Source organism: Cricetulus griseus, chromosome 2 (assembly GCF_003668045.3).
Source record: "Cricetulus griseus strain 17A/GY chromosome 2, alternate assembly CriGri-PICRH-1.0, whole genome shotgun sequence".
NCBI classification, from domain to species: Eukaryota; Metazoa; Chordata; class Mammalia; order Rodentia; family Cricetidae; genus Cricetulus; species Cricetulus griseus.
In genome coordinates this window covers 101,117,007-101,260,734 of record NC_048595.1, presented here as the reverse complement: position 1 = coordinate 101,260,734, position 143,728 = coordinate 101,117,007, and the positions used below count along the sequence as shown (strand labels likewise).

At 42.6% G+C, this 143,728-nt stretch overlaps 3 protein-coding genes across 13 annotated transcripts; 2 read left to right on the top strand and 1 right to left on the bottom strand.

The window, feature by feature from the left end:
* The first annotated feature begins 25,860 nt into the window (after positions 1-25,860).
* Positions 25,861-60,583, top strand: Ubap1 (ubiquitin associated protein 1). Of its 3 annotated transcripts, XM_027403339.2 has the most exons (7): positions 25,861-26,072; positions 40,303-40,343; positions 42,337-42,461; positions 51,390-52,313; positions 58,003-58,176; positions 58,905-59,006; positions 59,502-60,583. In XM_027403339.2, the coding sequence occupies exons 2-7, from the start codon at positions 40,310-40,312 to the stop codon at positions 59,640-59,642; spliced, it is 1,500 nt and encodes a 499-aa protein (XP_027259140.1). In that variant the 5' UTR covers positions 25,861-26,072; positions 40,303-40,309; the 3' UTR covers positions 59,643-60,583. The 3 variants fall into 3 exon arrangements, with proteins under 3 accessions (XP_027259140.1, XP_027259142.1, XP_027259141.1); XM_027403341.2 differs by lacking the exon at positions 51,390-52,313; XM_027403340.2 differs by lacking the exons at positions 25,861-26,072; positions 40,303-40,343 and adding an exon at positions 42,042-42,199.
* Positions 60,584-60,722: 139 nt separating this feature from the next.
* On the bottom strand, positions 60,723-116,083 carry Kif24 (kinesin family member 24). 3 transcript variants are annotated; one of them, XM_035439923.1, is made up of 14 exons: positions 115,904-116,083; positions 97,549-97,693; positions 96,454-97,092; positions 92,183-92,366; positions 87,138-87,247; positions 85,965-86,174; positions 82,771-82,858; positions 77,382-77,503; positions 76,483-76,588; positions 72,538-72,609; positions 69,221-69,330; positions 64,325-66,502; positions 63,747-63,840; positions 60,723-63,013 (listed from the first exon to the last, which is right to left on the bottom strand). In XM_035439923.1, exons 3-14 carry the CDS (start codon positions 97,065-97,067, stop codon positions 62,804-62,806), a joined length of 4,098 nt encoding a protein of 1,365 aa, XP_035295814.1. In that variant the 5' UTR covers positions 97,068-97,092; positions 97,549-97,693; positions 115,904-116,083; the 3' UTR covers positions 60,723-62,803. The 3 variants fall into 3 exon arrangements, with proteins under 3 accessions (XP_035295814.1, XP_035295813.1, XP_027259138.1); XM_035439922.1 differs by lacking the exon at positions 97,549-97,693; XM_027403337.2 differs by lacking the exon at positions 97,549-97,693 and having other exon boundaries at positions 87,138-87,235; positions 115,904-116,082.
* A 171-nt stretch (positions 116,084-116,254) lies between these two features.
* Positions 116,255-129,060, top strand: Nudt2 (nudix hydrolase 2). Of its 7 annotated transcripts, none has more exons than XM_027403344.2 (5): positions 116,337-116,397; positions 119,083-119,148; positions 119,313-119,421; positions 125,484-125,617; positions 128,422-129,060. In XM_027403344.2, the coding sequence occupies exons 3-5, from the start codon at positions 119,372-119,374 to the stop codon at positions 128,736-128,738; spliced, it is 501 nt and encodes a 166-aa protein (XP_027259145.1). In that variant the 5' UTR covers positions 116,337-116,397; positions 119,083-119,148; positions 119,313-119,371; the 3' UTR covers positions 128,739-129,060. The 7 variants fall into 7 exon arrangements, with proteins under 7 accessions (XP_027259143.1, XP_027259145.1, XP_027259151.1 ...); XM_027403345.2 differs by lacking the exon at positions 116,337-116,397 and adding an exon at positions 118,276-118,981 and having other exon boundaries at positions 119,333-119,421; XM_027403347.2 differs by lacking the exon at positions 116,337-116,397 and adding an exon at positions 118,276-118,981 and having other exon boundaries at positions 119,320-119,421.
* The last annotated feature ends 14,668 nt before the right edge of the window (positions 129,061-143,728 follow it).

The following is a 143,728-nucleotide window of genomic DNA, read 5'->3' as shown; positions in this document are numbered from 1 at the left end:
TACAGATTATGTTTGTGTATGGCTTGGAACAACACACACTGGTAGGATTTATCAGTATGGGTGTAGGATATTTGATCACACTGTGTAAATATGTCTCTGTCCTTCCTCACCTGCCTAAGGCACCTTCTGGTTGGCTTAATGAAGAGCGGAATGACCAATAGCTAGGCAGGAGAGGATAGGTGGGACTTCCAAGAGAGCGAGGAACTCAGGGGAAGAATCTGAGAGGCAGAGATTCCAGGGCCAGTGAGCCCTGGAAGAATTAAGATGTACTGTACTAAGGAGAGATAACTGGCCACGTGGCAAAACATACATTAATATAAATGGGTTAATTTAAGTTTTAGGAGCTAGTTGGGAACAAGGCTAAACTAAAGCTAAGCTTTTAGTATTAATAATAAATCTCCGTGTTAGTATTTGGGAACTGGTGATTCAAAGAAAGTCCCATCTACATACAGGTAATTAGAGTTTGTGACTTTTTTTTCTCTCAACACTGAAAATGGAACACAAAACAGTTGGTGCTTTCAAGCCTGTCTTCAGCACAGTGGGTAGGGGAGATAAATATATCTCTGTCATCTAGATTTATTTTTATTGGGTTTTGTTTGGGTTCTTTTGGTGTGTGTGTGTGTGTGTGTGTGTGTGTGTGTGTGTGTGTGTGTGTATGTGTGTTGGGGGAGGGGATTTGAGACAGGGTTTCTCTGTATAACAGCCCTGACTGTCCTAGAACTCCATTTGTAGACCAGGCTGGCCTCCAACTCACAGAGATCCACCTGCCTCTGCCTCCTGAGTGCTGGGATTAAAGATGTGCCATGTGCCACCATCCAGCTATTTTTATTGTTTTAAATTATGTACATGTGCCTGCATCTGTGTGGCAGTGTGTGCACATGAGTGCAGGTGCCCTTCGTGACCAGAGGAGTCAGACGTTCCTGGAGCTGGAGTGTGCAGTGAAACCACTGAATTGGACCACTCTGTGCATACAAAGATAAGCAAACTGCCAGTCTGCCTCCACTAGCCAGCTTGGCTCGTGTTTTTGTTTTGTGTTTTGTATTTTATGTTTTGCTTTTTTAAGAGGGAGAAAGAACATAAAGCTGAATGGGTAGGAACTGGGGGATGATCTGGGAAGAGTTGAGGGAGAGAATATGATCAAAATATATTGTATAAACAGTTTTTTAAATTAAAAAATAGTCTGGCCTAGTGGTACATATCTTTAATCCCAGCCCTCTCATGGCAGAGGCAGATGGATCTTTGTCAGTTCAGGGCCAACTTTGTCTACATAATGAGGTCCGGGACAGTCAGAGCTGCATAATTAGAGACGCCCTGTATCAAAGGAAATAAATAAATAAAATGTAGTCCAGTACAGTGGCACATATATTTCATCCCAGCACTAAGAAGGCAGTGGCAGATAGAGCTCTATGTGTTTGAAGCCAGCCTGTCTCAAAAACAACAACAACAAGAAAATAGTTGTAAAAGAAGTGTTCAGGTGGGCTGGGGAGGTGACTTTGTTGGGAAAGTGCTTGCTGCACAGTCATGAGGACCTTTGATCACCAGCATCCACATTAAAAGCAAGGTGTGAGTCAGGTGTTGGTGGTGCTCGCTTTTAATCCCAGCCCTTGGGAGGCAGAGGCAGGTGGATCTCTATAAGTCCGAGGCCATTCTGGTCTACAAAGTGAGTTCCAGGACAACTTCCAAAGCTACACAGAGAAACCTGTCTTGAAAAACAAACAACCAAAAAAAAAAAAAAAGCAGCAAGGTATGTTAGCTTACCTTTATTCTCAGAACCAAGCAGGAAGAGACAGGAAGAACCCTAGGGCTTGTCTAGTTGAATCAATGAGCTCCAGGTTCAATGAGAAACTCTGCCTCCAGACAAACAAACAAACAAACAAACAAATAATAAAAGCAGGGCAGAGAGTGATTGAGAAATTCATAGGATACCAGATGCATTTGCACACACAGGTGTATGAACACTGACACACACACTTCACACACATACATAAACATAAACATACCAGATACACAAAAGAAGTAGTCATCTAAAATGTCTAATCCTCCTCCACGACATCAAGATAAGAGTAACTGAGGACCTAGGGATATGGTTCAGTTGGTAGAGTGCTTGCCTAGTATCACAAAGTACTGCCTTCTGTTCTAGCACTACACAAAACTGTGTGCAGTAGTGCAGTGCAGCCTGTAGGTCTAACACCACTCTAGAGGTAGAGGCAGGAGAATCAGGAGTTTAAGGTCATCCTTGATTACTTAGTGAGTTTGAGGTCAGCCTGGAATACACGAGACCCTGTCTTAACAACAACGAAAGTGGCATGGGGCAACCTATGCATTTTCAAGATTTGTAGCATGATGGTTAGTGTTAACTGTCAACTCAACAGGATCTAGAATCATCTTGGAAAAGGGCCCCTGGGCCTAGCTGTGGGTGATTATCTTGACTGTGTTCATTGATGTGGAAAGAGTCACTGTAATTGCACATAGGACCATTCTCTGGGCAGCAGATCCTGTGCTATATACAGTGAAGAAAAGCACTTGCTTGCATTCATCCCTCATTGCTCCTGGTAGAGCTTGATTGCCCCACCATGATGGACTTCGTCTTGAACTATGAGCTTTTCTCTCTGAAGAAACCTTTTCTCTCTGAAGTTGCTTTTTTGTTGTTTGTTTGTTTTTTTAAGACAGAGTTTGTGTAGCTCTGGTTGTCCTGGAACTTGTTCTGTAGACCAGGCTGGCCTGGAATTCATGGAGATCTACCTGTCTCTGCCTCTTGAGTGCTGGGATTAAAGGTGTGCACCACCTCCTGGCCTGAAGATGCTTTTTCGGGGTATTTTATCACAATAGAGAATGGAACTAAGACTCGGGGCCCTCAGATTACTGCATACCAAGGATGACTCAGGCATTGCCCAACTAATTTCACTTTTGTGTCTTTGACCTTGCCCAGCAGTTGTATTCCTTCTTTATACAACCCCAGGACTTTTGGAAGCACCTTAAAAAGACAAACTTATAGTCACTGGAGTCCTCTCACTGCTTTGGACACACCTGTCTGCTGCCAACATGCCTTCTGTGACATGATATACTAGACCCTCTGAAACCATGAGCAGAAATAAACTTCCCGTAAGTTGTTTCTGCCAGGAATTTTGCCATGGTGAAAAGAAAAATAATGAGTTTGAGCTAAGTATGCCCTAAAGTGTGCCTCCCATTTTTCCTTTTTAAACGTCACATTAGGGCTGGAGAGTTGGCTCAGTGGTAAAGAGCACTGGCTGCTCTTCAAGAGGACCCAGGTTTAATTCCCAGCACCCACGTGGCAGCTCACAACTGTCTGTAACTCTGTTTCAGGGGATCTGATGCCCTCATACAAACACACGTGCAGGCAAAACACCGATGTACATAAGACAAAAATAAAGTATTAAAAAAACAAAAATGTCACTTTAATCATGTCAAGAACGTGCCTACCTCCAAAGTACTTCCCTGTATGAATATGCACAGAATCCAATGGAAAAATCTTCATCTTTCCTTTGTGGGCAGAATTGCTTTAGAAATAATCTTCATGCACTCCTTGCCTGCTTCAGGCAATAATTTTTTCAATTGCCTCATTGCTTGGCAACAACAAAAGGCCAGTTTTAGCATGAGTAGCATGGTGGGATCAATACTAGAAATGGCGCATCACAAAGCAGGAAGTTGTCCTAGGTATCACCTGGCCTAGTTTTCAAAATTTTTAGAAATACTTTTTAATGATTTATTTATTCTTATTTTACATGCATTGCTATTTTGTCTGCATGTATGTCTGTGTGTGGGTGTTGTCCCCTGGAACTGGAGTTACAGTTGAGAACTGCCATGTGGTTGCTGGGAGTTGAACCTGGGTCCTCTGGAAAAGCATCTAGTGCTCTTTACTGCTGAGCCACCTCTCCAGCCCACCTCCCCATTTTTATTTTTAATAAAAGAAATCTCCAGCTGGGCAGTGGTGCTGCACTGCTTAGGTGGCAGAAGCAGGCAGAGTTTGAGGCCAGCCTAGTCTACAGAGCAAGTTCCAGAACAGCCAGAGCTACACAGAGAAACCCTGTCCTCAAAAAAATAAAAATAAAAATAAAAACAAAACCCCACAAAACAACAAGAACAAAAAAGACAGTGTCTCAATATATGGCTCAAGGTGGCTTTGAACTCACTAAATATAATCCATGTTGGCCTAAAGCTCACAAAATTTCTGTCCTAGCTTCCAAACCATGCCTAATTTAAAAAAAAAAAAAAAAACCTTTTTGTTTGTTTGAGATGGAGTCTTCTCTATATAGTTTCTCTATAACTTGTCTGGAACTTACTATGCAGGCTAGGATGGCCTCGAACTCACAGAGATCCGCCTGTCTCTGTCTCCTGAACTAAAAGTGTGTACCGCCATGCCCAATTAAAAAAAAGAAAACAGCTGTTTTTTATTTTTTTCAAGACAGGGTTTCTCTGTGTAGCCTCCAACTTAGAGACCATCTGTTTTTTGCCTCCTGAGTGCTGGGATTAAAGGCATAAATCACCACAGCTGGCTATTTTTGTTTGGTTGGTTTTGGTTTTTCAGGACAGGGTTTCTCTGTGTAGTCCTGGCTATACTGGAACTTGCTCTGTAGACCTGGCTGGCCTGGAACTCACAGAGATCTTCCTGATTCTGCCTCCCAAGTGCTGCGATTTTCAGTTGAAGTAATAAAAGACAATTTCTATTTTATCATGGTTGTAAACACCTATAATTCCAGCACTTAGGAAACAGAGGCAGGATGATTACAGAATTCCAGGCCAGCCAGGGCTACACGGCAAGTCTCTGTCTCAAGTGCACTGAAGTCACACACACACACACACACACACACACACACTACACAGAGGGGGAGACAGTGAGAGAGAGAGAGAGAGAGAGAGAGAGAGAGAGAGAGAGAGAGAGAGAATATTGATATGGGCCAGCTTATAAGAGAGTGGAACTGCAGGAAGAGACAAAAATGAAACTCAGAAAATTATGAAAGAAGACAATGGGATACCGTTGTATTCCTAGGAAAGAATGTCAAGATGCAGTACTTTGCCCAAGAAAACAGACCTAGACATTCAAGTTGTGTTCTTTCTCTCTCTCTCGTCCCTCCCTTTCTTTCAAAGCTCCTTCCTGTCTCCTCCCTGCAGTTACAATATGGCTGTCTGAGGATCTAATTGCTGTGGGTTTAATTTCTCTAACTACCTGGAAGAGCATCTGTACTCTGCTTTGATGCTCAAGCCCCTGCTCTGTGCAGGGAACCACATGTCGACCTACCTATCAGGTCTTCCTTTCTTCATCCCACACCACCTAATTATGGGGTCACTTTTGTCAGGGACTGGGATGAGGAGATGAGATTCTAGACAAAAATACTTTCCACCTGCTGTGGTGTCCCTGATACTCTGGGGCCTGGCACTCATCAGAGGACCATTTGCCATCAGCCATCCTTGGCTAGCAACCAACCAATAGTCAAGAGTTGTATCTAGATGGAAGCTACTGTGGTTGATGACTGAGGTGTTTTCCTCTGGAGGAGACTTTTTGCACTTTTATCTCCTCTCCTCAGACCTGACTTGAGTTCAAGGCTGAGTCATTAAGGTGGGCATGGGAATATTTTTGTTATGTGAAAGTAAAAATTATGACAGAGCTCTGGTAGGCTTACAGTGTGCTGATCCAATGAAAATGTATTCTCTAGAATGAAAAGTCCTGAGGAAAACTGAGTTTTCAGTTTTATTTCTAGAAGATGATAGACTAATGGCTGTTCAGAAGGATAAAAATGTTGACTTAAATCATCACATGTTGAGGGCTGGAGAGATGGCTCAGCGGTTAAGAGCACTGACTGTTCTTCCAGAGGTCCTGAGTTCAATTCCCAGCAACCACATGGTGGCTCACAACCACCTTGAATGAGATCTGGTGCCCTCTGCTGGCACGCAAGCAGAAGACTGTATACATAATAAATAAATAAAATCTTAAAAAAAAATCATCACATGTTGCCGGTGGTGGTGGAGCTTGCCTTTAATCCCAGCACTCGGGAGGCAGAGGCAGGTGGATCTCTGTGAGTTCGAGACCAGCCTGGTCTACAAGAGCTAGTTCCAGGACAGCCTCCAAAGCTACAAAGGGAAACCATGTCTCAGGAAAAAACAAAAACAAAACAAAAACAAATCATCACATGTTTTATTTCTTTTGTGCTTGAACAGAAATTTCCTTTCAGTTTCCTCTACTCTTTCTTGCCTTCTCAAGAATATGAGGAAGAAGGAAACCAAGCTAGAGAGGAGGACAAACGAATAGGAAGAAGGGTATTTGGAAAGATGCCCTGTCTTTCTTATCAACTTCCCTCCATGTATATTGCTGTTCATTCCAGCCAGCCATTTCAATGGCAGATGTGCAGCCTCCCCTTCCTCCAGGCACACAGAGTGCCCTGTATACAGGAATAAGGCACACAGCTCAGTCCAAAGCTCACAGCTGGCTGGGGTTCAAAGTTCAGTAGGTGAGGCTTGAACTTCAGTCCTCATTCATGCTGGGCAAGCTTTCTACTACTGAACTTTATTCCCAGCCTGCTGTCGATCTTCTGTTTAACACAGAACTCAACTCCATGCCTTTGATGTAGAAATCAGAGACAGAGACAGAGACAGAGACAGACGTTCCAGAGATAGGTAAATCTAACACTTTAATTTATAGGCAACAGGCATGGACATCATCTTTCGATGATGATTATCCTTTTGTCCCAGTAACAAAGGGTATTCCATGTCCCGAGCTATGGTCTCGCCAGCAATAACCACACAGGACACTCGGATCCTTCTGCAGGAAAGCTTTAATGCATCTTGAGAGGAGAGCATAAGCTTACCAGAGCGGAGACCCCGAGCCAAGAATCCCGTCCCCTAATAAAGGCTGGCAGCCCCGCCTGGGACGTGTCACCCTATGATTGGCTTCAGCTCCTCAGGCCATATGAGCCACGGAATAGGCAGAGATCAAGGAAATGGAAAATTACCATTAATTTACATTTAGTGCCTGCAGGCACCATCATTGTAATGGAGAATGCAGGGACGGCTCCCTACAATTCCAGATGACTACAGTGGAGTGTCATTGATGGGATTTTAGAGTTCAACTTGGTATAGAAAACCAATGGTGGCCAGGTGTGATGGCACATGCCTGTAATCCCAGGACTTGGCGGGTGGAGGTAGGAGGGTCAGGAGTGCAAGGTCATCCTCGAAAACAATGATGCTGAGTAGTAACTTCACTCTCAACGTGATTCTGTTATTGAAATTATGGATAATAATATTGCCTACTTCATGAGGTTATTAAGAGAATTGCTAGGGCTGCTGAAATGGTTCAGTGGACAAGGGCACTTGCAGTCAGCCCCGACCTGAATCCAATCCCTGGAACTTATGTAGTGAAAGGAGAGAAGTGACTGCCACAAGTTTTCCTCTGATCATGTCCACACATGTCCACATACAAGAGATAATAATAAGTAAAAAATGTAATATAAACATTATATAACAAATATTTATGTAAGCAGGTACTCATATATTTTATTATACAGTCTTTTGTGCTAAGTATATATTATATATGAATAAATATATTTATAAAAGTTATATGATAGATAGATAGATAGATAATGCACCTATAATCCCAGAGATTGAGGTGGAAGGGTCCCCTAAACCCAGGTGTTCCAGACTTACCTGAAAAACATAGCAAGAATGCTTTAACAATTTTTTTTCTTGAACACAGTAAGTTTTTTGTTTTTGTTTTGAAATAGTATGTAGCTCAACTTGGCCTTGAGTTTCTGATCATCCAACCTCTGCTTCTTGAGTGCTGGACTAGTCATGTGCCACCAATTCTCAGTTATGTCTTTTTTTAGTATAATAGACAGGTTTTCTTTATGTTGCTCAGGGTGGTCTCAAACTCCTAGGTTCAAACAATCTTCTTGTCTCAGTCTCCTCAGTATCTGGTGTTTGAGGTGTGATATCTTACTAGGCAAAAAACAAACAAACAACAAAAAAGTTAACATTATGTTTTGTTTAACACACCATCTTTTTTCTTTTTTTTCCTGATCAATGACAAAATAAGGACATATCGAGTCTGTATTGATGCACACCTGTAATCCCAGCACTAGGAAGGCAGAGGCAGGCAGATCTCTGTGAGTTGGGGCCAGCATGGTCTACAGAGTGAGTTCTAGGACAGCCAAAGCTACACAAAGAAACCCTGTTTCAAAAAAAATTATTCATTAAACAAAGAACACAGGAAACCATTTACTTCCAGTGGAGTCTTGGGACCATAGATGCTCTGCAAACCTAAGTTCTTTCTATAGATTCAGAAACTGCAGAATAGTTCATAGTCTATCCTATGTAATTAGATTATTAAATAAGAGATATACATATAGATATACATTTGCTCCTCTATTTGGGATGAGGTTCCACCAGAAAAATCCATCATAGGTTGAAAACATAAAATCAAAAGTCCATTTAAACCAGGCAGTGGTGGGCATACTTTTAATTCTAATGGGTATGAAGAGGCAGGTGGATCTCCAAGTTGTAGGCCAGCCTGGTCTACAGAGTGAGTTCTAGGACTGGCAGGGTTACACAGAGAAACCCTTTCTCAAAAAACAAACAAACCAAAAGTTCATTTAATAATCTCAATACTGGCCTCAGGTACCATGGCTCATGTCTATAATCCTAACACTTGGGAAGTAGGAGCAGGAGGCTCGAAGATGATGGGACAGATCTGGAGAGATGACTCAGTAGTTAAAAGCATTTGTTGCTCTTGAAAAGTACTAGAGTTCGATTCCCAGCACCCAAAAGGCAGTTCACAACCATATGTAACCCCAGTCCCAGGGGATCCAATGCCTTCTTATCTCCTTGGGCATCAGGAATTCATGTGATGGTGAACACACATTACATAAAGGCAAAACATTCATGTTGTGGCATATTTGTACACTATTTGAAGATATATTGCTGTGCTTGGTATAATAAAAAGCTGAATGGCCAATAGCTAGGCAGGCATAGGCTGGACTTTTTGACAGAGAGAGAACTCTGGGAAGAAGGAGGTAGAATCACCAGCCAGACTTGAAGGAAACCAGGCTGGGCAGCAAGGAGATAATGCCACAAGGCAGGATGCAGATTAATATTAATGGGTTAATTTAAGTTATGAGAGGCAGTTGAGAACAAGCCTGAGCTAAGGACAAGTTTTCATAAATAATAATGTCTCCATGTTGTTATTTGTGAGCAGAGGGACCCGATGAGAAAGTACTGCTTCACATTCATACAACCCAAAATAATAAAATAAATAAAAAGTCTAAAAATAGCTTCAAAAAAGCAACTGTAGAAATAGGCCCTTAAAAAGAGAGGGTTACTAGTCATCCTCTGGTATATACCAAATTTGAAGCCAGGCCTCTGCTACCTGAGACTGTCAAAACCAGGCTCCAGCATGGGAGGGTGACTCAGCAGGGAAAAGCAATTTTCTCAAGACTGCTGAACTGAATTTGACCTCTGGAACCCTTAGCATGGACAAAGAAAACAGACTCTCCCAGTTTATCTTCTGACCCACACCCACACCCACAGCAAACAGTAATCTGAGCACTTGGGAGGCTGAAGCAGAAGCAGAAGGATCTAGAGTCTGAGGAAAGCCTGAGCTACCTAGTGAGACCCTCCTCTTAAACAACAAGCCAGTCCGTGGTCACAGGCCTTTAATTCCAGCTATAATAACACTCAAGGCTGACAGGCAGGCTGTGTGAGTTCCTGGTCACCCTGGTCTTCACAGCCATTTTCAGATCACCTACTGATGCACAGTAAGACCCTGTTTAAAAAAAAGGGGGAGGGAGCTGGGTGGCAGTGGTGACCCACACCTTTAATCCTAGCGCTTGGGAGGCAAAGGGAGCTGGAATCTCTGAGTTCCAGGACAGCCAACCAGGGCTACACAGAGAAAACCCTGTCTCAAAAAACAAAACAAACAAACAAAACAAAGCCAAAAAAGCATCAATACACATAAACTGCAGAACATCTTAGCTCAGCCTCAATGCACAGGGTGTGAGTTGTTTAGCCCTTGATCACATGACTGGCTGGGAGCTGCAGCTCCCTTCCACGAACAGAACTATAACACAGGATTGTACCCAGGGTCCCCAGCTCCGCAAAACCTCTAAATTCAAAGCATTATCTCTCTCTCCCTCCTTCCCTTCCTCCCTCCCTCTTCCTCCTTTTTATCCATCTCTACTTCCTTTGCTTCCTTTTTCCTCCTTTCATAGTTACAAAAAAAAAATTGGGGGGAAGAGGTTAGATTTATTTCATGTTGTATAAATGTACACCTTGTGAACCATAGAAGGTTTGTGAACCACCATGTAGTCACTGGGAATTGAACCCAGGTCCTTTGCAAGAGCAACAGTATTCTTTTCTTTTCTTTCTTTCTTTTTTTTTATTTCCAAGTTTTTCTGTGTAGCCCTGGCTGTCCTGGAACTCACTCTGTAGACCAGGCTGGCATAGAACTTGCAGAGATCTGCCTGCTTCTGCCTCTACCTCTGCTTGCCAAGTACTGGGATTAAAGGTCTGTTTCATCAACACCTGGCTTGCAACAGCTATTCTTAACCACTGAGCCATCTCTTCAGGCCCTCTTTGGTAGTTTTTTTGAGTCAGGGTTTTGCTATGTATCTCAGTCTGGCCTTGAACTCAATATACTCCTGCCCAAGTCTCCCAAGTTCTGGGATAGCAAATATACCACCACACCACTCTGAGTGTGGTTTCTGGTAAACAAGGTGTTGTGTTTTTTTTTTTTTTAAGATTTTATTCATTTATTATGTATACAACATTCTGCTTTCATGTATAACTGCATACCAGAAGAGGGCATCAGATCTCATAACGGATGGTTGTGAGCCACCATGTGGTTGCTGGGAATTGAACTCGGGACCTCTGGAAGAATAGCCAGTGCTCTTAACCTCTGAGCCATCTCTCCAGCCCACAAGGTGTTGTTTTTATGCCACCATAGAGCCAAAAAAATTGTCAGCCATACCAGTGAAAGTCAGGAGCCACTGATATTGGCCTTGGCCCCATTCTTGACGAAGAATTCTTTTATTTATTTATTTATTTATTTATTTATTTATTTAATTTGAGACAAGGTCTTATTATGTAGTCATGGCTGACATGGAACAATGTAGACCACGCTGTCTTTGGACTCATGAGTGATCCTCCCCTGCTTCCATCTCTCAAGTGATAGGATTCCAGGCATATGCTATTATGTAACACAGAACTTTTTTCCTTTTTATATTTTCTTCTTATTTCTGTATATGTGTGCTTCTGTGTATGTAGGTGCCCAGACAGGTCAGAAGAAGGAGTCGAATCCCCTCAGTTGGAGTTCATCCACTGGTACTGGGAACCAGTCTGATTCTCTGTAAGTTCTCTTAACTGCTAAACTATCTCATAGCTCCAGAACACTTAAGACTGTTGGATTTTGTCTGGTGGTGGTGGCACATGCCTTTAATCCCAACATTCAAGATGCAGAGGCAGGCAGATCTCTGTGAGTTCAAGGCCAGCATGGTCTTAGCCTGGCTTATCCTGGGTAGGAAGGGTACTTGTTCTAATGAGCTGACTGTTAGTGGATGAGCACTGGACCCCAGAGAGATGAAGCCATGGTGACAAGGAGATAGACTTAACAGTCACTCACACCTAAATGATACAGCCTCCTCCTAATTGCAAAGGTATATTCTGGTGAACACAGTTGTGTGCAGAGCTACCTGTGCTGGGACCCCTCCAGAACTTGCCTATGCACCCTTGCTCCTTATTGTTGGTCTATATCCTTGGTTACATCCTTTCTAAAAATGTGTGTGTGTATGTGTGCATTGTGTAGGTGTGTATGCATTATATATGTGCATTGTGTATGTGTACATATGTTCATGTGCGTGTGTGTGTGTGTGTGTGTGTGTGTGTGTGTGTGTGTGTGTGTGTGTTCCTGTATAACTTTGAGTTGTCATCTCTTCCTTTTACAGGGTCTTCTGTGACCTGGAACTCACCAATCTAGACCTGCTGGTCAGTGAACCCCAGTGACCCTCACGTTTCTGTTTCTATAGCACAAGAATTACAGGTAGCTGGGTGGTGTTGGCACACACCTTTAATCCCAGCACTCAAGAGGCAGAGGCAGGCAGATCTCTGTGAATTCAAGGCCGGCCTGATCTACATAGCTGGTTCCAGTACAGCTAGAACTGTTACATAGAGAGACCCTGTCTCAAAAAAAACAAAAAACAAAACAAAACAAAAATATTACAGGCATACGCCACCATGCCAAGCATGTTTACATGGATCAGGTTTTCACGGTTGTGAGATAAACACTTTGCTGACTGAGCTATCTCCATAACCTCACACCCATAATATCCTTCATAATAAGCTGATATATGTAAATACACTGCTTCTCTGAGTTCTATAAGCCACTCTAGCAAACTCATCAAACATAAGGAGAGGGTGATGGCAGCCACCAATTCTAGCCAGTGGGCCAGAAGTTAGGGGTAGCCAGATTTAAAGCAGAGGTGAGGGTAGAGTTGGGTAGTGGGGATGAGCAGTTTTATGGGACTGAGCTCTTGATCTCTGAGACTGGATTCTGACTATGTAGATAATGTCCTAATTGAATTGCATTTAAAGAAAACCCATTTGTATGCATGGAGAATTAATGAGTGGGGAAGAGATACACATTCATCTCCTTAAAGAAATGTTCTGTGGGGCTGGAGAGATGGCTCAGAGGTTAAGAGCAACCGGCTGCTCTTCCAGAGGTCCTGAGTTCAATTCCCAGCAACCATATGGAGGCTCACAACCATCCGTTATGAGATCTGGTGCCCTCTTCTGGTGTGCAGATATACATGGAAGCAGAATGTCGTATACATAATAAATAAATAAAATCTTAAAAAAAACAAAATAAAAATTATGAAAGAAAGAAAGAAAGAAAGAAATGTTCTGTGACATGTTATGTGTATAGTACAAGAAACAAGTTGATTTGGACCAGTAGGCCCAAGGCTGAAGTTCAATTCATTGTTGTGCAACAGACATGCAAACACATTTGTTTTTCCCAACATATAAAAGACGCTAGTGAGGGCTTTCAAAGTAGGGGGATTAACTTTTTTAATGATTTATTTATTTATGTTTTATTCTATGTGCATTGGTGTTTTTCTGGCACGTATGTGTGTGTGTGAGGGTGTCAGATCTTGGAGTCACAGACAGTTGTTAGATACCATGTGGATGCTGGGAATTGAACCCGGGTCCTCTGAAAGAGCAGTCAGTGCTCTTAACCCCTGAGCCATCTCTCCAGCCTGGATTAAATTTTTTTAATTTATTATTTTGTGAGTATGAGTGTTTTGCCTGTATGGCTGTGCACCATGTGTGTGTAATGTTTGAGGAGGGCAGAAAAGGGTGATGAACCCCTGGAACTGAAGTTACAGACATTTGTTTGTGCTAGGAATTGAACCTAGATCCTTTGGAAAAGTAGCCAGTGCTCTTAACTGCTGAGCCACTGCTCCAGTCCCCAGAGGTTTGTTTTTGTTTTCCCTTTTTCTTCTTCTCTTTACTGTCTATGCTGCCTAGTGGCTGGGAGCTTTTCTTAGGGATAGTAATACCTACTATACGAGGCCATTGTGAGGATCATATGAAAAGATCTGTGTATTATTATACATACGCTAGATTATTATGAAAGTGATTTATTTATTTTTTTATTTAGGGTTTCACTACATAGATGTTTGTAATTTTTGCATTATTTTTATTCCATGTGTATAAGTGTTTTGCCTATGTGTATGTACGTACACCATGTGTGCCTGGTGCCCACGGAGGTAAAAAATGGGAGGTGGATCCTCTGGAACTGGAGTTAAGGGCAGTTGTGAGCTGCCACGTGTATGCTAAGAACCAAACCTGGTTACTTTGGAAGAGCAGCCAGTGCTTTTAACTGCTGAGCCATTGCTCCATCCCTCCTCATAGTGTATCTTTGAATTCACTATCTATGTGGCTCAGGCTTGTTATGAACTCATTATCTATGTATCCCAGGTGGCCTCAAACTCACTAGTACTGGGATTCCAGGCATGTGTTAGCACATTCAGGTACCTTTTTGAACACTGTAATTATGGAAGTGTCAGTGAAGATGCCCTGCCACTCACCCAGGATATCAAAACAGACAACAAATGCCCAACTGCCTGGGCTATGTGTTACAAGCCAAGGTAGGCCAGCCACATACTTGACTGCTGTGATCTGAATCCTTTGAGAGTAAAATAGTGATAGCTGCAATTGATTCATCCCAAGTGTCAGCCCTGAGAGTTCTTTTTTTTATTTTCAAACATTTTATTTTGGTTTTTGAGACAGGGGCTTACTCTGCTCTGGCTGGCCCAGAACTCTCTATGTAGACCAGGCTCGCTTCGAATTGGCAGAGATCTGCCTGCCTCTGCCTCTTAAGTGCTAGGATTAAGTGCCACCATTGCTGACTACTTTTTATTTTATTTCTTTACTTGGCAGTTCTGCGGATGGAATCTATGTCCTCGTCCTCATATGTGCTAGGCAAGTGCTATACTATATCATTGAGCTGCACCTTCAGTCCAGCCCTTTAAAAAAAAAAGTTATCATTATTGTATAGATATGGGCACAAGCAGGTAACAACCCACATGTTAAGGTCAGAGGACAGCTTTCAGAGTCAACTTTCCTTCCACCATGTGATCCAGGGAGCTAATTCAGGTCCTCAGGTTGCCTGGCAAAAGCTTTTATCCATTGAATGGGAGTGGGGTGCACCAGCACACTCCGTTTATTGTCCTTCCTTCTTTCCCAGCAGGGTATCTTGACGCTTAGGTTGTCTTCAGACTTGCTGGGTAGTCGAGGATGACCTTGAATTCCTGATCCTCTGCCTCCATCTCTAGAGTGCTGAGATTACAGGCTTGTCAACACTATGCTGAGTTTATTATGGTGCTGGGGACTGAACCCAGGGCTTCATGAACACTCTACCAAGTGTGCTGTATCCCGTGTGTGTGTGTGTGTGTGTGTGTGTGTGTGTGTGTGTGTGTGTGTGTGTAAAGATTTGTTTTTGTTCATGTGTGTTTGTGTCTGTGTGAGTGTAGGCTATGTGTGTGGGGTACACATGGAGGTCAGAAGAGGGTGTTGGATCCACTCGAGCTAGATTTACAGGCAATAGTGAACTGTGTAACATTGGGTGGAGAGTTTGAACATGGGTCCTCTGGAAGAGCAGCAAGCACTGTTAATTGATGAGCTGTCTCTCCAGTCTCTGTTTCTTGTTTCTGAGACAGTGTCCCAGGTAGCCCAAGCTGGCTTCAAACTTGCTGTGAGTCATATAGCCAAGCATAATCTTGAACTTGTGATCTTCACGCCACCTCTATCTCTCAAGTGCTGGTATTACAGGGTTATAGGTGTCACTGTGCTGCCTAGGTTTATGACAACTTGACACAAGCCAGAATCATTTGGGAACAGGGAACTTTGGCTGTGGTCAAGCCTGTGGTGAATTTTCTTGGCTGATGCTTGATGTGGAAGGGCACAGCTCACTGTAGGCAGTGCCATTACTGAGCCGGTGGTCCTGGATGCAATAAGAAAGTAGGCTGAGGGACTGGAGGGATGGCTCAGTGGTTAAGAGCACTGGTTGTTCTTCCAGAGGACCCACGTTCTGTTCCCAGAACCCACATTGTGGCTAGCAACCATCTGTAACTCCAGTTCCATGGGATCTGATACCCTTTCCTGGCCTTCACTGGCATTGTACGCACATGGTATATACCTATATGAAGACAAAATACATACAAAGGAAAGTAAATAAATCTTGAAAAGGAAAGTGTATTTCATCTTTTAACTCCTTCAGGGTATCATTGATTTCTGCCCTTACCCACAAGATGTGATTTTGTGTGTGCTGCCCAGGGCCTTCGAGGTAATAGGGGAGTGTCCTGCACTGAGCTACACACTCAGCCTTGTTTTTAATTATTATCTTGGCTGACTTTGGACCCTCTCTCTCTCTCTCTCTCTCTCTCTCTCTTGGTTTTTTGAGACAGGGTTTCTCTGTGTAACAGTCCTGGTTGTTCTGGAACTTGTTCTGTAGACCAGGCTGGCCTCAGACTCACAGAGAGCTGACTGCCTCTGCCTCCTGAGTACTGGGATTAAAGGTGTGCAATTTGATCAGGTCATGTGACCAGTGTGGTTATTCTGTTAACTACCAAGCATAACAATTTAATTTTGTTTTGTTTTCAAGACAGGGTTTCTCTATGTAGCCCTAGTTGTCCTAGAACTTGCACTGTAGACCAGGCTGGCCTCAGACTCACAGAGATTCACCTGCCTCTGCCCCTCAAGTACTAGGATCAAAGGTGTACACCCCCATGCCTGGCAGCAATTTAATTTTTTAATGACTTATTTATTTTTTATTAATATGAATTTTTCTTTTCTTTTCTTTGCCAGCATGTATGTCTATGTGAGGTTGTTGAATTCCCTAGAACCAGAGTTGCAAACACTTGTGAGTTGCCATGTGGGTGCTGGGAATTGCTCCCCCCCCAAAAAAAAATAAAAAGGCGAGCAAGTAAGCAAGCAAACAGACTTGAGCAAACCATGAAGAGCAAGGCAGTAAGCAGCATTTCTCCATTACCTCAGAGTCAGTTCCAGCTTCCAGGTTCCTGTCTTGGCTTCCCTCAGTGATGGACTTATACACTGTAAAATGAAATAAAACTTTTCAGTTCCAAGTTGCTTTTGGTTATGGTGTTTTACCACAGCAATACAAACCCTAAGACAGTGACCATGCAGACTTCTATTTTCCATAACCTGGAGGCTGAGCTGTGTATTAAGACTTTGGACACCTCCAGGTCCTGCCAGTGGATCCCCTTTTTCAACAGTCAGAATCAGGTGCTGTTATCTGTGAAGCTGATCACAGCGGTGATGCTTCAGCATATCTCTTTGGCATATGGATTATTTTGAACTGGAGGCAAATGAGATTTCACGGGTTCAGAAAGAACCCAAGATGGAGCTTCCTTCATCAACTGAAAGAAGACACTTTGGAGAAATAAGGATGACCTTGAACCCATTCCCCAAAAGACAGTTTTATGACCAGGAAGCAGGAAGTTGACAGAGATGAATCATCTCTGTGAGTTTGAGACTAGCCTGGTCTATAAGAGCCAGTTCCAGGACAGCCTCCAAAGCCACAGAGAAACACTGTCTTGAAAAACCAAAAACCAAAACAAAACAAAAGAACATAAAATAAGGGCAAGATTGCCCAGTGGTTAAAGGCACTTGTTGCCAAGCTTGATGACCTAACTTTGATTCCCAGGACCCACCTGGTAGAAGAAGGGACTCAACTCCTGTAAGTTGTCCTCTGACTTTTGTTGAGTCTCAAACCTTGGGACAAATGGCTGAGGTGCCTATTTAACATATTACTATGAAACTGGCATCCAGGTTCTTCCAGCAGCATCCCTTGGCCCCTATCTGTTACAGGGCACTATTGGCTTGTATATCCTGTCCCTACTCTAAAATATCCAGCCCAGGGCGTTGGACTGCTCTTGATCCCTATATGATCCAACCATTTTGGTTATCTGCCCTTTTTGTAACTTTGCTCTCTTGGCTGTTGCACCTGGCTCCCCCCCTCCTCACATGGTTCAGGGTCATGTTCACTTTGGACTCTACCAGCTGTCTCTGACTCTGGCTATGTTCTTCCTTTATTTACAATAAACTTTCTCCTTCACCATACTGGGAGTAGTCAAGTCTTTCCTTTTTATTTTTATTTTTTCATTTAACTTTCACATGAGCACACACACATACACACACACACACACACACACACACACACACACACACACACACCCCCGGATAAGATTACGAAATAAAACAAGGAGCTGGTTTATGAGTTCAAGGCCAGCCTACAAATCAAGTTCTAGGCTACATAATGACATTCTGTATAAATAAAAAGATGGGGCAAATTCTATTTACTTTTTCATGTTTATTTTGTGGCTGGGGAATGAACTCAGGTCCTTGTGTGCTGTAAGCATGCACTCAACCATAGAGCTTTATTTCTGACTCCACTCTGCATGTCTTTGTTTGGGTTTTGAGACAGGATCTCGCCATGTAGCACTTCGTTCCATGTATTTGGAACCCTCTGGCTGTCCTGAAATTTGGCTATATAGACTAGGTTGGAATGGAATTCAGAGATACACCTGCCTCTGCTGGGATTAAAGGTGTGTGCCACCACACACAGCCACATTTCATCTTTTAACTCCTTCAGGTTATCATTGATTTCTGCCCTTATCTACAAGATGTGATTTTGTGTGTGATGCCCAGGGCCTTCCTCATAATAGGCCAGTGCCCTGCACTGAGCTACATCCTCAGCCTCGTCCCAACCACCCACCAGACAGAGTTTCTCTGTGTAGCCCTGGCTGTCCTGGAACTCACTCTGTAGAACAGGCTGGCCTCGAATTCAGTGACTGACCTGCCTCTGCTTCCTGGGTGCTGGGATTAAAGGCATGTGCCATTACTGCCCAGCCTCGGCCATGTTTTTAATTGCTATCTTGGCTGGTTTCTATTTGACATTTTCCATTAGCTGACATAGTTCTACACCTAAATAAGCCTCTCTGCCGTTGTAGCAATCCAAATCAGACCAAATCAAACCAAGCCAGAAAAAGCCCATGATTAATGGATACAGAGCTCCCTGGTGGCCTTCCAGCCCCCCCCCCATAGAGGAGACAGGGAAAGAGAGACCAGGAAAGTGTCCCCCAGGAAAGAGTCTGTTCTCTGGGGGACACTAAATACCCTGTGGGAGTGATCTTGAGTATCTCTGGGGGAGGGCATCATTTGGCAGACTTTCTGAGATGCAGCAGGGTTTGGAGGGAGATGGGGATGGGGTAGGGGTGGGTGTGTGGAACTTTCACCATAACATCCCAGACTCTTTGGGTATATGGAGGCCAGAGGCTGGGGTGAAGCTTCCACCTTAACACTTGCGTCACAAGTCATGTGACCAGTGTAGTTATTCTGTTAACTACTGAGCCTAACAATTTATTTTTTTTTAATTTTCTATTCTTTTCCTTCCTTCCTTCCTTCCTTCCTTCCTTCCTTCCTTCCTTCCTTCCTCCTTCCTTCCTTCTTCTGTGTAACTTTGGAGCCTGTCCTGGAACTCACTCTGTAGACCAGGCTGGCTTCAAACTCACAGAGATCCACCTGTCTCTGCCTCCCAAGTTCTGGAATCAAAGGTGTGTGCCACCACTGCCGGGTAACAATCTAATTTTTAATGACTTATTGTAGGGAGACACTGTAGCCCCGCCTCCTAGTAGCCTGGACAGGTGTGCGGTGAGGGGCGTGGTGAGGGGGAAGTCTAAGGTGACACGGACGGAACGGTTCTTAAGGGACTGTGCACACGTAGAGACCCTCTTCTCCCTTCTCCCTTCTCTCTGGCCTGGCTGCCCTGCTGCCCTGCTGCCCCTGGTCCGCTTTGGCTTGCGCTTGGCTGGTGTTATCTGAATAAAGAAAACCTTAGCGTTACGGACTGTGGATTGATCTCTCATCAAATTATTTTTATTTATGTATACTGGTTTTCTGTCTATATGTCTGTCTGTGTGAGGGTGTCAGATTCACTGGAATCAGAGTTACAGACAGTTGTGATGTGGGTGATGGGAATTGAGCCTGGGTCCTCTGGAAGAGCAGCCAGTGCTCATAACAGCTGAGCCATCTCTCCAGACCCAACAATTTAATTTAAATGCATGGGAACTGGGGAAATTGCCACTGGGTATATCTGTCCATACAGTGGATTCACTGTGAACTAAACCTGGGCCACGATTCTGCATTTGCCTCCACTCCATCTTGCAGACTCTAGTGATATACTACATACATACATACATACACACACACATACATACACATACACACACACACACACACACACAACTCCAACTCTGACTCTACATCTAAGAGTCCCTGAATTGCCTAGGTGGCACTGCCCTTTCTCCTTTGTTTGGCTCCCCAAACAAAAGGAGATGACCTCTTTGAGGAATGACAGGTTTTCACTACTGTAGACATTTATCATGTAGTATCTTGCCATCTCTTTCTGGCATTTGGGTTCCAGATCTGAAACTGGTTCTGGTCAGTAACTGGACAATGAATCATGACTCAACATCTTCATCATCTTTTGAGAGTCTAGGTTGAATAGCTTCTTTTTGAGACCCTTAGAGACATTGGGTCTATGAAAGGTTCAGGCATTATGCTGGCCTGCCCCTGTTACCTGGTGGAATCCACTCAGGCAATACCCTGGTCAGCCCAAGGTTCCATGGGAAAGAAGTCTGCACACAGGTGCAGAGGACCCCTTTAAAAGATAGGCCCTGCCCCTTTACGCTCTCTCTCCCCCTGTCTCTCTCTCTCTGTCTCCTGTCTCTCTGTTTCCCCGCTCTGTCTCTCTGTGGCAACCGGCCATGGCGGTCAGCCATTACCCTGTTCCTCTTCTTAGTCTCCCCATTCTGACGGGCCTTATAATAAACTTATAGTCAATATGTCTGGCTCAGCAATTTCTCTTTTCTTCTTTTTAAACAAAACAATAACAGTCTAGCCTTACAGCTCATTATGGTAATTGCATCTTCCATGGGCACTATTTCTATTGTTTTGTGGTCTCTCCACTTTCATTTTTATCAAGGAGCCCTGTTCTGAAAATACAGGGGCAGCTACAACTGAGTTTCTTGGTTATGTTAGTGCCATTTTCATCAGACTCCTAGGGTTATTTCTTGGTAGGAAATGGACTTTTTGTGAGTTTTCTCAGTATATGTATTCTGTCTAAGCTTTGGTGTGTGTGTATTTTTTTTTTTTTTTGGTTTGGTTTCTTATTTGTTCGTTTTGAGACCAGATCTCAGTATGTAGCTCAGGCTGACCTGGAAATCACTATCTAGACCAAGCTGGCCTTGAACTCACAAACACACTAGTGTTTGGCTGCTGAGTGCTGGGATTGAAGGTGGAGGCATGTACCACCAAGCCCTATGAAGCCTTTTTTTTTTCATTTGTTATTATTATTATTATTTTTTGAGAGATTCTCAATATGTAGCCATGGCTGTCTTGGACTTGATATGTAGACCAGGTTGGTCTCGAACTCACAGAGGTCTGCCTGCCTCTGCCTCCTGCTCGCTGGGACTATAGGCATGTACCCCCTGCCCAGGCCATCCTAAAAAAAAATAAGAGAAGGAAGGGAGGGAGGGAGAGCAGAGGCAGGGATATAGGGAGGAAATAAAAGGAAGGAAGGGCAGGAAGAAGGCAAAGCGGGAGGAAAGGAAGGGAGGGAGAGCATAATGGTTTGAAAGAAAATGACCCCCCAGGAAGTGGCACTCTTAGGAGTTATGCTCTTGGAGGAGTAGGTGTGGCCTTGTTGGAGGAAGTGTATCACTGGGGCATCCTTTGAGATCTAAGAAGCTCAAGCCAGGTCCAGTGCGTTTCTGTCTCTTCCTGCTGCCTGTTGATCAGATGTAGAGGTCTCAGCTCCATCTCCCGAGCCAGTTTGCCTGCATGCCACCATGCTTCCTGTCATGATCATAAATCTCTGAAGGGTAAGCCAGCCCCAATTAAATGTTTTCCTTCATAAGAGTTGCCATGGTCCACCCAAGTACTGGGCTGAGCACTGGGCTGAACTCCAGGAGTCCAAATGAAGAGAGGATGGAGGGATTATATGAGCAAGTGTGTGTGGGGGGGTTATTATCATGACAGGGAAACCACAGAGTTAGCTGACCTGAACTTGTGGGGGTCATGGACTCTGGACAGACAGCTAGGGACTGACCTAGGCCCTTTGCACCTGGGTGACAGTTGTGTAGCTTGGTCTTTTGTGGGGCCCCTAATAGTGGGACCAGTGCCTGTCCCTGATGCATGAGCTGGCTCTTTGGAATCTATTCCCTATGGGTGGGATGACTCGTTCAGCCTTGATACAGGGGGAGGAGCTTGGTCCTGCTTCAACTTGATATGCCATGCTTTGTTAATTCACTCAGGAGGCCTTACCCCTTCTGAGTGGCGACAGAGGAGGAGTGGCAGCAGGGTAGAAGAGAGGTGGAGGGCAGGAATGGGAGGACAGGAGGAAGGGGAAACTGTGATTGGTATGTAAGAAAAAAACGATGAAAAAAAAAGGAGTTGCCATGATCATGGTGTCTCTTCACAGCAATAAAACCCTAAGACAGAGGGAGAGAGAGGAAAGATAAGACTATATTGCCAACTCCAAACTTTGAGCTCAGATAGCAGCAAAGGGAACTTTGCTGTCCTAATGTAGGATTAACTTGCCCATGTATCTGCACTATCTTCGGGCAAGTTGTGTATTCCTTTATCTTTGGGCAAGGAAGCCTTTTAGAGCTAATAACACAATCTTGGAATCCAGAGGGAAACATCTGGCACTCAACCCTGACAGGAGCAAAGCTGTAAACACCGTTTGCCATTTTTCCCCCTCCAGAGGAACCTTTCTACATTTCTGAGGGCCATCTCCTTGTCATAGATAATGGGCCTCAGAAACAAATGAAATAATCATTGAGGTCTTCTGATGTTCTGGGCTTGGAGAGGTGGCTTTCAGGAACTCCTGTCACCCATGTCTTCCTAAAATGCTTCCACCTGCCTCCATAGATGCCAAGCTCCTCTTCCCCAAGGAAGGCATCCATGTTCAGACATGTGCATTGTGCTTTGCATGAACGTGCCTGTGGGCGGGTACAAAGTCTGGATCTAGTAGCACTGTGTGCACTGTACACTGTAGCCAGTGGCTGGCCACCTCCTAGAAGTCACTGAGATTAGTTCTTATTGTAATTATGTTTTCACATATCACCTTCCACTGATATATTATATATATTATATTATATATATATATATATTACTGTAACAGCCCTGCCTGTCCTGGAACTCAATCTGTAAACCAGGTGGTCTCGAACTCATAGAGATCTGCTTGCCTCTGCTTCTGGAGTACTTCTGGAGTTAAAGGTGTGCCCCACCACTGCCCAGCTCTTTTTCTGTTTTTGAGATTGGGTCTCATATGATATCTTAGGCAGACCTCAAAACCCACTGTGTAGCTCAGGTTGGCTTTAAGCTACTGGCAAACCTCCTGTCTTGGGTTCCTGAGGACTAAGATAACCAACTTACCAACAGACCACACTTCCTTCAGTTTATATTTTCACTTTGTGTATTGGGCATTTTAGCAGCATAAAGTCTGGCTTTTGAATCCCACGTCATGATTAGACAGTGTCTTTTTCCCTAGTACAGAGCCAGGGCCTTGCTGAACATGTGAGACAGATGCTCCAGCACTTCACCATATCCCTAACCTTTGATGGTTAATTTTAAGGGTTAATTGATGTAGATTAAGGTGTAACCTCGAAATCTGTTTGTTTTGTTTGTTGTTTGTTTCTTACTTTTATTTTGATTAGTGCTAGAAGTGCAGAATGTATTCTAAACCACCAAGGCATTTCTCCAGTCCACCAATCCTGTTTTATTTAATGCTAGTGATTCATGGAACCCTTGTAAGGGAGGAAGGTGACAGACAATTCCACAAAGCTGTCCTCTGATCCCCACATTCAGGCTATGACACACTCACCATGCCAATAATAATAATATAAACGTTTAGAAGCTGGGTCCCTTCCTTTGTTGCTAAGACTTTCTGCCTTATATTCAGAGTTGCTGGGCAGTGATGGCAGTCGACTTTAATACCAGCACTCAGGATTTGTTAAAGGACAACCTGGTCTGCAGAGTTTCAGGGCAGCAAAGGCTACAACACTACACAGAGCCACGTTGCGTTGGTGGCGCATGTCTTTAATCCCAGCACTCGGCAGGCAGAGGCAGGCGGATCTATGTGAGTTCAGTTCGAGGCCAGCCTGGTCTCCAGAGTGAGTGCCAGGAGAGGCTCCAAAGCTAAAGAGAGAAACTCTGTCTCGAAAAACCAAAAAAAAAAAAAAAAGACTACACAGAAAAACCCTGTTTGTGTAGGGTTTCCTTCCTTCCTTCCTCCCTCCCTCCCTCCCTCCCTTCCTTCCTTCTTTCTTTCTTTTTTTTTTTTCAGACAGGTTTTCTCTGTATTGCTTTGGAACCTGGCCTGGAACTTACTCTGTAGACCAGGCTGGCCTCAAGCACACAGAGATCTGCCTGCCTCTGCCTCCCGAGTGCTGGGATTAAAGGCGTGGGCCACCACCGCCCAGCTCTGTGTAGGGTTTCTATAAAACAGAACAAAGGTGTAGGCAGTGGTTTTCAACCCTTTCAAATGACCCTTTCACAAGGATTGCCTAAGAACATTGGGAAACACAGATATTTACATTACAATCCATAACAGTAGCAAAATTACAGGTATGAAATAACAACAAAAATAATGCTATGGTTGGGGTCATCACAACATGAGGAATTTCATAAGTACCTCAGCATTAGGAGAGCTGAGAACCATTAGTGTAGGGTATAGGGGGAACCAGAGACATTTCCCTAGAAAAACAAATACCTCTTCACCTTCCTGGAAGTTGTTCATATTTGTCAGTTTCCGGGTGTGAATCCCAGTGGTGACTCACACAGGGCCAGAACAGATCATGCAGGATCCCTGTCTTCACCCTGTCTTCCCATCCCAGTTTACCTACACAGAAGTACATGTTTAAGCCTAAAGCAGCACTGCAGAGCAAGGGACACCAGCTTATACTTTATTTTGTCCCTTTCATCCACTAGGCATCTGAAATGTTTAAAAGGACAGGCCAACCCACTTTCTCCATAATCTATCATTTAGCCATCTAACATTGACTAAGTCCCACTGTATGCCTGTCATCATAACTCTACAAAGATAATTTCAAGGGACTGAAAAGGTGGCTCAGTGGGTGAAACCCCAAATGCATAAACTTGAGGATTCCCAGAACCCACATAAAAACCATGAAAGTCAGGGAGATAAGACATCTACCTGTAATTGCCACACTCACTTAGAAAGTGGAGTCAAGTACATCCTTTGGGCCAGCTGGCTAACTAGACTAGCAAGAATCAGTGAGTCCTAGATTCAATGACAGACCTTGCCTTGATATAGAAAATGGTGAACTTAATATACAAAGTGTAAATCAACCTGCCGAATACACAAATAACCCAAAGGTTACAGGCTGCTGTTCTTTGCTCACCCTGACCTCCCTCTCTGGAATGCTGCACCCAGAGTTAGAGCTTCCTCAAACTCCAAAGTTCAAATATCATCTTGTCTGCTACTTAAGTTCAAAATGTGGCTAGAAAGGCAGATATGGTAGTGTACACATGCTTTATGTACCAAGAGGTGTAATTCTTGATCAAAGCACCTGATGCCACCTAAAGATGCTCTGGTTTGATTACTAAGCACCTGTCACACAATCATCTGATTTTGACTAGTTAACTCTTTATGATATCATTTCCCCATTGATCATGAAATTTTAGAAAAAAACCACTTAATACAATCATGAATTCTCCATGCGCCTGTTTCCAGCAAATATCTAATACACGGAAAGCAGTGAAGGCTTGAGATTGCATTTCTGGTTTGAATGTACTGGAAGTTAAAATTGAAGAGACATTTAGAGTTATTGTTTATGCACTTTATTTATAAACGTGGGTCTGGAGTACATAGGACCCAGTCTGGAAAACAACAAAACCCCAAAATAAATGCAGAAAGCGAGACCTAAGGAGGATGAAACTGGTCCCAGAGTCTTAGAGGTTTTCTAATTGCCAAAGGGGATTCAAGGCTAAGCTTTTGGGTGTGTTCTCGCGATTCAAGTCTCTAGGGTTCTCGCTTTGGCCGCTTTGGTCTCTAACCCTCAGTCTTACCCTCTCAGTGACCTCTCCTTTCTTCTTTTTCTCTGGGCCAGCAGGGTGGTCATTTCAGAATTAAAGCTCCAGGTTTCAGGGATCCTTCGGCTCTAGAAGAGGGATTTAGTTACGTCACTGTCGGCTCCTCCCATTGGTCCGGGCGGGTGGGGCGCAGCGCCATGATGTCAGACGCCTAAAGGGGCGGAGCGACGACGGGGAGGAGGAGGGAAGTAGGCCTTCAACATGGCGGCTGTGGTACTGGCGGAGGCTACGGTGACGGTCTGGCCCGGGGTGGATAGAGTTGGAAGAGGGGGTGTTCGTTCTCCCTAGGGGCAGCGGGAGCTAGGCGGGGACTGAGCCCGGGAGGCCGGGCGGAGCCAGCACCTTTCAGCTTTCTGGACGGCAGCGGCATTCAGGTGAGGGGGCCTGTCTGGGGGAGGGGGAGAGGGGCGGAGTTGGGGGGAAGGGGCCGGTACGGGGCGACGGAGGAGGAGGAGGGAAGCCGGGGACTGGTGCCTGGGGGCCCCTCGGGATGAAAGGAGCTGGGGTACCGGGGAGGGAGGGAGAAAGAGCCCGACGGCGACCGGCGTCTTGGGGCGGATTCTGGGCGAAGGGTCAGAGTGACGGGACCAGAGTTGAAGGGGCGGAGGGCGGACGGCAGACGGGATGCGGGCAAATGAGTTCGGATTAAGGGGACTAATTCTCTCCTAGGAGACAGACTCAGTAGACTTCTCTCCCGCTTAAGTGAACGCTCGGTGGGAGCTAGAGCAGGTCGAGGAGAGAAGAAGGTAGAGCGCTGGGGAGTTGAGGGCGAGCTTGGAATATGAGGATTTAGTTATTTGGGCGATGAGAGGAGGGAGAAAAAGAGATCAGACCAGGAGTGAATGATTTTGGGGGTATCTTTGGCATTGCCTGGTCTTCTGTAGCTATATCTTCTCTAGATTTTCCTGTTTTTTTTTTTTTTTGTTTGTTTGTTTGTTTGTTTTTTTTGATTTTGTTTTTCCCTGGGTGGAAATTACCTGGGCTACCCACCTGGGTCTCATAAACAACCCCAAGTCTTTCTTCTGAAGCCAAGCATTTGCTCTTTACCAGCGATCCCCGACCTTTGTGTTGTTGCCTCATGTAATTGTTTTCTGACTTGAGACTTAGAAATAGGATTGCTTAAAAATTTTTTGTGTTGAACTGCAGTAAGATTTTGATACGTTTTAGACATCATAGAGTGTTGTAAACCAAAATGTGTCCTGTATTCTATATTCGGCTCTAATTTTCACTATTAGTGCTTTATTTCCTCAGTTCTAATTGTTAGTATTTAATTGTTAGTAGACAACATTTCCTTTTTTTCCCTCCCTGCATTTATTTGTTTGCTTTAGTATGAACTGGGCATGTCTGTGGAGGTAAGGACAGTTTGCAAGTTCTAATTGTTAGTATTTGGGAATTTGAATAAATATGGTGGATGCTTCTCTGTTGAAGTTTCTCAGATTTGATGGTAAAACAAGCATTTCGTTTTCATTGGTAAACAGCTCTTCTTAGGGGCTGGATAGAGGGCTGAGCAATTTAGAGCACTTACTCTTGCAGGGGACCTGAGTTCAACTCTGTCCCCACATGGTGGCACACAGTCATCCATAACTCCAGTTCCAGGGGATATGATGCCTTTTTCTGATTTCCACTGTTACAAGGCAGGAATCTGTGGATATACATACAACATGAAGGCAAAACACTCATACACATGAAACAAGTAAATCTAAAAACTTTTATTTTTTCCTCTTCCAAGCCCAACCTAAAACTTTTTTTTCTTTTACTTTTTTTTTTTTTTTTCCTGAAACAGGGTTTCTGTGTGTAGCCCAGGCTGTCCTGGAACTAGTTTTTGTTTCTAGTTCATTGTTTTCCAAGACAGGGTTTCTCTGTGTAGCATTGGAGCCTGTCCTGGAACTCACTTTGTAGACCAGGCTGGCTTGGAATTTACAGAGATTCACCTGCCTCTGCCTCCTTAGTGCTGGGATTAAAGGTGTGCTCCACCACCCAGGTGAATTTCTACTTTGTTTCATCATGACATTTTATGTGTCTGTTTTTGTTTCTTTTAATTTTATTTTTCTTTATTTATATGTGTATAGGTATCTTGCCTATATGTATGTCTGTGCATAGAAGAGGGTGTCCTGGAACTGGAGTTTCACATAGTTGAAAGCTGCTGTGTGGGTGCTGGGACTTGATTTGGGTCCTTGGAAGAGGAGATAGTGCTCTCTCTTAACCTCTGTGCTCTCTCTCCAACACACCTTTTCCCTTCTCTTTTTTATTTGAGACTATGTCTCAGTATGTAACCCTGGTTGACCTAGAACCCTGTAAACCAGACTGGACTCAGATCATCTTGTTTTCTGAGAGAGTTTGAGGATTAAAGGTGTTTACCACCACACTTGGCTGCTTTTATTTTTTTATTTTGATTTTGAGAAAACAGTATCCAAAAAAAAAAAAAAAATTACTAGCCGGGCTTTGGTGGCGCACGCCTTTGATCCCAGCACTAGGGAGGCAGAGGCAGGTGGATCTCTGTGAGTTCGAGACCAGCCTGGTCTACAAGAGCTAGTTCCAGGACAGCCTCCAAAGCTTAGGGTTCCTGAAATGTAATTGATGATATAAGTTCTTGTGAATATTTTCAGCATTTTAAATACATCATTATTTCTGAGTATAGACACTGCTATCTTTTTTTCTGTTACATTGTTGGATGTATTTACATTGGTTTTTTGTTTGGTTGGTTGGTTTGAGACAGGGTTTTTCTGTGTAGCCCTGGTTGTCTTGGAACTCTGTAGATCAGGCTGGCCTCAAACTCATAGATCTGCCTGCCTCTGCCTCCTTAATGCTGGGATCAAAGGCCTGTTCTTGCACAAAGGAGGGCACACACAGACACACCCACCCAGTATTAAGATTGTGATCAAGATTAACTGGAGAGCCTGAGAGAAGTCTCAGTCTGTGAACTGCTTGCTTCTTAATCTTGAAGACCTGAGTTTGGATCCACACGTTAAAAGGCTGGATATTGCCAAAAGCCTAGGTATTCCCTGGGCGGTGGTGGCACATGCCTTTAATCCCAGCACTCAGGAGTTAGAGGCAGTCAGATCTCTGTGAGTTTGAGGCCAGACTCGTCTACAGAGCGAGTTCCAGGATAGGCTCCAAGCTACAGAGAAACCCTGTCTCAAGTAACAAAAAGAAAAAGGTGGGTATTCTAGTGGTGTGCCTTTACAGTTTAGCACTGGGGAGGTGGAGACAGGATGCTATCTGGGACTCATTAGTCAGATAATGTAGCCAAATCTTTGAGCTCCTGGTTCTGTGAGAGACCCTGTCTTAAGTGCAGTTCCTTTTAAGAACAACCTTTGTTTCTTCAGTAAACAGAAAAAAATAATTTGTTTATCATTAATAAGGTGGATAACATTTCCTTTTTTTTTTTTTTCCTCCCTGCATTTATTTGTTTTAGTATGAACTGGGCATGTCTGTGGAGGTAAGGACAGTTTGCAAGGAGTTTGCACCTTCCTTCAAATGATGTGTTTTTAGGGAATTGTGCCTGGCTTGGCAGCAAGTGCCTTCACTTGCTGAGCCATTGGTAGTAATGATGATAGTCTTTTTTGTTTTTCTTCCAATTTTCATTTTTATTTTTTAATTATATGTAGGTGTGTATGTCTGAGTGTGGGTATGTACACATGAATGCAGTTACCTGCAGAAACTAGAGTTGTTGGATCTCTTAGAGCTGAAATCTGGTAGTCTTTCTTTGTAAAGATTTATTTTGATTTTATATTTATGGTGTTTTTCCTGTATCTAGGTAGGTCTGTGCACTCTGGGTGTGCCTGGTGCCTGTAGAAAGCAGGAGAAGGCATCAGATCTTTGGAGTAGACAGTTGTTAGCCTCCATATGACTGCTGGGAATTGAGACTGGGTCCCTTGTAAAAGCAGCCAATGTTTTAACTGCCATTAACTCAGGGCACTGGTGTTCTTAAGAAATGTGTTTTTTATTTCTCTATCAAATGCTTTGTTTTGTTTTTTGAGACAGGGTTTCTCTGTATTGCTTTGGAGCTTGCCCTAGAACTATCTCTGTAGACCAGGCTGGTCTCAAAGTCACACTCTGCCTCCCGAGTGCTGGGAGTAAAGGTGTGCACCACCAACACCCGATCTTCCAAATGCTTATTTAAAACATATAATAGTTTTACTTTTCTTATCCCCCCAGGAGACAGTGTTTCTCTGTGTAGCCCTGGCAGTCCTAGAACTTCCTCTGTAGACCAGGCTGCAATGAGAGGCATGGGCCACCACCTGGCCAGATTACAGTTTTAAATGGCGAATCTGAATCTGAATTCAAATTTGTTCAGTGTGATTGATAATTATGAGTGCCCCTCTTAGGTAGTCACAGGGATGTTTCACTTCCTATGAAGTTTAAGTGCTAGTTTTTGTTTGTTGTTTGTTTTGAGACAGGGTTTCTCTGTGTAACAACCCTAGGTGTCCTGGAACTCTCTATGTAGACCAGGCTGTCCTCAAGCTGTTCTCCTGCCTCAGCTTCTGGGATTAGAGGCTTGTGCCAGCATCTTTGCTCATTGCTTATTAAACACTTCCCGTATTTGAGTCACTGCACTGGCTCATGGTAAAATCTTGTCATGACTGAGTCAAGAGGCTACCAGTATGTGTTTTGGTTGCTTCATTTTCCTCTTCAGCACTTGATATTGTGAAACTTTAACTTTTTTTCTCATCTGGGGGATTTAAAATGGTACCTGTTGTATGATTTTTAAATTGGTATTTCCTAACATTGAGCTTGTTTTTGTTTTCATGTGTTTGTTGGCAACTTGTGTTTGTATTTTTTATTTTTTGTCATTACTTTGGATTCTTTCTCTTCCTGGTTGAGTAAGATTTCTTTATTCTGGTTATCTTTTGAGACAGGGTCTTGGTGTAGTCCAGACTGGCCTTGAACTCCTGATCCTTCTGCAGGTGCTGGGATCACAGGTGTAAAACCACACACATTCACACTTAATTCACCACCACACACTTATTTTTTAATGTATGACTTATGACCATCCTCTTGTATTATGACTTTTTTTTATCAGTTTATGCCTTTTGGTAAGAGTAGCCCATGATCTTTTTTGTGTTGATTTTTTTTTTTTTAATTTTTTTTATTTGGTTTTTTGAGACAGGGTTTTTCTTTAGCTTTGGAGCCTGTCCTAGAACTTGCTCTGTAGACCAGGCTGCCTTCGAACTCACAGAGATCTGACTGCCTCTGCCTCCTAAGTTCTGGGATTAAAGGTGTGCACCACCAACACCTGGCTTTTGTGTTGATTTTTAAGACATTACATGACAGACATATGTTTGAGGTGAGAGGACAAGTTATGGGAGTCTTTTCTTCTACCATGTAGATCCTGGGGTTTGAACTCTGCTCATCAGGCTTGCTGAGCCATCTTGCTGGCCTTGTTGATTTTGAGACAGGGTTTGATTACATAGCTTTGGCTGGCCTGAACTTTAGTCAGTGTCCTTTTCTGTGCCTCCTAAGCTCTGGGACTAGCTGTGTAGTCCCACATCTTGCTAAAACTTTTTTTTTTCCCTTTGAGACAGGGTTTCTTTGCATTGCTTTGGAGGTTGTCCTGGTACTCACTCTGTAGACCAGGCTGGCCTCGAACTCACATAGATACTTTTGCTTCCTGAGTGCTGGGATTAGAGGTGTGAGCCATCATTGCCCGGTGCTAAAACTCGTTTTAATGAACTTTGAACTTTTCAGTCTTTTTTTTTTTTTTTTTTTTGGTTTTTAGAGACAGGGTTTCCCTGTGTAGCTTTGGAGCTTATCCTGGCAGTCGCTCTGGAGACCAGGCTGGCCTCGAACTCACAGAGATCCCCCTGTCTCTGCCTCCCCAGTGTTGGGATTAAAGGCATGTGGGCCACCAACACCCGACTGCTTTTCGGTCTTTTATAACTGTTTGTTTGTTTGTTTTTTTGAGACAGGGTTTCTCTGTAGCTCTGGCTGCCCTGGAACTTGCTCTGTAGACCAGGCTGGCCTTGAACTCCCAGAGATCCATCTGCCTCTGCCTCCCAAGTTCTGGGATCAAAGGTGTGTGCCACTACTGCCCATCAGTATAACTTTTTTTTTTTTAAATTAAATTTATCACTAGGTGGTTGTTCACTCCTTTGATTCCAGCACTTAGGAGGCAGAGGCAGGTAGATCTGTGTGAGATTAAGACCAACCTGGTCTACAGAACTAGTTCTAGGACAGCCAGGGAAGTTACATAGAAAAAGCCTGTCTCAAAAAACAAACCAAAAACAACAACAAAACAAAACAAAAAAAGAAACTCTTTTTGCCCCCCCATGCTATTTTAAACAATTTCTTCTTTTAATTTTGGTACTGGGGCTTGACTAAAGACTTGTACATGCTAGGCAAGTGTCCTACCACTAAGCTGCATCACAACCTGCCTGCTTTTTCAATAAATATAATACTACATCAGTGTAGTGTGCAGTTTGACACTTGAGGCCAACCTGCTCTGTATGAACCCTTGACTTGAAAGGAAAAAAAAGAAAAGAGAACTTATCAGGAATTTTTGGCGTCACAAGACCAAAGAGTAGGTGTGTGTGTGTGTGTGTGTGTGTGTGTGTGTGTGTGTGTGTGTATTTGCTATTTGTTTTTAGGATTTATTTTCACTGTTTTTATTTCTGTGTATGTGTCTATGCCTGTGTATGTATGCTACATATATGTAGTTGCCTGCAGAGGCCAGAAGAGGATATCAGGTCCTCAGAGGCTCTATATTTGACTACTTGGTCCCCAGCTAATGGAACTGTTTGGGAAGGATTAGGAGGTGTGGCCTTGTTGGAGGAGGTGTGTCATTGGGGGCAGGCTTTGAGGTTTCAAAGACTCAATGTCATCCTCGTGCTTGTGGATCAAGATATAAGCTCTCAACCACTTTTTCAGTGCCACATGCTTGCTTACCTGTTGCCTGCTGTGTGTCATCATGGTCACTGACTCTAATGCTCTGAAACTGTAAGCCCCAAATAAACTCTTTAAATATAAGCTCCTTGGTAATGGTGTCTGATTACAGCACTAGAAAAGTGACTAAGACAACAGATCTTCTGAAACTGAAGGTACAGGGAATTGTGAGCCACTAGACATGGAATAAGCTGGGTGTGGTGGTACATACCTGTAAACCAGCACTTTGGAAGTGGAGTCAGAAAGGTGGGCCGACCTCTATGAGTTCACCCTGATCTATAATATATCAGCCAGCCAGTGATACATAGTGAGATCCCATCTCAAAGAAAAAGGAAAAAGAAAATAAACCAAGAAGAAAACAATGGAGCCTATCAGTGTAGACTGGGACATTGGAGGTGTTGTCTTGGAAATAATGAAATACTTCCCATGGAATGCCAGTTGGATCCTGAAAGAGTTTGTGATCATAAGAGAGTAAGAGAACGGTTAGGGAGATGGAGATGGCTCATGGAAAAACTCTTGCTCCTCAGATGACCTGAGTTTGGTTCTCAGCACTCACATCAGGAGTCTCACAGTTGTGTGTAACTGCAGTCTGGGTGATCCATGTCTAGTCTCTGTGGGCACCTGTACCACGTGCACATACCCATGTGCAGGCGCATACCTACATATAATTAGAAAACAAAACAGCAAAATTGGCCTCTTCTGCTTTCCTGTGTGATGCCTCTGGCAGGTGCTGCTAGCACAGTGAGGTTCTCAAAAAACTTGGTATGCTGTTGGGACTTTTCAGCCTCAAATTGAGATGATTTTCACCTCTTACTTTTTTAAAAAAAGTTCTTTATCATGTTGCTTAGGCTGGTCTTGAATCCAAGAGTTCAAATGCTTCTCCCTTCTCGGCATTCTTAGTAGCTGGGACCACAAGTGTTCATCACCAGGTCCAGCTATCTTTCATATATCACCCAACCTCAGATTATAGCAGTAAAAAGCAAACAAAGAAAAATGGTTAAAGCTGGGTGTACCAGTTACTTTTTTGTTGCTGTGATAAAACTGACCAAAAGCAACCTGGGGAGGAAAGAGTTTATTTCATCTTATAACTCACAGGTCACAGTGCATTATTGAGGGAAGCCAGGGCAGGCACTGAAGCAGAGACCATGGAGGAATATTGCTTACTGGCTTGCTCTCCATGTGTAGTTCACCCTGCTTTCTTTCTTTCTTTCTTTCTTTCTTTTTTTCTTTCTTTCTTTCTTTCTTTTTTTTGGTTTTCCGAGACAGGGTTTCCCTGTGTAGCTTTGGAGCCTGTCCTGGAACTGCCTCTTGTAGATCAGGCTGGTTTCTTTCTTTTTTTTTTTTTTAAGATTTTATTTATTTACTATGCATACAACATTCTGCTTCCATGTGTATCTGCACACCAGAAGAGGGCACCAGATCTCATAACGGATGGTTGTGAGCCACCATGTGGTTGCTGGGAATTGAACTCAGGACCTCTGGAAAAGCAGTCAGTGCTCTTAACCTCTGAGCCATCTCTCCAGCCCAACCAGACTGGTCTTGAACTCACAGAGATCTGTCTGTCTCTGCCTCCCAAGTGCTAGGATTAAAGGCATGCACCACCCCTGCCCGCCTTGTCCCCCCCCCTTTTTAAAAAAAGTTTATTTAACTTTATTTTATGTACATTGGTATGAAGGTATCAGATCCTCTGGAACTGGAGTTATAGACAGTTGTGAGCCTCCATGTGGGTGCTGAGAATTGAACCCAGGTTCTCTGGAAGAGCAGCCAATGCTTAACCGCTAAGCCATCTCTCTAGCCCCATATTTTGCCTGCATGTATATATGTGCATCATGTATCTGCCTGGTCTCCATGGAGTCAGTTGTCATCCCCTTCTCACACCCCTTTGGAGACAGGGTTTCAGTATGTAGACCAGGCTGCCTTCAAAGTCAGTGATATCCTGCTCTGTGTCCTGAGTATTGATATTAAAGGCATGTGCCACCGTATCTGTTGTGTGATGTTTGTACCCTGAGTGAAGATCTATTACTGTGATTGGTTTAATAAAATCTGAATCACCAGTAGCTAGGCAGGAGCTATAGGTGGTGCTTCAGGTAGAGAGAGGAAGTAGGAGATGATCGGGATAGATGAGATGCTGACAAGACATGAGGGAGTTGGACATACAGAATGGAAAGAAAGGTAGATAGCCACATGATAAGACATAGATTAGTAAAAGCAAGCTAATTTAAGGTATAAGAGCTAGTGGGACAAGCTTAAGCTAAGGTCAGGCTCTCATAATTAATAAGTCTGCATGTCATTATTTGAGTTGGCGTCCCAAAGGAATGTCCGACTACATATGGTGTCCAACACGGGGCATCAAATGATGTTTTTCTGTCAGCTTAGTGGCTGCAGATGAATCTACTGATACTTATCTGCTATCCCATGGCCCCTCATTCAGTGCCCCACTGGACACTTACGCTGACACTGCAGGACTGGAAGCCCTACCAGGCTATTGGGGCATTGACTGGGGGGGGGCATGGGGTGGAGAACAATAATTAAAATATCATAGATTAATCTGCAGCCACTAAGCTGACAGAAAAACAGCACATACCTGGCTCTTACTTATTTTTGCTTAAAAAGATGTATACCAGGCATAGTTTTACATGCCTTTAATCCCAGCACTTGGGAGGCAGAGGCGGGAGGATCTCTGGGTTCAAGACCAACCAAAGCTATATAGTGAGATTCTGTTTTGGGGGGGATGTTAAATCACCCACATATTATATTTATTTTATTGTGAGTGTGTGCATATATGTGTGTGTAAGTATGGGTGTGCATTTGCCATGGTGTATGTGTGGAGTATAGAGAACTTCTGAGAGTTGATTTTTTTTCTTTGACCATGGGTTCTGGAGATGGCACTCGGGTCATTTGGAGGGATCTCTCTCTCTCTCTCTCTCTCTCTCTCTCTCTCTCTCTCTCTCTCTCTCTCTGTGTGTGTGTGTGTTTTAATAGCTTGCAGCTGGGATTTGGTGGAACCAACCAAAATGCTGTCTGTTTTGAGACTGAGAAGGGCTTCTGGCTGGGCTCTTGTTGGTGGGTCTTTTGGCTGGGCTTCATGTTCAGGATGCTTCTGGCTGAATTTTATGATGGGAGGATTGTAGGCTCTGCTATCCTTGGACAGATTGGGCTGCATGCTCTATTTCATAGATGAGCTGGCTGTAAATTGGGCTCTGCAATTGTGTGAGCTGCATGTTGTGCCCTATGGTTGGGTGGTGTCCCTTGGCTGTAGTCTGTCTGGGAAGGGCTGTTGGTAAGCAGTGTTCCAAATTTGGTGGGGTTGCTGGCTGTTCTGGTTCAGTGTGTCTGAGCTTGGGCTTTGTGTTGGATGGAACTGCAGGAAGTACTCTTCAGTCTGATTTTTAGATTAGGATAGTCAATCCCATCATTTGGGTGGCAGAGGCAGGTGGATCTCCAAGTTCAAGGTAAGTCTGGTTTACAGAGGGAGTTCCAGAACAGCCAGAGCTACAAAGAAAAACAAACAAAAGAAAAAAGGAAAAGAAAAAACAAACTTGGGAAAACTGCCAGGTATTTTGGAGAATGGACTTCACTTTTGGTTTGTTTTTGGAAAATTACAAGATCTGAAATGGGTGTTAGCTGTTAGGTGACCTCAGTATGTGCCTAAGTGCACTTACTTTACCCTTTGGGTTAAAAATTCTGCACTGCTTTCTGAGACTTTTTCACATTGGCCATGGGGAATGCTTTTCAGATTACAATAGCCTTAATTAGCCATTTCTCCAGAGAATAGGGCTAGGACTTTAGAGTGTTTCTTTATCAAGCTGATATTGATGACTTTTTACTTTACTGGAACAGTCCAATTCTGGTAACTAGAGGGTGTGTGTGAGTTTGTGTTTGTTCCCGTGGGAGTACTGTTAACCATGTCTTTAGCCCCTCTTCTGTATGGCTACTGGGGATCTGAGCTTGGGTCCTCATGCTTCACACAGCATTTTAGCCCCTGAGCCATCTCACCTCTGTCTCTGTGTGTGTGTGTGTGTGTGTGTGTGTGTGTGTGTGTGTGTGTGTGTGTGTAACTCCCCAGGTAAGTGAGAAGGCTTTTGAACTCAGAAAAGATGATTTTTGTTGTTGTTTGTTTTTGCTTTGAGTTTTTTTGTTTGTTTTTTAGTTTTTTCGAGACAGGGTTTCGTTCTGGAGCCTTGACTGACCTGGAACTAGCTCTATAGATCAGACTGGCCTTGAACCCACAGAGGACTCAAGTTCATTTCCCAGCAATCATTTCAGGTGGCTCTCACATCCCCTAGTAATTAAAGCTTCAGGGGATCTGATGCACTCCATATGCTTCTGTGGCATATGTGGCATAGACATAACAGATGTTAAAATAAAAACATAAAAGGGTATTCTGATATGTTGTTGTGGTACCTTGAGGCTATTTTGGGACTACATATAGTACAAGACTAGCTCAGAGAGGTCTCACCTCAAAAACAGACAAAACCACCCCAACACCAAAGACTGGATATAGACTCCATTAGTCTAGTGCTTGAGTAGTTACTATCTTTGGCAGTTTGAGTGGACATTTTATATATTGTGGCAATTCGTAACTGAGCTCTTCTTGGACATTGTTCCCTGTATAGTTAATAATAACTGTTACATCTCTAAGACATCTCCATTCCACCCCCACCCCCCACTATTGGGTATTCTTATTGGACTAGAAGTTACTGAGCTCTTCTTCATTTATTTTTCTTGTTTTGAGGTGAAAACTTTTGATTACTTACACATCACTGTGTTTCTTTTTAATTCTCTAGGTGGGTTAAATGATTGATACATATAGAGAGACATACTCAATATAGAAAACTGAAAATAAATAGTACAAAATGAAAGCCTGAAGCCCACCTATAGTCTTAGCACCCATTATAAGAATATCTTTCTTTGTTTCTGTAGTACAGTAGTACATTGGCTCCTTTTTTTTTCTTTTTTTTTTTTATAAAAGATTTTATTTATTTATTATGTATACAACATTCTGCTTCCATGTATATCTGCACACCAGAAGAGGGTACCAGATCTCATAACGGATGGTTGTGAGCCACCATGTGGTTGCTGGGAATTGAACTCAGGACCTCTGGAAGAGGAGTCAGTGATATTAACCTCTGAGCCATCTCTCCACATTGGCTCCTTTTCTAAAATGTAAGAGCTCATCAGATCTTATTCTGCAAATTAATGATTTAAATTTTTCATTCTAGTTCTTCATGGAACAGTGATGTTTAAGAAAGATCTGAATAATCAGATTCTGAACAATCTGAACAATTAAGAGAAGAAATTAATACATAAAGAGCTTCCTGGGACCCAGTATCAGTCAGGATACTGTGTTGACCTCTTGACTGATGTGAATAGTCTCTAAAAAGGAGGTCTAGTTTTCAAACATAGAGCTTTTGGACAGTGATAGATTATGAAAGTCGTGTCTGATTTGTTATTAGACTTAGACTAAAATTCAGACCCAATAAACTTGGTCTTCAGAGACATGTTTTAACTTATAAAATCAAGATTCTTTTTTTTTTTTTTTTGAGACAGGGTTTTTCTCTGTGTAGTTCTGGCTAACCTGGAACTCACTCTGTAGACCAGTCTGGCCTCGAACTCAGAGATCTGACTACCTCTGCCTCCTAAGTACTGGGATTAAAGGTTGAGCCACCACCACCACCCAGCTGAAACCAAGATTCTAATACTATTACATCCACATCCAACTAAAAGTTTACAGTTTCTGTCCATAGATATACCAGTTTAATGGTTAGGTACAATGCTTAAAAATGTTTTTTTTTTTTTTCTTTTGCAAGTTACTTCAGTTCAACCTTTATTGAATTCTACCTGCATGATAGGCAGTTTATAAAGTTATTTATTTATTTTTTTTAAAGTGCTGGGAATGTACCTTACTTGGTAGAATGCTGCCTAGCAGGCACAAAGCTCTGGATTTGATCCCCACACCTTGTAAACTTGGTATGGTCACTTGTCTGTATCCCAGCACTGGAGGCAGTGGGATCAGGATTTCGGGGTCACCTTCAGCCATATAGTTAGTTTGAGACTAGCTTAGTTTATGTAAGAGCAAATTTCAAAATTTTTCTTTTCAAATTATAATAAACTTCCATCTGGCATGGAGATGCATGCCTTTAATCCCAGCATTTGGGAGGCAGAGGCAGGTGGATCTGAGTTTGAGGCCAACCTGGTCTACAGAGCGAGTTCCAGGCTAGCCAGAGATACATAGTGAGATCTTACCTCAGAAATAAGTGAATAAATAAACCAAACAGCCAAATCTGAGATGCTTATTGTATATGTGCTAGAGGAAAATAATTTCCTGTTTTCTGATTTCAGGTTTAGTGATATTATGAAAAGTAAGTGAACAAAATTAGACTAATATGTAGTTGTCAGCTTTTTATTTTATTAGTAAAGGCTTTCTTTTTTCCTTCCTTACCTTCCCCTTCCTTCTTTTTATTTTCTTTCCCTCCTCTATTCCTCTTTGTTTCCCCCTCTTCCTCTCATCTGACCTCACCGTGTAGTTCAGGTTGGCTACCAGATTGCAGCCCTTCCTGCTTTGGCCCCCCAAGTGCTGGGATTTCAGGCATTTCCCACTCACATCTGTCTTAGGTAAAGGTATCACTATGTGTAACTTGATAGTCATATACAGTGTCACTTATTGTGAACATTCAATTGGAAATACGAATGCTTTTCCATTATCCTCTCATTCATGTGCCACAAAAGGTTGTAAGGTGTAAATTCCCCCATTCCAGAAATTTTAGTTTTGACAGTGATGAGCCAGTCAGAGATCTACATTTGCTTAACTACACAAAGTAAAACACATTTCTTACTCGGTGTTTGTACATTTGTCATTTATATAGGATGATCAGCTTAGTAAGTTTTCTTTTGTGGCCAGCATATAATTGGTAGCTGGCTACCAGTATGCTGTTCTTCTAATATTTCCTCAGACCCTGCACATTTAGGAATATTTAAATTTCCTTTTAGAATTTTTTGTTTTCGAGATGGAGTCTCTTCTGTCCAGGCAAGTTTGAAACTCATTGCGTAGACCAGGCTGGCCCTCCTGCCTCTGTCTCCCAAGTGTTAGTAATATATGTGTGAGTCATCCTACCTAGCTTGATGTTTCCGTTTAAAAACCTTATTTCTTTGGGCTGGCAAGATGGCTTGTCAGGTAAAGGCGCTTGCTGCCAAGCTTGACAGGCTGGATCTGATCCCTGGGACCCGCATCATGGAAGAGAGAATTAACTCTACAAAGTTGTCCTCTAATCTCCGGCCAAGCATTGTAGGCATCACACATGTATGTAACACACACAAATAAAATGTACCTTAAAAATGAGACCAGGCGGTGGTGGTGCACACCTTTTTAATCCTAGTACTCGAGAGGCAGAGACAGGCAGATTTTTGTGATTTTGAGGCTATCCTGTTATACAGAGTGAGTTCCAGGATAGTCAGGGCTATCCTGAAAAAAGAAAAAAATAAGGAAAAACAAAAAGAAAAGAAAGATAAACTAATGAATTTCTCCTATATTGGGCCTTCTTTTGGAAGACTTTAGGAGTGAGAAGTGAAGACTATGTGAGCCCTGAAACATTAATACTGTTTTTGTTTTTGTTTTTTTTTGTTTGTTTTTGTTTTTTTTTTTTTTGGGGGGGGGGTGTCTTTATTTTCTGGTTAATGATGTCTTAAGACATATTACCTAAGAAATCTTAACTTGTTTTTTAGGTTCTAAATGGCTTCTAAGAAGTTGGGTTCAGATTTTCATGGTAAGTGAAGTTAGATATTATGGTTTAAGCTATGATTTGATCAGAAAATTTAAGTTAACAGTATTTTGTTGTTGTTTCTTTATACTGAATAGCATAAACAAAGTTGTCTGAATTGATAAGACTCCTCACAACAGGTGTCTTTGATTTAGCGTTCTCTATGAACTTTTTTCTTTCCTTTTAGGGGGCGTGGGGAGTAGATATCAGTGAAACAAAGTTTGTACAAAACACAACATGTGCATCCTAAGACCTTCAATAATTTAAGTGTTTCTTCAAATGGCTATTTAAACTGTGGTCTTCAGAGTCTTTCCTAGAGGGTTTGCACAATACTGCACATGGGCCTCTCTCTTCTTCTGAGGCTGGTCTCCCCTTCCCCTTTTTCTAATCCCTTTCCCCAATTAAAAACAAAACAAAAAAATCTCTACTTGGACCCTTTACTTGGCGTCTTTCTCTTGCCAGCTGCTTTTCTTAAATTACAACACTTGTGATTACCTACTAGTTCTTATAACTTAATCCCCTTTCTTTTTCCCTTGTTCTCCCTTTTCTCTTGTTCTCTCTGCCTACCAGGTTCGCCTATCTCTCTCCTGCCTAGCTATTGGCTGTTTAGTTTTTTATTAGACTAATCAGGTGCCTTATTCACGAAAGGCTAAATAAAAAATAAAACACACCTTTACATAGTTAGACAAATGCAGCACAAACACATGTAACACATCCTTACATCATAAAACAAATGTAGCATAAACAAATGTGACACACATTTACAGAGTTAAAGTCATACTCCTCAGCATAAAGAAATGGAACACATCTTCACGTAGTTAAAGTGATACTCCATAATAGCTGTATACTTCACATATCTGAGACATGGCCATGGGTTTGATTCTCTAGGACTGGGGGTGTGGTAGAAATCCATATTATTCTAGAAAATAATAGTATTCCTATTGTTTGTATTTTTTTTTTTTTAAGATTGTTTCACTGATATCTACTCCCCACGCCCCCTAAAAGGAAAGAAAAAAGTTCATAGAGAACGCTAAATCAAAGACACCTGTTGTGAGGAGTCTTATCAATTCAGACAGATGTGTGTCAGGTTCTGAGAATACAAGCTCCATCTGGTGACATACACTGTAATCCCAGATACTTGAGGATGAGGTTGGATTGTGAGCTCAAGACCAGTCAGGACTGGTACCAAGGCCTCATCTTCCAAACAAAACTGAACAACCCAAACAAAAATGATTTTGAGACTACATCTTCAGATAAGACTTAAATTGACTTGGCTTAAGAAGCTTATGTTTCCTTGGGCAATACAAACAATAAGGATAATAAAACAGCTACAGAATGTGTTAGAAGATAATACTTTTAAGGCCAAGTCAGATTGTGAGTAGTGAGGTAGGTAGTCATTTTCTGTAGGATGCTGAGGTTAACCCTGGCTGAGAAACATTTGAACAGAGTTGAAGATGTGAAGGAGTGAGTTATATGAATCCAAGTGAACAGCATTCCAGATAAAGAAACAGCCAGTGTGGAACATTGTGAGGCAGGATTGAGCTTGACATCATTTCAGACAGAGGTCCCCATTACTTAGGGTGGTAAGCCTAAGTTGTTAGGAGATGTGGACAGAAAGATCCTAGGAAGCTTTTTTAGGCAGCTGTGAGTGAGTACTTTGGATTTTTGTTTTGTTTTGTTTTTTAAGACGGTTTCTCTTTATAGCCCTGGTTGTCCTGGCTTTGAACTCACAGAGCTCTACCTGCCTTTACCCCTGGAGTGCTGGGATTAAAGCCATGCACCACACCCAGCAAGTTCTTTGGATTTTACATTGAAAACAAACCCTCGTAGTGAAGTAGACTAGTAGACTGGTCTCAGGTCAGGTAAGCTATTGGAGAAGGGACTCAGGTCTTAGGAAAGCATAAATGAATGTGTGTTCACAAAGCCTGAGATTATAGTAAAATAAGTATTAAGGTCATTTGCTCATGTTTTCTGCGTTTTTTTGTTATTATTATTATAGGGACTTTCAGTTACCTTGATGATGTCCCATTCAAAATAGGAGACAAATTCAAAACACCAGCTAAAGTTGGTCTACCTATTGGCTTCTCCATGCCTGATTGCTTACAGGTTATCAGAGAGGTGCAGGTAAGTGGCAAATTTTACTTAATGTTTAGTGCATTAAAGACTTTTGATAAAGCTGTTCTTATATCTCTTTAATTTTATCTTGTGCTCCTGTTAATGCCTGGTTTACAATGGTACCCAGACCTCCATTTATATATGTTTAACATATGCATAGGCTTTGTTTAACTTATTTGATTATATATTTTTTTCTGGGTTCCTGTGCCTTACACAAAATAAATTCCAATTTCCATCTCACTTCTTTCCTTTATTGATGTCCTCATTGTCTTTTATATAATATTTTTCTTTTGCTATGCAACACACTTCATTTCAGCCCTACCTTAGTTTTCACCCAGGCTATTAGAGGAGTGTCTTTTTTTTTTTTTAAGATTTTATTTATTTATTATGTATACAACATTCTGCTTCCATGTATATCTGCACACCAGAAGAGGGCACCAGATCTCATAACAGATGGTTGTGAGCCACCATGTGGTTGCTGGGAATTGAACTCAGGACCTCTGGAAGAGCAGTCGGTGCTCTTAACCTCTGAGCCATCTCTCCAGCCCTAGAGGAGTGTCTTTAGTTGGCTTCCTTGCAGTGTTTTCCACATTAATTCTAGAATAATGATTTTAAGGTTTTAAAATTATTTTTAAAAGTTTATAATTCAATAATTATTACTAAATCAAACATAGGGACATCAAATTTTGTCAGCACTTTTGGTCATCTTCATGTTCTGAGTCAGCAGGAGTTTGTTGAATGTACTTTGTTCAACTCCCAGTGCCTGGCTTTCCCTGTGAGCTGTCTCTGAGTGGAGTAGTCTGTTTCTGACTGTACAGAAAGCTGTCATATCAGTCTGTTAGAACTGTGCCTAAATGCTCTCCAGAGCATCTCTCTCAACCCTCTCATCTTTAGAGCCAGTTATATATAAATACATGAAATTACTTCTTGAAAGCACCAAAAAGCTGAGTGTTACTTCAGTAGGCACTTTTCAAATGCCTGCTTTTGGGAGGTGCTCTTCCGGGGACCAGGAGAGAGGCATGTCAGTGTCCTCAAGGTGCTTACAGCTTAAAGGTGCTGACAAAACCAGAAGTACACACAGAGCTCACACATCTTCCTGTCGCCATGGAAGACTTTACTCCACCTTGTTGGAAAGGAAGTTTTACTTCTGGGGACTCACTAGGTCATCAGCATGTCAATTTAAAAGTATTTTGCCTTCTATAGTCTGCATGCAGGAAAATTCAGTTGCTTTGTTTTAATAGCTTTATTAAGATAGGATTCACAGACTTTTAAATTCACACCCTTTCGTCCTATTCACTTCAGTGGTTGTTTTGCCTTTTCTTTTCTCTCTTTTTGTTTTGTTTTTTTTTGTTTTTGTTTTTGAGACAGGGTTTCCAGTCCTGACTGGACTGTTCTGGAACTAGTTCTGTAGACCAGGCTGGCCTCAAACTTAGAGAGCTACCTACCTCTGTCTCCCAGGTACTGAGATAAAGATGTAGTCACTACCACCAGACCTTTTTTTTTTTAATTAATTTTAATTTAATTCATGTACTTTGTGTTTTGCCATGAGTGTTGGGTCCTCTGGCACTGGAGTTACAGACAGTTGTAAGCTGCCATGTTGTTGCTGGGAATTGAACCTGGGTCTTCTGGAAGACAGTCAGTGCTCTTAACCACTGAGCTATCTCATCTCTCTCTCTTTTTTTTTTTTTTTTCCAAGACAGGGTCTCTGTGTAGCTTTGGAGCTATCCTGGCACTCGCTTTGGAGACCAGGCTGGCCTCAAACTCACCGAGATCCGCCTGCCTCTGCCTCCTGAGTGCTGGGATTAAAGGCGTGCGCCACCAATGCCCGGCCCCATCTCATCTCTTCAGCCCAGCCAGGGTCCCCCCCCCCACAGGGTTTCTCTGGGCTTTGGAGGCTGTCCTGGAAGTAGCTCTTGTAGTCCAGGCTGGTCTGGAACTCACAGAGATTCACCTGCCTCTGCCTCCTAAGTGCTGAAATTAAAGGTGAGCGCCACCACCGCCTGGCTCCAGCCAGGGTTTTTAACAGGAAGTTAACACAGATGTGTTAACTTCTAGAATATTTTATTCCTCCCACTCCCAAAAGAAACCTACTGTGGTCTTTGTGACAGGCATATTTAATTTAGGTTATTGTAATTAGAGTCCTAGGCCAGAGGTCTGAATCTGGAGGCTCCCAGTGAACCAGGTCTGTTCCTTCATCCCAAAAGGCCAAATGAAGAGATGAATGGTGGTTGAGACATGAAAGTAATGTATTCTCAGGGTGGGCACCTACTGGTAATCTAAAGCCAAAAGCCTGTCTATCCCATGAGAATTCTGTGGTATAAGCTGGAGGCTTGCATAGGTAGACAGTGTGGTCTGGTTGAGCATATTTCAGAATGGGGCCTTGTTGTTGATAAGAAAGTGCTGCTAGACATACAGAGTATGTCTCCTAAGTACCTCTTTTTCTCCTTACTGTGTATCATTAGTAAAATGTTCAGTTCTGCTTAAAAAAAAAAAAAAAAGAAAGAAAAGTTGCTGCTGCCTGGGAGGGCAGTTTCAGCCTTTGGAACCAGGTGTTTCGACTTCTTGTTCCTGGAGCCCAAGTGAGTGTGAGAGAGAATGCTTCAGAAAAGGGCCAGTTTACACTTCTACTTCTGTCTTGCCATTAGTTACTCGTCAGACACCTACAGACCAAAATGAAGAGTTGGTGATTTTAATAAAACTAGCCTCTATGTCCCTGTTACTATGGGCCAAGTAGTATTTCTCTTGTATGGATATGTCACATTTTGTGTATTCATTGATTGATAGACATTTTGGTAGTTTCTACTTTTGACTGTTATGATCAGTATTGCTATGAAAATATATGCAGACTTTCGCTTGTTTTTCATTCTTCTAGATGTATGTACAAAGGTAGAATCACTGGTCCTTAGCATAACTATTTAAAGGAACTACCAAATGATATTCCAAAGGGGCTCAATGTGTCGTTTTGTATTCATACTACCACTGCAGGTGACTTCCAGTTTCCAGTGTTTGTACATCTTGCCAACCTGCGGTAACTACCCTTTCCTTCCTTCCTTCCTTCCTTCCTTCCTTCCTTCCTTCCTTCCTTCCTTCCTTCCTTCCTTCCTTCCCCCTCCTCCTCCTCCCTCCTCCCTCCTCCCTCCCTCTCTCTCTCTCTCTCTCTCTCTCGACCAGGTTTCTCTGTGTAGCTTTGTAGGCCAGGCTGGTCTTGAATTCACAGAGATCCTCTGCCTCCCAAGTTCTGGGAATAAAGGTGTGCGCCACCATTGTCCAGTGTAACTGTCTTTTTCATTATGTACTTTGTGGGTGTGAAGTTGTATTTGTGACTTTGATTTGCATTTTACTAATGATGCTAAGCATCTTATGTAGTTTTAAATACTGGATAGATAATTTTTTAATGGACACTTCATTTGGCCAGAAGGTACATTATACCTTGCTCCATTTTCCTGATAATAAAATAAATATTAAATACTTTTCTGTGTGCTGTCCTTGTAACAATATGATTTAAATACCCGCTCCCCAGAGATAAAGATGTAGCTCAGTGGTAGCATGTGTGCTACATGCATGAAGCCCTGGGTTTATCTCTACTACTGCACACACACGCACGCACGCATGCACGCACACTTCAAAAAATAGGCCGGGGCGTTGGTGGCACACTCCTTTAATCCCAGCACTCGGGAGGCAGAGGCAGAGGCAGAGGCAGGCGGATCTCTCTGAGTTCGAGACCACCCTGGTCTACAAGAGCTAGTTCCAGGACAACCTCCAAAGCCAGGGAGAAACCCTGTCTCGAAAAAAACCAAAAAAAAAAAAAAAGAGCAAGAGATGTGATGATTTTTGCTGGGAGCAGACATATACACTGTACTACTACAGGCTTGGCAAGCTGAGACAGTAGGTTCACTTTCATACAGTAGTTTGAGACCAGCATAGCAACACGGAGAGACCCTTGTGTTACTTACTTTCCTCACTGCTGACAGAATTCCTACAGAAACTACTTGGGGATGGGGGTTATTTGGGCTGTGATTTGGGGAAAATATCATGGCTGTGGAGGTGTGCTGTGGGACCAGCTTCTGTCCGCTACCACATGAGTGTGAGGTAACTAGTCACATTGAGAAGTCAGGTAAGAGACTGTGCTCAAACAAAACACCTCAGCCCCCATCTCTTCAGCCAACCCCCAAATTAGCGACATTAGCCGTGGGCCAACTGTTGAAGAACATGAACCTGCCAAGTACATTTCACATTCAAATCTTCATATTCTACTTCTGGGCCCCATGCATGGGCCTGGAATCTGGACTGGGCTGTATCCCTCAAACTCCCCAAATGAGCTTCCCTCAACCAGACCCCTCTAACTAAAGGTTCCACAGTTTCCTCAGGCAGCCCTCCTGGGAACCGGGTGCTAAGTCACACTCAGATCATAGAAGTGCATCTAAAAGAGAAAGTTTAAAGCGCCTGTACCTTGTTTTTCATTCCTTTATGGCTTCACTGATGCTTCAGAAAACTTGTTTTGAGCTTCAATTTTTGCCACTTTAGATTTTGCTGGACATCTCTTTTTTGGCTATCGAGAAGCATTGATAAGTACATAGGACTAAGCTCAGAGCACTCACTGTAGAGGAGGGCTGGGCTCTAGTACTCCTGTATAAACTACTTAGAGGACTGTTGTTGTGCTCTCCTTCTCAAACAACAAAAAAACAGAATCTCACCATGTAGTCCTGCTTGGCCTGGAATTCATTATGTAGAAGAGACTGGCCTTGAACTCAGAGATCTACCTGCCTTTGCCTCTTGAGTGCTGAGATTAAAGGCGTGCACCACCACTGCCAGACTCTACTGTCATTGCTATGTGGGCAGACATTGTACAATAGCTGTACAGATGTTTAACTTTCCAAGGCTCCAGTTCTGCATCTGTAAAATGGGATAATTGGCTTTTGAGATTGTGAGCTGCCATGTGGTTGCTGGGAAATGAATGAACTCAGGACCTCTGGAAGAGCAGCCAGTGCTCTCAACCACTGAGCCACCTCTCCAGGCTCCCCCACCCCCATTTTTTATCTTATTAATGCTTTCTCTGCAAGTTCTGAAAGATTGAGAAATACTTCCTACAGGAAATGCACTACATTCTGCCATCCCCTAGCCTACCTCTCAGCACTCCTTCCACCTCAACACTAGGATCAAAAATCCTAGGGAGCCAACCAGATGTGTTCCACAGCCTCTGGAGGATGCCTAAAGCCTCAAGTAGTGTCCAACTCCACATACAAGCATTGCAGGCCCACAGCAGTGGGACTAACTGCCAGATGTCACACATGCTGTGGATGTGCTGGACACTCATCTCTGGCAGGACTGAGTGAGAGAAGAGGCCTGATTTTATCACACTGTTCAGAGTGCCTGTTACCTACATGGTTGTGAAGAGGGTGTCAGATCCCTTGGAACTAGAGTTAAGGATAGTTGCTGGGCAGTGGTGTCACACGCTTTTAATCCTAGTACCTGGGAGGCAGAGGTAGGCCGATCTCTGTGTTCAAAGCCAGCCTGGTCTATAGAGTGAGTGCCAGGACAACCAGGGCTGCACAGAGAAAGAACCCTGCCTTGAAAAACAGCATATGAAATGAAAGGATAGTTTTAATCCACTATGTGGGTGCTGGGAACGGAGCATGTGTCCTCTGCAAGAGCAATAAGTGCTCTTAACTGCTGAACTGTCTTCCAGCCCAAAAGTTAGGTGTTTTTTTCTGTTTACTATTTTTGTTTACTAAATTTTTGTTTACTATTCTTGTATTGGAGTTGATTATAAACAAACGAAACTATAGCGAAAGAAACTGTGGCCAAGGGGAAGCCTCTACTGAATTGATAGTGCTTGCTTCTTTATTTCTTTTTTTATTTTTATTTTTATGTGTATTGCTATTTTGCCTGCATATATGTCTGTGTGAGGATATCGGATCCCTGGAACTGGAGTTACAGTTGTGAGCTGCCATGTGGTTGCTGGGAATTGAACCCTGGACCTTTGGAAGCGCAGCTAGTGCTGTTAACCACTGAGCAGTCTCAGCCCCTTGCTTGCCTCTTCTACTCCATATTGTACTGTTTCTTTAACTTTTTTGTTTGTTTGTTTGCTTTTTGTTTTTCGAGACAGGGTTTCTTTGTGGTTTTGGAGGCTGTCCTGGAACTCTCTCTGTAGACCATGCTGGCTTCAAACTCAACAGAGATCCAAATGCCTCTACCTCCCCAGTGCTTGGATTAAAGAAGTGCGCCACTACTACTTGGATTTTTTTGTGCTATTTCTTGCCCCCCCTTTCCTCCTCTTCCCTTCTCCCCTCTCCCCTTCCCCCTCCCCTGTTCTCTCCCCCCTTTCCTTCTCCTCCCCTCCCCTTCCCCTCTTTTCCCCTCTCCCCTCTTCTTCCCCCTCCCTCTCCTCCTTTCCTCCCTCTTCCTTCTCTTGTCTCCTCCACTCTCCCCTCTCCTCCTCTCCTCTCTTCCTGCCAGGTAGAGAGGAGTGGGGAGGGTCTCTACCCCACATTGTTCTCATACTTCCTGAGTAACAGAGGTTGACATTGAACTTCTGATGTTCCTACCTCCACCATCCCAGTGATGGGATTATAGGTACCATGAGTGGGTTTATGTAGTGTTGGGGATCAAATCTTGCCTTGTTTATGCAAAGGCAAGCCTTCTACTATCTGAGCTCCAACAGCAGCAGCATTTTACTCTCAAACCACATGCTTACTTAAAAACAAACAAACAAACAAAAACAACTTTTCTGTTTCCCATGTAGTCTATATTAATTTGATAATTACAAAAATAAACCAAAGGAAACAGGCCTGGCAGTGTAGCTCAGTGTTTGCCTAGTATCTGTGAAGCCTTGTGTTTGACCGAATGAACTGGGTGTGATGGCGTACACCGACTGTTTTGTGAGGTTGAGGTCAGCCTCAGCTACATACATGCAGCTCTGCCTCATACAGACAAACACCAAAATAATTACAAAAACAAAGCAGGATCTTAGTAAGGCTGTTTTAGAAAAGATATTTCTAAATATTCTGAGAGTGAAAACTTGAGAGACTTGTGGAAAGTCAGTTTATTAGAGGTTGGTTTTCCTCATTTGAGTATGGTATACACTTTTAACCTTAGCACTTACGGTGAGGCTAAGACTGAACTACACAGTTTTAGTATAGTCCAGACTACTGAGTGGGATCCATGGAAGTTGATGATGATTGTCACAGGCTCTAGAAGCATTTAAGAGTCAAGTCTCTGGGAATGCCTATGAGGGATTATCTAGGTTAGGTTAACTGGATGTGTGGGTGGTCCATCCCATGTGCTGGGGTCCTGGACTGAATAAAACAGGTACAGCTAGTAGAGTACTGGCATTTGTCTCTCTACAGCCTCATTGCGGGTGCAATGAGACCAGCTGCCTGAAGCTCCTGTGCCCTCACTTTGAGCCCCAACAAACATTCACCCTTAAGTTACTTTCATTGGGTATTTCACACAGCAATGAGAAAAGCAACTATTATACAATCAAAAAAAAAAAAAAAAAAAAAAGAGTTGAGCTCCTCCAGTTAGAAGCTCTATAGGGCCTTTGTCTGTAGCTGTTTTCTCAGTTTTATTCATGGTAGATAGAAAACACAGCACCTTCCTCCAGCTCCTACCCCCCCTCTGTAGAGCACTGTGGCAATGAGAATTTTGTAAGTTGGGCTACATTTTAAGGTTTCATTAAGGAACTATGAAGTTGTTTTAAATATTTCACAGAGCCAACCTTGAACTCCTAATCTTTCTGCTTCTACTTCCCAAATACTAGGATATTCTTTGAAATCTTAGAAAGAACTCCCTTCCCAGGGCCTTCATACCCTCTGCCACTGAGCACTTACTCCAGTCTCATATCTAGGTTTCTCTGTCCTGTCTCCTATCAATGTCCAGTCTGGCCTAAAATTGTGATCCTCTTGCCTCTGTCTTCCACATAGGTCATCGTGTGTGGCTTCTGCTTCTCTTTCCCCTTTTCTGTTATGGAAGCAGAGGGAGAAGACTTACTGAATTCCTTGGAAAGAGTAACAGATAGCAGATAAAAGGGTCCAGCAAAGTACAGACTGCTTCATGGTTTAGTATGTCTGTCTTGTGCAGAACCATGCTAATCTCATCCCGACTTTATCATGTACACTGTTGAGCTGAGCACTGTGGCTCCACACGCATTTTGACTGAATCTATTCATTACCGTCTGTAGCTTAAGAGTGTAGAATCTGGACAGACTACCTGGCTTCAGATCCAGGTTCCAGTATTTCTGGGGTTTAAGGCTGTAAAGTAAGGATATTGATAATTACTAAGGGGTTTTAGCTAATTTAGAGAGTCAACCCATGAAAGGTGCTCATGGGCTGATGGTAGAGCACTTAGCATGTACAAGGCTCTGGCTTCAGGCCCCCAGTTCTGCTAAAACAAAGCAAAACAGTAAATTCACTCATGTGGTACCTTCTAACTCATTCTTCAATGTTAGGTGCTGTCATTATTGATCGTGGGAAATCTATGTAGAACATTGTGCTATATAATAGAGACCCAAAGGTGCTCTGTGGGGTTGCTGCCAATAGCAGGAAGTGTTAATGTTTGCACATTAAGTACATGTCCTTACATGCATGTACCAGTAGATGACTGATAGAGATGTCATACAATTTTAGAAGAACAATTGGGCCATTAGGATAGCTTCCTTGAGTGGGTGGCTAACCCCTTCCCCCAGCCATGTACAATTAAGAAAGGGATAAGCCACAGGGAAGAGAAACAAAGGATGTGGCACACTCCCTGTGGTCTGGTGTGTAGAGTTAATTTATTGAAGTAATCTGGGAGCATGGTTTGGACAGTGGAAGTCTTGATGCTTCTCAGGAGGCTCAGCTATCTGCTGAAGTGCTGCCTGCTTCACTTACACAGGATTGAGTTGGGTAGGGGAGAGCAGCCCCTGGGCTCACACCTCCTCTCTCTGCTGTATCTCTGCAGTATGACTTCTCCTTGGAAAAGAAAACCATTGAGTGGGCTGAAGATGTTAAGCTGATCCAAGAAGCTCAGCGAGAAGCAGAGCGCAAGGCTGAGGATGCGGAAGCTAAAGTGAATTCTAAGAGTGGCCCAGAGGGTGACAGCAAAATGAGTTTCTCCAAGACTCACAATACAGCCACAATGCCACCTCCAATTAACCCCATCCTTGCCAGCTTACAGCACAACAGCATCCTCACTCCAACTCGGGTCAGCAGTAGTGCCACAAAGCAGAAGGTTCTTAGCCCACCCCACACAAAAGCAGATTTCAACCCTGCTGACTTTGAGTGTGAAGAGGACCCATTTGATAATCTGGAGTTAAAAACTATTGATGAGAAGGAGGAGCTAAGAAACATTCTGGTAGGAACCACTGGACCTATAATGGCTCAGTTACTGGATAGTAACTCACCCAGAGGAAGCCCGGGGTCTGTGTTACAGGACGAGGAGGTCTTGGCATCCTTGGAGCAAGCAACCTTAGATTTCAAGCCTCTTCATAAACCTAATGGCTTTATAACCCTACCACAGTTGGGCAACTGTGAAAAGATGTCGCTGTCTTCCAAAGTGTCCCTCCCCCCTATCCCTACAGTAAGCAATATCAAATCTCTGTCCTTCCCCAAACTTGACTCTGATGACAGCAATCAGAAGACAGTCAAGCTTGCGAGCACTTTTCATAGCACATCCTGCCTCCGAAGCGGCACATCCCGGAATTTCCTAAAGCCTTCCACCCAAAGCAGTGCCAGTGAGCTCAATGGGGACCATGCTCTTGGGCTTTCAGCTTTGAACTTGAACAGTGGCACAGAAGTGCCAACCATGACATCCTCCCAGATGCCTTCCCTGTCTGTCTTGTCTGTGTGTACAGAAGAATCATCACCTCCAAATACATGTCCCACAGTAAGTCTTTAGTCCTAACTTATAGCCCCAAAGCTGTCTTAGTGATCCCATTTAGCAAAGGTCTCCCACAGGCTTTGTGCTTGATGGGATACTGTAGAGTGGCCTTGTCACCTGATAGAATTCTGGTTGTTTTCCTGAGGATTGGGATTATTACTTTTGAACCCAGCTTGGATATTTATTTACTTTTGGTTCTTCTTCCGTGCTAGGGATCAAACCCAGGACATTGCCATGGTACACACACACTCTGCCACTGCACTACATCCACAGCCAAACCTTGGTTAATGTTCACCTCCCTGCATCTTTAAGACCTTTACCTTTGCATATAGAAGAGATACCCTTGGGAATGGCATTTCTCTGTCTAATCTTGGGTCTTTTTTGTGCTGTTCCATCTTAGCTTTTTTGTCTTTGTTTTGTTGGTAGTTTTAGTTGAGACAGGGTTTTACTGTATGGCCTGATCTCCTGCACCTCGGGAGTGCTGGCATCACAGGTGTGTGTCCCTGTGTCTGGCCGTTTGGTGGTTGTCTATTCCCGTCTTTCTTGCAGATGCTCCTTCCTTTTCACACCCGCTCCTCTCCTAGCTTCCACATTCTCATTGTACCCTGTTTTTTTTTTTTTTTTTTTTTCTGTTTTTGTTTTTTTAATCATAATGTGGCTCTTTAGGATTTAACATTTCTTCAGACCAAATGGCTAATAGTAATAGGTAGATATCTGTTGTTTAAAATCTATAGATTGTAATTATGTGATTCTTTTTTATCCTGTCAACATTGTATATTAGGCAGTCTTGAAAGGAAGGGTCAAAGGATGTATTAGGATGGATTGATAAAGATTACAACTTTTCTTTTTCAAGTTGAAGACTATCTAAATTGTTTGTATTTTTGTTTTTCTAGACTGGGTTTCTCTGTGTGCCCTTGGCTGTCCTGGAATTCACTCTGTAAACCAGGCTGGGGAACTCACAGAGATCCACCTGCCTCTGCCTCCTGAGTGCTGGGATCAGAGGTGTGTGCCACCACCAGGCTAGGTGGCTGTTCAGTCTCGTCACTCAGGTTTTGATTTCATGGTTTACTGTTAAAGTAAGATAACACTAGAGGTTAAGGAACTTGCATTCCTCTTAAGAACAGTCATGCAGTGGGCTCTTAGTCTTAGGCTAGTGTAGTACTGCCTCAGTCCCTCAGGAGCGTTGTTCTGCTTCTGAGTGAGGCTCGTTATGCCCAGGTCATTTATCCAGTTTGCACACTCACATTCAAGCTCCTTGAGTTTCCTAAAGAAAACTGCAAGTTTCTTTAGGAAGTCACTTTCCACTTAAACTTCTTTGACTTTTAAATTTATTAGTTGCAGCAAATATAAAAAGAATAGCACCAGTTGTCTTTACATTCCCCCACCCCCGTTTTTTGAGACTCAGTTCTGGTTGCCTGGAACTTGAGGACAGTTCTCCTTATACCTCCTGAGTGCTGTGATTATATAAATCTCTCTTAAATTCCTTCTGGTGCTGGCAGTGGAGGTGCACACCTTTAATCCCAGTACTTGGGAGGCAGAGGCAAGTGAATCCAGCCTGATCTACAGAGTTTCAAACCTGCCAGTACTACACATAAGTCCCTGCCTCAGGATAAAAAAAGAAAGAAAGAATAAAACAAACAAAAGGGTGAGTGGGGGGCTGGAGAGATGGCTCAGTGGTTAAGAGCACTGGCTGTTCTTTCAGCGGACCCGGGTTCAATTCCCAGCACCCACATGGCAGCTCACAACTGTCTGTTACTTCAGTTTCAGGGGATCTGGCACCTTCACACCAATACACATAAAACAAAGTTAAATAAATTATTTAAAAAAAAACAAACAAGGATGAGTGGAGGAGTTAACAAAAACTCATGGATTCAAGTGATCCTCTTGTTTGTGCCTTCTGTGTAGTGGGACTATACACATGTTCCACCAAGCCTGGCAAAATGGCTCATCAGGTTAAAGGCATATAAGCCTGAGAGCCTAATCAGAGTCCCAGAAGGAGAGGTAGGAGGAGGTACCAGGCTCCAGAGCTGTTCTCCCACCTCCACACACAGGGTTTTTTTTTTTTTTTTTTTGAGACAGGATTTCTGTATGTGACCCTGGCTGTCCTTGAACTAGACAGCTCTGTAGATCAGGTTGACCTCAAACTCAAATCCACCTGCTTCTGTGCTTCTGCCTCCCAAGTTGTGCCCAGTGCTTGAGAGAGAGAGAGAGAGAGAGAGAGAGAGAGAGAGAGAGAGAAGAGAGATGAGAGAGAGAGAGAGAGTGTGTGTGTGTGTGTGTGTGTGTGTGTGTGTATACGTGCACACCTGTGTTTGCGTGGAGGACAGATGTGGATGTTGGCTGTCTTCATTCACTTTCTACTGTCCCTGAAGGTTGCCGATGAGGACAGGCCACTGGCCAGCCTCCCTAGCATTGGATTACAGGTGTGCTAGGGATCTAAGTCAGAATCCCATCCTGTGTTAGAAGCCTTGTACCAATCATGGCATCTCTGCAGCCTCAGCATTCTGAATGCTGGGATTGCAGATGTACACCACCAAGATGGGAGCTTTCTTTTTCTAACTCTGTTTCCTTGTTTCTCCTAAGAAAAAGCTGTTGTTGAAATTTTTGTATTTTTGCTTTTGTTTTGGCAAAGTTTCATGTGTCCCAGACTGGCTTTTTGTTTGAGTTTGGCCTTGAACTTTCACTCCTCCTGAGTGCTGGGATCACAGATCTGCTGGGGTCCAGCCCAGGCAGGGCTCTCTGCACGCTGAGTACCCTGAAATTTAGTTACAGCCACAACCTTGTATATAATTTCTTGAATTTTTAAACATTTGTTGTAAATTTTTATCACATTTTTTTGTGTGTGTGGCTGTAAAGCTTGTGGGAGCTGGATCTGTCCTTCTACAGTATCGTTTCTAGGGGTCAAATTCAGGTGGTCAGGCTTGGAGACAAGTGCCCTAACCTGACTCATCTCCAGGCCCTTGTTTCATTTATTTATTTATTTATTTATTTATTTATTTATTTATTTATTTATTTATTTATTTTTCTTGTTTCTTTAAAAAAAAAAAAGAATTGAGCCTGGTGTTGGTGGCACACGCCTTTAATCCCAGCACTCGGGAGGTCGAGGCGCTCGAGGTGTGTGTGTGTGTGCATCATGTATGCACCTGGTTCCTGAGGAAGTTAGTGTGTTGGATCCCTGGGAACCAGAGTTACAGACAGTGTGAGCAGCCATGTGGGCTCTGGGATGCAAACCTGAATCCTTTGCAGGAGCATAGGTGCTGCATCGCCAGCTTCATCAAAACCCTACAGATCTAGCATTTCAGTTATTCTCAGGCTGGTTTTGTGCACGTCCACTCCCACCTATAGAAGCCTTTGTGAACCTCCTTCAGTCTCTGGAGAGTTTGACATTTATTAGTGATATGTCTTATTAGTTACTGTGTTGGGCCCTTCCTGGTCTCTCCAAGCTGAGGGTTAGCCCAGTTTTTAGTCACTGAATATAAAAGATTAAAACTGAATTTTATGCTTGCCAATATGTACATTTTATCTTTTTATTGGAAGAATTCCTAATAAGAAAGGACTGCTTAAATGCAATAATGGTGTTGTATCTGAGTCTGGGATGTAGCATAGTAGTATCACACTGCACACAGCAAATTGTACCCATTTAATCATAATTATGGATTATTAACCTTGATGAATGGTTTGAAACACTCTAGTATTGGTAATTTTGACAAGGGATCCTTTCTTATTTTTTGGAGATAGTCTTGCTAAGCCCCAGTAATAAGGGATCCTTTTAAACATTGTCCATTTAGGGTCGCCATAGTTACTATAGTGCCTATTTGATTCTAAAACATTATGTAAAGGAGACATTCATTTGTCTCTGTTCAGAAGTAGTCTCAGACCTAGTATTTTAAAAAAAGAAAGGATACTTTTCTCTGTCCTACTATTTAAAACCCCATGCATTGAGCTGGAGAGATGGTTAAGAGTTCTTGCTGCTCTTAAAAGAGGACCCAGGTTTGGTTTCCAGGATATACATGATGGCTAAATCACCTTGTGTAACTCCACTTCCAAATCTCATGACATCATCTGGGCTATGCAGTCACCAGGCAAGCACATGGTGTACATACATAAATGCAGGCAAGCACAATAAATATCTAAAATAAAAATCTAAAAATCTAAAATAAAAATCTAAAAATCTTTTGGGTTGGGCATGGTATGGTGGTATATGCCTTTAATTGGAGCACCATGGAAGCAGAGGCAGTCAGATCTTGTGAGTTTGAGGCCAAATTGATCTACATAGAGAATTCTAGGCCTACATAGTGAGACCCTATTTTTAAAATAAAAACTGGGACTGGAGAGATGCTTCAGTGGTTAAGAGCATTGGCTGCTCTTCCAGAGGACTGGATTCATTTCTCCAGCCCCTAGGTTTGCATTTTAATATTCCCAAAGACTAGATTTCTAGAGGTATATAGCTAGATCAAAGAATTTTATCAGCCTTTGTTTTGTTTTGGTTTTGAGACAAGGTTTCTCTGTGTAGCTTTGGTTGTACTGGAACTCACTCTGTAGACCAGGTTGACATAGAACTCAGTGACCTGCCTGTCTCTGCCTTCCAAGTGCTGGGATTAAAGGTGTGCACGGCTACCACCTGACTCTCGGGGCTTTTTAAGGGGAGAGGCACATGTTTTAGAATAATCCTGGCTTCTTGGCTTGGCTCAAAGAGCTACCTTGACTGTTTCAGAAGCCGGTACTCTGGAGTCCGCAGAGCCTGGTCCTGAGAAGGTTCATATAATCTTGAGTATACAAAGTGGCTAGACTGGTTTATGAGGAGCTCCCACTCATCCATGCCTCCTGTAACTTGCTGAAGCCCCTGGAAATGGACTGTTATGTTAGAGGTGATATTTCGATGGGAGCTACTAGTCTACAGGCCTGTGCTCTTCTGGCTTTCCTCAGCAGAGTTGGAGAACATCTGGTTATAGCAGAATTTGCTTTAGGCCAGAGGACTACTCATTGCTTTACTCTACCCAATAGAAAAAGAAAACAAGGGGAAACACAGTGTTTTCTTTGGGAGCTGAGCCACCATGAACAGCTTGTGATCTTGTTCCCATGGTGAATAGGTCCTTTGGTCTGGGAGTGCGCAGCGCTGCCCTTACATCAGAGATGTAACCAGTCAGATGAGAACTAGGGAGGTTCCAGTGGCAGGCAGCAAGCTGCTTGTAGCTAGTGTAAGTACACTGTGACTAGGAGTCCAGCCTAGGGTCTTTGCTCCAGAGGACAGCAGTGTTAGCAAGGATGAAGCAGAGTATGTTGTGTGCTCTCAAAATCCTGACGCCCTGCACTAACTGCATGGGAAGCCTAGACCAGTGATACGTAGGAGTGAGACCAGGATAGAGTCAGTTCCAGAGTGGGAAGGTTTGAAGTGAATGACCCTTAAGGACTTTGAGATGCAGGGCTGATGGAATGCTAGAGAGAAGTCTGCACAGCCTGCTCCAACAATAATCCTGTAGGTAGGTTCAAACTCTGGACTGCTTTTTAAGTCATGGGGATCAGGGCATGGAGCAGCATGTTTTGTGTGTGCATTCTCACATGCAAGGGCTATGGTGAACGTTCCAAGGGCTGTAGGCTGGTACTTGGTACCACTCTTCTTTCCATCCCATGATGCTTGGTCAGCATCCTGGGCCTCTCAGCTCATCTGTTTTTGATCTTGTTTTTCTATTGCCAGGTCACCCCTCTAAATTTCTCAGTGTCACAAGTGCCCAGCTGTCCCCAGGCCTATTTGGAACTGCAGGCACTGTCTCCGAGTGAGCGGCAATGTGTGGAGACAGTAGTCAACATGGGCTACTCATACGATTGTGTCCTGAGAGCCATGAAGAAGAAAGGAGAGAATATTGAGCAGGTGAGGTGCTGATCTGCAAGGTGTGGGTGGAGAAGCATGGTGGCCTCAAGTCAGGGTTGTGATCTGCCTGCAACTCCAGCCTCCTCCACTATGTGTTTTGAACCTGGCCTGGGGTATTATCAGGAAGCCAGAAGTTCAGCAGTAGTACTTCTTTATGCTGGGAGAAAGCCTGGGGGTGTGTACTGGAGCCGCTGTCATCACCCACCCCTTTGTATCTCCAGAGAGGACAGAACTGAGCATATGCTTAATGTCTCAATCTAGACCTTTTCTTCTTTTGAGATAAGGTCTTATGTAGCCCACACTGCTTGGTACTGAGGTAGCTGAGGCTGGCATTGAACTCATGGTCTGTCTCCACCTTCTGAGTGCTAGCATATAGGTGTGGCCTACTGCTACTGGCTTACCTCCAGAAACTTTTGTCATGGCTGCACAGGAAGCTCTGAATAATGTTTCTACCTTGGGGACATTTCCTGACATGTGCTATATGTTTTGAGAGGACTATCATCTTGCCCTGAGTGTTGAGTTGACATTCTGGGAGAGTTGAGTCAGCTGTGACAGCACCTCCTTTGGGAAGTGGCTGCTCATTTCTAGAAAAGTATGCCAGTCTATTTACCAAGTAATGACTGTCCAGGATCTGATGACTGGGGAGGGTCAGGGAGCTTCACACAGATGGTCTAAAACTCAGCACAGAGGCATGGCAGTAGGAGATTAAACCTTGTTTCTTTCCTTAGATTCTCGACTATCTCTTTGCACATGGACAGCTTTGTGAGAAGGGCTTTGACCCTCTTTTAGTGGAAGAGGCTCTGGAAATGCACCAGTGTTCAGAAGAAAAGGTAGGACCTTCCGTATTCATGGAACAGTTGTCTGTCCTGGTGTTCTCTCTGGGCCCTGTTTCCTTTCCTTACCAGTGACTGCAGGCAGAAGCAGTCAAAGACAGAGTCCTCTGTGGCCAGACAAGATGAGTCCTTTCTTAGTAAAGATGAAGCGTGGAGATGAATCAGAGTGATAGGAAGGGGAAATTGAATTGGGCTAAAAGCCAGGCTTTTGGATAGCTTGGACCACTGCTAGAATTTTTGCCTTCCCTTCTACCTAGAGAGCAACCCCAGGGGTTCAATACCTTGTCTTGATGGAAATATTCATGTGGTCAGTGGGACTCTTACAGAGGTCAGCAAGTGAGTAGAGGCTGGGCTTCACAGCCCCCCTCTGCTTGCTAGGGAACTTTAGAAAGATCTACAAGACTCTGGTGGAAGGATACAGATCCTCCACCTGCAATATACCTCTATATTCAGCTGAGCCTTTTTTAAAATGTGTTCTCCTTTATCCCATAGATGATGGAGTTTCTTCAGTTGATGAGCAAATTTAAGGAAATGGGCTTTGAACTGAAAGACATTAAGGAAGTTTTGCTATTACACAACAATGACCAGGACAATGCTTTGGAAGACCTCATGGCCCGGGCTGGAGCCAGCTGAGACTAGGTCCTGTCACTGCCCTGCCACAGCAACACCATCCCCCAGGAGGCCCTGCACAGCTCACTTGTGGGGAAGAAGGGACATGCTTCCAGATTTTCTTTGGGGGTTAGAAGGTCAGGCGTGGAGATGATTATTTGCTAGTCTCTGTGAGCCCCGGCCCAAGCTGGGGGGAAGGTAGGAAGATTTGAGCATACAAATGCCATACTGGCTCCTTCAATATTAAACATAGCTGTTATTTTGAGAAGTGTCCTTCCCGCATTGGCCTTTCAGAAAGAATACTTGGATCTTTCTGGGGTCTCTTATTTCCTCAGCCAAAACCTGACCTGGCTCCCAAGAGGACTGGGAAGAGGAGGAGGGGAAGACTGCTGCTGTTTGGGGGCTAGATGCTTTTCTCTTTGCCATACCATAGGCAGACTGAACTCTAACCTGAGTCAAATACAAGTGAGAAGTTCTTCCAGGCCCACCTTCCCACAGCATTCCTTAGTGTTACACTGGTTTTGGATGTCTCTACGGTACAAAAGATGCACTTTTCCTCATGGGGCAAAGTCTTCTGCTAGGCAGTTCCCATGTGTCCCTGTTGACTGTTTCTTTTGGCTTAGACCATAATCCTCTACTGTGCAGGGCATTGGAGTCCCTGCGCTGAGGCTGTTGTCAATTTGAGTAATCTTTGGCTCCTTCTCAGCACACTGAATCGATGAGAAAACAGGCCATGACTAGTCACTCAGCACTAATCCCCAGTTCTTGAACAGTCTCTGCCAGCCCTGCTTTAGGATGACACAATGAGTAACACCTAGGCATAGAAACCACTCTTTGGTTTGTTTGTATTATGTTCTACACCATTAAAGATCTAAATACAAAGGATATAATACAGTCTTGAATCTAAAATAATTTGCTAACTATTTTGATTCTTCAGAGAACTACTAATAAAAACCTAAAAGGTACATTGTGTTTAACTTCTTTATTTTGGAAAACAGCTTGACTCAGGATGGCGGTAGGTGCAATAATCATTTCCAGTCTGCATTTCAATGCACTCTTTCCACTGGAGGCCTGTGGGACCTGGAAGCTGGCTATACTGTATTCTGGCTTTTTTTTTTTTTTTTTTTTTTTTTTTTTTTGGTTTACAAATACAGACCCAAAGATCTAAACCTTTAAACCTGATCTAGTCCAGTATCTGGACCAAGGCATATGCCTTCTTGCCAGAGTAGAGAGGGGCAGACTAGACTTCAAGATGTTCTTTAAAAATGAAAAGTTGGTCAGGTGGTGATGGTGCATGTCTTTAATTCCTGAGGCAGGTGGATCTCTGATTTCGAGGCCAGCCTGGTCTACAGAGTGAGTTCCAGGACAGCCAGAGCCGATAGAGAAACCCTGTCTTGAAAAACCAAAAACAGAAAAAAGAAAAAATCTGGGGTTGGCTCAGTGGTAAAGCACTTGCTAGGCCTTGGGTTTGGTCCTCAGCTCCTGGGGACCGGTATGCCATCATGAATATAGTCACAGGCAAGGCTTTCAGTAGCATTGGTGCAGCTGACAAAATTAATACCTAAAACTTCTAGTTCTTACTTTAGTAGAATCCCATGGGGTTCTTGGCTGGGAATCTCTGGTTTTTAGTGGCCATGTAAGGAGGTGCTGTACAACCCTAAGCTAGGAACAGGCTGCCCTCTGGTGGCTATTTCAAGCACTGTCTGTGGCCCACTGTAAGCCTTTTAAATATAGCCCATGTTGGTTTCAAGGTCCTCATTCTGCCTCAGCTTCCCAAATGCTGGGATTACAAGTGAGCGATGCCATACCTCATTTATCTTGGAGTTTCAGGCATAACTTAAATTCATATGGTAATGGCTTCTGGGTCCATGCTGCGACACATGAATCTTAGGTTAACTCAGGGAGCCCTTTAAAACTAATGGACCCTTGGAGGCTCTTGAGGTGCTTTCTTGTTATTAAAAGGTGATACAGAACCAGGTGGTGGTGGCACACGCCTTTAATCCCAGCACTCAGGAGGCAGAGGCAGGTGGATCTCTGTGAGTTTAAGGCCAGCCTGGTCTACAAGAGCTAGTTCCAGGACAGCCTTCAAAGCCAGAGAAACCCTGTTTCAAGAGATGGGAAGATGATTCAATCAGTAAAGTGCTGGTGGTGCAAGCATGAGTGCTGAGGTTTCATCACTAGGACCTATGCAGAAAGCCTGGACCAGCTGGATGTTGTGGTACACATCTTTAATCCCAGCATTTGGGGGTAGAAGCAGGTGGATCTCTGAGCTGGTCTACACAGAGTGCTAAGACAGTCTGACCCATGGGACTTATTGGCTAGCCAAATCAGCAGTGAAACAGCAGAGAATGATTGTGGGTGCCTGGTAACACCTGCCCTACACACAGTAATAGAGCAAGAATTCATTTGAAGAGTACAGTGTGTTTTTCCTATATCAGAAGGTTCAGACTATTGACTCCACACTCAGTGCCAAGACACCCAAAACAAAGGCTGGCTTTTGAGTGTGGCTGGCCCAGGTGTCCTGGAAATTCAGTCTAGGCAATGGACTTGTCTGAGATCCTCCATCCTATTTAATTATTCAGAGGGACAGGGAGTGAGGAGTCATAGACAGGAGCCAGGTTTTGCCACAAAAACTGAGGCCTAGTAGGTACCGTCCATAGGTCTGCTGTCTTATCAAAAAGTAAATGAGAAAAATGTGCTGCCAACAGCCCCCCCCCCCCATCTCAAAGCCGGGTTTCAGGGAAGGGAACTGTAAGCATAAAGCCTAACCCCCAACCCAGTTGCTCTTAAGGCATCAAGAGTGGTTCAGTTTATATTTTCCAAAACTAAATCTCTACTCTCTGGTGGGAAGGCACTCACCCAACTGCCTGGCTGGCACCAATGCTGTAGTCTTTGAAGACAGAAAGGCAATATGGCTATTGGCTGAGTGTGTGGTCCCTAACCTCTGACCCCCAGGTTACCACTGAACACCCCTATTTCATCCTGAAACTTAGGAACATCTACTGTTATTAGACCAAATATGTTCCTACAGACACAGGTCAACAAAGCAAATACTCTGAACCCCAAATAGAAGGGGACAGGAAGGTCTTCAGTCTGGTCCTTTCTTATAAGTGGTTTCTATGGTTAGAAATGAGGTAAGGTGAGTTCTGTTCCTGAGTAGTGTGGCCATCCAAGGCCATGTGTGACTAGAGGCAGGGCTGGGAGTGGTTGTCCGCAGGAAGGGCCTGGCCGTCCACCCAGGGTAAGTCTTCCTCTAAGACAGCATGGTTGGTTCTCTTGGGGGCTGCAGCCGGCCTGCAGGTGAGGTACAGCTGTAGCTGTCTTCTCAGACTCTGTATGCAACTGGACTTCAGAGCCAGGACTTTGTCCAGCTGGGTCACGAAATCCTCAAAATCCTGACAACAAACAGACAAGTGGAAGTGTTTCTCTTAATGACCATCTTTTCTAGACTTATTTTTTGGTTTTTCAAGACAGGGTTTCTCTGGCTTTGGAGGCTGTCCTGGAACTCGCTCTGTAGACCAGGCTGGCCTTGAATTCACAGAGATCCCCCTACCTCTGCCTCCCGAGTGCTGGGATTAAAGGCGTGGGCCACCAATGCCCGGCCCTTTTCTAGACTTTTTTGTATAAGGTTTTTTTTTTTGTTTGAATGTTTTGTCTCTCTACCAGTCACCCCGTGGGTAATAGGAACCAAACCCGGGTTCTCTACAAAAGCAATGAGTGTTTTTAGCTGCTGAGCCTTCTCTCTAGACCATCTTCTTAGGGGAAAACCTTCCAAGTTTCTATGGCTTTTGTTGGGAACCCCATCATAAGTGGAGGCTATATTCTGCAAAGGGGTACTTATAAATAATGCTTGGGGTCTACAGGTTGTAAGCAGCAAGATGGCCACTGTTAAAATAATCACAGGGAGGCTCCAACAAACCTTCAGAAAGGCAGAATGGCTAAGGACAGAGGCTGGACACAGTAGTGAGCAGTATAACACCATCTCCCACCTCTCCCAGACCCTCTGAGGGTCACAAGGCCCCAACTGTTAGTGCACAACAGCAGAACTTGATGTCATAAATACTACAGCAAACATGACCACCAAACCACAAACTAGCTGTCAATAGCCCATGTGGCTATTCTACTTACATTGGAATCCATCTGGGTCATTAAGGTATCCTCCCTGAAGTCCAGTTCGGCCATTTCATCTAGCTGTTCCTGGTGTGCACGGATGACTGCCTGCCTAGGAACATAGGGAAGAAACTGACCCTTTTGGTTTCCCACTCATGGACAGCCTTTGGAAACTGAGCATCATTTTCATACCAGGCCCTACCTCTGCCCAAGGTGGTAAGGCTGGCTGGCTGCTCTTTGCTTTCTTCTCTGTTCTGTTCATAGGACTAGTCAAGGGCTAGGGAGTACCCACAAGATCAGGAGAGACAGACTTCTCTGGCTGTCCTGCTTTCCTAGCTGCTGCTCAGGCGGCTGCCTGTTTCCCATGGCTTCCTTGAGAAATTCTATAAAGCTGTGGCAGCTGGGGTATTTGGTACAAGGTCTGCTCTTATTTCTATCAGGACCAAAGCAGATCAGGGCTAAAAGCTGAACTGTCTACCTTTCATTGGGTTCTAAACAACAGGAACAGCAAGTTTGTCCACTGAAGAGGCAAGCAAACTGGAAAAGGGCATGGGGTGCTAGAGGGGCTTAAGTCTTAAGAACAAAGTCCAACTTACTGCGCCTGCTCCAGTGTGAGTGGACAGTGTGTCCCTGAGGCCTTGAGGGAACAGCTGGGGACCACAGGAGTGTCTGATGCTAAGCATCTTGAGATTGGCTTGTGCTGGAGCCACAAGATGTTCTTGTCCGAGGGCTTGATGGAGTCTGTGGAGGAAACAAGCTCCTGCCAGCTAAGCCCTGCAGGATGTTCTCTGTCCTGGGCCCAGGGACTGCCAGCCTCATCACTACTTCCTTTCCATGAGGTGAGCAAAGGTGTAGAATAAGGTACTCCAGCGTGTATCCTGGAGAGGGGCTTTCTTGGGAATGGCAAGGAGTGCCCCAGTTTAGTCTCTTTAGTCTCACTGTCATCAGATGGGTCATCACCCACATGATTCTGGGACAAGAGTGCAGGCCTTCTGCTCTGGCAGGCCCCCCTATTGGACAGATTATCAGGTGAATGCTGATGGATGGGTGACGGGGACAGAGATGGAAGATCACCACTAGGCCGATTGTCAGGGGGAGATGAGGACAGCCATAGGTGAGCAGCTGCTGAAGATCCTGGCAAGGCAGCCTCTTGATTGTAAGATAATACTGTGTGTCCCACTGCAGGCCCTCCTGTGATCTCAGCCATGAGACCATGCCCAGCTCTATCCTGAGCAGTCTGCTCCAAGGAAGAAGGGTCCTGATTGGGGGTCTCCAGGAGGGACATAGTGAGAGGATCCATGAGTCCAGACGCATTTGCAGAGCACGCATGTAACTGCTCTTTAGAGTCTTCTTGGAAAGGAACACTGCTGTTCACTGTTCCCAGTGCCTGTGTCACTCTATCGTCACTGACTTCTCTGTCTCTTAGGTCTGGGGATCCAGGAACTGCAATGTGGGATAGTGGGAAAGACAGCCCATTTTCTGGGGATGGCAAGCTGCCCTCAGCCTGCCCAGGAACCTCACTTCTGAAGGCCTCCAGCCTGATGTCAAAGGCTTGAGCTTCACCCATTTCTTGGTGATGCACAAAACCTACCTGTGAGGAGGAAGGCTTCTGGGCCAGGTTGTCCTTATGAGAAGGCCCTGAGGAGGCAGAGTCTTCTTCCTTGCTCCAGACGGAGCACAGCTTACTTGGGCTGTGGCTCTGACCGAGTACTCCTCTCGCATGGTTTATGATGGGGTCCTTGGAACATACCCAGATGTCAGCTGGCATCCTGTCATTACTGTCTGTCTCAGAGCTGAAATGCAGACACTGCTGCCTTTCTGCTGCCTGCTCCTCAGGGCTGTGTTCCCTCTTCTGATGTAGGAAGAATGAGCTTCCGCTCTTCTCCAAGGTGGTCTTCTGCATGTTTGAGAAAGAATCCTCACTGAAATCACTGTCGTCCTGGTCCTCAACCTGGGCTCCATCATAGCTCTCAGGATTAGAGTGGAGGGCAGAAATGGTCTCATTTGGGAGCTGACCTTCTGAGGGCCTGTGCTGACATAAAAGCCTTTCCAGTGGTTGGTATTTTAGCTTCTGCTTGAGGAGTGGTGGCTGCTGGAACTGCTGGTGATAAAACCGCAAATGTTCCTCCCTTTCCTTCTGCTGGGGGAGAGAGTTTGTCCAAGCTTCAGGGGCAAGCATGTCAGGTGTGCCCACCTTGCTGTCCTGACTGGCTTCTAAATGGTGGCTGTTGCCAGGGAGCTGAGATCGTGACAGTAGCTGCTTCTGCACTGGCTGTACTGGCTGCACCTTCTTCCCTCTGGCAGGCATCCTGATACGAAGTAGGCCTTCCCTTGAGCCTGAGGCCCTGCTCTCCCATCCAATGGCAGTCTTGCTGACAATTTGACTTTTCTCAGAGCACAATGGTGCTGATTCTTCTGCTCCCTTTTTGATCAAATGGCCAGACCTCATGGTTCCTTTCAAAGGGCTAGCCTTTGTATCCCACTCTGGGGCAGGACTCCCTCGAGAGCTACCCCTTTTATTGGGGGTTTTAGGTCCAGAGGCAAAGGGGATATTGGCAGCATGGCTGGCAAAAGGGTGGTCTTTAACTCTTGTGGGGCCTGGGGCCACAGTAAGTGACTGCTGAAGTCCTAGTTTAACTTTTTTTGGGGAGCATTTGTCCCCTGACAGGGCAACAGGGGAGTTTTGAATTCGTTTTGGAGAAGAATTTGCAGATGTCAGATTTCGACTGGTGGCTGAAGCACAACACTTAACACCTTTCTTTAGTTCCTTCACCCTGGAAATAACCATTTAACATTAACTATATATTCTTCTGTATCTGTGATTCCTTTCCTACAGTTTTCAGGGAATTAAAACAACAAACAAGGGAAGTATGGCAAGGACTATAAGTTCTTTCTTACTCTGGGGAGGGGTGTTACAGAATATTATTTTAACTAGGCAAAGATTAGTTACATTTGTTTATGCTGTGGGATATTTAAGTATGTGAAGGTGTGTGACATTTGCTTATGCTCCATTTGTTTAGTTATGTAAAGATGTGCTTCAATTGTTTCACCTTACCTGTTTAAGATACCTCATTGGTTTAATAAAAAGCTGAATGGCCAATAGGCAGGAGAGGGATAAGCTGGGCTGGCAGGCAGAGAGAATAAGTAGGAGGAGATATCTAGGTTCACAAGAGAAGAAGAGAATGAGGGACAAAGAAAGGTACATGCCCAGGGCCAGAAGCCTGGCAGCCAGCCAGCCACCCAGCCATGGAGACAGCGGGAAAATAAGATATGCAGAAAGAAAGGAAGGAAGGAAGGAAGGAAGGAAGGAAGGAAAGGAAGGAAGGAAGGAAGGAAGGAAGGAAACAAGGAAACAAGGAAGGAAACAAGGAAGGAAGGAAGGAAGGAAGATAAAAAGCCCTGAGGTAAAACATAGAAGAAGAGAAACAGTTAAGTTATAAGAGGCAGCAAGAAATGGGCCTAAGCTAAGGCTGAGCATTCATAACTAATAATTAGTCTCCGTGTCATGATTTGGGAGGTGGTTGGTGGCCCAAAAGAAAAGGCCTGGCCTGGTGTTGGTGGTGCACACCTTTAATCCCAGCACTTGGGAGGCAGAAGCAGGTGGATCTCTGTGAGTTCAAGACCAGCCAAATCTACAAGAGCTAGTTCCAGGTCAGCCTCCAAAAGCCACAGAGAAGCCCTGTCTCGAAAAACCAAAAAAAAAAAAAAAAAAAAAACATGATGTGGATGTGACTGGAAGTTTGCAAATCACCACAGCCCCATGTGGGGGACAGGCTAGCAATCAGAATCTTGCTATATTCATGCAGTGCCTGCCATGGGTCCTGAATATAGGCCAACTCAGGAATTCATGCCTACTCTTCACCTATAGTCTCACAGACTCCTGTTGTCCTGCAAAAACCCTGCCAGGCTTCTCTGGGAAGATGAATTTCCCTAAATCTGCTGGGCAGTCAAGAAAGCAAAACCTCCAAAAAGGAGCAGACTGTGTTAGTCCTACTAAGGGAAAGATGATGTGTTCCCAGCATCCCCCTAACTTAGCACCACATTCTTTTTTTTTTTTTTTTTTTTTTTTTCTTTTTTGGTTTTTCGAGACAGGGATTCTCTGTGTAGCTTTGCTGTTTTTGTAAAGGATCTATTAGGTTTGGTCCCCAGAACCCACATGGTGGCTCACAACCCTCTCTAACTACAGTTTCAGGTGATCTGATGCCTTCTTGACTTCTGGCACCAGGCATATATGGGTGCACATACATATATACAGACAAACAAAACACTTATATACATAATGTAAAACATTTTTATAATATGTACTTACTTCTGTAAGAGACTAATTGTAAGTAGAGAGGGGAGGGATGTTGGCAGATACCAAAGTCCCTTCAGAGAGAAACCTGGCCAAACAGTTAATATGGGTGCTAGTCTTAAGACCAGCAAGATGGTCCAGTGGTAAAGGCACTTGCTGCCCAAGCCTGACATCTGAGGGCACTGACTATCAGAAGTCTACCTCTGACTTCCACACATCCCCACACCTCCTGCAATTTTTCTTACAGAGGTGCTACTTCTGCCACTAACTTTTAACAAGTTCTTGGGAAGTCGTCCCCTGCTTTGGGCCTTTATCTTTATTGACATGTCCAGATTGGTCCTTTCTGGACCTACATGCTCCTACAAACAGCGCTGTGGTCAGCCAGAAGAAAAGCTTACTGAGCCTACCACACTAGGTTAGTATTCCATTTCCTAGTAGACATTGAGAAGATACTGATCACATCAGTATCTTTTTTTTTTTTTAAAGATTTACTCATTTATTCATTTATTTATCATGTATACAGTGCATGCCAGAAGAGGGCACCAGATCACATTACAGATGATTGTGAGCTACCATGTGGTTGCTGGGAATTGAACTCAGAATCTCTGGAAGAACAGTCAGTGTTCTTAACCCCTGAGCCATATCTCCAGCCCCCATCAGTATCTTTTTTTTTTTTTTGCAAGACAGGGTTTCTCTGTGTGGCTTTGTAGACCAGGCTGGTCTCGAAATCACAGAGATCCACCTGCCTCTGCCTCCCGAGTGCTGGGATTAAAGACATATGCCACCACTGCCCGGATTGATCAATCAATGCCAATTGATTCTTGAACAGGGACATGTGCCATCTTTCCCTTGCCACACACACACAAATGTAGGGCTCACTGGTCATATTTTCAAAATGCTGGACAGTATCTCCAAGAAGAGGGCTGTGGAGTTGAATGCCAGATCACTACATATCTGAGAGGCAAGTGCACAAACACATGTAACCCACACACACAATCTGACTTTTTTTTTTTTTTTTCTTTTTTGGTTTTTGAGACAGTTTCACTGTGTACCCCTGGCTGTCCTGAAACTCACTTGGTACACCAGGCTAGCCTTGAACTCACAGAGATCTATCTACCTGCCTCTGCCTCCCAAGTGCTAGGATTAAAGGCATGTGCCATCACGTCTGACACAACCTGACATCCTATAGCCAACTTACCGGTCAGCATAGCGCAAAGTATTCAGTGTGTGCTCTGTGGCTATGTGGCTTGGTGAGATGTTGGCGATCATGCAAGTTTTGGCATTGCCAATGAAAGAGTCCTTCAGGACCTGTCAAATCAAGAGACATGCCAATAAACAAAGGGAATATTGATTACTTGTGTGTGAAGATGCTGGCCACAGCTTGCTCTATTCACTAAAGAAGAAATACATTACTAGACTGGAGAGATGGCTCAGTGGTTAAGAGTGCTTGTTGCTCTTGCAGAGGATCTGGGTTTGATTCCCAGCAACCACGTGGTGGCTCACAATCATCTATAACTTCAGTTCCAGGGATTTTGAGGCCCTCTTCTGGTCTTTGTAGACACACATGTGGTACATAGCCATACATGGAGGCAAGACATACACATGAATAAAAATAAATCTAAAACAAGGAATAAGAAATACAACTAACCAATAAACAAAGCAAAAGGTATTTATACCAGCAGTCAGAGAAACAAATAAGCAACTAGAAAAACTAATATTAATGGTGCTGAGGAGATGGTTCAGTGGGTCAGAGCAAGTATGAGGACAAGAGTTCAAATTCCCTCATGTGGAGAGATGGCTTAGAGGTTAAGAGCACTGACTGCTCTTTCAGAGGACCTGAGTTCAATTCCCAGCAACCACATGGTGGCTCACAACCATCCGTTATGAGATCTGGTGCCCTCTTCTGGTGTGCAGATATACAAGGAAACAGAATGTTGTATACATAATAAAGTCTTAAAAAAAAAATTCCCTCATGTAAAAAGCCAGGCATAGCTGTAAGCACCTATAATCCAGTGTTGTTGAGGAGTAGGGATGGAGGTTGATGGAGCTTGCCCACTACCAGCCTAGTTCCAGGTTCAAAGAGAGATTCTACCTCACAGGAAAAGGTGGAAAGAAAGTGACGGAGCAGGACACCTGAGGTCTTCTGGCCTCTGAGTGTACAGGGGAGAAGATATGTACAACTAACTCATGCTCATCTACAACCCTGCACACAAATAAATATAAAGGAAAAATAGTTTTAAGAGAAAGTCCAACATTTTTGTACATAAGTTTAAGAAAGTCTGATGAAAATTTGACCAGGTTAAGATCCACAAGTGGGAACTTCCCTACTTCACTACTACAATAGTTAACTTTAGTTGTCAACTCGATTAGACTTTAGGGTACCTTTTATCCTCTACTAGTTTTTCCCCTAAGTGGAGATAAATAAGGTCTCACTGTGTAGCCCTGGCTTGCCTGAAACTCGCTACCAGGCTGGTCTCAAATTCACAGAAATCTGTCTGCCTCTGCCTCCTGAGTGCTGGGATTAAAGGTATGTGACACCATGCTTGCCTCTATATTATATGTGTTGTTGAGATTATTCCTTTTTAAAAGTAGAAGCATATTTTCTGGGGATGAAAACTTAAAAACAGAAAGTTGAAGGTCAGAGTCAAGAGTGGTTAAATGTATGAGCAGAAACTTTACTTGGTTGGAAAGATGGCTCAATGGTTCAGAGTGCTTCAGACTCTTCCAAGGGATCCAGGTTCAGTTCCCAGGACCTATATTAGGTGGTTCATAACCATCCGAAACTACAGTTCCAGGGGATCAGGCACCTTCTTCTAGATTCTGCAGGCATCTGAACTCATTCCACTACATTCTCACATACACACATAGTTGAAATGAGAGAAGTTACATTCAGTGCAGAGAGAACTAATTATGACTAAGGTGGAGCTACTGTAGGCTCTCATCCAAGGACTTCCTCCTGGCCTCCCAAGACCAGATCTATTTTTCCCTGTGTACAGGATCTAATATTGGAAGGAGCTCAAGACAATATAACAACTTTTACATCTGTTTCTTCCTAGGCAAATCTCTCCTTTGGCTGCTCCTCTGCAGCTCATATATACCTGACTTGTATCTACTGGTGCTTTCCAGTAATTTTCACCACAATATAAAGAGAAAGGTTCCTATATTTGTATTACTTAGAATAAACATGGCCTGTATTCCCAGATGCTCAGAAGACTGAGGCAGGAGGATCCCAAGTTCAAGACTCAGTAACTACTAAATCGTATGTATGTATGTATGTATGTATGTATGTATGTATGTATGTATGTAGTATATGCATGTGTGTACATATATAGTGTGTATGCATGTATGTATGTATATATGTATTTTCACCCTTATTGAGGATTAAACCTAGGATCTGGTGCATATCAGGCAAGCACACACTGAGCTACACCCCGGCCTAGTCCCCACTGTGTTGCTGGTCAGGGGTAGACAGTTAGGATCTCATTATATTGCCTAGAGATCTCCAGTGTACGGGCTCAAGCAAGTTTTCTGCCTCAGCCTGTTGCTGGGAACATAGATACACACCACCACACCCAGTATTTTATGCTTTGAGACACAGTCTTCTATGTATCCAGGCTGGTCTTGAACTCCTGGGTTCAAGTGATCCTCCTGCCTCAGCATCCTGAGTAGCTGGACTTCAGGAAGATGCCACCACCCCTGCAGTAAGATAGGTTCTTTACACTGGGAGAACATGGAAAGGTGGTATACTGGTTAGTTTTGTCAAACTGACACAGTCATCTGAGAAGGGAGTCTTTTTGGTTTTGTTTGTTTGTTTTTTTGGAGTTTCTCTGTGTAACCTTGGCTTTCCTGGAACTCACTCTGTAGACCAGGCTGTTCTTGAACTCACAGAGATCTACCTGCCTCTGTCTCCCGAGTGCTGGGATTAAAAGCCTGTGCCACCACTGCCTGGTAGAGGGGAGTCTTAATTAAGGGATTTCTCAGATCAGATCTGCCTGACTATCTGGGTAATAGTGGGTGACTATCTTGTTAAATGAGGTAAGAGGCCCCAGCCAGGTACATGAGCTACACCATCGGGGCAAGTACATGAGCTGCACCATCGGGGCAGGTAGTCCTGGGCTGTATGAGGAAGCATGGGCCTGGGAGCGAGAGTGAGCCAGTAAGTGACAGTGCTCCATGGTTTCTGCTTCATGTTCCTGCAGTGACTCTCCTCAGTGATGAAGTATGAACTGGACAGAGTATTTGATCACAGAACAGAATGACACTACAACAGGTGGTAACAAGAAGAGCATGGATGCCCTCTTAGGACTGTAGCTGCCCCGGCACTGCAGATATCCCTGTTGAGTACACTGAGAGCTCCTGGAAGGAAAATGACACCTAAATTCCTTCTCCCAATATGTTTAGCTATGTTTAGCATCATGTCTTACTAGTAGTGGATGCTTGACTAAATTAACAAAGTAATGGAGGAAGGAACAACGAATGAACCAGAACAATCTCAAGGCTTTTGTTTAACTTTACCTGAGTCAATTTACTCTGCCTGAAAGGTGTATGGGTTTGTTCCTGGTCCAGGGCTCGAATACATTCTTTCAGCTGTAAAGTGGGAGAATGAACGACACATTAACATGACAAAAAAAGTGAGGAAAGTCAGCCGCTACATCTATTAGAAGCTTCTTTCTCTTTTAAAGTTTGTTTTTGCTTTACATATATACAAGTGTTTTGCCTACATGTATGTCAGTGTGTGTCTAGTGCCCACACAGGCAAGAAGAAGGCACCAGATCCTCTGGGACAGGAGTTATAAATGGTTATGAGCCTCCATGTGAGTGCTGGGAATTGAACACTAATCCTCTGGAAGAGTAGCCAGTGCTCTTAACTTCTGAGACATATCTCCAGGCAGGAAGCTTAGTTTTCTTAAATAAAGCACAGGAGTTAAGAGTGCTGACTGAGTTATAGGCAGTGGTAGCGCACACCTTTAATCCCAGAACTCTGCAGGCAGAGGCAGGCAGATCTCTGTGAGTTCGAGGCCAGGTGTACCAGTTCCAGAACAGCTAGGGCTCTTACACAGAGAAACCCTGTCCTGAAAAACTGGAGTGCTGGCTGCTCTTCCAGAGGACAGGGTTTGGTTCTAATACCCACACTGGGCAGCTCACAACCACCTGTTAACTCAATCAAGGCTCTAGGGCATCTAACACCCTCTCCCGGCCTCTTCAGACACCCAAACATATGTAGCACACATCACACATACACATAAGTAAAACATTAAAACAAATCTCAAGGTCCTATAAAAGCAAACAGGCAAACTACACTTGGGAATTTTTCCTAAGAGAAGGTCAAATGCCCTGTTGTTTCCTGTTCAACAAGTAAAACCAAGCAAGATTGGAAAAACACCATTCTGTGCTGTCTTGCTAAGGATCCTAAACTTAGAGGCTGTGATCCTAGATTAGCCCCGAGTCCATAGTGAGACTGATGGACCCAGGAACCCAGACTTGAGTCCTGAGTCTAAGCTCATGCAGTGGTAAGCCTGGCTTACCCGTTCTTTCCCTCTTCACAACTACTAGCAAGCTCAAGTAGAGAACAAGCCTAATCTACTTTCTTCTCCCCCTCATACATGTATACCTACAGGAATAAATTCAAGTGCAGATTTAAGTATGAACTGATTGGGGAAGGAGAAATTGGAGCAATAGACACAGAATGGTTCTGTCCTGTTTTTTGTCAACTTGACACAAGCTAGATTTCAGCTGCTAGAGCTATCTGGGAAGAGGAACATCAACTGAGAAAATGCCTCCAGTAGACTGGCTTATCAACAAATCAGTAGGGCATTTTCTTGATTAATGAGTGATATGAGAGGGCCCAGAGCACTGTGGGTAGTGCCACCCCTGGCTGGTGGTCCTGGGTTGTGTAAAAAAGTAGTTTGAGAAAGCCATGGGGAGGCAAGCCAGTACCCAGTGTACCTCCATGGTCTCTACTACAGTTCTTGCCGCCAGGTTCCTGCCTGAGGAGCTCCTGTCTTAATTTCCCCTGATGATGGACTGTCACCTGTAGGCTAAATAAATCCACCTTCCCAAGTTGCTTTTGGTAATGGTGTTTCTATCACAGCAGTAAAAACCTAAGTTCTGAGAAATTACTTCACACTACCATCTCCTTTATTTTTCTTTTGATACTATTACTGTAGTGTTGTGCATACACATACATGCTTGTACACAAGATGGTGCACATGTGAAGGTCAGAGAACAACTTCGTGGCCTCAGTCCTTTTCTTTCACCTTTACATGGGTTCCAAGAATTAAGCACATGTTGTCAGGCTTTTATGGCAAGTGTGTGCCATCTCAATATCCCCTACCATCTCATTTTAAAGAGGGACTGCAGCAAGGAAATATTCTCTGTTCCTGGCTGGACTATAGTTAAGATATTAGAATCACACAATTTTGGTCAAAGGCCATGGCACTTGACTGGTTCATTCAGCCCACCTGCACCTGCACCCTAATCTATAAGGTGAGGGTGAGAGTACTTGCCAAACTTGCCACGCAGAGTTGAGAAAACCAAACTGACTAGCATACAGAAACACTAAAGGTACACCATGACTGGTAGAACAAATGATAATTATATTTTATTTAACCTATGGTATTCAAAGTATTACTTTTGGATATAGTAAATATGGGACTATATTACAGAGATATTTTATATGTTGTTTTGATAACAAATTTCAAAATCCTATGTGTACTTTACTTTGAAGACACCTTAAATAAGACTAGCTACAATGGGGGCTGGAGAGATGGCTCAGCTGTTAAGAGCAATGGAATGTTATTATAGGTGTACATAACCATACTCAGCAATATCCTTCTTTATTAAATGTCAATCTAGTATCTACCATTTTTAGCATTGGAAAATTTCCAGAAGGGATGATACTGTGTATGCGTCTTTTGATAACAATGAAACAATGACCTAGGTTCAATTTCCAGTACCCATATGGTAGCTCACAACTGTCTGTAACTTCAATCTAGGGGATCTGATGCCTTCTTCTGGCCTCTGCCTACACCAGGCACACATGTTACACAGACATATATGTAGCAAAACACCCATACAGGAAAAATAAATTAAAAAACAAACAACCTAGCAAAACTGAACAGTAAATATACAAATCTTAACCAACTTTAGGAAATGTAGAGAACAGACTAGTACATTAAACATCAACATGGAATATAGTTATCCATGTCTAGAATGTGGGAAAACATACAGGCAAGTGTTTACCCACTCCACCCCACCTCCACCCTAAAAAAAAATTATGCTGATACAGAAAAACAAGGCAGGCCTGGGAAAGCGACGAGGAAAGTGTCTTCATCTTCCTAAGCCAACTGTGAAAGACAGTTATGGGGTAACCAGAGATTTTTAAATACTTATCAAGAGTATGAGAAAGTTTATTGTGGATACATTAAAGAATTAAAGAGCCCCTTTCTTTTAGATATATGGAGTATTTATAAAATGGTTTGAAAGTAGGGTTTCCTTTGATCCAACCAGGAGTTGGTGAGATGGCTCACTGGACAAAAGCTCTTGCCACACAAGCATGCCCACCTGAATTTTATCCCTAGAACCCAGGGTGGAAAGAGAAAACCGACTCCCAAAAGTTGTCCTCTGACCTGTAGACACCTGCCATGTATGTGCCCATATACATACATAGCAGTAATAAAATAAAGTAATCCAACTAAGGGAAGGGTTAGGTTCTTTTTTTGTTTTGTTTTGTTTTGAGACAGGGATTCTCTGTGTAGCCCTGGCTATCCTGGAACTTGTTTTGTACATCAGGCTGGCCTCGAACTCATAATAGAGATTTGGCTGCCTCTAGCTTCTTAAGTTTTTATATTTATTTTGTGTGTGCATGTATGTGGTGGCATGTGTGTCATGGTGCACAATGTGGAGGTCAGAGGACATTGTAGGAGTTGCTATCTTTCCACCATGTGGGTCCCAGAGATCGGCACCCAGATGTTAGGCTAGGCAGCATGAACCTTTACCTGCGGAGCCACATTCCTGGCCCTGGTTAAGTTTTTCAACTGTTGATAACTGTTGAAACTGAGTGACAAGTGTCTGAAAGATATGCTACTTTTCTATGTTTGTATTCCCAAAGTATAGTTTAAATTTTAGGGAGCAAGAAAAAGCTTTCTTAGCCATTTAGCAATTGCAGAACATGGCTCTGACTAACTGGTAGGGATTGAGGAAAAGAGCAAGGGGGTAAGAAGAGTGGCCCAGCATTGTGCAGAGGCTGCCTGCACCTGCAGTCCAGCTCAGGACTTCCACTGTCAGGGGACAGCAAGCGCAATAACCACCTGATTTTACCCAGACTCAACAACTGGCTTCATGTTAGGGCAAAATCTCCTAAAAAAAAAAAAAAAAAAAAAAAAAAATCGGGGGGGGGGGGGGACGGGGGACGGGACTGGACGGGACGACAATGACGACTTTTAGATTCCAAACAACTCACAGCCAGAAGACTCTGGTTTATTTCTGCGCCTTCCATCTTTGTCTGTCTGTCTGAGTCCCTGGCATCTGCTGCTCTCTCACTGCCAGCCAGATCAATGAAAGAGATCCTAGAAAAAAAGACACAGCAGGGACGACTTATTTGGGGCTTTGGTTTATTTTCATAATAGTGACATTTTGTGACCTCAGGAAGAAATGGAGTATGGCTCATCCTCGGGAAGTAAAGGACATTATTGTTAGTCTTCCAAAAACATCACAAGATCCTGATGTGTCAGCTGGAGCCAGCACTGCTCGCTTAGACATGTCTATTGGCTCTACTCGTTTGTGAGGAAGTATGACTGAAATTAATAAAGCATTTCCCCACAAGGCTAAGTGACCATAATGCAAATCAGTTAGGTGACTATTTAGATAATTAAATAGAAAGTTCTATTGGCTATTTTCTAACAAGAAAGGATGAAAAAGAAGAGTGCGACTCATTACTCAGAGGTGAGATAGGCTCATCCATCAGCATGGCAGAGTTTGCTAAGACAGCACCAGAAAAGCAATGAATGTACCCAATTGTCTTACATCTTCTTTCAAGAAGAATGGATCCCCACCCCCATTTATGGCCTGCAAGCTCTCTGAGATGCAGAACTTGCTGTTTCTCTGCTGATACTGTGTTTCACTTTAGAAGTAATCAATGTCCCTTTTAATAACTTCGGGTTGACCAACAATAGGTCATTACTTCATGGTTAATCAACTGATGGCACTTTATACAATGATTTATTTCAGGGCTAACACTGCTTACTCTATATCCCTGCAATGAAAATCCAAGGTGGCAGGGTGTCTCATGTAGAGCATTTTTATTTCAAAGTCACATATGGAAAGACAGACAATGCAATTCTGCACATAGTTCCAGCTCACCTGCCAAATGTCCTCTTGACTGAATCTTTGATCTGAATTTGGATAATAGCGTGGGATCGGGAGGAATCTGCATTGACGCCAGTGGCCCCAGTGCTGCGCTCCTTGCTGCCCTTTAAGATCACCTGAAAATAAAATGCACAGAATGACTTCCTCTGGGAGAAAACAAAAGCCCTTTGGCTCCAGAAAGTTGGCTAAGTAAGCAGCAGAGACTAGGCATGTAATTTTGTTAGCATAATGCAGTTTTTGATGTCCAGGTGGAAGTCTGCCCAGACACTAAATCACATAGAGTAAGTACCAACAGCAGTGAGAACAATGTGGAATACTAATCTTGTGGGAGAACATTCAATGGCTCAAGAGCTAATCTACTTCTTAATCTTATGCACTCTTTTTAATATCTTTGATGGATCTAGCCTAACTAAGATCCCCAGGGCAAAACTTGGCTCAGAGCAAGGTCTCATAGCATTCATCTAGCTTAGTAACTGAAGCAAAGGACAGAAGTGTACATCACAGAATGACTGATCACATCCACCTGCTCTACCAGGATGCAGGCATGAAGGAGGCCAAACCTGATATTCAGGAACAGGGAAGTGAGTTATTTCATGTGCCTGTAACTTCCCTTGACTCCAGAACTCCCTTACCTTTGCCTGGGAGTCAAGGCTAAGTGGGATTTTTTGGCCACAAAGGAGTGGAGGAGGGGAGGATAAGTCTCAGGCCCCCAGTGTCCAAGCAAGTAATATGTTCACATACCCTGATTTTTAAAATTCTGGCACAGTACTGTGCATGCCATCCTTGATCTGAGAAGCAGTGGTACTGTGTACAGTCTCTACCTTCCATACACAACTGAGATCCACCAAGGATGCATCTTCCTGTATGGATCTTCACAAAGCAATGATAAAAATATGAGCAGGTATCACAAGTCTTGAGAAAAAAACCTGACTATATAAAGTAGTTATTGGGCTACAGAGATGGCTTGGTGGCTAAGAGTTTGCTGCTCTTGAAGAGAATTGAGCTTGGTTTTCAGCTTCCACACAAGGGGTGGAGACTTGCACTCCTCTGTAACTGTAGTTCCAAGGTATCTGATACCTTCTGGCCTCTGTGGGAACCTTCAACCACGTCATAAATTCACACAAATATACACATAAACATAAATGAAAATAAATCTTTTTTTAAAATTTATTTTTGTATGCATTGGTGTTTTGCCTGTTTTGCCTATGTTTGTTTGAGGGTGTCAAATCCTCTAGAACTGGAGTTACAAGACAGTTGTGAGTTGCCATGTGGGTGCTGGGAATTGAACCTGGGTCCTCTAGAAGAGCTGTCAGTGCTCTTTAACTGCTGAGCCATCTCTCCAACCCCAAAAACAAATCTTTTTTTTTTTTTTTTAAAGATTTTTATTTATTTATTATGTATACAGTCTTCTGCCTGCATGCCAGCAGAGGGCACCAGATCTCATTCAAGGTGGCTGTAAGCCACCATGTGGTTGCTGGGAATTGAACTCAGGACCTCTGGAAGAACAGTCAGTGCTCTTAACCATCTCTCCAGCCCCCCAAAACAAATCTTTAAAAAATAAAAAAACGATTGGAATGATTTAAGTCCGGAAATCCCTAATTGACTGACCAAAAAAAAATTAATTAATTTAAAAAACACAACAACAAAATCTTGAGGTGCTGGAGAGATGGCTCAGCAGATAAGCACTTGTTCCTCTGGCATAGGATACAGTCTCAGTTCCCATCACATAGATACATGCAGGTAAAACACTCACACATAAAATAAATATAAATAGGTTCTTTCTTGTTTTAAAGATTCATTTGTTATATATACAGTGTTCTGTCTGCATGTTTGTCTGCAGGGCATAAGAGGGAACTAGATCTTATTAATGGATGGTTGTGAGCCACCATGTAATTGCTAGGAATTGAACTCAGGACCTCTGGAAGAGCAGCCAGTGCTCTTAACCTCCCAGTTATCTCTCTAGCTCCCCTAAACAAAGTTTTTTTTCTTTTTTTTCTTTTTCTTTTTTTTAAGAATAATAAAAAAATCTTGAGTCCATATATGGGCAGTATGTCAAGGCAGTTAGTTCAGTCCTGGTGTCTGCACTGGTGAGTTGAGTTAGTCAGAGACCTGGAAGGGTAAATTTCTGGGAGAAAGGAGAATCCTGTTTGAAAAATGAAGCTGCCAGTTGTGCCAGCAGTATTGGGTAGCCATGCTGGAGTGAGCCTGAGCGTTAACTGAGGGTAAAACTTGAAGATGACACTTGAACAAACACATGGGTGACACCTGAGTGGCACCAACAATGACATCTGAGAGAGTAGGTGTAACATTTAAGTAAGTAAGTGCTGTGCTTTCCAGTCAGTAAATGTTTATGAGAGTAACTGTATCAGGTATGCATAATTCATTCTAACTTTCTACCTAGATCTCTGATGTCTTCCTGATTGTAGTTTTGTAGACTAGGGGGATCAATGACAATAAACAGTAGCAAGTTAACAAAAATCTTCATGCTTTTTTAAGGAACAGTACTTTAGGATAAGACAATGCCATATACTTTTCCAGGAAAGGCTCATGTGACACAGACTGCCCTTTACGCACAGTTGTGGGGCTGGGGGTGTAGCTCAATTGGCAGAGTGCTTGCTAAGCACGTGTGTGGCCCTGGGTTTGATCCGTAGCATTGCAGGGAGGAAATAGCACAGCTGTGGCTCCAAGTATGGAAAAGAGATTTCCCTAAGGTGTTTGTTCCTTCCCCATTTAAGAATCCCAAAGACTAGAGTCACCTCAAACTCCTCAAGGAATGTCTGGGGAAAGTAGGGCAAGAAGATGACAAAAAATACATGTGAGAGAAACACTTTCCTTCCAACTCCATAGCAGAGGGCATTCTGGACAGCTTGTTCTGTGCCTGCCTTTGTAACGGGTACAAAGGGGCTTTTATCTGCTACAACAGCCACACAGATGCTATCTTCCTTCAGATTTCAGATCCCAAGACACAGGAATGTCTTCAGATCCCAAGCACACAAATATGCTCAACCCTCAGAGAAAGCAAAACCTAACTATTTATCTTGGGAAAAAAAACTTAGAAACTAAGGTATTATTAATTATAAGTTGCCTCACCATTTCACACAGTATTTAAGATTTATTTTTAATTATGTTTATCTGTGTGTGCATATGTGTACTTGAGAACAGGTGCCCAGGGAGGCCAGAGGTGTTGGATCTAACACAAACTGGAATTACAAGTGTTTGCGACCTGTCTAGCTGTTGAACATCTCTCCAGCCCAATACAACCAAGTCTCCTCTTCAGCTCCCCTCTTTTTCTTGTCTCATTATACAGCTCAGATTGGCCTGGTTTATGATCCTCCTATCTCAGCTTTTCAAGTGTAGGATTATAGGCATGCACCACCATTACCAGCAATTTTTTAAAAAAAAGATTGATTTATTATTTACTATGTATACAGTGCTCTGCCTGCATGTATGCCTGTATGCCAGAAGAGGGCACCAGATCTTATTATAGATGAGCCACCATGTAGTTCCTGGGACTTGAACTCAGGACCTCTGGAAGAACAGCCAGTGCTCCTAACCTCTGAGCCATGTCTCCAGTCTACCAGCAGATCCTTAATACTTTGTTTTGAAAAAGCAGTAACAAAATTCCCCAAACACCCTATTATTTGTGGTTTAAAACAGTCTGTAAATGTTCGATTTTAAGCAAACAACCCAGAAGACACTGCTATAAATGTATTAATTCAGTGAATAATATTTGTTTTTACTTTCTTAAGAAAAACTGATCCCTAATAATCCTCAATAGATAATGAAGTATGGTTAAAACGGTGCTTCAGAGTTGATAAATCTGAGCTGGAAGCTGGCTCTTTCAGCCCTTGGCTCTCTGATGACCAGCTTCCAATTTTAGCTTCAGTTTGCTCATCTGGAAGATAAGCTTTATAATACAGATCTTACTTTAAGGTGATTAATCACATCATATTTGGGGGGAAAAATCTCTCACCAAATATCTGTTAGATAGTTAACTGTTCAGTAAACATTTGCAGTTAACATTAAAACATAATGAGAGTAGGGTGTGGTGGTTTACACATTTAATCCCTGGGCTTGGCAGGCAGAGGCAGGTGGATATCTGTGAGTTCAAGACAAGCCAGGTCTACATAGTGAGCTCCAGGAGAGCCAAGACTACATAGACACCTTGTCTCAAACAAAAACGCAAACAAAGAGCTAGACATGATGGCTCACACCTGTAATCATTTTACTTGAGATCTGAGGATCATAAGTTCAAGGTCATCCTTGGAAGCCAGCTTGAGCTATATATGACCTTATTTAAAAAAAAGTTGGAGTACATTTCCTATGGAGAGATACCCTGCTCAGCCTAGACACTGGGGGGAAGACCTTAGTCAGGCTTCATCCAACAGACTGCTTTGACTCCCCATGGAGGCCATACCCTGAGGAGCAGATGGGGGATGGGGTAAGGGGGAGATGAGGGGAGCAGCATGAAGGGAGGGAGGGAGAACTGAGATTGACATGTAAAATTAAAAAAAAAAAAACAAAATAAATTTTTATTAAAAAAAGCTATATTTTTAAGCAAAGAAAAGGGCCATGAATGATCTAATGTAAAGCTGGGGTTGAGCCAGGATAGCCCAGAGCTCGGTGGCAGAGTGCTTGTTAGTGTAAGGCTTTGTGTTTGATCCCCAGCATCTGCTCCCCCAAGAAATCCAGGCTTGAGGATCAATAAAAGAAGGTTCACTAGAAATATATTTGTACATAAATCAATAAATGACCTCTGACAAGAAAAAAGCAACAATCAATTAATAGTGGATATCACAGAGACTGTTTCTGTGTGTTAAGGAGACTCAAAGGGCTCTTACTTTCTACCACTTTATGTATTTTTGTAATGTTTAGATTTAACAGTGAACAAATATTATATTTGTTATAATAAATGGATACTTTTTAATAAAGTACACTTCAAAAATCCTTTGGAAGAATACACAAAAACTAATAAAATTAGTTGCCTTGGGAGCAGGGAATGAAACAGGTATTTTCCAATTCTTTGGATTTTGAGAGCATGTGAAAGTATTGCTTATTAAAATTTTATTTAAAATAAGAACACTTGCCTCTATCAGCCTTCTCCTAAGCCCACTGCCACAGAAATTATAATTGCAGCCTTTGAAACTGGCCCAAGAGCATCTTTGCCATGCATTTGTTTCTGCCACAAGCTGTCTCCCACTCTAGGACACTGGAGAAATAAGCTAACTTCAAAAGGTGGCTCACATTTCACAAATGTGAGTGGCATCACTACACCCTTCCCCCCCTCACCTTTATCTGAGCCATCACACTTGCTAGGAAGCAAAATGAAGTGTTTCCCCTGGGCTGAGGCTGCTGTGTGTTGTAAGGAGGAAGAATGAATTACCTGTAGAAGGAGCTCCACACTGTCCACTTGGAGCTCTCGAAGGCCAGCTATCTGCACCACATGCTTGCTATCTTCTCTTGCAAAAAGCCTGTGGATGAGAAAGACTGTGGTTGTCTTGCTTTCTCAAAACCTACGAATGTCCCATTACATAGTTTTGCCATTTGGATGGGAGGGATATGCTTCCCCTCCCCAGCCCTACCTTCAGATTACCATGGTGGTCCTTCCTTGTTGTAAACAAATCAGTATCTTGATTAAAATAAAAAGAATGAACATAAAACCCATATATATTCCAAACCATGGATGGCACAGTCCTGGCTAGTAATCAGTGCAATGGTGGATGCAGGATCTTTGCTGTCTAATCAACTACGGCTCTGGTCTCCACTTACTCTCTTGAAGAGAAAACATGAAGTCCTGGGAGCAGCAGCAGCTATTCTCTATCTACAAGAACTAGCTTCAGGATGAAGGTAGCAAATAGAGGTAGAACAGAGAGATGCAAATTAACCATGTTATATCCCTGAGCAAGGAGCAGAATGTCCCTGAGGCCTTCCTAGCCCCAAGTTATCTGAGTCAATGATTTCTCTAAATACAGTATAGGGCTGGGGTTTTTTGTAACTGGAGTCCTGATACATATTTTTGTTTTGTTTGATACAGGGTCTCACTATGTAATTTAGATAATTCATTAAAGAGTTATATTCTGAAACAGCTGGATAGTCTCTTCATAAGACACACTTGAGTTCATGCACACACAAGTGCGCGTGCACACACACACACACAATCACATGTACAATAGTGACTTTTACTGAAAAGAAGTAGGCATTATGACTACAGAGAGCTTTGAGGGGATTAGGAGATAAGGCAAAGTTTCACTGTGTAGTCCAGGCTGTCTTTGAAAATGTGATCCTCTTATCTCAGCCTGCTAAGTGTTAGCATTACAAGGTCTGTGCTACCATTTCTCTCTCTCTCTCTCTCTCTCTCTCTCTCTCTCTCTCTCTTTCTCTCTCTGTGTGTGGTGTGTGGTGTGTGTGTGTGTGTGTGTGTGTGTGTGTGTGTGTGTTTGTGTGTGTGTGTGGTGTGTCTCTCTGTCTCTCTTTATACGGAGGATTGAATTCAGGGCCTTACACAGGTTAAGTGTTCTACCACACAACTACACTCTCCACTTGGAAAGGGCTTTTAATGAGGGTGCTTGGGGTTGACAGAAAAGCCACAATTGAGCTACATAGAGACTTAAACGCCACTACAAAGATGGTGAATGAGAAAAGTAACTCTTGTCCAAAGTATTCACTGAGTAGCACTACCTTCATTTGACAGTTATGTTTCAGAGATGAACCCTGAACACTGTGTTTTCTCTCAACTGTGACACACCAGCATAGATCTTTGTTGGAATGGTCAACAATGCAATGACCTGTCTACACACACTGCTGGTTTCTTCAGTTATGCTACCTAAAACCCTAGTGCCCTCCCTGCTGGAGCCTTTCCCATTGTGGTCTCCCTACTCAACAGGAACTGTCCCACCCATGAACCTGAATGCCACATTGGCCACCTCCACAGCGGCTTGCACACCTTCCCTAGCTTTCCACCACACTTCACTTCCACTCACCCCTCCCCACATGGGCCAGGGTTTGTTTACCCTGCTGTGACAGTCCTCCTTCACCTTCCTATGCTCCAGCTAGTAGATCCCTTCACATCCTTGTTGCCTGCTGTTCAGTTTAAGTCACATGTTTATTCTAGAAACATATATAATAGGCCACCGATACACTTATAGATTACTTTTAGGTTATAAGAGCAATTGGAGGTAGGACAGCTTCTGCCATCAAGCTTGACAATCATGAGTTTCATCCCTTAGGTCAGTGGTTCTCAACCTGTGGGTCGCAACCTTTTGGGGGGAGGATGGAATCATCCTTTCAGAGGGGTCACCTAAGATCATCGGAAAACACATATGTTTATATTGCAATTCATAACAATAGCAAAATTACAGTTATGAAGTAGCAACAAAACTAATTTATGGTTGGGGTCCTGACAACATGACAGACTGTATTAAAGGGTGGAAGCATTAGGAAGGTTGAGAACCACTGTCTTAGACACACACAGTAGAGAGAGAAATGACTCCTACAAATTATTCTTTGACTTCCACAACCCCATCATGGCACAAGTATATCTACATACACACACATACACATGTGCCTACAAAATAAAGAAATTAAAATCTAATTTAAAACTCAGATTGAGCCGGTTGTTGGTGGCGCATGCCTTTAATCCCAGCACTCAGGAGGCAGAGGCAGGCGGATCTCTGTGAGTTCGAGACCAGCCTGGTCTCCAGAGCGAGTGCCAGGACAGGCTCCAAAGCTACAGAGAGAAACTCTGTCTCGAGAAAAAAAACAAAAACAAAAACAAAAAAACCTCAGGCTGATTCCCAGAATCACACGACAGCACAGCTAACTGTCTGTAATTGCAGTTCCAGGGATCCTGATACCCTCCCCTCTTCTGGCCTCCATAGGCACAAAACATGTATGTAGTTCAAAGACATATAGGCAGGCTAAATACTCACATACATAAAATAAAAATAAATTTAAAAAACTGAATTGAAATTGAAGAGAAATCTTTTTGCCAATTTCAGAAAACCGTCATTAAGTTTACACTAACATTATTTAAAGGGAAAATATTTAAATAGATGCTGATTTCCTGACTTTCTAAACTAAAATCTTTTTCACAGGAAAAAAGGGGGATGAGTCTTGGGAGATACTAAATTTTTTCTTCTAAAAAACACTAATGGAAACTGAAGATGTAGCTCAATAGCAGAATGCCTGCAAACATATGTAAAATGCTGGGTTCAATCCCCAGCACCAAAAAGATATGAATGGATGGCTAATTTACATTTTTCTCTAGCTGAGTTAACATTTTAAAGAATGTTAAGTTTAGTGGCAAATCTTTAATTCCATCACTTGGGAAGCTGAGTCAGATGATCACAAGTTCAAGGTTGCACACACAAAACAGCAAGTTTTATACCAGACAGGACTGTACCGTCAGACAGTCTCAAAGCAGAAAAGGGAAGGAAGGGGAAGAAAGAACATCCCATGCAGGAAACTGTCATTTCACAAAAATGCCTTTCATTAAAGTCATGTGAGCAGAGTGATCTGTGGAGCTCTGGCTCAAACAGTGATGTACATGTAGAACAGCATCTCACTCTTATCTAGTACCGTTTTCTTCTATTTAGGAGGTCATAAAGCTGTCCACAGTAGACTTCATAGAAGCTGATCCACACAAAGAGGTTCCTTCTTGATACTTTCAGCTGCCTGAAGATGTCTTTGGCGGCCAGAGCATACAATCCTGGGATTTGATGAGTTCCTATCATGGTATAGGTTTTCCCAGCACCTGTTTGTCCATATGCAAAGCAAGTGGCATTGCCTCTGGGGGAAAAATAATTAGAATTACTTATAAATATTTAAAGAAGTGATAATTTACATAGAGATGCTTAAAAACAAGTCAGGAAGAAACAGACTCTTTGAAGAAATCTAGCATATAATTCTTTAAGAAGAATCTATAAAAAGGCTTATATTATGAAAACACAAAAAGTAAAAATATCTTCAGACCATGATGTGTTTTCTTTGTTTGTTATTTTGTTTTTTTTAAGATTTTATTTATTTATTATGTATATAACATATATCTGCACACCAGAAGAGGGTACCAGATCTCATAATGGATGGTTGGGCGCCATCATGTGGTTGCTGGGAATTGAACATTCAGGCTCTCTGGAAGAGCAGTCAGTGCTCTTAATCTCTGAGCCATCTCTCCAGCCTCACGATGTGTTTTCTTAAAGGAATTCTTTTACAGAACTGATAATACTACATAAGATAACTATTGAATATAAGGAAATAAGGACTTTAAACACAACTTGAGCTAGAGATATAGCTCAGTTTGTAGAATGCTTGCTTTACATGTAGGATACCATGAGTTTGATTCCCAGCACTGACACTACCAGCTATCACTATAATCCGGGCTGGCCTAGAGTTCTTGGAGCTCAATGTGTAGACCAGGTCGACCTTGAACTTGTGTCTATTTTTCCACTTTAGCTTCCCAAGTGCTTAAAGATGCCAAGGTTCAAGCTAATTATAACCACTTACATCTTTTATTCTGAAGATACTGACAAACTAAACTATTGAGAGCTTTTACTTTCCTAGGAAGCAGAGAAACAATCTCTCTAGTATAAAAGGAAAATTTGTAGCAAATTTCTCAATGTTTGGTAAATCTAGGTGACAACATAAATTTATATTTAATTCAAAAGAACTAGAAAAGCACCACGTATTAGTAAAGGAACACAGTTTATAGAGAACAGAAAACTAAAAGAAAAAGAAGGAATCAATCTGTCTCACCCATTGAAAATATGCTGAATGAGTGGGTGAGCAGTCTTCAGGTATACGTCTCGATTGGTGCAAGCCTCATCAAAGACTTCATCAAAATAAAAAACATGCTGAAAAATAAACTTGATTTTTATAGAAATACATTTGTATTTTCACCACCATTATTCTATTAACACATGGGAAAAAGGAAACACATTTCAAAGCAATAGTAACTGACTAATAAACTCAGAAAAACGAATAACTAGTAACTGTTAAATGACTGTCTTTACTTTCCACTTTTGTCCTTACATGTTCTTACAGTGTAACAACTAAAGTAGACAACTTTTGTTTTCTCTTAAGAGAAGTAAACTGATGAAGGCAAGAGTGAGTCAATCCTCTTTGGTCTGGGAGAGAAATGAATTCTATAAGAGTTATCTTATAGACCAAGCAAGGAAAATGTGTGTGAATTCTAGAGATCAATTTTCATTCTGCAGGTTACATAGCTTAACTTGTAGTTCCACAAACATCCACTGTTAGCTGGTGGACGTATATTCTAACAGGAGTGTGCAGGAGCCCAAAGATAAGACATTATCCTACCCCATGCCTGAAGGGGTTGATCTACACAAATACACAGATGACCTATCTGGTAGCAGAGCTTTAAGAGAAAGTATGGGTGAAATAAATGAATATGCACTCTGATAGTTGTTGTACTTGCCCCATCTTCAGTGTCTTATGATACTGAGTTAGCTATTAATTATTTAGCTATTGGGAAAGTCATAATTTTTGTTTTAATGGATCTGTTTGATTATTGTTATTACTATTTGGGACAGGGTCTTTGTGTGTCCCAAGCTGACTTTGAAGCTATACAGTCAAGGATGACCTTGAACTTGTGACTATCCTGCCTCTGTCTCCGAAGTGCTAGAATTACATGACTGCACCACCCTTCCTGGCTTATGTGGTGCTGTGGATTAAACCCAGGGCTAGTTTACTCTTACAGTGAGGTCTAGTCCAGCCAGGGCTACATGGTAAGAAAGATCCTGTCTCACCCCTACTCACCTCTCCCTAAAAAACTCAATCAATGAACCACAAGAAGTGCCTTTCTGGAAAAGAGAATGTATTCCTTTTTGTCTTATGAAATTAAAGACATAGCCCTGCCAGGCATGGTGGCACACACTTAATGCCAGTACTTGGGAGGCAGTACTTGGGAGCAGGGGAATCTTGTGAGTTCCAGGTGAGCCTGACCTACAGAGTAAGTTCTAGAACAGCTAGGGCTGTATAGTGAGACCCTGTCTTAACAAACAAACACACACCAAAACCAAAATGAAATAAAAAGCACAGGCCTTTTGCCAATATGGTAAGTCCTAGAGTCCCTGTACAAATTAATTTTTACTGATATATATGAGTGTCTACTGTATGAGTGTGGGTGCTCAAAGAAGCCATAAGAGGGTGTCAGATCCCCTGGAACTGTACTTATACATTGTTGTGAGCAGCCTGACACAGGTGCTGGGATTGAACTCAAATCCTCTGGAAGAGCAGTGAGTGCTCTTACTCACCTAGCCAACTCCCTAGAGCCCTAAAAATTGAAAAGGATTAACTGAGCATTGTAGCACACGCCTGTAATCTCAGAACTTGAGTTGCCAAGGCAAGAGGACCACAAGTATATAGCCTGGGCTTCAAAGGAAATTCCAAGCCAGCGGACTAGGAAGTGATACATTCCCTCAATAAATATGTAAATAAAATAATTTTTTAAAACTGGAAAGTAGGGAAGATCTTGGGATGCAGCTCAGTGGTAAAATATTTTCCTAGCATAGATGAGGCCCTGAATTAAATTTCTATTATGGGGGGGGCTGTAAAAGTAAAACAAAAGGAGAAAATAGAACAAAAAATAATTTGGAAAGGAAAATAATTTTGCTTTTACTTATTGTGCTTGTATAAAAATTTTTGAGGGGGTTTGGAGACAGGGTTTCTATGTAGCTTTGGAGGCTGTCCTGGAACTCGCTCAGTAGACAGGCTGGCCTCAGACTCACAGGGATCTGCCTGCCTCTACCTCTCAATGCACTACCATAGCCTGGCTACACTTGTATAAAATTTTTAATGGATAAGTGGCAGATATACTTGATTTGAAGGAGATAGGATATTTAACTACATATACATTTTTTCTGTTTTACTCCCTGAGTTAAGTTTCAAAATAAAACCTAAAGGACTTAGGATCACTTTCATTTAGCACCAAGTTCGATATGGACTTCTTTTTGAGGAAGGAAAAAAAGGAGAGGATGTAAATCCAGTATTTTTATATCATAGCATTGACAGATAAGGACTCTGACCTATAAGATCAAAGGTCCAAAGTTCAACAGCAGAGAAAATGCCATGGGATCTATGGGTATTCGATAAATGTTGATCAATGGCAGTGACAAAGAAGTAAGGTTATTGTGTTTGGGGATAATGGAAAAATACAAAAGATAATATGATGACTCTTGGAGGGAATTACTGTGACTGAAGCATCATTAAGGAAGCCTTGGGCAGATGGTGATCGGGCAGAGCGATTACTCTGGCTATAGTAGCTGTGGAACTAACTAGCCTTACAACTAATTGGTCATTTAGACTATCTTCAATGTAAGTATCTCCCACTGAAACCTAATAGACTGTGCATTGATCAACAATCGATGAAGCTGTTAAAATGATTGGGTTGGCTGTACTGTGGCCTAGTAATTTATTGCCCATAGAGAGACTATTGGATTACTCTAAATGTCACTGTGAAACTCAATTTTTGGAAGAACAATGCAAGTTTGAAGAAGGGGTAAGTTTCTACAATTTGACTTCAGTGTTACAGGATTTACTGCAATAGAATAATATCTCAGCTGACTAAGGTGAATTGCTAGCACATCCCATTAATCACCACACTTTTTTTCTCATTATCAGTCACAGGGTTTTGCAAAAGAACAAGAGAAAGAACCAATGTTCAATATGAATGTTTATGAAGGAAGACTCTTTTAAGAAGGCAATTCATAGTAACGGAAATTACGCGTTCCAAAGTCCTTGTGTGTACATACAGGTGTATATACCTATTCGTGCACATGGAAAGGCCAGGGATTGATGTTAGGAGTCTGTCTGTCACTTTGAATCTCATCTTTTGAAATAGGATAGTTTACTAAACCTGAGGTTCATCAATAAACTATACTAGTCAGAAAGCAGATCTCTTGTTTCCATCTCCCAGGACTGGGGTTACAGCTATCTGCCACAATGCCCAACTTTTTATGTGGATGCTGGGGTCTGAACTCAGCTCCTTACACTTGTGCAGCCAGTACTGAAAGCACTGAGTCATTTCCTTAGCCCCTAAAATTCCAAAATCTTAACATACTATGGATTATATGACTTTCTCTCATTTGTAGAGTTTGTTGTTTCTCTATGAGAATTGGTACAACCTTAGAATAAATTCTTTTCAACACCAACCTTTTTTTATAGACAGTTTGAAATTTTTTGTGTCTGAACACTATTTTATTAAACCCTTACATATTAAATGTGGGAACATATCCCTAACAACATATTATCCATAATGAAATACAAGACTATTACTCAAGAGTTGGACATAAAAATACTTGCCTGTAACAACACTCAGTATGCTCAGTCAGAAAAATATTCTAAGGCCAACTTGGGCTATACAGCAAGTTTTATTTTTAGGCCAGCCTGGACTACAGAGTCATACCCTGCCCTCAACAATACTCCACTGAGCTGACAGTGACGTTGAGCATGAAAAGCACATGCCTGTAATCCCATCATGCAGGAGACAGAGGCAGGAGGACAACTGCAAATTCAAGTTTTGACTGGTATGCCTAGTAAAGTCTACGTGTGTCTAGCAAATTCTAGGCCAACCAGGGCTGCATAATGAGATTTTGTTTAAAAACAAACAAGAGCTCAGTTGACATATGCCTTTAATCCCAGCATTAGGGAGGAAGAAGCAGGCAGATCTTTATGAATTAAGACCACCCTGGGAGAGTTCCAGGACAGCCAGGACTACAGAGTGAGATCCTGACTCAAAAACAAACAACAAAAGAAAACAACAACAACAACAAACAAACAAACAAAGCAAGAAAGCAAAAGCAGCCAGACAGTGGTGGCACACACTTTTACCCCAGCACTCAGGTTCAGAAGCAGGAGGATCTCTGTGAGTTTCAAGCCAGTCTGGTCTACAGAGTGAGTTCCAGGATAGCTGTTACACAGAGAAATCTTGTCTCAAAAACAAAACAAAACGAAACAAAAAAGAAACCAAAATGTTCATATTGCATGATGCAGGGGAAAAAGGAGACCAAGTTTGTGACCATCACTCTCTACTTAGTTAAATTATTTTTTATTCTCTCTCCTGTGCCCTTCATTTTGCTAAATATGCATAATTAAATTCACATAAACAGGCTGGAGAGATGGCACAGTGGTTAAGAGCACTGGCTGCTCTTCCAGAGGACCTGAGTTCAATTCCCAGCACCTGCATGGCAGCTTACAGCTGTCTGTAACCTCAGTTTCAAAGGACCTGACATACTTACAAAGACATACATGTAGGCAAAACACCAATGCGCATTAAAAAATATTTAAAAATTCACATAAACATGTTAAGTGAATCTATTGTAGATCTTCATTGCATAATGCAGGAATTATAGTTTTCCAACTATGTATACCGTAATCACACTACATTTTTAAAGAATGAAGGCCCAAAGTATCAATAATTCAGAATAAAAATCAAGAGCTGGGCACAGTGGCACATGCCATTAATCCCAGCATTTGGTAAGCAGAGGCAGCCAGATGTCTGTAAGTTCTAAAGGAGGTTAAGAGCCTGTCTCAAAATAAATAATAAACAAACATTAAAAAAATCAATACCTGGAGCCGGGCTTAGGTGGCGCACGTCTTTAATCCCAGCACTTGGGAGGCAGAGGCAGGCCTGGTCTACAAAACTACACAGAGAAACCCTGCCCCCCCCCCCAAAATACCTGAATCAGAAGCTGGGTTTTAAAACAACCATTTAAACATAAAGCAGAAAACTGACATACTTGATAATAGTAGTTTGCAACACAGTAAGTAAAAGATTGTACCTGAAGAATATATTGTGTGAGGTCAACTGCTTCTTTTTTTTCATGTACAAGCAGAGTTTCTTTATCTTCTACAGTAATAATATTAACTTCTCCACGACGTACTTCTCTCACACCTAAAGGCCGTATGCGAACACAAACTCTGATTTTCTCCATTTCAGTCCAAGGATTTTCTGAGGTAATCTGTCTGATATATGTTTACAAAAAGACGGTAATTTTTAATAAAAGGATTCAACTATTTAAATGGTCAAAGTGTCAGCAAATTTTGAGTATATTTAATATAATTATTTTGTGGTTTTTGTTTTTAAGACAGGGTTTTACTTTGTAGCTCAAGCTGATCTAGAACTTGCTATGAAGCCCAGGCTGGCCCTAACTTTCTACCCTAGCCTCCCAAGGGCTAGGACTACAGGTGTGCACCACCAAACCCAAGTGTTGAGACAAGGTCTTGCTGTTGTAGTGCAGGCTAGCTTGAGCTCCTGTTTCTCTTGCCCTCACCTCCCATGTGCTGAGATTATAGGCCTACATCACCCCACCAAGCTCATTTAAACAATTCCATATTAAATGTCAGCAATGAGAAAGTTTTTACTGGCAAACCTCTGGTTTCTATCTCTTACCTACTCCACCTCACTCTTTGCCTTATCCTGCCCCCCAAAGAAGAAAAAGGCTAATATCTAAACTCTGTTATTTTATTTTTTGGTTTTTTTGAGACAGGGTTTCTCTGTGTAGCTTTCCTGGCATTACCTCTGTAGACCAGGTGTCATTTTGCCTCAAGATCTAGCCACTTTGTTTTCTGAGACAGAATTTGTCACTGGCATCTAGCATCAAAGATCCATCCACCTGTCTCTATGAACCCAGTGCTGGGATTACAATCATGCATACCACACTGGCTTTTAAAGTGTGTGCTGGAGATCCAACTTGTCCTTATGCTTGCATGGCAAGCATTTTATCAGCTGAACTATTTTCCCAGCCTCCTTACTTTTTTTTTTAGCCCCACCCTGATAACCATGTATTTCTTCTCAGAACAATTTATGACTAATCCTATTCACTACTGCCTCAACCTCCTATTCAATGCATTCTTTCAACTGGCTTCAACACCCAGCGTCTGAAGGACTATTCCTTGAGTCAAGGATACAAAACTAATGAGATTTATTTGCTTAGTCGCATGTGGTATATGTACCTAAGAACCACTTAAATAGTACCAACCATTTATATAGAAACTTCTCTAAAACTAGGTTGTAAGAAAATAAGATCCATTTCCCCTTATTTTATTTTCCTAAAACTCTTTTCATAAGATTTTTGAAAGCAGTTATTATTATTATTATTATTATTATTATTATTATTATTATTATTATTTTGATTTTGATTTTTTTAGTCAGGGTTTCTCTGTGTAGCTTTGTAGACTAGGCTGGCCTTGAATTCACAGAGATTCACCTGCCTCTACCAGGGAGTAAAGAAAGGTGTGCGCCACCACCACCCAACGAAAGCAGGTATTTTTATCAGGATTAATAGTTTTGGTCTATGTAAAAGGATGCATTATCAAGACAAATTGTTCCCTCCTTTACACTATAAAATTTGATAGCCCCTTTCAGAAACTCTAATAATAGATTTTACAAAAAATCTAATATAAAAATATATAGTTACCTAATTGCTTCATATAAATTCTGATTTTCTGAGCCTTCCAACTGGCTGAAAAATTATTTTTTGCCAGGATCTAAATTAATTTTTACAAGAAACAAAATTTCCAATAAATAGTGCATGATTTTAAGACACCTTAAAGCATATTTTAATTAAAATATGAAACTAATGCATCATTTGAGGCATGAGACTTGATGATGAGTATATGGGGATTTACTGGTCTTTCTGCATATGTGCTTAATTTTTCACAAGGAAAAAAAAGAAAGTTTTAACCTATTATTTTGTAATCTATTCTACTTTTTGGTTTCATATTATTATCTGTTCCTCTATAAAATCTACTTTTTGTTTTATGTTTTACTCTAATCCACTATTTTAACAGTGTTTTGGGACAAAATCTCTAGATGCTTAGCATTAATAACCTAATCATAGGACACTAATCAAAGAGGCTACAAAATTCTTAATCCTTCTTTTTTTTTTTTTTTTTTTTTTTTTTTTTTTTTTTTTTTTTAGGCTTTGAGAGAAGGTCTTGCAATGTGGCCTGCATCCACAGTGCTAGGATCACACAGTACTAATATGCCCAGCTAGGGATTCCAGGATGAGTCACATGGACAAAGGTTCATAGTTTGTGAGTTTTAAGTTAAGAGGCAAAAAGCAAAGTGTGCTCTTTTCCTTAGGTACCCTTTAGTTCATTTGTTTTTGAGATAGGGTCTTCCTATGTGACCAAGGCTGGCTGTTCCTAGTGGGTACCTTTTAGTTTGTTTCTGAGATAGGGTCTTCCTATGTGGCCAAGGCTGGTTGGAGCTCATTAGCCTCTTGTCTGTCTTGTGAGTGCTGGGTTTGCTGGTATACCCCACCATGCCTGGCACAAATGGTTATGTTTGTCTGTCATCTCTTACCTGCCCCCTAACATCTAAGAGCCTGCAGATATCTTAATTATCTTCATACCTAGAGTCAGACATCACAGCTATTACTTAATACTTGTAAAATAAATGTAATGGCAATATTTACACTAAAATACACATTCTAAACCATGATGTGTTAAACCAGTGGAAAGTAGTATTTCTATAAATAATTCTAATTTATATTTTTCTGTGTTGTTCAATAAAAGACAGTAAAAAAAAAAGTTTGCTCTCCTTTACCTTTCATATTTACAATCTATAATTAAAGAAGAAAAATAGTACTAAGTCCTCTGTCCTCTGCTAGAACAAGTATTTCAAATTACTATAGGTACTTTCACTTATAAAACTAAGTCACCTTGGAACAGGAGAAATGGCAGAGTGGTTAAGAGCACGGGCTGCTCTTTCAGAGGACCCAGGTTCAATTCCCAACACTCATATGTGGCTCAGGAATTACCTATCTGTAACTCCACTCCTAGGATTTTTGACATGTTCTTCTGGCCTGCATGGGCACCGGACACACATGCAGTGTACAGTCATACACACAGGTGAAACACTCATACACATAAAATAAAAAAAAAAATTTAAACCTAAATCATCTAGTTTGGGAGAATATAAGAACTGATCATGAAATACTTGGGGAACTTTACCCAATATAAGACCAGAGGTAAATACTTTGTCTTGCCACAAGTGGTGACACATGCCTTTAATCCCAGGACTCGAGGCAGGGGTGTGGGGTGGGGTGTGGGGGGTGTATCTGTGAGTTCAAGGCCAGCCTTGTATATAGAGTGAGTCCCAGGACAGCCAGGGCTATAAAGAGAAGCGCTGTACTCAAAAAAAAAAAAAAAAGAAAGAAAAGAAAAAAAAAAGAGAGAGAGAGAGAATTTATTTTCTCATAACTCATATATATTACTTTCATAATAATACAACAAGTAATATATTTTTAAAAAACATATTTTCTATTATATCATTATTAGCATTTGGGGACTATTGAGTCTTTCACCTCTCAGGGATCTTATTTAAAATTCTATCTTGAAGTACTAGGTGAAAATAGCTTACTGTCATTCTGATTCACAACCTCTGATTGCGATCAAAAGGTCTTACTCTTTGTAATTACCAAAACCTATCTGTTTTCCCAGGGTTGGATTTAAAACAAAATCGCAGTCAAAATCAGGAACCTATTTCAATTGTACAGATGATTTAAGAACTACTTAATTTAACTACCTGTCTCTGGCCTTAAGTAAGCTGTAGGGCATCTGACTCATGAATTTGATGGCCTTTAAAAAAACATCCTGCTGGGTGGTTGTGTCACATGCCTTTAATCCCAGCACTCAGAAGGTAGAGGCAGGTGGAGCTCTGTGAGTTTGAGGACAGCCTGGTCTACAGAGTGAGTTCTAGGACAGCCAGGACTACACAGAGAAACCCTGTCTCAAAAAACAAAATCCTGTGACTTGTGTGATTTTTTTTCCATTTGTAGAAGGCCAGTTAACTACTTTGCTTTCAAGAATATACTAGGTGTATCATGTTACATGGACAGCAGACCCTGGAAAGCAGTAGTTGTTTATCTGGAAAGCTCCAGTTTCCTCACTATTCTGTCTTCTACCCACTTACCTTGATTATTAATGCAAAACTTGCTAACTATGTTACAGTCAATTACTAGGAATAAAGAGTACTTATATTCCTCTGGTCACAAAGGAGAGATTTGTCTTTGCCTCTCCCAAAAATGTAAAAACAAATTATTACCTGACACAAGAATGAGGAATTCCATAGTTATACCCCAAAACATGAGAGACTCTTTGAATAACAGGAATATCACCATTTCCTAGTTTTGGAGAAAAGTAATTTGATGAAAAGAGTGGAGTGTCAGTTTCTGTTTGCATATAAGCAGCAGCAGCAGAGGCATTCAGGGTTCTTATTTTTGTCTGGTCCTGGGAGTCATCAGGTAGCATGTGTCCCAGCATTTTCAGGGAAGTGGACTTCTGCTCCTCTACAGAGAAGTCTGATAAGTTGCACGCTTCGTTGCTGGCTGTTCTGGCTTTGCTATCAGCAGGAGAATCAAAATGCAGTTGTCTTCGGGGGCCAGATCTAAATTCCTGAGGCTTGTTGTACAGGTTGCTTGTCTGAAGAGGATGCTCTGGGCTATTGAGGACTTCATCTTCCTCCTGCATAATCTTAATGATTTTGATAAGTTGGAAAAGACGTTTACGGTCATTCATATCATGGACTCCCAATTTGGAATAGTCCTTCATTGTAACCTTGGCTAATTCATCTATTTTCTGAAGGCCAAGAGCAGTAAAATGAGGATAATACTGTGCAAGTTCAGCTTCACAAAGACATTCATATAACCAGGATGCCATTTTTGTGACTAGATTTATATGAACTCTGAAGAAAAAGAGAAAAAGAAGTCATCTGTATAGAGTAAACAGAACATATTCCTTTACAAATTAAAACATTGCCCAGCAGTAGTGGCACATGCCTCTAATCCCAGCACTCGGGAAGTAGAGGCAGACGAATCTCTGTGAGTTCGAGGCCATCCTGGTCTACAAAGCTACAAAGAGGAGAAACCCTGTCTGGAAAAACCAAAAAAGAAAACAAACAAACAAACAAAAAACCCCAAAATTAAAACATTGACAAATATGCAAAAAAATGTTTATCATCTCAAGTTTCCTAGGTATGTTTCTTCTGAAATGATTCATTAAACAGCAGAGTTTATAAGCAAAGCTATTTTATATATAGCATATGAGCTAACAAGTTGCAATTTGTTCATCTGTTTAATAATGTTTCCTAATTATACATGTAAGTAAATAAACGGACACAGACATAACATAAATCACTTACTTATTGCTTGGGAGTTCCTTCTAACTCAGCAGTGTCTACTTAACACAGGCAATACACTGATGAAATCCTGTTCTCAACCACTGATTGTAGGAGGACTAATTTTAGATGTTCAACTCAATGTCAAGGCATGCTGCACAACTGTTTCCTATGATTAATGAACAAAGTCTAAGGAGTCTTTCAGAATAGAAAGCAGAATAAAATAGCAACCACAAGGATAATAAACTAACACAGCCAGAGAAAATTGCATTTTTATCTGCTGTGTATTGGTAAGTTAGATAGAAGTAAAAACAACCAATTCAGAATCAACTCATTCAGTATTTCAGATAATTCTAAAAGGTGGTCGGTCACACATGTCTACCTGAACAGAATACCAGTCAAATAATTTTCCTAAGAAATTAGTACTACAGTTACAACTTAAACAGCTATACAATAAAATAATCAAACCCAGAAATTTAACTAAACACTAACAGGTGATGTGGTAGTACAAAATTTTTGTCTATTATAAGTCAGAATTCTGAATTGTTCTCCATTATTCCTGTTAATCAAGCTCAAGTTCCTAAGAATATTTTAAAAAAAACTTTAAATTGCATTTTAAAATATTTAATCAATACTTTAAATGTGTATGTGTGTGTGTCTGTGTGTAACTGCTTGCACATGTATACAACTGCAGTGCCAGAAAAGAGCGTTGGATCCCTGGAGATGAAATGCTAGAACTTGTACACACTGTTAACCACTGCACTGTCTCCTCAACCTCTGTTCTGTTCGTTTTGGGGAGGGTTTCTCTGTGTAGCCTGGGCCACCCTGGAACTCATGCTGTAGACCAGGCTGGCCTCCAACTCACAGAGATCCACCTGCCTCTGCCTCCTGTGTGCTGGGATTAAAGGTGTGCACTACCCAACCTGTCTTTTTTTGTTTTTGTATAGCCAATAGAGTGTAGGCTGGTTTGGAGTTTATAGTCCAGGTTGGCCTCAAATTTATGGCCATCCCCTTGCCTTGGTCTCCCAATCTCTAGGATTACAAGCAGGCATCACTATGCCTAGTTTTATGCTTTTTTTTTAACGTTCTAAAATTCTTATTTATTTTATGTGTATGAGTGTTTTGTCTGTATGTATTTCTGGGCACCACATGTGTGCCTGATGTCCATGGAGGTCAGAAGAGGGCAATGGATCCCTTAGGACTAAAGTTACAGACTGAAGTTGTGAGCTGTCATGTGGGTGCTTAGAAATGAACCCAAGTCCTTAGCAAGAGTAGCTAGTGCTCTTAACTGTGGAGCCATCTCTCCAGCCACTTATATTTTCTTTTTCAAAATGGTTTGGTCCTTCGGAGTTTTCAAAACTCAATTAATTATTCAAAATTTGCTTTCATTTTATTTTTGTCCTTTTTAAGAGGAACAGTATGTGTATGTGTGTGTATGCAAGCTTAAAGACAGGATAACAAGGGCAACCAAAGAGCTCTGAATAATTAAATTTGGAGAAAATACTATTTAGGCAAAAAGAAAGACCAAAGGGTCCGAGTAACATATCCTAAACTGATCCTGACATCATCTATTAGTGATAGGTTTCCCCTCTGCAGAAGTCCACAAAAGTTTCACAGTCCTTCCATCAAGGGTGGAGTCTATTTCTTCCCCACATTGCATCTAGAATAGCTTTCTAATTTCTTTGGGGGGCAACAGAATGCCATGAAATAGACTGTCATGCCTAGGTCTAGAGAGCCATCATAGCTTTTACATTTGTTAGACTTCTACTGCCATGTGAAGAAGTTTAGCCAATAGCCAGGAGCTCATACACCACCACCACCACTACCACCACGATGGCAAAAAACAGATGTGTAAGAGAAGCCATCTTAGACAATCCAACTGGAGCGGTGCCATTACATTAGTGGTTCTCAGCCTTTCCAATGCTGCGACCCTTTAATACAGTTCCTCCAGTTGTGTGACCCCAACTATAAAATTATTTTTGTTGCTAGTTCATAACCTTAATTTTGTTACTGCTAAGAATCACAATGTAAATATCTGTGTTTTCTGACAGTTTTATGTGATCCCTGTAAAAGAATGGTTTGACCTCCCCCAGGCCCCAAAGGGTCAAGACCCACAGGTTAAGAACCAATGCACTAGACGAGCACAGCCAAAGGAATGACTCCAGGTGAGATCAAGTAAAGAGCTATTAACTAAGCTTGGCCCAAATAACCGACTCACAGAGCTTTAAGCAAATAAAAGGGCAACTGTTTTGAGCCACCAAATTTTGGGCTAGATCATTATGTGACAGTGGTTACATGGACTAGTTTGATTGCCCTAAAAATCCTGGGTGAGGCAGGGTCTCACTGTGTAGCACCGTCTATCCTGGAACCCACTATTGTAGATCAGGCTGGCCTTCAACTCACTGCGGCCTACCACTGCCTCCCCAAGTGTTGGGATTAAAGGTGTGAACCCCATACCTGCCCAGCGATCTTTTTACCGCTTCCACGGTACCTTTTCCAGAAAGTCACACAGTTGGAAGCATGCAGTATGTCAGCTTTTAGACTGGCTTTTTCATTTCATATTTAAATTTCCTCCAAGTCTTCTGATGGCTTGTTAGCTCATTTATTTTCACTGCTGAAACCCATTTCACATGTGAATGTGTCCTGGTTTATTTATTTGTTCACTTAATGAAGGACATCTTAGAGGCTTACAGTTTGGGCAATTATGAATAAGGCTTCTATAAACATCTCTGCAGTTTCACATGGACATAATTTTCAACTCCTTTATATAAATACCAAGGTGCATGATTACTGGATTGTATGATAAGAAATGCTTAGTTTTATAAGAAACTGCCAAACTATCTCCTTAAGTGGCTGTACTATTTTCATTTCTACAAGCAATGAATGAGAACGCCAGTTACTTCTCATCATTTGTCATTATGTGTGGGCTACACCTATCCTTTCAAGACAGCTCAAGGACTTTCCCTCAAAATGAGATTTTCATCTCTAGATTTTTAAAAAAGATTTACTTTATGTATATGGTGCATATAGAGCCTACATGACAGAAAATTACATTAGATGGCTGTGAGCTACCATGTGGTTTCTGTGAATTGAACTCAGGGCCTCTGGAAGAGCAGCCAGTACTCTTAACCACTGAACCATCTCTCTAGTCCCATCTCTAGATTATTTTGAAAAGATTTATTTATTACATGTACAGTGTTCTGCCTGCATGTATGCTTGCAGGCCAGAAGAGGGCACAAGATCTCATTATACATGGTTGTGAGTCACTATGTGGTTGCTAGGAGTTGAATTTGGGACCTCTAGAAGAGCAGCCAGTGCTCTCAGTTAGTGTTCTTAACCTCTGAGCCATGTCTCCAACCTCATCTAGATTTTTTTCTATCATTTTATACCCAACACATTATACAATATCAAAACTAAACCAACCAATCCCTTTATTACTGTTTTTTCTTCCCTAGAATACCTGTCTTTGCTAGAAGGACACTGTATTTTTCTATCATGAAAGAGATGGGCCCTAACAGGGAATACATGGTACTCTGTGCTTCAGTAACAGCATCTGGTATTTACTGAGCTTCTCCCCCTCCCCTTGGTTTTTCGAGACAAGGTTTCCCTGTGTAGCTTTGGAGCCAGTCCTGGTCTCGAACTCACAGAGATCCGTCTGCCTCTGCCTCCCGAGCGCTGGGATTAAAGGCTTGTGCCACCTGGCTTTACTGAGCATTTAATACATAACAGACACTGTTCTGGACACTGTATTTGTTCATCTCCATGCAATCCTATAAAGGAGGTAAGTGTGTAGAAAGTTAAAATCACTTAATGTTTCAAAAACTCACTTTTTTCCAACTGTGAATTAGGAATGCCATAGAAGCTGGGCATCCGAAATCCCAACCATGAGACAAAGGAAATCATTGCAAATTCAAGAACAGCCTGGGCTATATGAAACCCAATTTTTTTGTTTTGTTTTGTTTTGTTTTGTTTGTTAAAAAGCTATCTGGGACCTGGGGAGACAGCTCAGTTAGTGAAGTGTCTCACTTGTAAACATGAAGACCTCAATTTGATCTCCAAAAACAAAAAAAGCTAAGTGTGGTAGTGTTTGAGTGTAATGTCAGTGCTAGGGAGGTGGAAACAGGAGGCTCTCTGGAACTCACCGGCCAGCCAAAGAAAGAAAAAAAAAGGAAAAGCTGGAGAACAACTGAGGGAGACACTCATTGTTGACTTCATGTGTATGTGCACATCCCTCCACCCCTCAAACATGTGTGAGTTGTGTGGTGGTATAGACCTGTAATCCAAGCACTTGGAAGGCTGAGATAGGACTGCCTTGAATTTGGTCGGTCCTAGCAACAAAGCTATGTAGAAAGTTTGAGGTCAGTCTGAACTACATAATGACACCTAGCCTCATGACACTGAATGGGGGGAAAAAGGCAATAGAATCCTTAAAGTCTTCAGATTGAATATGGAAATACTTGTAAGGGTTGAGGGTTGGAGCTCAATTTATATCATGCTTGACTAACAAGCACAAAGCCCTAGGTTTGCTCACAAGCACTACAAAACTCTAGGCATGGTAACATGTACCTATAATTGCAGCACTTGGAAGGTAGAGGCAGGCATATCAGAAGTTCAAGGCATTCTTGGTTACAGAGCAAGTCTGAGGCCTGCCTGAGTGGCTGGCAGACAGACAAACAAGCTCAGCATAATGGCTGGGACACATTCAGCATTCCATATTTAATAAGTGTTGGCAGTTATTACCATTGCTATTGTTATTTTTGCATTTTTCCTATCTTCACCACCTAGCACAGAACCAAGAACAGAACTTATTCTACCTTCAGTGTTTTGGTTTAAGCAAATCCTAAGCAGCTGCACTCTCTTCTTGGCTCATCTTACCCATGGAACAGACTGTAAGTGCTATGCACAAGCTGTGCAAGATTCTGTATTTTGCACACCAATTCCCTTGGTGCCATACCAAACATTTCTCAGTTCAACTCTGATAATCACAGCCTCCACTGCATTCCTAATAAGTAAATGAGACTAAAATTTTAATTTTATAAACCTTGTATAACCTATAAGATCATGGGAAGATAAAATGTAATAATAATTTTTTTAAATAGCAGTAATTTGATCATGCAGATTAAGTAGGCATGGTCAAGCGTCTAGCACAGCTGCAGCCATCCCACCTTTGTGGGCACTACAGTCAGCCTATGTTCCTTTGTTTTCAAACAACATGTTTCTCTGCAATGGCAGTCCATTTTACAGAGGTTTATCCCCTCCTTTAACTTATGAAATAGGCATCAGAATCACTCCTGCAACTGCAAGCAAAAACATTTGAACTCTACCCCTAAGCCGCAAACAAAAAACAAACAAACAAACAAACCACCACCAACAAAACCACAAAATAAACTCCCAGATTTGGGGGATAGATGCATGGAAAATTTTGCTCAGATGAAAATTTTCTTTACTGATCTCTGTCAAAAAGACAAATTTAAAGGCTGTGGAGGGATATCTGCAGTTGAGTGCATGCTTAATATGAGCCAGGCCCTGGGCTCTGGAGGTAACTGTTCAGAGTTAAGAGTGATTGGTGTTCAGGCAATGAAGTTCAGAGGCCTGGAGTTCAGATCCCAGCCCCACATAACAACCTGGGCAACCTGCAAATGCCTATAACTCTAGTTCTAAGGCATCTGACGTTTTTTGGTCTCTGCTCTACACAGGTATATGCACATATAGAAATATGCATACAGAAGTCAACTATGACATAGCAGTAAGTATTGGTAGCTACTGTCTTTCCCAAGGTGATTTGTAAATATCACTCACACAGATGCAAACATACATATAAAAATTTAGCTGGGCAGTGGTAGTACATGCCTTTAATCCCAGCAAGTTCCAAGACAACCAAGGCTATACAATAAACCCTGTCTTAAACAAACAGGTAAATATGTAAATAAATAAATTTATTTTCATAAGCAAATTCACTACCCAGCAATTCTAACTCTAGAAACATCCTACAGCTATTGTGTACAAATAGAAAATGACAGAAATACAAAGTCATTATATCACTGTTGATAATAGCAAAGGAACAGAGACTGGTTAAATAAATTACAGTTGTCTTTCATGTGGAATAATACTATGAAGCAATTACAAAACTTAACTAAGCTCTCCAATATTTATTGAAGAAAAAGAAAGCTTTCCAATATATCGGTAAGTGAATAAAGCAAGGTACAGAACAGTTCATAAAGGCATCATTTGTTAAAGAGAAAGTTAATTGATCCAAAATAGAGCTATAACTTTGCTTATCAGGCATAAATATCCTTGGCTGGTTGCACAAATGAGAGTAGTCTCTTGCAGAGAGGGGAACGGGTAAGTACTAGTGGGCAACCAAGAGAAGTAGACTATTACACAGCAATGAATGTTAGTAGCTATTGTTTTCCCTATTGTGATTTGTATTTCACTGACTTTTCCATTACCCAACAAGACATTGAACAATGTTGTGCTTGTGCTTAATTCTGAAACTACTTTTAAAAATTATGAATATTACTATTTTACCTGCAAGTATATCTGTGCATCACATGTGTGTTCCTGGTGCCCTCAGAGGTGAAAAAGGTCATTGGATCCCAGGAACTGGAGTTAACAGATAGTTATGAGCCACCATGTGGGTGCTGGTAAATGAACCTGGGTCCTCCCAAGAGCAGCAAGTGCTCTTTAATCAATGAGGTATCTCTCCAACTCCATGATGCTATTATTAATTAAAAAACAACACTTTTCAGGGTTAGAAAGATGGCTCAGTGGGTAAAGTGCTTGCTGCATAAGCATGGAGACCTGAGTTTGAGTCTCTGGAACCCACATAAAAACTAGGTGTGATAGAACATGTCTGCAATCCTGGGAAACAAAGGAGGATCCTCAACGCTTGCTGACCAGTAGTCTAAGCTCCAGTTTGTCTCAAAAAATAAGGTGGAGGCTTCCTTTTCCACCGACTGATCCGCAACGAGAGCCCTCATCACGAGAGTCCTCAGTGGCTGATGGAAGCAGAGACACACATCCACAGAAATACACTGAGCTGAAATCTGGAATTTAGTTGAAGAGAGGGAGGAATGAAGATCAAAGGGGTCTGTACCAGGTTGGAGAAACCCACAGAAACAGTTGGCCTGAACAAGGGAGAGCACATCGACCCCAGATGCTATCTGGGAGGCCAGTACAAGACTGATCCAGCTCCCTGAACATGGATGTTAATAAGGAGGCCTCTGCACTCCAGGGAGCCTCTGGAAGTGGATTAGCATTTTTCCCTGGTGCAAGAAGGGACTTTGAGAGCCCATCCCACGTGAAGGGATACACTCTGGCCCTGGACACATGGGGAAGGGCCCAGGCCCAGCACAGGAAGATTTGGTGGACTTTGCAGAGCCCCGTTGAGGGCCCTACCCTGTCTGGGGAGTGGTGGGTGGATGGAGTGGGGGGTAGGTTGGGGTGGGGGAGGAGGGATGGGGGTGAGGGGAGAGAGAGGGAGAAGGGACTTACATGTGAAACAAGCTTGTTTCCTAACTTGAACTAATAAAAAAAAATAATAAGGTGGAGAGTTGGCAACATGGTTCAGTGGTAACAGAGCTTGCTGTACAGTCTAACGACTTTGAGTTTGATCTCCAGGGCCCATATAATGAGAGGAGAGAATCAATTCCAATAAGTTGTCCTCTGACTTCCACACATATCCTGTGCAACACACATCTACACACAAAATAAATTAGAATGTAATAAAATATATGCTAAAATGTAAAGGCAGAGAGCATTCTTATTTAAAATGTTAAATAAGATAGATCTTCATTTTAAGTATCTCTCAAAAAACCAAAGAACACTAATGCAGATTACTAAACTACCCTGTAGTTTTTCATTTATCAAAATCTACCACACTTGCTTTCTTGGTCCATTTTTTTTCTTTTTTGAAATATTTTACAGTAAACTGCAGATAGGTAAATTTTATCTGTAAATTCATTTTAATGTCATCATTATATATGGTTTATTATAGTTATAAAATGTAAAATTAGGCCGGGCATTGGTGGCGCACGCCTTTAATCCCAGCACTTGGGAGGCAGAGGCAGGCGGATCTCTGTGAGTTCGAGTCCAGCCTGGTCTCCAGATCGAGTGCCAGGATAGGCTCCAAAGCTACACAGAGAAACCCTGTCTCGAAAAAAACCAAAAAAAAAAAAAATTGTAAAATTAATCTTTGTTACCTTATACTCAGTCTATATACTCAGTCTATTTCTATCAATTTTTTGTTTGTTTCAAGACCGGGTCTCTCTCTGTAGCCTTGCTGCCCTGAAACTCGCTATGCAGACCAGATTGGCCTCAAACACACAGAGATCCTCCTGCCTCCGCTTCCACAGTGATGGGATTAAAGGTATATGCCACCATTCCCAGTTCAAACATGTTTTGAATATGCATTTTAAAATATATTTTAAATTTTGTATTTACTGTTAGTAAGTATATGGCAGTGTGGTGTGCCCATGTCATGGTATGCAGGTGGAGGTCAGAGGACAAAGTGTGGGGGTCAGTTCTCTCCATCCACCATGGGCCCCAAGACTGAAACCAAGTAGCCGATCTTTTTATCTAATAAGTTGTCTTGCTGACTCTAAAATATCTTTTTACAAAAATCAGAATCCATACAAATTCCACAAACTTGATGGTTATGTTTAAGTTTTTTTCCTGTAAAGCAGTCCCATTTACCCTCTCTCGGTACAAACTTCATCTCCTTTTCTTTCTGTTCCTCTGACTTCTTATAGAAAGACAAAATAAGTATGTTCCAAGCATAGAGCTTAATACTAAAGAAGTCATTCACTGCTTATTTGAAATTCAAATTGAATTTTGTTTGGTCTAAATCTGGCAAGCCTACATTAGAAGCAGCATCTACATTTCTGGCAAATGCTCTGTCGGTGTTATTTAGCAGGTTTCATGAACATCGAATCAGAACATATACAAAGTCTGTGAGGACTGCAGCCTGATCCCCTTGCTGAGAGATTCTTTTAAGTTAAGAGAGTTGGTGATCAATACCTCCTTACTTATTTTATTAGGAGTTGCAAATTGGTGACTTTCTGAACCTCTCCTTTACGGAATTCTCCTTAGACCACCTTTCTGGGGATTAGAGAGCTGGTTCCAGCAGTTCAGTGCACTTCTGCTCTTGTGGAGAATTTGATTCATTTCCTAGGTACAAACACAGTGGCTCACAACTGACAATAACTCCAGTTCCAGGGGATCCAATACTCTGTTTTGTCCTCCAACAGCACCAAGCACATAAGTGGTACACATACATACATACAGCACTTAAACATATTCATAAAAATTTTTTTAAAAGACCTGGGAGGTACTGGTGTACTCCTTTAATCCCAGCACTTGAGAGTTCAAGGCCAATACGGTCTACAAAGTGAGTTCCAGGACAGCCAAGGCTGTTAAACAGAGCAATCCCATCTGTACTGGGAACTGAACCGTGGCCCTTTGCAAGAGTGGTAAGTGCTTGTAATCACTATGCCATCTCTTTAGCCCCCTTAATGGTAATTTCTTTTAAATGGTAAATTTTTAATTCAAGTGTGTAAGGAGGTGGATAATAAGTAAAATGACAATTACTTGTTATTTTATGACCTAACAAAGCTTGCCTGAGGATCAGAGCTTAAAGTTAGCCACACTAGTTAGCCATAGAGGCAGGCAGTGGTGACATACAACTTTAATCCTAGCACTTGGGAGGCAGTTGGGTCAATAGAGTGAGTTTCAGCACAGAGAAACCCTGTCACAAAAAAACAAACAGGATGAGAATTTTGAAAGCTAAACTAAGTTGTAGCATGAATTCTAATTGTTCTTAATAATAAAAACTTGAAGTCAGTTATCAGGGGATGAAAGCTGAAGGATCAAAGAAGTAAAGGAGATACCCCAAGAGAGACCTTTTACCTCTACAGAATCCTCCACCAACAGGGCCTCCTCAGACTGCTTCCTCAAACTGACTCCCACAGACTGCTGCTTCAGACTGCCTCCATCTCTACAAATCTCAGACTGCCTCTCTTGTCTCCTCCTGCCATATATTCCTCTCTCCACCTAACCATATCACTCCTGTCTCCACCTCCCTTGTCCATAATGAATCTGTGTGTTGGCCAGAGTAACAAGTGACATCCAAGATTGGAATTTAAGTCTTCTCATGTCTGACTCTTTCTACTACCACTGACAGGCCCAGTCACTTCCCCCTTAGCTGACCCCTACTGCAGGGAGTAGCTCACAGCTGTCACTACCAGAAAAATGAAGTGCAAATTAGTGAGCCCAGGATGAGGGAGGATGCAAGTTTTTTACATACTGACTCTCCTGGTATCCAACAACACAAATATTCGGAGCTCTCCTTTGTGGAAGTCTGGAGACTGTTAGTTCCCAGCTGTTGAGGTGCCAATCAGAAATAGTCTTGGTATGCTAACAGCAAATTATCTTAAAAAAAAAAATCAAGAAAGCAATTCCATTTACTGTAGCCTCAAAGGGGGGAGAGAAGGAAGAAAATACCTAGGAATAAATTTAATCAAAGAAATCAAAGACCTTACTGAGCATGGTGCTATACAATGTTAACCCCAGCAATCTAGGGGCAGAGGCAGGAGGATCTCTGTGAGTTCCAGTTCCAGGTCTACATATCAAGTTCCAGGACAGCCAGGGCTACATAGAGACCTGTCTTAAAAAAGGGTGGGGGGGGAAGAGGGAGGAAGGAAGGAAGGAAGGAAGGAAGGAAGGAAGGAAGGAAGGAAGGAAGGTAAGATCTCCATAATGAAAACTATTAAAACATTGATGAAAGAAACGGAAGAAATCACTAAAAAAAACTTTTTCATGGACTTCTCAGAAGAGTTAACATTATTAAAACAAATAACCCAAAGCAAAGATTCAATACCAAAATAAAGAAATGAAACCATATAAAAAACACCAAGCTCAGATTGTCTTCAAACTAGAAAACATACCTCCTGTTAGAAATAAGTTTGGTGCTAGGTAGTCGTGGTGCATGCCTTTAATCCCAACACTCAGGAGGCAGAGGCAGGTGGATCTCTGAGTTGGAGACCAGCCTAGTCTACAACAGCTAGTTCCAGGACAGTGTCCAAAGCCACAGAGAAACCCTGCTTCAAAAAAGAAAGAAAGGGGGCTGGAGAGATGGCTCAGAGGTTAATAGCACTGACTGCTCTTCCAGAGGCCCTGAGTTCAATTCCCAGCAACCACATGGTGGCTTACAACCATCCTTTATGAGATCTGGTGCCCTTTTCTGATGTGCAGATATATATGGAAGCAGAATGTTGCATATATAATAAAAAAAAGAAAGGAAGGAAGGAAAGAAAGAAGTAAGCTTGGGGTTGCAAATAAAGGCCGCCACACCAACTGAAGTGTCTGAACAAAGCAAAACTTTACTCTGGATAAAAAGAGTGCACTGCTTGTAAAAGAAGAGCATGCATGCCAGGGCAGAAAGTGTGCCTGTTTTTTGTTTTGTCTTGGTTTTGTTTTTTTCTGAGACAGGGTTTCTCTGTGTAGCCCTGGCTGTCCTGGAAGTCACCCTGTAGACCAGGCTGGTCTCGTACTCACAGAGATTCACCTGTCTCTGCCTCCTGGGTGCTGGGACTAAAGGTGTGCACTACCACTGCCTGGCATGCACTTGGTTTTGATTCTAACTTAGGTAGTGACTGTCTTTTCCTGGTTGGTCTGACCTCACAGTCTTTCTCAATCAGTTAGCTTTAAAAGAATTGGCATAAAGGAAATGAAGAAAAGGGGGATGGGGAAGGCCACTTAAATCATTCAAATTCCAAGACTGTAATTCCAAATCATTCAAATTCCTAGCTATTAGCTAGGTGGTGGTGGTAATAGGGAATTTAAAACATTTGTATTCAGTTTTAAAAGGTAGGGAAGATCAAAAGATTTGAATTTGTTGTAAAAAAATTCTACGTTGTTTAACAGGAAGACTAATATTTAATGTTTCTTATACTCCCAAGTCCTGGGTTTACAAATGTGCAACCAGGTCTAGCCAGAGTCATTATTTTACAATCATATAATTTGAGACTAAACAGAGATTTTCTATATTGTGGAAATTTTACTTTTTCTTTCTTAGGACTTTGGAAACAAGTTGAAATTATTATATTGTTTTTCATACCTATTTTTAAGTGACAGTTGCTAGTAAAAAAAGAATCAATTTCTGAGCATTTATACCAATAAGATTTATGGCAATCCAAAAAGAAAAAAACCCAAGTCTCTGAAACAAATATATACTGAATGACTCGGAAAAAGTCACCTGTTAGAAGCTGTCCCAGGGGCAGACAGGATGGATCTCTGCTAAGAGATTTTTCAGGCTTATCTGCCTTTAAGTGGGGACATTTAGTAAGCATGAGGAACCCTAGAGTGAGTATCAAAATTCACAGAATGGTATTAGACTCTGATGTTGCCTGCTTATGTATCAACACACGCGCGCGCGCGCACACACACACACACACACACACACACACACACACACACACACACACACACACACCAGCGCTCATGCAAGCACACATGTGCACCTTAAAAATCAGATACAATATAAACTCAACATTCTTTAATCACTTTCCATAAAAAATGTTTCTGTATCTCAGGTTAGGTATTAGATCCCTAAGGACACACAAGAAATTCCATATTCCAAGAGGCCAACTAAAGTTAAACAATACAGTATATACTTCTCTCTCAAGAGAACCAGTTACTTCAAACTCCAGGGTTATCCTATCTATAGATGACTAAGCTTTACAGAAGACAAAGGACAGGAGACAACTGTTTAAAGCAACAGCTGCAGAGGAACTACAACAGATGGTACTCAATGGAATTCCTAAGGCCAGGTGTGGATTTTTGGACACTGATTTGTGAATTACTGTCATATTTGCAGTTCATTTACAGTTAACTATAAATACTATGTGATTTGCTTAAAGGCCACCCCCCCTTAATAGGCTTAAGTTTTTAAGTTTAGTGGTAATCACCTAAAAATAAACATAACAAAATCGCTGAACCCAGTCATCTTAAGTCAATGCAGTCTCTAAACTAGTCTCTAAATACTAGTCTCTAAACACAGAGGTTTAATTCTGAATGCACTCCCAGGGACAGGTAGTAATCAGTGCTGGCTTTAAAATGAGTGGCTTATTTTTAAAATTTTGGTCTAATCCAATCTCAGGAAGTCATCACTTAAAAGATTTTTGCCAGTTTGCAGCCATAACACCAGTCTTTATAAATTTCCAGGCTGGCAGGGAGGTGGCACACGCCTTTAGTCCCAACACTCAATAGGCAGAGGCAGGAGAATCTCTGAGTTCAAGGCCAGCCTGGTTTACAGAGTATGTTCCAAGATAGCCAGGGCTATACAGAGAAACCCTGTCTTGAAAAAACAATTTGTTTTTTAAAGTTAAAAAAATAAATAACCTTATTTAGATTATTAAATGTAATGGTGCTATCTAATTAATCTTTCATTTTTTTACAAGTAAATAAAGTGAGGAATAATTTTATTTATTTAAAACAACTACATGAATTTTCTAAAAGAGTGGATAGCTATATATTGGCCACACTAATCTATACCACTAGTTTTTGTTTGTTTGGTTAGTTTTTTAAGACATAGTTTCTCTGTGTACCCCTGGTTATTCTGGAACTCTGTACCCCAGCTTCCCCTCCCTCTGCCTCCCAAGTGCTGGCAGTAAAGCCATGCTCCTGGCTAGAACCAATGTATGTCAACATAAATAGATGGCTAACTAAAAATAGACTACAATAGATAGAGCTTCACTCCTCGTTGCTGGTAAAATCTCAGCTGGAAATTGTGGCCTATTTCAGATGCACTATTCCAGATACTAGTTAAATACCAGTATTATGCAATGCTGCCAAATACTACGTAAGTTCACTTCACAGCAAAATAGACAACTGCATGTTTTTTGTTGTTTTTCATTGTTTTGTTTTGTTTTCTGAGATGATGTCTCATGTAGCCCAGGCTAACCTTAAATTCCTAAAGCCCAGGATGGTCCTGACCTTTTTCTCTGCTTCAAATGCTAAGCATTTTCGACAACCACTGCCAGTTTTATGTGGCGCTGGGGACTGAACCTAGGGTTTCATGCACGAAAAATAAACACTATCAATTGAGCTCTATCTTCAGCCCATCATAATAAAAATGTTTCCATGACTGAACATATGTATCACATAACAACAACTTATCACTTCCTTATTAAAAAAACAAAACAAAAACTTGCTATTTCCTTACAAAAGCCGGGGGGTGGGGGGTGGATTGGGGAAGTGGGTGATGGTACCACTCAGACCTGAATTAGAAAGCATATTAGGATTTCTTCTTCTCCTTTAACCTAGAACCTACATCAACAACTACTACTGCTATTATTACCACCACTGCTACAACTGTTACTGCCACCATTACTACTACTGTTTCTGCTGTTATTACTACCACTAAAACTGTTTCTTGTTTGGGATGTAGCTCAGTAGTGAAACATTCACCAAGCATGCTCAAGGCCCTGGGCTCCACCCCTAGCACTGCAGGTCTAGGTCTTGGCCAAGCTATGTTACTTAGGATGGCTTCAAATCTTGGATTAGGGTATTTCTCCTGCTTCAGCTTTCAAGCAGCTCAGACTACAGACTAGAGCCTATGTTGTTATACTTGGCTCCATTACTCATTTAAACGTGTGTGTGTGTGTGTGTGGGGGGGGGGTGTATGTGTATGTGTATGTGTATGTGTATGTGTATGTGTATGTGTATGTGTATGTGTATGTGTGTAGGCAGGGTCTCTCTATGTATCCCTGCTGGCCTGGAGCTCATTATTTAGACCAAACTGGCCTTAAACACACAGAGATCCAGGGATTAAAGGTGTGCACCACCACACTACCAGCCTCATTCAACAAAACTTTTTTTTTTCTTTTTTGTTTTGTTTTTTGTTTTTTCAAGACAGGGTTACTTTGTGAAACAGTCCTGGCTGTCCTGGAACTCACTCTGTAGGCCATGCCGGCCTCAAACTCAGAGATTCTCCTGCCTCTGCTTCCCAAGTGCTGGGATTAAAGGAGTGTGCCATCATTGTCTAGCAACATGCTTTAAAACTATTTTTAATTATTTATTTTTATTTTATATGCACTGATGTTTTGCCTGCATGTATATCTGTGAAAGGGTGTCAGATACCCTGGAACTGGAGTTACAGACAGTTGTGAGCTGCTATCTGGGTGCTGGGAATTGAACCTGGGCCCTCCAGAAGAGCAGCTAGTGCTCTTAAAATGCTGAGCCATCTCTCCAGCTGGCCCAGCAACATTTTTAATCCTTTCAATAAAGTTAAGCCTGAGCTATGAATTTCATATTAGGAAGAATAATCAGCAATAATACTGTGAAGATATAGGCCACAAGTTAACAATGAAACAGTCCTGGAAACACAATAGGATTATGGATACCTGATGAATGTATAGAGGCTGAGCTGTTAATACACACTGAAGAGAGTGGTCATAAAAAAAAAATCCATCTGTAGGGCGGGGCAGTAGTAATGCACACTTTTAATTCCAGCACTCGGGAGGCAGAGGCAGGTGGATCTCTATGAGTTCGAGGCCAGCCTGGTCTCCAGAGCGAGTGCCAGGATAGGCTCCAAAGCTACACAGAGAAACCCTGTCTCGAAAAACCAAACCAAAACAAAACACTCAAAAACTCTGTAGAATATAAATGCAAAGAAAAAAAAAAAAAGATGTTTTAAAGGCTGGCAAAAGAGCTCAACAGGTAACGGCACTTTCTGCCAAGCCTGATGACCTGAACCAATCCCCAGGACCCACACTGTAAAAGAGAATCTACTCCCCAAAAGCTGTCCTCTGTTCACACACAGACACACATACAACAAATAATAAATGTTTTATTTATAATTACAGCACTCAAGAAGCCGAGACAGGAGAATTACTGCATGTTCCAGGACTGCCTGTGCTACAGTATGAAATGCTATCTCAAAAAACTCAAATAGTGCCAGGCAGTGGTGGCGTATGTCTTTATTTCCAGCACTTGGGAGGCAGAGGCAGAGGCAGAGGCAGATGGATCTCTGTGAGTTCGAGACCATCCTGGTCTACAAGAGCTAGTTCCAGGACAGCCTCCAAAGCCACAGAGAAACCCTGCCTCGAAAAACCAACCAACCAACTAAACAAACAAACAAACCTCAAATAATGGGGTTGGAGAGACGGTTAAGAGCACTGGCTGTTCTAGAGGTCCTGAGTTCAATTCCCAGCAACCACATGGTGGCTCACAACCATCTGTAATGAGATCTGGTGTGCAAACATACTGCAGGCAGAACACTATATACATAATAAATAAGTATTTTTTTTTTAAAGAGCACTGGCTGTTCTTTCAAAAGAACAGGGGGTTCTACTCCCAGCATCCACATGGTAGCTCACAAGTGTTTGTAACTACAGTTCAACCGGATCCAACACCCTCTTCTGGCTTCCTTCTCACCAGACATACAAAAAGAAGGTACACATAATACAGGCAAAACATTCATACACATAAAATAAAAAAAAAAGAAACTCAAATCAGGGCCAAGGAAAGGGCTTGGTAGGTAAATGCACACAATTCATAAGCCTAATGACCTGAGTTCAATGCCCAGAACCACATAAAAAGTCACATGTGAGCCGGGTGGTGGTGGCTCACACCCTTAAAACTAGCACACGGGAGTTCGAGGCCAGCCTGGTCTACAAAGCTACACAGAGAAACCCGGTCTTGAAAAAAAAACAAAACAAAAAACAAACAAACAAAAGCCACATGTGGTAGTGCACGTCTGTAAGCCCAGCATTCTTTTGGAGAAATGGGAGGCATAACGGGAATCTAGCCTGGAGACCGCTGTACAGCAGCAGCAGAAACAAGACAGACCCTGCCTCAACATAATGGAAAACGAGAACCGACTCCTCAAAGCTGTCTTCTGACCTTCACTTGAGTGCTGTGGTACACACATGTAATGTAAGTGAAAAAAATTCAAACTCAAATAACTGATTACATTTTCCCAAAGCACAGATAAAATGTGACAATAGTTGTAGGTGAAGAAATAAAAAGAGAAAAATCCTCTGGTATATAACAACAGAATGGTCTGTTTTGAGGAAATACATTTAGGAGCCTGATAAAAGGTATTGGTAGATAGACTACAATGTAGGAAAGTTGTTGTAACCAAAAGATGGAAATCCCAATGCTGAATTTTCAGGCTTATTTGTATACGAGATTAGTGTGTCCTCTCTCTTCCACCTGCCCCCAAATCATCTTTGCATGGAACAAGGCATGGAAGAAAATAGAATCTATTTGTAGTGAGTTAAATTCGACTGAACAGAAGAAATATCTGAAGATCTACAAAGATGACACCAACTAACAATCTAAGCAACAGAGAAGAGGCTACCTTAAATGCCCTCCCCTGATAATGAGACTGATGACTGACTTATATGCCATCTTATAGCCTTCCAGCAGCTGGTGGAAGTAGAAGCAGATACCCACAACTAATCACTGAGCTGATATGGGATCCAGTTGCAGAGAAGGACGAGTGATGAGCAAAGGGGTTCAGACCAGGCTGGTGAAACCCACAGAAACAGCTGACCTGAACAAAGGGGAGCTCTTGGCCACCAGACTGATAGCTGGGATACCAGCACGGGACTGATCCAGAACCCAGAACCGTGGGTTTCAGTGAGGAGACCTCAGAAATCTACAGGACCTCCTGTAGTAAGTAGTTCAGTACTTATCTCTAGCATAGGTGTGGACTTTGGGAGCCCATTTCACATAGAGGGATACTTCCTGAGCCAAGACACACAGGGGAGGCTTAGGCCCTATCCCAAAGGATATGACAGACTCTGATGACCCCCCCCATGGAAGGCCTCACTCTCCCTGGGGAGCAGAAAGGGTATGGGATAGGTAGGGTTTTAGTTGGGGGGGGGTGGTAGGAGAGGGAGAGGGAACTGGTATTGACATGTAAAACAATCTTGTTTCTAATTCAAATAAAAAGAAATCTGAAGGAAAAAAATTCGACTGAACAAATATTTCTTAAAAGTCTACTATGTGTATAGGATATGTGAAAACGCTTGTCTTATCTCAGAGTTCACAGTTATATGAGAAAAAGAAGAACGAGGTTTCCGGAAGTACACAAAACAATCCAAAGTGGAATAGAAGCGCTCTGAAGTGTGTTTCAAAGGCAAGAGGACTTTGGGCACTCAGAAAAAAACCAAGAACGGTGGTTTTCCGGGCAATTGCTGAAGAAACCGTAGACAGGGAGATGAAACGTGGGGGAATATGTCAACCGTCGAAGAACCAGGAGAAGACAATTTCTAGCTGCCCAGCAAACACCGGTCTCCGCACGCGCGGCTCCGCGGACAGGCGCGCCCTCTCCCGCGCAGGCGCGGGGCTTAAACCCGCTACCCTTTCTCACCTCGAGGGCTGCTGGGCTCCTCTTCAGCCAACTTTCTCAGAGGATACGAGAAATAACACCGTCTGGAGAAAGCCCGAAGGCCGGGCTACCAGAGTGTCCTGTCAACCCGCCTCAGACGCCGGCCAGGCCACATCCCCATGGCAACGCAGCCAAGCGCCAGTTCGAACGCGCGCGCTGACGCCCGCCCGGCCGTGGTCCTCGCAGCGCCGACCAATGGACATTCGGGAAGCTGCCGTCGTTTGCCGCCTTCTTCTCTAAAACACCAATCAGAGATCCGAAGAGACAAGGGGCGTAACCCTCGGGTGCATCTTTCCACCAATGGGTCCGCTTGGGGAAGATCTCGCGACATTCCCTGTCAGAGAGCCGTGCCTCAGAGGCGGGTCTAAGCGCCTGATGCCCAATTCTGTTGCTCGCCTGAAGTCCAGCCGGGCTCTTCTGATTGGCTGGCGCGCTTCGTCTCCATTCAAGGACCGCCTCCTGCCTCGGTGCTGCGGGTGAGTGCGGTGGGGCGCGGGCGCGGGCGCGGGGCGGGGGTAGCGTAGTGTAGTGCGGTGTGCTACCGACCTGTTGCTGCGTGGTTAAAGCTGGCCGTGGGGCGTGCGCAGGCCAGACCCCAACCACTCGCAGGGCCTCGGAGAAGAAAAGGTTCAGGGGTCCCCGCCACCTTCTGAGTGGTGATGGTGTGGGTAGAAGAATCCCAGGAAGGGCCGGGCTTGGGATTTAGCGGGCCAGTCATCATAGCGTAGGCCTCAACATTGCTTTGTTGTTATCAATTAAACCCTGCCTGCCTTCCAAGTGATCGTATATGCATATATATATTTAAATTCTACTTATTTTTTATTTATGTGTGTGTTTGCGCGCGCGCGCTCTCACCTGTCTCAGTTTGTGTGCACCGAGTGCTTGTAGGTCCCTCGGAGGCCAGAAGACATCGGATCCCAGGAGCAGGAGTTAAGGGCGATTGTGAGATAGTATAGGTTCTTGGGAACCGAACCCCAGTCCCTTGGAAGGATAGCAAGTGCTCTTATCCACGAAGCCGCCTCTCCAGCCACAAAAGATTTTTTTTTCTGTTCGCACTGTTCATTGAAATGAATGTCGAGACAGTTCAAACAAAGCCACAAGACTCCAATCTTAGAAAGAGCAATCAAGTTGTCAAACGCAAAATGTTTAGTATCTGATGGAAGTTAAGATTAATGATGTTAGAAGTTTGACATCCCTGCGTTTGAATAACTGAAAAATATTTCTGAGCCGTAGTTTTTTTCCTTTTCTGAAAAATGGTAGTAATGCCTCCCCAGTTTGCAGAAAAGACTAAGTGAAGAAAGGTAGCACAATGCCTAGCCCTTACTTGCTCTGTAGACCAGGTTGGCCTCAGGAGTGTTGGGATTAAAGGCGTTTGCCACCACTGGGGGGGGGGGGTATTTGGTTTACTTCCCAAAACACTGCTCATTATCCAAGGATGTTGGGACAGGAACTCAAACAGGACTGGAATCTGGAGACAGGAGCTGATGCAGAGGCCATGAGGAGTGCTACTTACTGGCTTGCTCCTTGTGGCCTGTTCAGCCTGCTTTCTTACAGAATCCATGACCACCAATGCAGGAGATGACCCCACCCACAATGTGCAGGGCACTTCCATATCAATAACTAATTAAGAAAATGCTGTACAGCTGGGCGTTGGTGGCGCACACCTTTAATCCCAGCATTCAGGAGTCTGGGGCAGGTGGATCTCTGAGTTCGAGACCAGCCTGGTCTACAAGAGCTAGTTCCAGGATAGGCTCCAAAGCCACAGAGAAACCCTGTCTCGAAAAACCAAAAAAAAAAAAAAAGAGAAGAAAATGCCGTACAGCAGCTTGCCTACATCTTATGGAATCATTTTCTCAACTGAGTCTCCCTCTTGCTTGTGTGAGTCTAGCTTGTGTGAAGTTGACATGAAAGTAGTCAGCACGTGGGTTGTCAAAGTATCAATGATGAAAACAATTATTTTTCGAATAAAAAGTGTCCAGTTTAGAAAATTAAGAATTGAGTGAGATATCACTGAATTTTAGACCTAGTTTCTATTTACCTTATGGACAGTCTATAGAACTTTAAATTCAGCTCAATTCAAATGAAAATGAGTAGCTACTTCCTTTCACATCCTGTTATCCAAACCAAACACCTCTCCTGGTTCCCTTGGACTTAGGAAATTTCTCTGTTACACAATGAAATATCAACTTCGTCAATGTTCCTTAAGACATCTCATACTCACCCCTTTTTTTTTTTTTTCTTTTTGTTTGTTTTGAGACAGGGTTTCTCTGTGGCTTTGGAGGTTGTCCTGGAACTTGCTCTGTAGACCAGGCTGGTCTCGAACTCACAGAGATCTGCCTGCCTCTGCTTCCCGAGTACTGGGATTAAAGGCATGTGCCACCATCGCCCGGCCTGCTTCTTTCTCATAGGCTCGCTCCTAATCTAGTTTCCTGTTATTTACAAGCTGTTGAAATAAGCTTGTAACAATCGGTCTCTTTGCCTGCAGTTTTTTCTTCCAATTTGTTCTCCACCTTGCTTACTGTCAAAATGCTTTTGTAAAATGTCAGTCTGACCAAAATGTAATTTACTTAAAACCAGTAGTCCTTATTGTGTACAGGATATAAATTAATCCAGGCATGGTAGGATGCCTTTAATACCAGCACTCCAGAGGCAGAGCTAGACAGATCACTGAGTTTGAAGCTAGCCTGATTTACATAGAGAGTTCTGGGTCAGCAAGGGCTATGTAGTGAGACCCTAAAATAAAAATAAAATATAAAAAACAATATAAACTAAGCTGCTTGCCAATAGAATGCCATTTAGTGTGAGGTCTTTATGATGGTGCTCCAGAGATGGCTCAGTCTAAACAAAGTATATGCTGTACAACTATGGGGATCTGAGTCTGAACCTAACACCCAGGTGAAAACACATGTGCTGCACACATGAACATCCTTATGGGGTACCCCTTTGACCCAAAGATCCTGTTTCACTGTCTTTATGTCTTTTTCTCCCACAGGACAGGGATATACCCTGGATGTTCTGGAACTCGAACTCACCCATATCAGCCTGCCTCTGCCTCCCAAGGTGCCTGCTGCATCACTGTCCAGCTTGCTTTTCTGTCTTACATACTTCCTTATGATGTATGAAACACTTCATAACATCTCTTTGTCTTTTGCTTTCACTAGGCTGTGACCCTCTAGAACAATTTCCCCTTCAATCCTGCCATAGAGAACTTACTCAGCAGACAACAGGTGACTAAAGGATATCCATCTGTAGGTTCTAGTATTAGAATTACTTAAGTCAGCTTTCTGTAACTGAACAGCAGGTGGCGCTAAAAGGCCACATAACAGAATTAACATTATATAATTTTTTTTTTTTTTGGTCCCAACCTTGTCTGACTTTGCCCTGATCCTAGAAACCAGTATGTCATTGCAGGTAAGACTTTCTCCTCAGCCAAATAGCAAAGATTGAAAAATGATTCATCGACTTGATCTCCCAGAGAGGAAGCCAAGGCCCAGAGAAAGGTATAGTTGAGGGAGCATTTTCTTTGTTTCGAATTTTTTCATATAATTTTTCCTGTTTCTTTTTTTTTTTAAGATTTTATTTGTTATGTATACAACATTCTGCTTCCATGTATATCTGCACACCAGAAGAGGGCACCAGATCTCATAACGGATGGTTGTGAGCCATGTGGTTGCTGGGAATTGAACTCAGGACCTCTGGAAGAGCAGTCAGTGCTCTTAACCTCTGAGCCATCTCTCCAGCCCCTCCTCTGTTACTCTTTTCTTCCTTTTATTATTATTACAAGAGAACTTTGTCTGGACAGATGCCTCATCTTCTTCCAAAAACAAAGAAGGAAGTTGGAGAGTTGGATTGAGGGCCATTGTGCTTTGTGAAGAGAGAGAGCGTGGAGCTGCTTGAGAGCAACAGAGTTGGTTTCCCCTTCCCAGGCCTGTGCAGACTTTCTAGTCACCAGGTTTAAACAAAACATGTGGTTTTCAGTTCCCATTTCTTAGAAAACAGCAGTGCAGTCATGGATACCCTTGTCAACTAGGCACTTGTAGGAGCCTAAGGCTACACTTTCCCCACCTGAGTTGGATTGGTTACCTTCATCCTCCCCACATAAAATTTGTTTGGTAGAAGAGTTTCCAGCTAGACATCCTATACAGTCTCCAGTCTACAGATTAAAGGCCAATGGGTTTTAAACTGGTGATGATTTTATTAATCACTTGTTCATGCTGTCAGAGCCATGTGTGTATGCTTAACCCTATTTCATGATAAGGAAGCTGTTAAATGTTAAATAAAATTACAGGCTTTGGAGTTAGATTTCTCTAGATTCAAATCCATATTACCAGCCACCTATGTTTATTTCTTCCTTATGTGTATTTTATGTTTTGAGACAGGACTTAAGTGGCCCAGAAAGACCTCAAATTTATGTGTACTGAGGTTACAGGTGCAAGGTACAGGTCACTAATCCTGGCTTAACCTTTCTTAAAATTTCAGCTTTGAGAAAGGTACATTAGTATAACCTTTGTGTTCATTTGGAAGGCAGAGAAGTAGATCTCTGAGTTCAAGGCCAACTTGGTTTACAAAGTGTGTAGCCAGGGCTACAAAGAGAAACCCTGTCTCAAGAAAAAGAAAAAAAGCTTGCTTGTTTGTTTGAGACAAGATCTTTAACACAAGATTCTCCTGCTTCGATCTCCTGAATGCTAGATTTTAGGCATGTGCCACCATGCCTGGCCTTAAAGAGTTGCCTTACAGCATTAAAAACTTAAGTTGTCAAAAACTTGGCATAGTGTAGGTGACACAGTATTGTTATGACAGCATGGTGGCTTAAAACACTATGCTTTAAGGGATTTAGACCATCAGAAAAGTGAAGTAATTTTAGGGAACCTGTTATATAAAGACTGAAGGTATAGCTCAGTTGGAGAGCGCTTACCTCACTTGTTCACACAAGTTTGAGTTCACACTCTGGTCCACAAAAATAAGCAAGCAAATAAAAATATGTGTTTGTGAGAGCTTTTGCAGGTAACTGTTTACAGTAGCATTCTTGATTAATTTGATGCATGTTGGACTATGGCAGCATAGCCATTTATCTGTTAATTCCCCCCCCCCCCCACACACACACCCATTGGTCTTGAATGTCCTAGGCTGTGAGGAAATTCTGTCTGTGGAGAAAGCCAAGAGCATTTTTCCTTAGCTTCTAGAACCTTCTGATGACATTGAGGGTTTGGGTATTTTGTTTTTTGTTTCTTTTTTCCTAACCACCGCAGGCACTCTGCCACTTTTCTGAAGTGTGAATTGCCTGCTGTCAGCCTGGAGTTCTCACCTCCGCAATCCTGGCTGCAGTCATATTTGCATATTGGATGCTGTGTTCTTTAACCCCCTGAGGTTTGAATCTACTTGGAGAATGTATGAGAGCTGAATACTTTCAAGCCTCTGGATCTTTCAGCTCCCTCTTATCCAAAACACCAGAAAACCAACAATAGCTCCATTGACTTTTATGCAAATGGCACTCTTCAAGAAAACACTGGGCTGTTTCCCAGGGTCCCAGAACATACTTAAACATTTGTTTCAGTGGGAGGTGGAGAAAGAGTTCTGTTGAGTCAATGAACATCTGTTGAACTGCTAAATAGGGTTCCAAGGAAACAGACTGAGTCTGATTCTTTCCTGCCAAAGGTACCAACAGAGACTTACCTTACAAGGGATGCATACTTAAAATGGCTTTGTACTGGGTCACTTTAGCTATACTGGAACTACATTTCCCAGAATCCTCTTTTTAAATATTTTTTTTATTATTTAATGTGTATGAGTGTTTTGCCTGCATGTATGTCTGTATATCACATGCAAGGAGGTGGGGAGCCTCTATGTGGATGCTGGGAATTGAACCTGGGTCCTTTCCAAGAACAAGTAAATGCTCTTAACCACTGAGCCAAATCTCCAGCACCAGAATTCCCTTCTTAATGGTTCTAGCTCAGTACTGACCACAACAAACTTTTGCATTAGGTTTGAAAAGCTGGAGTTGTATGTTGTATGTATGCAACCGTCACGGTTGCAGTGCATACACTTTAATACCAGTCTGATGGCTCAGGCCTGACAAAATCTCAGCTCATACTGAATCCTTATTATAAATCCTTAAATTTCTGTGAGGCAAAGTCTTCTCTGATGGAGTCTTATAGTAGAGATTTATAGAGTTATTACAAGCAAGAAGACCTCATTAAAAAGGTGACACTTGAGCTACTTCAAAAGTTAAAAGAAAAAAAAAAGTTAAAAGTAGGGCTGGAGAGATGGCTCAACAGTTAAGAACTCTGCCTGTCCTTCCAGAGGACCTGGGTTCATTCCCAGCACCCACATGACACCTCACAACTATCTGGAACTACAGTTCCAGGGGACCTGATACCCTCATACAGACATATACAGGCAAAACATCAATGCATGTAAAATAATAAAATTTAAAAATTAGATGGGTGTAGTGGTGCACACATTTAATCCCAGCACTCAGGAAGGCAGGCTGATCTCTTTGAGTTTGAGGCCAGCCTGGTCTACAGAGCTAGACAGCCAGGGCTACCCAGAGAAACCCTGTCTTTTATTATTATTATTATTATTATTATTATTATTATTATTATTATTATTATTATGTATACAGTATTCTGTCTGCATATATCCCTGCAGGTCAGAAGAGGGCACCAGATCTCATTATGGATGGTTGTGAGCTACCATGTGGTTGCTGGGAATTGAAATCAGGACATCTGGAAGAGCAGCCAGTGCTCTTAACCTCTGAGCCATCTCTCCAGCCCGAGAAACCCTGTCTTGAAAAACCAAAATAAAACAAAGTTAGAAGTAGGAGCCAGCAACGTGGCTTAAATAGATAAAATGCTTACTAAAAAGCTGAACAATGAGTTCAATCACTAGAACATATAAAAATAGGAGGGAATTCCACACATGTGCCATGTCATGCCTATACTTCCCACAATAATAACAATAAATATAAGTAAATAATAATAATTTTTTCCTGGTCTTTAGAGACAGGATGTCTCTATGTAGTTTTGGAGGCTGTCCTGGAATTCGCTCTGTAGACCACACTGACCTCGAACTCACAGAGATCCACCTGTCTCTGCCTCCCAAGTGCTGGGATTAAAGGTGTGCACCACCACGGCCTGGCAATTAATTATTTTTAAAGGGATCAGTAGGAAGAGTTGATTCTATGAGGTTGGGGGATAGGCTTCTAGTACACAGCTGGCTTAAGCCAGTCAATTGAAAGGGTAACCGGGAGCTCTCCCTTTCTAGCAGTTTGCCTTCTCTGTGAGACCAGCATACACAGAATTCACATCTGACTTTAGCTGTCTGACCAGATTGTAGGCCAGACTGTTTCTTCAGCGCAGCCTCTTTACACACTGCTAGAATGCACCGTTTCTACTATCCTAAGACTTTCTCCCCACTTCCGTTCCTTTCCAAAGGAAAACACTAGCCTTTCCTCCCTTGTATGGCCACCCCAGGTCTGTCATTCTTGTCCTTCATGACGGCGGCATCTTTCCTTCCTCATGCTCTATTTGTGGTGGTAGTGGAAAGGAGGAATATACTAGGGCTTCCTGTCTCTGGAAGGGCAAGATCCTTTCTAGTCTTAGGTTTCTAAGCTTACTTAGGCAAGAGGAAGGTACCCTATATTTATTTCAGATGTGGGAAGGGCATAGGACCAGTTACCTGTTTCTACATGAATGCTAAGCCAGTGAATAAAATACTTGTTCAATAGTTCTACAGAGACAAGGTGTTTCCTTGCAGCTTCCAGAATGGGGAATGTTCTCAGCATAAATAAGGAGTCACGGAAAATAGAACATGGTGTTTTGTAAAAGCCTATGTACTACTACTTTACATATGAATTTTTTAACTCAAAAAAGATCTCATTATACATATTCTGTACCATACTTCTTGCAATTAATATATCCAAAAATATTTTCTTACAGCCAGAACATTTGGTTCTACTGGTGTGTGTGTGTGTGTGTGTGTGTGTGTGTGCATGCCTCAGAGGTAGATGTTTATACTGAAATGTAACTGACCATTCACATACCAATGGATGTTTTTTCTGCTTTAAACGGTGATATACCAGGCAGTGATAGTGCACATCTTTAATCCCAGAATTCAGGAAGAAAAGACAGGAGGATCTCTGTGAGTTCAAGGCCAGCCTGGTCTACAATCAATTTCCAGGACAGCCAGAGCTGTTACACAGAGAAACCCTGTCTCAAACACTCCCAAACAGTGTATCTCCACACCCAGTTACACAGACTTAAAACACTGAGCCATTTCTAATTCTTAAGACCTTCTCACCCACCAGTTTAGAATGATGTGGGTGTCCAGTTGTAACTTGGTGATAAAGCACTTGCCAAACATGCATGAGACCTTCTTTTTGGTCTCAACCACCACCACCACAACAAAACAACAAAAAAGGAGAAGCAAAAAAAGGAGAGGGGAGAAAAAGGTGTTTGGTTTATCCATGAGAAGGTGCTCTTCTCTAAAATAGCATTTGACAGCCATCCTGAGAATTACTCTGGAAGAGGTGTTGGGCCTGCCTGACTTTTATGCCTTGAGAGCCGAGAGTGCCTCTTTTTGTTTATTCTTTTGTTTGAGACAAGGTCTTGCTGTGTAGCCCAGGCTGGCCTCAGATTTGTGGTGATCCTCCCGCTTCAGCCTCCATAGTGCTGGGATTACAGGTGTGTGCCATCGTGCTTGGCAGCCCATCTTGATTGAACAACAAGGGAAATAGCATGTAGCTTTCTTTTGGTTCTGCCGTCCTACTTTAGGACCTTTGCCCAGGGTGTTACCCTGCACCTGAATCACATTCTCCCTTCCTCCCTTTTATGAACTCACCTTTTGACTCTCTTGTTTCTCTGTTCAAACAACCCTTCTTTCAGTAAGATTGCTATAATCTCTCAGAGGGAGTCAGATTGTTGCCTATCACATGTTTTTCCTGTGTGGCCTTATTAGCTCTGTGTGTGTGTGTGTGTGTGTGTGTGTGTGTGTGTGTGTGTGTGTGTGTGTGTAAGTTTTTAATTTTCAAGACAGGGATCTGCCTTCCTGGTACTAGGATCAAAGGCTCATGCTACCACTGTCCAGCCAGCCTGCTTTTATATATATATACAGTGTTCTGCCTGTATGTATGCCTGCAGGCCAGAAGAGGGCACCAGATCTCATTATAGATGGTTGTGAGCCACCATGTGGTTGCTGGGAATTAAACTCAGGACCTTTGGAAGAGCAGGCAGTGCTCTTAACTGCTGAGCCATCTCTCCAGCACCCAGCATGCTTTCTTATACCACCTACCTAGGGATGACCCCATCTTCAGTTTGATGGGCCCTCCTACATCAACCATTAATCAAGAAAATGCTCTACAGGCTTACCCACAGGCCAGTCTCCTAGAGGAATTTCCTCAACAACAAAACTAAAAAACTAACCTCCATTCCTTGGCATGCAGTCCTTCTGTGGGTTGTGAGATCACTGTTATCCAGTCCTTGGTATTCTCCAGCTACGCCCCCATATGTGGATTTTCCTTCTGTGTATGGCTTCCCAGTGTTTTACATCATTTTTAACTTCCTAGATACATCATGGCCCTGAGAGCATGTGGCTTGATCATCTTCCGAAGACACCTTATTCCCAAAGTGGACAACAGTACAATTGAATTTCTGCTGCTGCAGGCATCAAATGGCATACATCACTGGACTCCTCCCAAAGGTTTGGGGACAGAGGGATTAGCTTTTGGGGGAAATGTCAAGTTTAGCTCAGGAATCCACCCTGCCAGACCGCTACAAGTCCCTTTTCCAACTGTACAGCAGGAGGAGGTGGGAGAGGCAGGAACACTTAATCCACCCCAGACCTAGAAATAGGATTCTGCAGCTGACCCAAGGCAGACATAGCACTTGGTGTTTTTATATCATTCACCTGTGCTTTCATCATTAATGGCTAAACGGGAGACGAGCTACTGGCTTGGGAATTAAGAATGTTTAAATTGAGTAAAATGATTGGGCTATGTGCCTACCTTTCTTAGTTTTTCATGTATCAAAGTAGAGCTTGACTTAAAAATCCCATGTTTTTTTCCTGCCCTTTTTCTGATTTAATGTGATAAATTCCTTTGCTTCTTTGTTTAGTGTTCTTTCATTCGGGTTTTCTTTTGTGAATCACATATCCAGGGACTATGACTTCGGAGCCGTTAGAGCACAGAGAAGCTGGGTTTCCTATTCATAGGTCTTCTACATATTCTGGCAGGAACAGTGGGTAAGAGTGAAAGGGTCCTTCTCAGACCAAGAGGCTATAAAGATCATAAAGACCTTGGGGTTGTAGCCTCAACGGCTATCTTTGCCCCGAGTTCCTCACTTAGAACCCAGGATAGAGCTAGTCAGGGTTCAAAAGCAAAACAGTGAAGACCAGTGGCCTGAAGGGTTAGACTTGGCCAAGATGTGTTTGTAAGCAGGTTTCATCCACTAGCATTCTGGATGCTATCTTGAGGGTACAGAAGATTCTCTCAGAAGTTCCTAAAAGAGAAGGCAGACTACACTGGAAGAAGTGAGCTGAATGACTGTCCCTTGAGGAGTCCATACCCACCTGAGTATGGATTTTCATTACTCTTCTCTGAAGGCCACCCATGCTGTTGGATGTGTCTTACTTTTTCTGACTGCCTCTTTTTCTGTTAATTCTCATGCTGCCAGGCAGTGGTGTTGCACGCCTTTAATTCTGGTACTCCAGGAGGCAGAGGCAAGCAGATCTCTGAGTTGGAGGCCAGTCTGATCTATAGAGCAAGCAAGTTCCAGATCAGCCAGGGCTATGCAGAGAAACCCTGTCTTGAAAAGCAAAAGGGAAAAAAATCCTCATGCTACACTTACATTAAAACGTCTTTATTTAATCCAACTCTGCTTCAGATAGGGATGGCATACTGAAGCCATCCTTGATTGAGTCCATTTGGATGGTCCCAGTGAGCAATAGTAGATTGGCTCTGGCAGTTGCTGGGATGAGCCCCAGAGTCAACAGCCCCAACAGATTAAAAACAGAGAGTGGGATGAGGAGGCATGGATGGATATCTGAGATTGGAAGAAAACAAGACTTGGTAATAGGAAAGAAATTTTTGCACATTTGAGTTGCACAGGAAAGAATAAGGTAAAAGAGGTGTCACAAATACTGTAAATAGTATTCACACTTATCTCCTGATAACCGGAGTCACACTGCTGGGTCCTCTCACTTAGAGATGTGAAAGGACTTCTAATCATTTCTGTTTCTGGCCTGGGATGAAATTACCCTGCTAACATTGGTAGGCAGTAAACTGGATAGATGTTACCAGGAGGGGTGTACTAAGATTGGCAGACAGCTAGGAGGAGGGGGCACATCCTGAATAGTATTCCCTGTTACCACCAGTGTCTCTCCTACTTTTCCTCAATACACTGTCAGTGTGGTTTGCTCACACTATAAGAAGTGTTGTGCAGAAAACTTTCTCCAGAATGGGAGCTAAGTGCCAAGTTCCTATTTTCCATTCCCTAGCCACTAGGCTGCTGTGCAGAGCCCTGGAAGTATAACTTCTAGTGTATAGCTCCACCTCCAGGCCAAGAAGGGAACAGCTATCAGTTCCTGCTCCACATGAGTGCCTGAGCCAGGAGGAGGTACAGGTTACCAGAGCCCTCTCACTGCTTCTGGGCCCTTCTGGGACACTAAGAATTTGTGGGAAAGGCCATGGGTAACGCTAGGGGCCACCACAGTCTGCAGAGCTTCAAGTGTTGCTGCAACAGTTTTTTGGCAGCTGTCGGCTTGGATTTGGGTCTTGCCAACAAATTTTCTTAGAACTGGCTCTTGGCTTGTCCTTAGTCTTAAGTTCCCATCAGGACTTTCCCTGTGAGTCTGAAATCTGGCCTTGCTCAGTTAGGAAGATGAAAACAATTTGAAAAAGCCTTGATGGCTACTTGGAACCAGCTGCTGGTGCAGCAGTGCAGCGTTTGCGCCTGTTAACTGTAGGGTGTTGAGTCCTCACTGGATTTTCCAGTTAGCCCTCACTCTGTCAAGAGATTCTGCCTCTCCTTAGAAAAATTACTTTAAGGTCTCCAAGAGAAAAGTGGTCCCTGTGCATATCAGAGGGAGAAAACTCAAAAGAATAGGAGAGCAGAGATCCGAGGAAAGCCATCTCAACACCAGAAGGCAGAGCCTGTTCTGCGGTGGGGATGTAGCTTGGTGATAGAGCACCTCCCTCCCGTGCACACCACCCCAGTGTAACACGGAGCAGAGCAATAATGAAGCAGCCACTAAATCTGGCTTGCCAGGCACATTTGTGTCACTCTCTACAAAGATGGAGTAGGAAGAAGGGATTTCTCAGACCATGAGAACCAGGCACTGTCTGCCTTGTAGCCCTTCCTAGGCATGTTTGGATACTGACCATCGGTAGACTTCCTTTCGCCCAGGTATTCCCAGGAAAGTCACTGAAGACCCTGAGGTTAGATCATCTGTCCTGGAAAATCCAGCTTCAGTTCCTGTTGAAGATTTCTTCTTTATTTCCTAACCAGGCCATGTGGACCCTGGAGAGACTGACTTGGAAACAGCCCTTCGAGAGACTCAGGAGGAAACAGGCATAGAAGCAAGCCAACTGACCATCATCGAGGGCTTCAGAAAGGAACTCAACTATGTGGCCTGGAAGAAGCCTAAAACAGTCATTTACTGGCTGGCAGAGGTGAAAGACTACAATGTAGAGATCTGCCTCTCCCAGGAGCATCAAGCTTACCGCTGGCTAGGGCTGGAAGAGGCCTGCCAGTTGGCTCAGTTCAATGAGATGCAGGCAACACTCCAAGAAGGACACCACTTCCTCTGCTCCACACCGGTGTGAGCTGACTGCAACACATGCTTCCATTTCACCTTTGAGGGTCTTCTGAAATGAACCCATCCTCCCATCCAGGGAAGGATGTGCTGGTCCTTGGCTTGCTATAACCCAGAGCAGATAGGTTGGTGAAATTAAAATTAGCTCAACATTTTCAGGTGAGAGCAAGGAAGCCCTGGGTTCAATCCCTACCATAGAAAATAATTACTTTTAAAATAAGAGCAAGAATTTTAGCTAAGTTAAAAAGCAGAGGGGTAAAATTTTTAAAATGCCAGCCCCAGTAACTGTATCCTTGTACTTGATAAACTTCAAACAGCTTACATGCCTTTTAGCCTGTGTGTTTACTTCTTGGACTCATGCCATGGGTTGGGAAAAAGAAAACTGAAGTTGCTAGGCATTGGTGGCACATGCCTTTAATCCCAGCACTTGGGAGGCAGAAGCAGGCGGACCTCTGAGTTTGAGGCCAGCTTGGTCTACAGAGTGAGTTCCAGGACAGCTAGGGCTACAGACAGAAAAACAGGAAGGAAGGGAGGGAGTGAGGGAGGAAAAACTGAAGTGAATTAGAGCTCTGGATTTAGCCAGAGGGAATCCTTAGACCACCGTTGTTCTGACTGTGTAAACCAGAGAAAACCCTATGTCCAAATGCTATACCCCCAAAAGCTAAGGGCTAGGGGATGAGATTGGAAGAAATCCAGCATATGTAGGCAACCCTTCTGCTGCTGCAACTCCAAGCACATCCTCGCCCACAGACACACCCATGGAGTTGGGATTTCCAAGGCAATAGAACTGGAGTGCAGAAATTGAATGTTTTGTTCTGATATCTCTCCAGCACCGACATACTTTGTAGTTATGTAGGAAATATTTCAGACCCAAAACCTTGGGCTGCCTGGGCCAAAACAGAGGTGGGAAACAGGCATCCATGGATCCCCAGGTTAGTAACACATGTACCCTCGCCTTTTACCCTGGCCTGTCTCCCAGAGTAATGAGCCTTGTCATCATGATTGAGGTAGAGAATGAGGCTAGCCCAAGTTTACAGGCTCTACCCAGGTCATTGCATGTGTGCTCCTCACGAAGAACTACCTTCCCCGTGTTCAGCAGACTTGCCATTGTTTCTTCCTAATCCCTGCCTATTGGCTTTCTCCACAATGCCTCTTTAAGACCCCAAGGTGCAAGAGTTGGGTCTTAGCCTTCTTTTGCCTTGCTACTAGGGCTCTAGGAATGCTGAGGCAGGTGTTAGATCTTAGAGCCCTTCCAGAAGCCGTTTGCAGCTGGGTTCATGTGGATTTTATTAGAGGGCTGTTGCCCAATGAAGTGCAGAAGATTGAAGGGGAAGGGGGCATTGGCAAAGGTCAACCTGGATTACCGGAGTCAAGAACAGTCACCCTGAGGAAGGAGAGCAAAGTCACCCGGTCTTAAGCAGGCTTCCAGATGTTTCCAGTCACTGGTTCTTTGTGCAGACAGGGCAGGAGCACTAGTGAACAGATCTTGGAGCACAGCCAAGGACCTAAATGGTTTTGTTCCTCACCCCTTTGCACAGCACTCTCCAAAGGAGGCCTGCTGCAGGAAGTTTTTGGAGCTTAATGTTCTCTTCCAAGCCAGCAGGGACCACATCCCACTGATTTAATAAATGCCTGCTGGGCAGTGGTGCCAAACCACAGACAGGCTGCCTCCTAACAAGGACTGGCTGGTCAGCCCTGTGCTCTTAAGAGTGGAAGACTAGAGTCTGAACATTCTAAAACTCATGCATCAAAGTGGAAGGGACTGAAAATGACCTGATTTTGCTGTTTATTTGTATTGCAGGGGAAATGTATGATGCCTGGCATGGCATGGTATGCTTGTAACCATAGCACTTTAGAGGCTGAGGCAGGAGGATTGCTGAGAGTTCAAGGTCAACCTGATCTACAAGAAACAAAAACAGGGGCTAAAGAGATGGGTCAGTAGTTAAGAGCACTGCCAGCTTTTTCCAGAGGACATGGGTTTGATTCCTAGCACCCACACCCACATAGTGGCTCACAACCGTCTGTAATTCCACTCCCAAAGAATCTGATGTCCACTTCAGGTGGGGACATGCATATGGAACACAGACATCCATGCAGGCAAAATGCCCACACACATGAAATAATTTTTTAAATCTTAAACAAAAAGAAACAGCTGGGAGGTGGTGGTGCACACCTTTAATCCCAGCACTTGGGAGACAGAGGCAGGTGGATCTCTGAGTTCGAGGCCAGCCTGGTCTACAGGGCTAGTTTCAGGACAGGCAGTGTTGTTACACAAAGAAGCCCTGTCTCGAAAAAGGAAAAAAAAAAAAGAAAGGAAAGAGAGGGAGGGAGGGAGGGAGGAAGGAAGGAAGGAAAGAAGGAAGGAAGAGAAACAAAAATAAAAATAGCATACAGTAAGAAGAAAGTAGGGAGGAGAAGGGAGAAAGAAAGCAAATGGCCCCTAGTCCTGGAAGTTGTCTAATGTGGGAAGCTTTGAAAATAAGATGCCACAGGGAAGGTTCTTTAAAATATCTTACATAGAGGCCAGTGAGATGGCTCAGTGGGTGAAAGTGCTTGCTATGCAAGTCTAACAACCTGAGTTTGATCCCCAGATGCTACTGGGGAAGAAAAGAACCAATTTCTAACACTTCCCTCTGACCTCTTCACACATGCCATGGTATGCATATGCCCACACTCATACGTTATATCATCATCATCATCAGTTAGAATATCTTAGTTTTGGAATTATTCCTCTGGTCCTTCTGGGGTGTTCCATTAAAACGTAAATACAGAGGGCTGGAGAGATGGCTCACTGTTGCTCTTGCAAAGGACCTGGTTCCATTCTAAGCACCTATGTGGTGACTCATAACCATCTGCAATTCCAGTTCCTAATGATCTGATGCCCTCTTCTGACTTCCATGGGCACCAGGCACACATGTAGTGTGCATATGGTATACATACATGCAGGCAAAACACTCCTATGCATAAAAAAATAAACTACAAACCAGTCATGGCAATATGCATTTATAATCTCACCAGTGGCCTCTCCCGGACTTTTACAGTGCTAAGTTTCAGCTGCTCTTCAAGACTCCGACATATCCTTAAAACCTGTGTGCTGACCCCGAGAAAGCAATTCTCAGAAGATTTTTCCTGAATGGTGTTGGTCTTTTCTTAAACACAACAGGTTCTTCAGCATGAACTGACCAGAATCACAGATTCTTAATTCAAAATACCTAATGGCCTCCATAGTCTTTCAGGAACTTTCAAGCTTCCCTCTGAAACTTCATGAGCCAGACCTTCCACCATCTACCCTGCTTTTCAGTGTTATTTTCTAAGTTCCCGTATATCTCAGAGTTACTACTGCTGGGATGAAACACCATGACCAAAAGCAAGTTGGGGAGGAAAGGGTTTATTTGGCTTGCACTTCCACATTGTAGTTCATCATTGAAGGACATTGGGACAGGAATTCAGAGCAGGAGCCTAAAGGCAGAAACTGATGTGGAAGCTATGGAGGGGTATTGATTACTGTCTTGTTCATCATGACCTGCTCAGCCTGTTTTCTTGTAGAACCCCAGACCACCAGCCCAGGGATGGCACCACCCACAATGGGCTGGGCCCTTCCCCATTAATCATTAATTAAGAAAAGGCCCTACAGCCAGATCTTATAGAGACATTTTCTTAATTGAAGTTCCCTCCTCTCAGATAACTCTATCTTGTGCCAAGTTGGCATAAAATTAGCCAGCATAACAGCTCATTAACCTCTGAACACATAATAACTTTTCCAACACAAAGTTCCAAATTCTTCCATAATTGTTCCAAAATCAACATGGTCAGGTCTGTCATAACAATAGCCCATGAGCCCAATACCAATTTGTGTCTTAATGATTCTAGTACTGTGATAAAATACCATGACCAAAAGCAACTTGGGGAGGAAAGGGTTTATTTCTTCTTACCGCTCTCAGTCCACTCTCCACCACTGAGGGAAGTCAGGATAGGAACCTGGAGGTAGGAATTGAAGCCAAAGCCCTGGAAGAATGCTGTTTGCTGGCTTGCCCATTCAGGCCTTGCTCAGTTTGCTTGCTTATATAAGTCAGGCTCCCTGTCCAGGAGTGGCACCACCCACTGAAAGCTAGACCCACCAACATCAATCATTAATCAAGAAAATGTTCTACAAGCCAGATGTAGTGGTGCACACCTTTTATCCCAACACTTGGGAAGCAGAGGCAGGCAGATTTCTGTGAGTTCAAGGCCAGCCTGTTGTACATAGTTTTAGGACAGTCAGGGCTATATAGCTCTGTCTAAAAAATAAAATAAATGGCTGGTCAGTTAGTGGTGGCTCATGTCTTTACTCAAAGCACTCAGGAGGCAGAGGCAGGTGGGTCTCTGTAGTCCAGGCCAGCATGGTCTACAGAGTGAGTTCCAGGACAGTCAAGGCTACACAGTGAAACCCAGTCTTGAAAAACAAAGAAAGGAAGGAAGGAAGAAAGGAAGGAAAGAAGGAAGTAAGGAAGGAAAAGAAAGAAAATGCTCTACAGACATTGACTCAGGGTGATGATTCAGGTGTGTTGTATAGACTTTCAGCATGTTTGAAACTTTTTTCTTGGGAAATCACAGTCATAGATCCAGCTCATTAGAAGAGTGAGGCAGGATCACTGTAGCCCAGGACTTTATAGGTCCATCTGGACAGTGTTGCTGGACTCTGATATTCAGAGGGGATATGTATGAATATGATCCAAACTAGGCAATAAAACCACATTTTAACAGTAAGGGGAGGGAGCTAGAAAGGAAGGTCAGCAGTTAAGAGCACTGGCTGCTTTTGTAGAGGACCTGGGTTTAGTTCCCAGCACCTGCATGTCTGCTCACAACCATCTGTGACTCCAGTTCCAGAGGATCTGCTGTCCTCTTCTGGTTCCATGGCACAGAGCATGCATATGGTACAAAGACGTACATGTAGGCAAAACACCTATACACATAAAATGAAAATAAACCTTTAAAAAAAGGAAAAAAAATAAGGGAAGGGTTGTTAGCATTCATTTCTGGATTTATTACCAAGCATGGTAACAATATTTTTCTTTTTTGTTTATTATTTTTACCACTATTACTTCTACAGACAGGGTCTCAAACCCCAGGCTGTCTTCAAACTCATTATAGCTAAGGATGACCTTAAGTTTTGTTTTGTTTTGTTTTTTGAGACAAGATCTCACATTGTAGCTCTTTGGCTGGCCTGGAATTTACAGAGTACACTTGGCTGGCCTTGAACTCAGAGATCTGCCTGAATCTGTCTCAAGTGCTGGGATTAAAGGGGAATTTGCCATGCCCAGTGTCTGCAGCACTAGTACTCTATCCCCAGCCGGTGTGTAGAACATTTTTGAAAAATGTTGAGAATGAACATTAAGTGTTCCCACGTCAAAAATGTCAACAAAGTGAGGTGTATGTTAATTGGCTAGATTAAACCATTACACGTGCTGTGTGTGTGTGTGTGTGTGTGTGTGTGTGTGTGTGTGTGTACTTTAAAGAAACTTGTTGTAAAACTGGGTGGTGGTAGCACATGCCTTTAATCCCAGCACTCCGGAGGCCAGAGCTGTTACACAGAGAAATCCAGTCTTTTAAAAAAAAAAAAAAAAAAAAAAAAAAAAAAAAGCAACATGTTGTAAATAATAGTTATATAAACTTACCTGGAAATTTAGAAAATAAGTTTCAGAAACAAATGTTTCTGGTTGAGACAACAAAGAATGATAACTGTCCTTTTATGTTTATGAGTTTTCCAAAATGCTGATATATTATTATTACCTTTGTACAAATCATAGCTTTAAAATGTTTTGTTTCTATTTATTGTGGCTGTTAGTAAAAGACACGTTTTATTTATTTTTGTTTTGATTCTTGGCTTTTTAAAAGAATACAAATTTAAATGTTTGTTTTTTTTAGATTTATGTGTTATTTCCTGTGTGTGTTTTGCCTGAATGTATGTATGCACACCACCTGTGTGCAGTGCCCAAGAAGGCCAGAAGAAGGCATTGGGTCCCCTGGAAGTGGCGTTCAGAAGGTTGTGAGCTGCATGTGTACAGCAGGAATTGAACCCTGGTCCTCTGGAGCAGCCAGTGATCTTACCCACTGAGCATCTTTCCAGCTCCTTCTTTTTTTTTTTTTTTTTTAAGCTTTTTGAGACAAATTTTCTCAACTATGTAGCCCAAGTTGCCCTTAGACACACAATCCTCCTGCCTCAACTTCCTGGGTGCTGGGAGTACAGACATGTAACACCACACCTAGCTGAAAAGGCATACTTTTGGAGAGAGATTTTGTTCATGTAAGAAAAACAAAACTGGTTTGGGTGTGAGCAGAAAATATTCAAAGTCTGGCAAAATTGTTTATGAGCAGATGTAGTTTTTAACAGTATGAAGCTCCGAAGGGCTGAGAAATGGGAAAGAAGAACCAAAGACAATGGGAAATTTCTTTCAATTGGAAAGGGACATTGAAGTTAGTTATTCCTTCCCCAGCACCCCAGCATCAGATAAAGCTTCATGTAGACATAACAATGGGTAAAATATGTTGAGTATAAGGGTAGAAATTTTTTGTTTGTTTGCTTGTTTTTGTTTTTGTTTTTGTTTTTTTGAGACAGGGTCTCTCTGTATTGCTTCGGAGCCTGTCCTGACCAGGTTGGCTTCGAACTCACAGAGATCCACCTGTCTTTGCCTCCCAAGTGCTGAGATTAAAGGTGTGCAGCACCAACGCCTGTTGAAATTTTGGTTTTTTGAGACAGGATTTCTCTATGTAGCTTTGGAGGCTGTCCTGGAACTTGTTTTGTAGACCAGGCTGGCCTCAAACTCACAGAGATCCACCTGCCTCTGCCTTCCGAGTGCTGGGATTCATGGCATATGCCACCACACCTGGATTGGAGGCTTTTAAAAAGGCAATTGTGACATAATTTATATATAACAGAGTACATCTTTTTTTCTTTTATTTTTCTGAGACATAGGTCTCATTACAAGGCCTTGGCTGGCCTGGAACTCACTATGTAGAGCAGGTTGGCCTTGAGCTCACAGAGTTACACCTACCTCTACCTGCCAAGTGCTGGGATTAAAAGTATGTGCCAACACCCTGGGAACTACATAATTTTGAAAAATATACTTTTTTTAGTTTTTCTTAATCACAAGGCAGCGTAATTATCTCCACCACTACCTAATTTTAGAAGACTCTTAACACTCAAAAAAAAAAAAGAAACTGTCATACTTCTTAGTAAGCATTCTCGTGTCTTCTTGGCTGACACTTGCCCTACTTCCTGTGTGTGGAGTTTCCCTTTCTCAGCATTCATGTAACTGGAACCCTGCACCCAAGCATGGTGGTGCACAGCTGTAAGCCTAGCGCTTGAAAGGTGCAGGAAGAAGGGACAAGGGTTAGGTCATCCTCAGCAGCTAGAAAGTCCAAAGCCTGGGCTACTTGAGCCCCCATCTCCAACAATAAAAAACAGTAAGTAAGCATATAAGTTGCATCATACAATTTGTGACTTTTTGTGTCTTACTTTTCTTCACTGAGCATGTTTTCAAGGTTTATTCATGTCATAATGTGTCATTACTTCATTCCACTTTTATGATTATAGCTTTGTTAAAATATAATTCATATACCATATGAAATGCCCATTTTAAAGTGTACACTTGAATGAGTTTTAATATATTAATTGAGTTGTGGGAATTATAATTTTAGGGTTTTTTTTGTTTTTTGTTTTTGTTTTTGAGACAGGGTTTCTCTGTGTAGCCCTGTCTGTTCTAGAACTCACTTTGTAGACCAGGCTGGCCTCCAGCTCAAAGATCTGTCTGCCTCTGCCTCCAGAGTGCTAGGATTAAAGGTATACTCCACCACTGCCTGGCACAATTTTAGAGAATTTTAATCAACCTTCAAAAAACCAAAAACAAAACCCCATAACCATCTGCAATCATGCTATTTCTCCCAAATCATAAGCAAGCACTAATCTACTTTTAGTCCCTTATAGATTTGCCTATTCTGGACATGCCATGTAGTGAACTTATACAATATGTAGTCTTTTGTTACTAGTATTTTCAGGGGTATTCACTTTGTAGCATGCACTAGTACTTCATATTCCATAGTTCCAAAATACCATATTTAGTTGACCCAATTTGAGTTGTTCTCTTTTTTTTTAGCTATTATTTAAAATGCTACAAATTCTGTGAATAAAAATTTATTTCCTTGGATATAACTAAATGTAGAATTGTATATCAGGTGCTAGCTATATTTAGTCTTTGAGGTACTTGTAGACTGGCTTTAAATTGGCTGTTTTTCTTACAGATCCACCAGTGATGTTTGAGGTGAGGACTGGGATCCTACACAGCCTCTTCAACATCTTTTCTGTTTTAGTCAATGTTCTGTTGCTGTGAAGAGAAACATGACCACGACCACAGCAACTCTTTATTTATTTATTTATTTAATTTATTTATTATGTATACAGTGTTCTGTCTGCAGGTATCCCACCAGAAGAGGACACAGGATCTCATTTCGGATGGTTGTGAGCCAATATGTCGTTGCTGGGAATTGAACTCAGGACCTCTGGAAGACCAGCTAGTGTTCTTAACTACTGAGCCATCTCTCCAGCCCTACCACAACAACTCTTACAAAGGAAAACATTTAACTGGGGCTGGCTTACAGTTCAGAGTTTTCATTCATTATCATCACGGTAGGAAGCATGGCAGCATGCAGGCAGACATGGTGCTGGAGACATAGCTGAGAGCTCTACATCCGGATCAGCAGACAGCAGGAAGAGACAGTGAGCCAACTAGGCCTGGCTTGAGATTTTGAAATCTCAAAGCCCACCGCCCCCAGTGACACATTTTCTCCAACAAGGCCATACCTACTCTAACAGACCACATGTCCTAGTCCTTTCAAATAATGCCACTCCCTGTGAGCCTTTTAGGGCCATTTACATTCAAATCACCATAGTTATATCTGATTTAAAAATATTATTATGGGCACTCTAGTGAGGATTAAGTGGTATTAATGATTTTATCCTTGCTGTCCTGGTGAGATACCATTTTTAATATCTTTCCATGTATTTATCAGTAATTATCTGGTCATCAGGCTTGGTGGCAAGTGTCTTTACCAACTAAGCCATCTTGCCAGCCTTCCTTTTACTTTCTTGGTGATGTATTTTGAAGCATGAAAGTTTTTAAATTTAATGAAGTTAAATTGGTGAACTTTTTTCTTTTGTTGACTATATTTGCAGTGTCTCATAAGTGTGTGACCTAAAGTAATGGAGATTTCATATATGTTTAGTGTGTGACCTAAGATAATGGAGCTTTACATATCTACTTTCTTTTCAGTACTAGGGATTCAAACCAGGACCTCAGGTGTGCTGGCAAATGCTCTGCCACTGAGTTACATCTCCAGCTCTCCTTTTATTTTGTATTGGAAGAACCTCTCACTAAATTGCCCATGCATACTGTAACCCAGGCAGGCTTTCATGTGTGATCCTATTGCCTCCTGCTAAGTAGCTAGGATTACAGACTTTCACCACTGGGACCCGCTCTTCTAGGAGTTTAAAGTTTTATTTGGGCCTGTAATGCATTTTGAATTAATTTTTTATGTGATAGTTAAGTAGAGGATCCAACACCAATCATACTTTGTGAGTATTCTGCTGTCTTGGCACCAATTGTTTATAAAATGATTTCTGCTGGACGGTAATGGCACACACCTTTAATCCTAGCACTTGGGAGGCAGAGGCAGGTGGATCTCTGTGAGTTTGGGGCTGTTGGGAGCCATAAGTTAAGGGGCCATCCAGAGCAATGGAAAATTACAGGTCCTTGAAGGACTTGCCACCTGGCAACTGCCACCACTGGCTGTTCTGTTCCGGGAAGAGATAAGCAGCTCTGAGGACAAGAAACATAGGAGGTTTTCAGGCAACAGACATTCTTTAGCTAGCCGCTTGCACCAGATGTACTAACTCCCTCCTCACCTCCTCCTCCATGTCTCCGCATGCCCATCCCGGGAGCCCCACCATCAGCGGCCGCTACATGCTCACTCCCTCCCTCCTTGCCACACTCCTATATGAGCTTTACTCCTCTTTCAATAAAGTGAAAACGTGACAAAAACTTATGCTTGCATGGTCTCCTTCTTTTCTCCCGCCCATGATTCTTTTCAGGCAGTGCCTCTTCAGACCCTGAATAACTGGACCTGCTAGACGGGTGGTGGGGCCAGCTTAGTCTACAGAGCAAGTTCTAGGACAGCCAGAGCTATTTAATAGAGAGACTCTATTTAAAAATAGAAAAAGATTCCTGGGCAATGTATGTTCTAGTTATTGTTCAGCCCACTCTTCCCTTTCATGACACTAAACTATTCTCTAGAAGAAGAAGAAGAAGAAGAAGAAGAAGAAGAAGAAGAAGAAGAAGAAGAAGAAGAAGAAAGAAGAAGAAGAAGAAGAAGAAGAAGAAGAAGAAGAAGAAGAAGAAGAAGAAGAAGAAGAAGAAGAAGAAGAAGAAAAGAAGAAGAAGAAGAAGAAGAAGAAGAAGAAGAAGAAGAAGAAGAAGAAGAAGAAGAAGAAGAAAATAAATGGATCTGCAGGGCATGGTGGCATATATCTTTAATAATCCCAGTGCTGGCAGGGCAGAGGCAGGCAGATATCTATTTGAGGCCAGCCTGGCCTACAAAGTGAATTAGGGCCACGCTGTGAGACCGTGTCTCAAAACAAACAGATTTATTTCATTGTTTTTATTTACATGTTTGTTTGTGTGAGTGCATGCCACGTGTATGCAGGTGTTAGCAGAGGCTAGAAGAAGACATCAGAGTCCTTGGAGCTGGAATGACAAGCAGCTATGAGCCATATGGCATGGCTGCTGGGAACCCAGCCCCTTCTGGAAGAGCAGCAAGCACTCTTCCCTGCTGAGTTATCACTCCAGACTGCTCTCCTCCACCCAAACTATTCTTTGAAAAAAGAAAAAAAGAAAAAAGAAAAAAAAAGATGATGATGATGATTCCTGAACTGGAAGTGTAGTTCAGTGGTTGAATGTTTGCTCAGCATAAGGAGACCCAGTACCCACCCCCCCCACGAGACACACACACACACACACACACACACACACACACAGACACACACTGACCATAAATGTGTTTATTTCTGGATTTTCAAACCATTCCATTAAACTCATCCCATTGAACTATATTTTTTCCTTATTTTTAAAGCTGTATTTATTGGGTTTTGCCTGTGTGTGCACCTGAGCACCAGGTGAGCACTTAGTACCTTTAGAGAGCAGAAGAGGATGCCAGATCCCAGAACTGGAGTGACAAATGGTTGTGAGCCGTCATGTGGCTACTGGGAACTGAACCCAGCCAGGTCTTCTGGAAGAGTAGTTGGTGCTCTTAGTCACCGAATCATCATCACCCTAGGACCTCATTTTTTTTTAAAGTCTCTGTGTGTGTGTGTGTGTGTGTGTGTGTGTGTGTGTGTGTGTGTGTGTGTGATCCAGGGTGGGGATGAAGGATTGCACATGTACCACAGTGCACACGTGGAGGACAGTTCTTTCCCTCCACCTTTATGTGGGTTCTAGGGATTGAACTCAGGTTGTCAGGCTTGCACAGCACATACTCACCATCCCTAGATTATATGTCTATCTGTTTTGTTTTTTTCTAGACAGGATGTAGCTGTCTAGAACTAAATTATGTAGCTCTGGCTGTTCTAGAACCCACTATTTAGATCAGAGATCTACCTACTTCTGCCTCCCAAGTACTGGGCCACTACACCCGACAATATATGTCTATCTTAATGCTGGTACCACACACATTATCTTTATTGTTATAGGTTTGCAATAGTATGAGATTGAAAAGTGTGAGTCTTCAACTTCGTTCTTTTTCAAGGTTGCCTTGGCTATTCTGGGCCCCTTAGATTTCCCTGTGGATTTTATCTATTTATTCACTTGGTTATTTGCTTTTGATATAGGGTATCATTTTGTAGCTCTAGCTAGCCTGGAACTCACTAGGTTGGCCTTGACCTCACAGAGATCCACTTGCCTCTGTCTCTCAAGCACTGGGACTGGATTAAAGGTGTGTGACATTACACCTGGCTCACTATGAATTTTATTTTGGCTTGTTGATTTCCACAAAGAATTTAGCTGGGATTTTAGTAGGTATTATACTGAATCTGTAGGCTAGTGGAGTACTGCCATTTTCATACAATTTATGGCCGTGTCTTCACTTCTCTCCATGTTATCTTTAATGTCTTTTAACAGCATGTAGAGATAGTTTCCAATGTATAGCCTTACATTTCTTTTGCTTATTCCTTTAAAAATATTTTAAGCCTTTAAAATATTAAGACTGGCCGGGTATTGGTGGCACATGCCTGTAACCCCAGCACTTGGGAGGCAGAGGCAGGCGGATCTCTGTGAGTTCAAGGCCAGCCTGGTCTACAGAGTGAGCATTTTGGACAGCCAAAGCTACACAGAGAAACCCTGTCTTGAAAAGCCAACCAACCAACCAACCAACAAAACCAAAAAAAAAAAAAAAAAAAAAACATGGTAGGATGGAAAAGCTAATCATGGGCCCTGGAAAGGGAAGAGGAAGTGAATGTCCTAAGTGGAACAGACTAAATCCCCTGGACCAGCTAGGACCTGGTCCATAAAGACTGTGAGGTTTAGAAAGTGACCATTATCTCTTTTCATATCTCAGGCACAAAGAAGAATGCACATGGAATGACATGCCTTTTCTCTGGGCCTTCAGGGTGGATACCTGCTAGGTGACTGGGTAAATACCTTGGCAGTGGAGAAGGGTATCTTACCTCCTTGATTGTAGATATGGCTTCACCTATCAAAGGACAGAAGCTTCAATGTTTTCTTCAATTTGGTGCCTTCCAAAATCTAGATCTGCTTCTCCTGGAAGCTTTCCCTGATAGCCACCTGTTCTATTTCCTTCCAGGACCCAGAGGTGCTCTTTCTGGAATCCCCTTGTTCCTCACTCCCACCTCCTCCACCTAGGGTGAAGCAGCAACTGATGGACTTAACCCTACAAGAAAGGCAAGCATAAGTTTCCTTTCCTAGGGCACAGACTCTAGAAAATATAATGGCCTCTTGATCATGAAAACAATGGCTTATGGGGCTGGAGAGATGGCTCAGAGGTTAAGAGCAGTGGCTGCTCTTCCAGAGGTCCTGAGTTCAATTCCCAGCAACCACATGGTGGCTCATAACCATCCATAATGAGATCTGGTGGCCTCTTCTGGTGTGCAGATATACATGGAAGCAGAATGTTGTATATACAATAAATAAAATCTTTAAAAAAAAAGAAAAAGAAAACAATGGCTTATGTCTCAACAGAAGGCCCTTGTTTGCTGAATTGAAGACCTTAAGAAATGACATACAATAGAAATTTCTGTGCAGGGGTGGGAACCATGCATGGCAAAGCCATCCTGTCGTCCAGGCTGAACTCCCCAATCATCTTAGCCTTTGGCCTGACCTAATTCTTTACCAATTTGAGGGCTGGAGGGTGGTGCCAGCTTTTTCCTGCTGCCCCCTTGAGGTGGTGATGTAGGTGCAGCCAGAACTTAGACTACTCCAAAACCCTCATTCCACTTGGTGTTGTGTAAGCTGGAGTGGGAAAGGCACCTGAGAAGGAAAAACAGTGCAAAGATTCAGAGCACAAGGGCATAAATTTCCACATCCTCTAGACTGGGCACACCCAGGAACAGGGCTTTCTTTTGAGTCATTCCCACATCGCCTCCAATGCCCCTTAGGGTTTACCACCCAAAGCTGAATAGCTTCCCCTCTTATCAAGCTGCTGGAAAGATCCTAGGTCTTACTGAAGTAAATGATTAGCTTCAAGATAAAAAAACAAAAAACAACAACAACAAAAAAAAACAGGCTGTGTCTAGGAGCTGGGGTGTACCCTGTGGGGGTTGTCAGCAGAAACTCTTGGAGCCAAACAATGGAAGGAAAGGAAACCACCCAGTGGCCACTGCATTTTCTTTCAAAGCTAAGTCTGAGCAGACCTCTCCTGGCAAGGGATAAGCTGTACAGTTGTTCCCAGGATAGAAGGCAGTGTTTCTTCAAACGCTTTCCCAAATATACTTTATGTACCTGAGTACATGGGTGAAACAGGTATGAGAAGGATCAGATCTTAGAAGACTCGAGCACCAACCATAACTTGGACCCCCATCCTACAAGGGACATGACTGAACTTTGGATACCTCTCCTTGACTGTTGTGTGGGTTGGACAAGATCAGACATGTTCAGGGTGGTATGGCTATGGATATATTGTGTAGGTAGGATTTGAAGGTCTATCAATGGAATGTGGCTGATAAGGTCTGAAGTTGAGAATGTTGCTAGGTCAGATTCTAGGAATCCTGACAAATCTGACTCCAAAACAGAGAAATAGTGGAAATCAGGAAAGGAATTTTAATTAGTATGACTGACTAGGAAGACAAAGGGGGTGATGTCGTCAGCCCTGGCATTAGAGGTTCTCATAATAGCTTCCAGATTATGTAGAAAAGGGACAAAATCCAGACCAAGAAGCATGCACAGTTCATCAACTGTGGCCCAACTGTGGCCTGGTTGATCATTATCTCAGGATTGGTCTGGCAGGCCTTGTTCAGTTGCCTCCAGGTAGGGGTAGTTTTGTTCCTTGTCACAGATATTTATCTAGGGGGTCTGTTCCTGGAAACCACCAGGCTGTAAGAGAATGACTTGGTGCAAAAGAAACAGGTGCAAAATAGAGGCAGCATACCAAGCTTTTGTTCTGCCTTTTCGTTAACTCATTGCGCACCTGGAGGGCCAAGGGAAGAGTCAATGCTTTTAGCAAATTACCCTTTAAGTCTTTGTTCAACAGTGGCCAGCAGATAGAGAGGCCACTCCCTCTCACCCTGGATTCAGGGAAGGAGAAGGGTCTTGGGTGCTTGTAGAGGAGGACCAGTAGAATGCTTGCAAGAATCAGAGACACCTCACTCAGAAATGGGTGGATGGTGGCCAAAATTCTTAGAAGACCTGCTTGGCTAAAGCGTAACCCATTCCTAACTCATCTGGAAGCCCATTCAGGTGGCCA

Bases quoted from the DNA above. Each gene is read 5' to 3' on its own strand.
- Ubap1 (XM_027403339.2), top strand. From the start codon at position 40,310: ATGGCTTCTAAGAAGTTGGGTTCAGATTTTCATG. The intron at 52,314-58,002 runs GTAAGTCTTTAG...TTCTATTGCCAG, and splicing joins CTCCAAATACATGTCCCACA to GTCACCCCTCTAAATTTCTC. The intron at 58,177-58,904 runs GTGAGGTGCTGA...TTCTTTCCTTAG, and splicing joins AAGGAGAGAATATTGAGCAG to ATTCTCGACTATCTCTTTGC.
- Kif24 (XM_035439923.1), bottom strand. From the start codon at position 97,067: ATGGCATCCTGGTTATATGAATGTCTTTGTGAAGCTGAACTTGCACAG. The intron at 69,331-72,537 runs GTAAAGTTAAAC...TTGATTTGACAG, and splicing joins GGCAGAGTAAATTGACTCAG to GTCCTGAAGGACTCTTTCAT. The intron at 63,841-64,324 runs GTAAGTTGGACT...CTATGTTCCTAG, and splicing joins CTCACACTGGAGCAGGCGCA to GCAGGCAGTCATCCGTGCAC.
- Nudt2 (XM_027403342.2), top strand. From the start codon at position 116,297: ATGCCCAATTCTGTTGCTCGCCTGAAGTCCAGCCGGGCTCTTCTGATT. The intron at 116,398-125,483 runs GTGAGTGCGGTG...TTAACTTCCTAG, and splicing joins CTCCTGCCTCGGTGCTGCGG to ATACATCATGGCCCTGAGAG. The intron at 125,618-128,421 runs GTTTGGGGACAG...TTTCCTAACCAG, and splicing joins TCACTGGACTCCTCCCAAAG to GCCATGTGGACCCTGGAGAG.